A 142097-nucleotide genomic window follows, 5' to 3' on the forward strand; every position below is an offset into this window, starting at 1 on the left:
CTCGTTATTAACAGATTCCCTCTGGCAGCTGTGGGTGAGGTGGGCGAGGTGACAGCAGGGCTACGAGGGAAGTTAGAGGTGACAGTGCCCGGACCAACAGAGGCAGTGAGAAACAGGCAGGTTCTGGCTGTATTTTGAAGGGGAAGCCAACAGTGTCTGACGACAGATGGGATGTGGCAGTTAGAGAAAGACAGGAAGCAAGGATGATTCCAAGGTTTGTGGCCTCGGCGCCCGGAAGGATGGCGGGGCCGCTTTCGAAGCTGGGGACGGCCGCAGAAGAGGTTGTAGAAAGGCGAGTTTGGGAGATCTGTGTGGCACGCCAAGCTGCTTTGGGTCCGTAAAGCTGGAGATGGTCCCCAAACCAATCCTTCACAGAAACCCGAACGTCAGTCCAGAACCAGTTCAAGCCCTTTGCAAGCGGCAGAGAAAACCGTTACGCGGGTTTGCAGAAACTCCCGCTGGCATCAGATGCAGGACGCCACGGGCCGCTGAAGCAAATGGAAGGATCGAGGCTGAGCACAAAAGCCTCCCGCACGAGGAGGGTGGCTTGGCGTGCCAAGCCCTCGGTCCCCACACAGGATCCAGGCCGGGGGGCTCGGGGCCTGGATGGATCAGCTCCCAACTCGGACGCGACCCAACCCCAACACCACAAAGGAGGCCGCCTTCCAATCTGCAGCTCCTGAGGGGCGCCCAGCTCCCTGGGGAAGGGTCTCCACGAGTGAAGAGGCAGGAACTAAAGGGGCAAGGCCCCTTGGCACACCATGTGTCCCCAAACCTGACAGTCGTCTCTCCGCAGAAGCTGTCCGAATGGCAGCTGTCCCGCTGTTGTGTCTCTCACTTTGCCCAGCGCCTGTGCCTCTACGGGGACTAACACTCCTGTTAAAGCCTGAAGATAAACATCTTCAATTGCTCAGATCACCCCCTCGCTCCCGGCGACAGCAGACGCAGTTTCTGGGCGGTTTTAAATGAAGCACGAGGGTCTGGTGCCAGCGGCAGTGAGAACCGCAGCCGTTGTCAACTGTCAGCTTTTCCCGACAGCCGTCCGGAATGGAGAGCCGTGGCAGGTGCCCCCCACGGGCCCTGGGACCCCGGGGGCAGAGCGGGCTGGAGAAGAGCCCGATGCTTCCTCAGACCCCAAGAGGGCAAACCAGGAGGCTCGGGGCTGCCGTGAATCCCAGCCCCAGGGAGAGAGGGCCCTCCCGGGAGCCCTGGGACAGGAACTGACCAAGAAAGCAGGGCTCACATTTGGGGCCAGAAGCGGCTGGAACTGTATTTCTGTGCCGTGGATCTTTTCTGCCTGCCCAGCGTCTGTCTCTACTTCTGCCCATGGAAACTGGATTTTTTTAGTTGGAGAAGTATAGTAATTATATCTTGTCATTATGTATTTTTGATGCTTTCACATTTGGGGGCCTTGCCGGCCCTGGAGGGGCCGCCCCTCCCAAAGCTAAGCAATTCCTGGAGACAGTAAACTGCTCTGTCCGGGAGCTCACTTTTCCTCTGCAGACCAATGGCTCCGGAGCCACACCCCCAACCTTCCCCTCTGTCCTGTGCTCTCATCCTCCAGGGCCCTACCCACCTGCCCTAATCACTCCCGGGCCAGGTACCAAGCAACTAGGGACAGTCCCCCTGCCCCAGAGCCCGCTGAAATGATTCAAGCCAGCCAGTCCTAAGGCTGCTCACCCTGTCTCCCCGTTCCTTCTCATAGTAACCACAGTAAAGGCACCTGTCCACCTCCCCTCTCCCCCTCACTCTGCCCAGCCCCAGCGCTTTCCCCGTGTGGCTGTCCCATAGCATGCCCCCTCCGCTTGGGAGCTGTGGTAGAAAACCATCCTGTCGGGGCGCCTGGGTGGCGCAGTCGGTTAAGCGGCCGACTTCGGCTCGGGTCACGATCTCGCGGTCCGTGAGTTCGAGCCCCGCGTCAGGCTCTGTGCTGACGGCTCAGAGCCTGGAGCCTGTTTCAGATTCTGTGTCTCCCTCTCTCTGACCCTCCCCTGTTCATGCTCTGTCTCTCCCTGTCTCAAAAATAAATAAATGTTAAAAAAAAATTGGTCCTAAATCTGATTCAGCCACTAGATCGAAATATCACTTAATAAAACGTTAAAAAAAGTGTTTAAAAAAAAAAAAGAAAACCATCCTGTCAATGGCAGTCATCTGCTGATCTGCCAGCCTCCCCGTTCCTGAAAAACAATAAAAACCTGCTATTTAAGGCAAGAACCACCCCTCCGCACCTTGCAGGTGACCAGATCTGGCCAGGCAGGGACCCCGTGCTTACTTGCCACACAGTTCAATGCCCAGGGAGAGTCAGTCCGGAGGTTTGAGTTAGAGCAATTGGGAAGGTGGCCGAGAAGATGACCTTTCACGGCTACTTTTCTCTTCAGCTCACTTCAAGCGGACTCCCCCCCCCCCCCCCAACCCCGCCCGAGGGCAGCCCGACCTCACCTGGCTAAAGAGCCACGCCAGTCAGCCTGGCGCTATTTTCTCTGGCCATGTTGAGTAAGGCATCTGCAGGGCTACGCTGGACCTAGTTAGCTCGGGGGCTTGGCCAACATACAACACATGTCTGTTGCGCATGTAACACAGCAAGAAGGCCAAGAGCGTGGAACATGCTAGAACGTGATGGTCGTGACGGACAAGGGAATCTAGAACGGGTTAGAGGGAAGTGAAATGATGGGTTGGGGTGCAGTGAGAAGGTTGTAGGATCGTGGATTTGTAGGGCCCACGGCTCAAGGCATTGCTAGAACCGAAGCACTGGGGGGAGGGCGTTGAAAAGCCCCACGTAGGGCTCTGCACAAATGGCACAGCCTGCCTGGGATCCCGTCTCTCCCTCTCTCGAAAATAAATAAATAAGCGTTTTGAAAAATTGTGTTTATTTTGGGGAGAGTGCGGGTGGGGGAGGGGCAGAGAGAGGGGGACCGAGGATCGAAAGTGGGCTCTATGCTGACAGGCTGACAGCAGCGAGCCCGACGTGGGGTTCGAACTCACAAACTGTGAGATCGTGACCTGAGCTGAAGTCGAAGGTTCAACGGACTGAGCCACCCAGGTGCCCCTAAATGAGCCTATTTTAAAAATCCTTGCAGACCATCAAAGGCTGCTAACATCACAGAGACATTACCTGCCTGCTGCTGGAAGAACACATCTCCACCCATGAAGATGCTTTGCCTAAAAAAAAAAAAAAAAATTGAGGGGCGCCCGGGTGGCTCGGTCGGTTGAGCAACTGACTTCGGCTCAGGTCAGGATCTCGCGGTCCGTGGGTTCGAGCCCCGCATCGGGCTCTGTGCTGACAGCTCGGAGCCTGGAGCCTGTTTCGGATTCTGTGTCTCCCTTTCTCTGACCCTCGCCTGTTCATGCTCTCTCTCTGTCTCAAAAATAAATAAATGTTAAAAAAAAAAAAATTGGTCCTAAATCTGATTCAGCCACTAGATCGAAATATCACTTTACAGCAGAGGATAGAGGAATATTTGAAACTACACCACGGGGCTGCAATCAACAAAATCCAGACGGTGGGAAACTCTACAAGACACGCCTCCCCATGTGTTCAACACACGTACCGCCGGGGGAAAGAAAATTTGGAGCAAGCAGTCTATAGATGAAAAGAAACGTAAAACATAGATCGACCCACTGGGATATGTGAACTTTATAGAAATCTTCATTCAACTTTTTTTATATAATTTTTTTTAATGCTAATGTTTATTTTTGAGAGAGAGAGAGAGAGTGAAATAGAGCACGAGTGGGGGAGGGGCAGCGAGAGAGGGAGACCCAGAATCCGAAGCAGGCTCCAGGCTCCGAGCTGTCAGCACAGAGCCCGACGCGGGGCCCCAACTCATCAACCACGATCTCATGACCTGAGCTGAAGTTAGACGCCTAACCAACAGAGCAACCCAGGAGCCCCAACTTTTTAAAAATTCTAATACTTTTGAGACAATTGGAAATTTGAATATTTATTGGATATCCAATGATATTAAGGAACTATTATTCTTCAGATACAATAATGGTATTGTGGTTATTACTTTTTTTTAAAGCCCTTATTTTTAAAAATATGGACAAAATGATGTGGTAGGCAGAATTCTAAGACGATCCCCAATCTCTCTTGCCTTGAGTATGGGTGTGATCTGTAATATGAGGATTACCATTCCTGTGATATGTCACATGTAGGCGAAAGGGGTTGCCGCAGTTGTAAACTAAGTTCCTAATCAGTTGAATTCACCAAAGGGAAGGTTATCTTGGGTGGGCCTGACCTAATCAGGCGAGCTGTTTAACCAATATCTGGAGGTCAGAGACAGAGTAAGTTAGAGAAATGTGCTCCTGCTGGCCTGGAAGAAAGCCAACAGCCATGTTGTGAACTGTTTGTGGGTGCCACATGGCCAGAAATTATAGGCAGCTCCCACGAGCAATGGCAGAAAGAAAATAGGGGCCTCAGTCCTACAGCTTCAAGGAAATGAATTTTACCAAGAACCAGTGAGCTTCAAAGAGCACTTCATGCCCCAGGTGAGAATTGTAGCCTGACCAAACCTTGACGTCAGCCTGGTGAGATTCCGACCAGAACAGTCAGCTAACCCAGACCCAGACTCCAGACCCATGGAAACTATGAAATCGTAAACTGTGTGTTTAATTTTTTTTAATGTTTTTATTTATTTTTGAGACAGAAAGAGACAGAGCATGAGCAGGGAAGGGGCAGAGAGAGAGGGAGACACAGAATCCGAAGCAGGCTCCTGGCTCTGAGCTGTCAGCACGGAGCCCGACGCGGGGCTCGAACTCACGGACCGTGAGATCATGACCTGAGCCGAAGTCGGACGCTCAACCGACTGAGCCACCCGGGTGCCCCAGTGTGTGTTGTTTTAAGTTGTGAAGTCTGTGGTAATTTGTTATGCAGCAATAGAAAACTGATAGAAGTAACCATGTTTGGGGTTTCCTTCCAGCTACTAAAGGCAGGAGAAGGTGGGTGGGGGTACACATAAAAAGGGTCGCTCGCAAGTTGATGGATGCCCATGGGGCTTCATGTTGCTATTCTGTCTCCTCTTGTGATTGAAGGTTTCCATCATACAAAGCTACTAAAAGAAGGGGGTGTCGCTGAAGAAGCTAAGGATGAAACCAGATACGTCCATAGGGACGAACGTCACCATCTTAGAAGGCAGCCAGACCAAAAAGAAGGCGCAAATGAGAAAGGAGAGACCAAAATCTTCAAGGAAAAGGGATCGCATCCAGGTGTACTGTATCCTACAGGCGCATTTGAAGAGAGGCAGAATCCTGACTGCGACGAGCACCCAGAGGAACCAACCAGAGGCAGAAAGGCCAGATCTTGACAGCCTAGAGCGGCCATCGGATATGGGGCAGAGACACAGAAAACCTTCACAGCTGCAGAGAGAGACTCCAAAGGAAGAATGAGAAGGGGATCATCCCTCGAAGGTAGGGACATCCAGACCAAGTGGCTCCGACTCGAGAGGAAAACATCACAGTAAAAGAATCAAAATTATTATTGGGTGAGTTTCACGGTAACAGGGACTCAGGTGAGCACACAGGACTTGCCTGGATCCAAAGGAAAAACAGGCTTACAGATTTCATTCAGTCACGGGTCCAAAGATGACTTCAGCAAAGATGAGACAAATTAGAGAGGAATCATAGACCGAGTCCGGGCCGGTTCAGATGTCGGTCTGTGAGGAGAGTGTCTCCCAGGGAAGACAGCCCAAGTCAAAGAAGAAAAGGGAAAAAGGCTTGTATGGAGGCTCCTGGCAGACCTCGAATTAGCTCTGTATATCTCACCTGAAGAGACCCACAAAGAATGAGGAGGCCCCACGAGAAGAATATGGAAGAAAAACAAATGGCAGGGCCAGAAAGCCGAGAAAACCAACCCGAGGGCGAGCGCGCTGTGCCTGCCTTCCTCGAGGAGGAAAGGGACGGGGACCAGCTTTGAGAAACAACCTAAACCAAGGGTTGGCCCAACTGTGACCTGTGGGCCAACCCCGTCTGCAGCCTGTTCTTGTGTGGCCTGCAAACTAAGAATGGTTTTTGCCTTTTTTTTCCCCCTAAAGGTTGAAAATAAAAATCACGAGGAAAATAATATTTCGTGTCACGTAAAAAATACATGAAGTTCGAATTCCGGGGTCTGTTGATAAAGTTTTATTGAAACAGAGCTTCGTGCATCCATTTACGTACTGTGAGTATGGCTGCTTTCCTGTAACAGCTGTGGAGGGGCGTAGTCGTGAGGAAGACCGTATGGCCTGCAAAACCAAAACCACTCACTGTCTGGGACTTTACAAAAATGTTTGCCGACCCCTGAGTTAAACCATTAAAACTCCAAATGAGCCTTGCCTATAGGATGAGACAAGGAGGAGAAATGCAAAACGAGTTGCAGTTCTTAAACTAGGTCCACAGCCTTCCAGGAGTGCCTGGGGTGTCTGTGAACTTGGATCAGGGAAAAAAACAAATATATCTTTAATGCTCACTCACCTTTAACCAACATGCCGCGTTTCAATACTAGCAGATTAACGGTACCTATGATTTGGCCACCAATCGAAATCACGGATATTTTTATAATGCATCAGAGTTGCTGCAGGTGTCCCAAAATATTGCTTATGCTCAGTCATGGGGGCTGACCTTGTCGTCGGACGGTTATCTGATACATCAACAACACAAAAACACAGGAAGCACAAATACCCCTACGTCACAAATTTCTTTCTACAGTTAACTGTGTTTCACTGTGAGTTCCTTTATAAGCCTCTGTGTGCCGAAGGAAGCCGGGCAGTCCTAGACTGCCAAAGACACCAGCCCTCACCCTTCCGGCCCCCGCCAATTTAAGAACCCCTGTTAGCAGCGTGCAGCCCACTCCTGCAGAATGCCCCCCCGGGGACAGAAAGGCCAGACCCTGACATAGCATCTCACCCAGAAACCATGCCCTGTTCCCATAAAGGCTCTGGAAACACAAGGCTCAGAGGGGAAGTAAACACAAAGAGGCTTATTTGCCGTAAATGATTATCTGAAGTAGGAAGGAAAAGACCTCAAGTGAGATCCTCACATTTAAAAAAAAAAAATGTTTAATGTTTTATTTATTTTTGAGAGAGACAGAGACAGAGTGCAAGCAGGGGAGAGACAGAGAGAGAGAGGGAGACACAGAATCCGAAGCAGGCTCCAGGCTCCGAGCTGTCAGCGCGGAGTCCGATGCGGGGCTGGAACCCATGAACCGTGAGATCGTGACCTGAGCTGAATTGGACGCTCAACCAACTGAGCCTCCCAGGCGCCCCAACATTTTACGTGCTACTCTGGGAGGAAGAAGACATACGGGTACATGGAGTTCCCCCCCGGATATGGTAAATGGCTAGTGCCAAGAGTAACTTTTTGGTGGGAGATTTCTCCCAATTAAAAGACTGGCCCATTACAGTCCATCACCTGTTTTTATAAATAAAGTTTTATTGCAACACAGTCATACCCTTCGGCTAAATATTGCCTGGAGCTGCTTTCATGCTACAATGGCCGAGCGGAGTAGTTGCAAGGGACACCATATGTCTTGCAAAAGCCAAAAATATTTACTTTCTGGCCCTTTATAAAACGAGCCTTCTGGGGCGCCTGGGTGGCTCCGTCGGTTGAGCGTCCGACTTCGGCTCAGGTCACGATCTCGCGGTCCGTGAGTTCAAGCCCCACGTCGGGCTTTGGGCTGATGGCTCAGAGCCTGGAGCCTGTTTCAGATTCTGTGTCTCCCTCTCTCTCTGACCCTCCCCCGTTCATGCTGTGTCTCTCTCTGTCTCAAAAATAAATAAACATTTAAAAAAATAATAAATAAATAAATAAATAAATAAATAAATAAAACAAGCCTTCTGACTCCTTTTCCAACTGGATGTACGTGTACTAGTGTGACGTGTGGAAACTCCACCTGGCTGCACTGCATCTCGATGAAGCTGGTACCAACGTTATTTTCTGTTCTTGCCATTAGCAATAATAACGTGGGCCTACCCCACGTTACTACCGAGAGGTGGGGGGTAGCACTACCATTTTGCTGGAAGGGCTGCTCTGAGCGGGAATTGGCACCCTCAGATAATGCTGTGGTTGCGGGTCTGGTGCCATCACATCCTGCTTTCATTTGCTCTCTTTCGGTCCTTTAAGCGGAGGCTCCGGGAGACTAAGTCAACCTTGGAGACGGAGAAACAGCTCAGACCGCAGCTCCTGAAGGACCCCAGCTCTACCTGGCATAGGAACGAGACCCCTCAGGGCTGACTGAGACTGAGCCGAGCAGGAACCCAGGGGAAGATGAATTTGGAGCCTAATTGCTTTGGTCTTACAACTTATAAGGCAAGTGGATTTGAGTTCAGCCTTTAATTCTTTTGGACTTCAGTTTACTTGCATTTCCAGTTACTTCCAGGAATCTTTGGACATTACTTCATCCTGGGAGTATAATAAAGACTTTATATTCAAATGTGGGGGAATATACTGTTGGCTTTTATTCTGGGGGTATATATAATCTCATTACTGAGCCCTTAATGAGCCACATTGGATCACAGGGCTGGACGTAATCTGAGATAGGAAAATAAATAGGGAATTAATTTTCAGTGATGAGTACTGAGTGGGCTTTGTGTGGATTTAAAGACCATGCTTTTCCCAGCCCACTGCTGAGCCAATAGGTCCCGGAGGGCCTCAAGGAGCACTAGCTGATCCTGGGGCTCGAGAAGGCAGACCCAGGACTGGCCAGAGGGGCTACTATCCCCCCATGGGGACAGACCAACCCTGGTTTGTCCATAGGCTTCATAGTTACGCTTAATGGGTCAAGAGAACCAAAGGCGGGAAAATGTGGGAGGACAGCTATGTCCCACACTTCCTGCTTCCTTGGTTCAGCGGGACGGGGTGGGGGTGGGGGTGGGCTCAACTTTGGCTGCAGGTAGGAATCATCTGGCATCACAGGGTGGCCAGATTTAGCAAATAGAAATACAAGATGCCCAGTTAACTTTCCATTTCAGATGAACAACACATACCTTTGCATTATAAATATGCCCCATGCAATCTTTGGGACATGCTTGAACTAAAAAAAAAAAAAATATATATGTTTGCGTTGCATTGTTTATCTGAAAGTTAACTGGGCATCTTGTGGTTTTTCTGAAAGTCCTGGGAGGGGGGAGCTTTAAAAAACAAAAACAAAATAAAAACCAATGACTGACACACTCACACCCATCTTTTTTTTTTTTTTAATTTTTTTTTTTCAACGTTTTTTATTTATTTTTGGGACAGAGAGAGACAGAGCATGAACGGGGGAGGGGCAGAGAGAGAGGGAGACACAGAATCGGAAACAGGCTCCAGGCTCCGAGCCATCAGCCCAGAGCCTGACGCGGGGCTCGAACTCACGGACCGCGAGATCGTGACCTGGCTGAAGTTGGACGCCCAACCGACTGCGCCACCCAGGCGCCCCCACACACCCATCTTAAATTGTGGCTTCATTGAGTTAGAATGCTTCCCTGGGCAACAGGGCTTTTCAGAGGTCTCCAGCCTATTTTACTCCACGGCCATGGTGGGGAACACTGCCCTGAAATAATAGTCCGTCTTTGCTCGACCCTCACTTACCCTCCAGGGTGACAGCTGACCCAGCTGGTGAGTGGTGGGGGTGGGGGGGAGGACTGGGCATATATGCCTTGGCCCCTTCCCGGCTCTTCTTTGTGAGATGGGGGAGCGGGGGAGGCGGTGCTCTGGTGAACCACAGAGCAGCTTTGTCCCTCGTGGTGAGACCGCAGGCTGGCGTGGTAAGTGCATGGCCGGGACAGCATGTGAGCAGGTCCAGTCATACCTAAGCCCAGTGGCCGGGTAGGTATTCTAATTACAAAGGTGGAAGAACCTTCCATGGGGATGAAAAGGATGTTAAGATTTTACACACACACACGTACACACACGCCCTGCAAGACCCCATTAGCCGCTGCCTCCTCTCTTCTGGGGCTTGGCTAAGGCATGTGTCCCTTTGTGTCTCAACTGAAAGGGCCTTTCCCCAAGAAGTCTTCCCCAGACTAAGGCAGATCCCCTAGCTGTATGTTTTCATAAAACCCTCTGACTTTGGGGTTGGGTTTTTTTTTTTTTTTTTTTTTTTTTTAGACACGTATTAAAATTGTCATTGAAGCGGGACTTCTCAACCTTGACACAACTGAAATTTGGGGGCGGATAAATCTTTGTCGTGAGTCTGTCCTGTGCATTATGGGACATTTAGCAGTGTCCCTGACCTCTGTTCACTGGCTGTCAATAACCCACGCCACTGTCCATCCCTAGCTGTGACATCCCCAGATACCCTACCTACCCCCTGTAATTGTGCTCCAGGCCAGCCACAGGTGCAATCACATAGAGTCCCATATACCGTCTAATGCTCCGCTGTCTCCGCCGTGAAACTCTCAGCAGTGTTTGAATAGGGGCCCCGGAAATGATGTGGCTCGTTCCAGGTCTGTGCCTTTTTTTAAAAAAATGTTTCTCTCTTAAGGGCGCCTGGGTGGCTCAGTCGGTTAAGCGTCCGACTTCGGCTCAGGTCGTGATCTCGCGGTCGGTGAGTTCGAGCCCCGCGTCGGGCTCTGTGCTGATGGCTCGGAGCCTGGAGCCCGCTTCGGATTCTGTGTCTCCCTCTCTCTCTGCCCCTCCCCTGCTCACGCTCTCTCTCTCTCTCTCTCAAAAATAAAGATTAAAAAAATGTAAAAAAATATTTCTCTCTCACTACAACACGGACTTTGGGAGTAAAGAGCATGCGATGTCTACCTTATTGACCGCACCCCCCTCCCCCCAGTGCTGGCACAGAGAGAGTGCTCAAAAAATATTCGAAAAAGACAAGGAGCAAGACGGAGACTGACTCGAGGCCCCGCAGCCTCTCCTGGCTGCGGAACAGAAGGGAAATAGAACCTCGGCCAAGCCGCGTAAGCTGCTGTATTCAATAGCCTTCCTTCCCAAGGCTGCCGGAACATTCTTCTAAACTCCTCATGCGTGTCAAGCGGCAAGTGTACCCTGTGTGGTCTGTGGGTCTTTCACGTGGCTCTCCATATGCCATGTCAGCTGGAGCGAGCGCTAATCCCCAGATGTAAGAAGACAAGGCCGGGGTGAGAGTCCTAACACTGAATTTCTAAACTCTGCTCTTTTGAAGCAGCCTTTCACTTTGCATTAATTCTGGCCAGTCTAATTTGCGCCCCCGTCCAAAACTACGGGTCCACCAGGGTGCAATTCTTACAGCCAGATGAGCTAACGGCAGTGGGCCCTAGCTAGGCAGATTTTCCTTACCACTAGGAAAAGGCTGTTCATAGTAAGTCTACTTAAGAAGGAGACCAGGGGCACCTGGATGGCTCAGTCAGTTAAGCATCCAACTCTTGGTTTTCACTCAGGCCCTGATCTCACGGTTCGTGGGTTTGAGCCCCGCGTCCGGCTCTGTGCTGACAGCTCAGGGCCTGGAGCCTGCTTCGACTTCCGTGTCTCCCTCTCCCTCTGCCCCTCCCCCACTTGTGCTCTGTCTCTCTCAAAAAATGAATATTTAAAGAAAAAAACAGGGAGGGGGGAAGGCCAAATTTCAGATTAAATAGCGGCGGGGAAAAAAGTTTCCTCGGGGCTTTCTCTTGAAAAATGAAAGTAAAAATTTATTTGAAAATATGTCTATGTATGTTCTTAGCAGCTTTCTTCGTAATAGCCCCAGACCGGAAATAACCAGATGAACAATTAAACCACTGCACGACACGCACCACGGACCCCACTCGGCAGTGAAAGGGATCGTCGCAGCAACCTGGATGGGGTTTCTGCCAGTTTCCTACAACTGCCGTAAACAATTACCATGAATTTGGTGGCTTTACGAAGAGGAAATTTATTCTCGTAGTTCTGGAGGCCAGAAATCCAACACAAGGTGTCCCCAGGGCCGGTTCCCACCACAGGCTCCGAGGGAGAATCTTCCAGGCCTGTCTCCCAGCTCCTGGCGGCTGCCGGTGACTCTTAGAACTCTGGGCCTTGTAGGTGCCTCGCGCCAGCCTCTGCTCTGTCTTCGTGTGGCCTTCCCCTCTGTGGGTCTCTGTCTCACTCCTCCCTCCCTTTTCTCTTACGAGGACACCAGGCGTAGGACTTCGGGCCCAACGGATATCCAACATAATTACATCCCAAGATCCTTAAATTAATTCCATCTGCAAAGACCCGTTGGCCGTATAAGTGTAGTCACATTCACGGGTCCTGAGGGCTAGGAACTGAGGCTTCTCTTTTGTGGCAAAACTATTCTACCCACGAGCGACCTCAGGGAAAGTACTCCGAGTGAAAAAGAGCCCGTTGCTAAAGGTTACGCGCTGTATGATTCCATGTATGTAACATTCTCGAAATCACAGAATTATTTCCTAGTGGTTTCCCGGGGTTGGGAATGGGGGCGGGTGGGTGTGGCCATAAAAGGGTAGCTGGAGGGATCCCTGGGGTAATAGCACAGGTTTGTATCTTTACTGTTAGGAAGCTACACTTGATAAAACTGCAAAGATATACACCAATGAATGCACGTAGCTGGTGAAATCCGAATGAACTCTGGATTGTATTGATGTCATTTCCCTCAATTTGATATTGTTGCGTAGTTATGCAACATAGCAACTTGGGAAACGGGGGGAGGGCACATGGACTCTGTAGGTTTTTTGCAACTTGTGGCACATCGATAATTACTCCAAAATTAAAAAATAATAATAATTTTATTTAATAAAAGGTGGGTTATTGTGGACTATACTCTCATCCTTGGAACAAAGGATAGACGAGGAATAGGTTTTGGGGATAAATTTTCAACAAAAACCATTCCGTGTTCCAACAAACGACCACTTTACCCTCATAGCCCAACCATAAGGAGGGTTGTTTCTGGAATATAATTTCTTTTTTTTTTTATTTTTTGTTTTTTTTAACGTTTATGTATTTTTGAGAAAGAGAGAGACAGAATGCAAGCAGGGGAGGGGCAGAGAGAGACGGAGACACAGAATCCGAAGCAGGCTCCAGGCTCCGAGCTGTCAGCACAGAGCCGGACGCGGGGCTCGAACTCATGGACCGTGAGATCATGATCCGAGCTGAAGTCGGAAGCTCAACCGACTGAGCCACGCAGGTGCCCTGCAATATAATTTCTAGACGCTCCTGGAAATGATGTGAAGTTTCGCTGATGTTCTAAAAGACTCCTGTTTGTTTTCACATAATTCTCCTACACAAGTGCCTCTCGGAGCATCGTCCTGTGGATTTCCTCTTTGCTGTTGTCTTTCGGATCCTCGTGTGGCGCCTTTGGGAGCTTCGAGCAGTTCTCCAACATCACCTGTGTTAGCCTTGTGACGTTCTGTATCTTTTGTGAGATTTGCAGTAGATTTGATTTGCTGGGTGACTGTCATCGGTCAGTCCCTTGCTGACCATCAGGTGTCCCCAGCATCCAGCCAAGCGATCAGCCAGCCCAGAGCTGCAATGGGTGTGAGGAGGTGTTTACTTCTGCCTGGACACTTCAGCTTCTGCCTCCCTGTGCAACCTTGTGGCTGGGGAGCCCAGGCCGGGGGCGGGAAGGGGCGCAGGGAGAAGCCCCGGCGGGCGTCCCTTCCGTGTGTTTCCTAAGGGCCCCCGGAATAAAGTTCCAGAGGAGAAGTTCCAGTACCCAGCATGCAGAAGAAACCAGAGTATTTGTGGAATGCACCAAATGTAATGCAGTCCATTCAGGTAAAATCCAGTGTGAACTAAGACAACTATGTTGTCTAGTCCTCCTTTATATGTCAAGGGGCGCCTGGGTGGCTCAGTCGGTTAAGTGTCTCACTCTTGGTTTTGGCTCAGGTCATGATCTCATGGTTCCTTGGATTGAGCCCCAAGTTGGGCTCTGAGCTGACAGCACAGAGTATGCTTGGGATTTTCTACCCCCGCCCCTTTCTCTGCACCCGCCCCCCTGCTTTCTCTGGCTCTCTCTCAAACTAAATAAACTTAAAAAAAAATTTTTTTTTAAATTAGAAAGTAAGTCAAAAACCAAAACAAAAAGAAATGAGATCCTAAGCTTCCATGCCAGTCTTCTTTACATGCTTCAGCTGCCGGAGACATTTTTTTACATGCTTTCTGGACACCTGCTGAGTGTCAGCTCCCAGGAGAGAGTTGAGTGAGGAGGGGTCCTGGGACGAGAATCTGGGTGCAAGCCATTGATGTGGGAGGAGATCCCAGGAAGCTTTGGTAGTGCAGTGGAGGAGTGAGACAGGGGCTTGGAAAAGTACTAAGCGCTAAACCAGTTCCCATGGTATGCTTGTTTTCAAATCAAGCAACTCAAGTGTAAAATTATATCATAAATGTGTACACAGAGAATCTTAAATAAAATAGTATATGCAACCCATGCATTGGAAATAAAGAATACGTATCAGAAATATCTGAGCTTTGGGGCACCTGGGTGGTTCAGTCACTTAAGCATTAACTCTTGATTTCAGGTCAGGACATGATCTCATGGTTTACGGGTTTGAGCCCCACGTCAGGGTCTGCGCCGTGCAAAGCCTGCCTGGGATTCTCTCTCTCCCCGTCCCCTGCTCACGTGCATACTGCATCTCTCAAAATAAATAAGTAAACTTTATTTTTAAAAGAGAGAGAGACAGAGAGAGACAGAGAGAGAGAGAAATATCTGAGCTTAACTAATGGCCTAGGTGTCCTAAGTGCCCTGGCCCCAACCATCTCCTCTTAAATTAAGACCCAACAAGAGGCCATCAGCAATGGACGAACGGGACACAGGTCTCTTTACAGTGGCATCAATGTCCCGCCATGGCTCCAAGAAAAAGGTTCTCTGATGATGGTCAGGACACATAAAATATTTGGGAACAGCTGCAAATTTCACTCAGGCTACAGCAGAATCTTTTCTAAGACGCTCTACAGGGACAAGAGAGGCTCATCTCATTAGCAGCAGGACGATTCCACTTTGAGAATCAGCCTCCCTGCCAACTAAATTATTTCAAGGAAATCTATTATTGATAAGAACACACAAGATGACCCTGAAAACAAGGGATAGTTCCCTGTATCTCAGATAAAGAATTGATTCCCTGCTGAAGGATTAGATGAAATAATGTAGGTTAGAAATGCTCTGTAAATGACACGTATGAAGTTGTAAAATAAGGAAGGCAAGCCTCACACCCTAATTACCTTGAGTCCCCAGAACGTAGCCAGCACCTGGGACACAGAGGACTGTCACTATATCTGCAGAATGAAATCATTCAAAACCGTTTTGCTAACGAATACAGATTCCACCCCCTGCCCCCGTGGTCTTTCTTAATTATACACATATATCAATAAGAATGAGATCACTCAGTAGAAAAATGAGCAAAGAATAAAGAACTTTCTTATTCAAAAACGCTTTTAAGCAAATGGAACACTGCTCAAACTTATAGTAAAAAAATGTAAAATAACACAATGAGGTGTTGCTGTTTTTTTTTTTAACCATCAGATTGGCAAAGATCTAAAAGTCTGAAAACACTAAGCTGGCAAGGGTGTTGGGAAACAGCCTTTCATAGGCATGTTGGAGAACATGAATATAGCCCCTTAGGAAGGAAATTTAGCACTGCCTACTCAAAATCAGAGCTTAGCACTCTCTTCGAAACAATACCATTTCAAGGAATTTATCCTACACATATACTCTCACAGGTGTTCCTAGAACCATGCTGGGCACATAGGAAGCGCTTGATTGTTTGTTAAATGTATTTGTACAAAGATATAAATATCAAGATACTCTTTGAAGCACTATTACTAATAGCAAAAAAAAAAAAAAGTAAAAATCCTGAATGTCCTTCAATGGGGGAACTGGTTAAAGAAAGTGTAGAGCACAAAAATAAACTCAAAATGGATGAAAGACCTAAACGTAAGATAGGAAGCCATCAGAGAAAGCAGGCAAAAACCTCTCTGGCCTCGGCCACAGCAACTTCTTACTCAACTTCTTGTCCAGAGACAAGGGAAACAAAAGCAAAAATACACTATCGGAACCTCATCAAGATAAAAATTTTCTGCACAGCAAAGGAAACAATCAGCAAAACTGAAAGGCAACCGACAGAATGAGAAAAGATATTTGCAAACGACATATCAGATAAAGGCTTAGTATCCAAAATCTATAAAGAACTTCTCAAACTCAGCACCCAAACAACAAATAATCTAGTGAAGAAATGGGCAAAAGACACGACTAGACACTTTTCCAAAGAAGACATCTAGATGGCCAACAGACACATGAAAAAATGCTCAACATCCCTCATCATCAGGGAAAGACAAATCAAAACCCCAATGAGATACCACCTCACACCTGTCAGAAGGGCTCACATGAACAGCTCAGGCAACAACAGATGTTGGCGAGGATGAGGAGAAAGAGGATCTCTTTTGCATTGTTGGTGGCAATGCAAGCTGGTGCAGCCACTCTGGAAAACACCGTGGAGGTTCCTCAAAAAACTAAAAATAGAACTACCTTACGACCCAGCAATACTGCTACTAGGTATTTATCCAGGGAATACAGGTGTGCTGTTTCAAAGGGGCACATGCACCCCAATGTTTATAGTAGTGTTATTGACAATAGCCAAAGTATGGAAAGAGCCCAAATGTGCATCGACTGACAAATGGATAAAGATGTGGTATATATATACAATGGAGCATTACTTGGCAGTCAAAAAGAATGAAATCAAGGGGAGCCTGGGTGGCTCAGTTGGTTAGGTGTCTGACTTCGGCTCAGGTCATGATCTCATGGTTCATGGGTTCAAGCCCCACGTTGGGCTCTGTGCTGACAGTTCAGAGCCTGGAGCCTGCTTTGGATGCTGTGTCTCCCTCTCTCTGCCCCTCCCCTGCTTGTGCTCTGTCTCTCAAAAATAAATAAAAGCATTAAAAAAAACCAAAGAATAAAATCTTGCCATTTGCAACAATGCGATGGTACAAGAGGGTGTTATGCTAACGAAATTAGTCAAAGACGAATATACAATTTCACTCATGTGGAATTTAAGATAGAAAACAGATGAACATAAGGGAAGGGAAGCAAAAATAATATAAAAACAGGGAGGGGGACAAACCATAAAAGATTCTTAAATACAGAGAACAAACTGAGGGTTGTTGGAGGGGTTGTGGGTGGGAGAGATGGGCCAAATGGGTAAGGGACATTAAGGAAGACACTGTTGGGATGAATCACTGGAATCTACTCCTGAAATCATCATTGCACTAGATGCTAAGTAATCGGGATATAAATTTAAAAAAAAAAAAACACAAAATTTAAAAAAATTAAAAAAAATTTTAAAAATTGGTAAAAAAGAAGTAAATGTTCAAAAGGATAATAAAAATCTCTTTTTCAGATAATTATTATGAATCACCTATCTTTCAATTTTTTTTTTTAAGAAAACTTAACCCATTTAACCATACTCTTTTTTCCTGCTGTTATTAGAGGTTAATTTATGGGTCTAATCCGGCCTAAACACTACAGGGGGCAAATCTCCAAATATATCATGTAAACTCTCATTTCCATCACATGTGCCCATCTCCACTCCGATGATCTATTATGCAGGTACCTTTTTCTAAGAAATTAAATGCAATTGGGGCACCTGGGTGGCTCAGTCGGTAAGCGTCCGACTTCGGCTCAGGTCACGATCTCATGGTTTGTGAGTTTGAGCCCCACATCGGGCTCTGTGCTGACAGCTCGGAGCCTGGCGCCTGCTTCAATTCTGTGTCTCCCTCTCTCTCTGCCCCTCCCCCACTCATGCTCTGTCTCTCTCTCTCAACAATAAACATTAAAAAAAAAAAATTTAAGAGAGAGAGCGCTAGTGGTTAAGGGGCAGAGAGAGGGAGACAGGATCTGCAGTGGGCTCTGTGCCGACGGCAGGAAGTCCAACGTGGGGCTCGAACCCATGAACCGTGAGATCATGACCTGAGCGGAAGTCGGATGCTTAACAGACTGAGCCACCCTACGCCCCCTTCCTTTTTTATTATCTTAAGACCTGAGATGAGTAGCACTCTTTGCCCTCAACAGTGCAACTGATGGTGTGTGTGTGTTTCTTAACAGTTACAAAGTTGATGGAGAGATGTGGCATGACTATGGTGAACAGATTTGAACCATATTTGATGGAAGAACGTGTTTAGAAAGGCACGTTCCTCAAAAACTGCAGGGGAGGCTAAGAAAGGATATTTTCAGCACTGCCAGTGTAGTGGAAAGTGGAACTGGGGAGGCTGTTGGGTAGACAAGCCAGAGTTCACCCCAGGGGATGATTAAGTCAAGATTGTAAAACACCACCTCCCCTTGTTCCCCAATAAAGCAAGCCTTGCTTGGGAGTTTTACTGGACTTAAGAGTCCCCTGTTTCAACTCACCTGAACTTTGGACTGTTCTATTCTAATACTTTGTCTCTGGCCTCCCTCATCTGGAAGCATTGGGTAAAGCACTGCTCATTTGAAAGCATGCCCAGGGGGTGTCTGGGGGGCCCAGTCAGTTAAGCTGCTGGGACCTTGGTTTCGGCTCCTGTCCTTATCTCACAGTTTTGTGGGTTTAGTGCACAGAGCCTGCTTGGGACTCTCTTTTCTTTCTCTCTCTGCCCCTCCCCTGCTTGCACTCTCTCTGTCTCTCTCAAAATAAATAAACTTAAAGAAAAGTGCCCAAAATATCTTCCATCAATGTCACCGTACCCCTGGTTTTATAACCAAGGTGCCATCGAGGAGGGAAATTTTAAGACCTGAGACTTTTCACTTTCCTCCCCTTCGGCAGCTTGTTTGACAAATAGCATTGAGTAAGGGACGAAACACCTAGACAATTCACCATTCATTGTTTCTTACATTCTGAATAATTGGACTGAAGATTAAAAGCCAGAATCGGTACCACTATATAGAACTTCGTAATAAATGATATCCTATCTATTACCCCAATTCTGGGCTGGCTTAATGAGCTTTTCTCTCATATCCTGAGTGCTTCAGAGATTATAGTTCATCGAAGGTATGAATTAACCCTTTTTACCGTTTTATTTGCGAAAGACTTTACCACCCCTGCACCATTTTTTTTTTTTTTTAATATTCCAAACTGACTCCAGAATTATCCTGAATCTTAAGGCAGGTGCACTATTTCAAATGATGAGATTTTATTATTACCTGGACAGGGCTACCTCACTTTACGGATGAAATCCTGAGAAGATACAACCTATAAAAGCAAAGAAATCTTCTCCTGGGTGAAGAAACTAGGCTACATACCTGACCTCAGGCTCTGAGGGGCCCCTCTGCTGCTGTGGGAGGGAGCAGCTAATTAAAAATAAACAACATTGGGGGAAAAAAAGTTGCTCCTCTCCTATGGGAACATTCTCAGGAGACTTACTGCCCTTTTTTGACCCCCCTCCTTGGCAAGCCTTCTATTTACCTTCTGTGACTCATGTTGAGACCTTATTTCTCAACTTCCTTGACCAAAGTGGCTCATTATTAACCAGACATTACCTAGGTAACCCACTGGTGTCAGAGGATTTCCAGGCTTTCCTTCCCTAGAGAGAAGTGTGCAAGCCAAGGGCATCCGAGTCCATTTCTTCTGCATCTGAAACCCAAGCTCTTCCCTTCTGACTCTCAGGGCATGGATTGTTTTTCAAAAGTGAAACATGAAAGTTACAAAGTTCTCACTGAGGGGCAGTATAGCATATTGCTTAGGGCCCTGGCTCTTCAGCCAGACCATCTGGGTTCAAATTCCAAATCGCAGTGTTAAGTACCCAAGAAATGTTAAGCTGTTATTTTACTTGGACTAAAAACCAAACTTCTGGTCTACTACCTACTTCATGTGTTCCCAATCTCCGTAAACCTTGCCTTCTTATACTCTCAATTGTTCACAACCCACTTGCTTCTTCCGTTTCTTGAACTTGACAAGTTTATTTGCCTCAGGGTCTTTCCACTTGTTTTTCTCCCGGTCAGGGCTGTTCTCCCAAATCAAAATGGCTCATTGTCACCATTTACGTTTGGGTTTCATGTGGACCCTTCTGCAAAGAGCTAATGATCCAAAATAGCTCTTCCTTCCCCACCCCCAAACAGCACTTTTCATTTCTTTTATGACACTCAACACAAATTTACTTGTTGATTGGTCTCCCCCCATTTACATGTAAATTCTGAAACAGGAAATCTCTTGTTCTTCTTTATCCCAGTTTAGAATAGTGACTGGTACACTTGATGTTTGTTAAATGAAAAGGAAAAAAGTTACAAATTAAAATCCCGTATGAATATTAAAAAACTGGCCACAATCCCCACAGAAAACAAAATTGCAAAGAATAAAAAAATCTGGATCCTGTAACAGATACCTGTCATGTCAACAGCCCATCTTTTCAAAACAAAAAACCCAGATTGAGTTCTGCCTCTGATTGTAGACGTCAAAACTCACATTCCCAGCCGCTCTTGCCACTAAGATATAGGCATGTGACTAGGATTTATTCTAACAGACACACCTCAGAAGGCTAAGAAGAACAATCGATGGAGGCACCTGGGTGGCTCAGTTGGCTGAGCGTCCGACTTCGACTCAGGTCATGATCTCACGGTTCATGGGTTCAAGCCCCGCGTCGGGCTCTGTGCTGACAGCTCAGAGCCTGGAGCCTGCTTCGGATTCTGTGTCTCCCTCTCTCTCTGCCCCTCCCCCACTCATGCTCTGTCTCTCTCTTTCTCAAAAATAAAGATTTAAAAAAAAAAGAAAAAAAAGAGCAATCGATGTAAAGCCGATTCTGCTTTCTGTCCTGAGCTGTGGCTAAAGTGCTGGGCTTTCTGGGAGAGTAGTGGGGCCAGGTCAAGTAAGATCAGTGAGGTACCCTAGCAGTTTCCCCTAGTGCTAGATGGGGCAGCATTGCACAGCAAGTGGTCTCCGATCAGTTCTGTGCATGGCTTTGGCCATCACTCCTGGAATGAATAGCTCCCAGGCTCTCACCCAGATACTTAGAAGCACCGTATCTCACTTTCATAAGCCCTTTTCCCACGTCAGCAGCTAGAGTCACCTGTGCTATTGACAACCAAGTTTGCAGGGACTACCAAAACTGCTTAACTTTAGGCCATCACTCTTTAGAATATCAAAGAGTTCCTACGTCCACTTTATTGTTTAATATGGATCAGAAGCAGCTTTTGTCCTGGAAGCAAGAAGCTGAGACACAGGCCTGCTATCTCTGTTCTCTTCTCCTGGCCTCAGTCATTCATTTCCACAACTCCTCGGGGAAAAAGCACAAGAAACCTGCTCCTGTAACCTGGGTTACCGTATTTCACGGTTAAAAAGTTAAGGGCTATCCTAATTTTGCATTTGGTAAATAATACCATCCTTTTATGATAAACTAAGAGTCTATATCAGAGATTGCAGACTGCTGAGTAAATCTGACCTGCAGAAGGTTTTGTCTGGCCCACATAAACTTTGTATATATACTGTATATATTCTATGTATATATATTGTAGCCAGAGATACAAAGATTCCACACATCTGTGATTTCTGAGAATTATAGACTGGCAGGCAACAATCAGCTGGAGAGTGGAGGCTCTTTTGACATGGCATGTACTCAATTTGCCCCAGATACTCACCAAATCTTTGCTTTTAATTTTGTACGTATTTAGAAGTTAGGCAGACTACCTTCCATCTCATGAAAATGTTGTTTAGTAAGTAAACATAAAAGCACCTACAATTTGTACTGCCATAAAATCCTGGAATAAAATAGATTAAATCAAAGTAGAAAGAGTAAATTGAAGGGGAGAAGTGGGGAGCTGTTTGGTGGGTGTTTCAGCCATGTGGGATGGGGGCTCCGGGATCTATTGCACAGCGTGTGCATGTGGTTGACAATACTGTATTGTATGCCTGAAAGTTATTGAGGGGTAAACTGTGTTTGTGTGTGTGTGTGTGTGTGTGTGTGTGTGTGTGGGTTTTGCCACCATAGAAAGAATCAATGTAGTTTACTGCATTAACCGAAGTGAAAAAAAAGCAGCACATAATAATGCAGAAAAAGCACTTGACGAATTCAACCAAAGCTTAGCAAACTATACACGGAAGGAAAATTCTTTAATCTGCTAAAGGGAATCTCTGGTAAAGCAATAACAAGTAATACTGGTCAAATAGTCAAGTTTTTCACCTGATTGTGAAGGAGGTAAGAATGCTCCCTATTCCACTTTAATTCAGTATTGTATTTGGGGTCCTTGGCCAGTAAAGCAAGAAAGAAACATAACAGGTTGGATAAGGAAAAAAGGGCAGGGGAGGGCAGAAGGTTGGGACTTAAGCTTGAAGACATCAAAGCAAGCCAAACCGCAGTATATCATGTATACAACACTATAAGAAACATTTTTTCTAAATCATCAATTTGTAAGAGAAACTGACAGACTACAAAGTTTTATCTTGCTAAACTACAAATATCTCACTTTGATATTAATCCAAAATGTTTCATAGAATGACCCTTCCCCACATAATTAAAACAATTTACATTTTAAACACTTACTTCGGTAGCAATATAGTCTATCCTTTGAAGTAGAAAAAAGACCCAAACAATGTCTTAGCAAACATTAAACTGACCTTAAGTATATCATCTGTGATCAATTTAGTAAAACTACGTTTACAACACTTTTCCAAGCATCAAAACGGACGATTTAAAGTACTGTTTGATTGAGGGAGGTGGACAAAAAAGGACACACGATCTATCAAAACGCAAAACCCTGTCACTTAACATTATAACTCACACGTTCAAGACCTCATCCGAGTGCTAAAAACACAAGACAGATCTCAGAAACGGTAATATAACTGAAAACGACAGCATCCAATACGTTACGACAACAAAGCCCCTTATATAAAGGAGTTGAGGTATTCAGGCTCTTCCATACGTTCCTGAAAAAAAAAATGCAAATAAATGTATCTTTTGGGTAACCCAGCCATCTTCCTCAGGTCAGACTCTCCCATCCACCTCAGTACTGCGGAAATGTTCCATCGATTTTGGCAGCCCAGGCCATAAGGCCCCCCACAACATCTTGAACTGTGAACGATTCGAACTCCTGGACTGCTGTCAAGGACTGCAGGATCTTCACGGCTTTCTGGGAGTCATTGCCCAGTTTGCAAATCACATAAACCGGGAAAGCTGCCCCTTCCTGTGTGCCCTGCTTCCCTTCCCGGATAGCTTCTCCTAAGAGTTCCAGGCTCTCTGCATCCCTCCGTTCCAAACGTTTCAAAGGGATGTGTAAGGCATGAGGCAAACGACAGATGTCCACCTCCACTTGAGGCCTAACGTCCAGCAACAGGTGGGGTGAGCCGGAATCCAGAAGTCGCTTATAGTCGGTGACCGAAACTCGCTCCTCTGGGCTCAGCAACCGCAGAGAGCGGCACTTATCAGTGGCTGAGGAGCCACAGAAGGCTTCGTAATCCTCCAGGGCAGTCACTGTGGGCCGCTCCCCACAAGCTGCACAGTCAGGCCTGCGGCCCCGAAGCTGAATACAACGAAAATGTCCTCTGAGCGCATCAAAGATCAACAGGCTGCCGCTGTAAGACGGGCCCAGGCCTGCTGCGATCTTCAACACTTCCAGCGCCTGCAAGCAGCCCAGGACCCCGGTTACGACACCGAGCACCCCGCCATCCGCGCAGTTGGTCACTGTCTCCGCAGGAGGTGGCTGAGGGAATACGCAGCGGTAGCAAGGCCCGCCGTCATAGTGGTAGACCGTGATTTGGCCCTCAAAGCGCAGGGCGCTGGCTGACACGAGAGGCCGGCCGGCTAGCACACATGCGTCATTAACCAGGTAGCGAGTGGGCACGTTGTCAGAGCAGTCAGCCACCACGTCATAACGGCGGACTAAGTCTAGCGCCGTGGCTGGCGTAAGCGCCTCCGCATAAGGCACGCACTCCACCGCCGAATTGAGGCGGCGCAGCGAGGCGGCGGCCGAAAAGACCTTGGCCTGCCCGGCCAGTGCCTCGCCATGCAGCACCTGGCGGGCCAAGTTGCTCATTTCTACTACGTCGTAGTCCACAAGGCCAAGGCGGCCTACGCCGGCCGCTGCCAGGTACTGCGCCAGCGGGCAGCCGAGCCCACCGCAGCCCACTACTAGCACCGATGCAGCGGCCAGGCGCAGCTGTCCCTGCACGCCCAGCTCAGGAAGCACCAACTGCCGGCTATAGCGCAAAATCTCATCTCGAGACAGGGAGGCCTTCGGCGGCAGGGGTGATACCGAAACCAGCCGCTCTGGCTCCTGCTCCGCCAAAACAGCCGCCGCCAGCTTCTGCTTCAGGAAACTCAGCTCCTCCTCGCGCTGGGCAACTTGAGCCTGCAAGGCGAGTACCTCCTCCCTGGAAGCCATGGCGCCCCTCCCGGAAGTTGTCCTGAAGAGCATTTCCGCTTCCGGCTTGCCGTCTCCTAGCGACTGGAATAAACTAAATAATTTTACGGAGCTGGGGAAAAAAGCGAAAACTAGACATGAACTTCCTGAAGAAACCCTAAGATTCAAGTTTAAAGATTTATAGTTCCTGGATATTTCCAACGGAACCATGAGGAGAGCCTTAGGAGAACTAGAACCTGGCCACAAAGACTGTCCCCCTCTTCCCGAATTTCGTACGGTCCGACCCGCCCCTTCCCGCGCCACGTGACGTCATTCCGTTTCCGGCGTCTCGCGCAGTTCCGCCATGGCCTCCGAGGAAGCGAGCGGCAGCCCTCGTAGGTCTCGGCGGGAGCCGGAGGGGCGCGTCCCGCGACAGGACAAGTATTCGGTGCTTTTGCCCACTTACAACGAGCGCGAGAACCTACCGCTCATCGTGTGGCTGCTGGTGAAAAGCTTCTCCGAGAGGTAGCGTGCCCTGCCGCCCTCCCTGAGGAATGAGATGAGCTGGCTTCGCCTGCCTGGGTGTCGGCAGTTGGCTGCGCGAGGAGTCCCTGCAGGCCTCCCTTCGGCTCTTGAGGGAAGCCTCGGGGAGAAGGCCACCCTGCGAGAAAGAGGCGGCGGATACTTCTGGGGTTCATTCTGTGTCTCGGGTTCTCATTCTTGCCCTTGGGTTTTATGAGACGTTCCTTTTATTGTACACTCCCATCCTCTGTCCCCCAACCCCACCCCACGCCCCTGGTTGTCTTTTTCTTAGTAGCGTTGTCCACCTTTTCAGTCGGAGCGAGGTTGAAAGCTTGACCTCACTCCTACTTCTGGATGGTCAGGATGCGGCAGGAGCCGGGAGACTAACCGAGCACGCTCACTCCCGCCCCCGTGCTGAGTGCTTATGTAAGCATGAGGTTTGATCTCTGTGGGTTAGGGAGCTGCTGCTGGCCTGGGCAACTTCGTTGGTCACTAGTGGATGTTTGGTGTGGTTGCTAGAAACTGGGGCTTTTAGAGTTTGAATTTGAAAGTGTTATACAATGTTTTTAAGATTTCGGAAGATCCTGGTATCAGTATGAAGTAGCTTGTTTTAGATCCAGTGGGATCGCGTATAGATGAAGATCTTTCTGTATCAACACATACAAACTTCGAAAATTAAGTAACTTTCTATATGGCTGTGTTATAATTTAACCAGGTCATCTCCGTGAACACAGATTATTTCTAGAGCTTTCTTGTTTTTCTTTTTTGACTTTTGTTTTACGAATGAAAACAGGTACTTTGTTCACACCATATTGTCCAGCATTTAGAAGAGCGCTTGACACACACTGAATGCTCCTTTATTAAATGACTGTTACAGCAAACAAACATGCTCATACTTTTACTAGTGTACTGGGGATAAAGTCTTCAGGATGGAATTACTGGGTCAACTGATGTGCTTAAAATTGACAGTTATTCCCTCTCCTGCTTGCATGGTCACGCTTGCTCTCTCTCAAAAAACAAAACAAAAACAAAAACTAAAAAAGCTTTAGGGGCACCTGGTGGCTCAGTCGGTTGGGCATCTGACTTCAACCCAGGTCATGATCTCGCAGCTCCAACCCCATACCTGCCCTCAGTGCAGAGCCCACCTTTCATCTTCTGTCTCCCTCTCTCTCTGCCCCTCCCCTACACTCACTCTCTCTCTCTCTCTCTCTCTCTCTCTCTCTCTCTCAAAAATATAAAAATCAACAAATTGCTCGCAGAAAAAAAGATTGTACCACCTTAGGACTAGCATTATTTGGAGAGTGCCTGTTTCCCTACCAACCAGCCAACCTGAGCTTTATTAAACTTAACATTTTTGAAAACACTAATTGGTGAAAAATATTGCTTTTTTTTTTTTTTTAATTTTTTTCAACGTTTTTTATTTTATTTTTGGGACAGAGAGAGACAGAGCATGAACGGGGGAGGGGCAGAGAGAGAGGGAGACACAGAATCTGAAACAGGCTCCAGGCTCCGAGCCATCAGCCCAGAGCCTGACGCGGGGCTCGAACTCACTGACCGCGAGATCGTGACCTGGCTGAAGTCGGACGCTTAACCGACTGCGCCACCCAGGCGCCCCTGCTTTTTTTTTTAAAGTTTATTTTATTTATTTTGAGAGAGAGAGAGAGAGAGAGAGAGAGAGAATCCCAGGCAGGCCCCACACTGCCAGCACAGAGCCCAACGTGGAGCTCAGACTCACGAATCATGAAATTACCTAAGCTGAAATCAAGAATCAGACGCTAACCGACTGAGCCACCCAGGCGCCCTGTAACTAACTGTCTTAATGTACATGGCTCCTTGCAGTTTTTGTACTCATATCTTTTTCTTTATTTTTTATTTTGGTTTTTACAAACACTTTGCACATTAGAGAAATTATCTTAATATAGTTGATCTTGTTTATTTTGTCTTCTGATTCTCAAATATTTTTTCCTTTAATCAGAGTGATGTTTAATGAAGGAAACAGCTATTTTCAGCTATGGTCAGATTACTTAAAGGGAGTTTAGCTTGATTCCTTTAAACTACCTTACCCTCAGGTGTTCTGGGCACTTTGAAACGAGAGAAAGGAATAATTTGCTTACGAATGACTTCATTTCTTTATGAAGTATATCTCTTTCAGCATATCAACTGGAATCAACATCTTAGCAGGTTTTGGCTTGTTAAGTACTAAAGCACCTAGGGGAGAAGGCTTAACAGATGGGCTGATTTTAGCCTTCTTTTTGGATTTTGGGGCTGACTTTTGAAAGCCTTTTAACAGAATGAATGTTTTCTTGCTGATTTCCTTACATATGTTTATTAAGACCAAGAGGAAACAGTGTTGTGGGGGTTTGGTGTGCTTCCTTTACTTTGTCCTTAAGTTTCCCAATAAAGTTGTCCAAAAAAAATCCAAAAGGGGGGTGGAGGAAGATGCAGTGATCACATGTACATCCAAGTATTGTGTTGGCTTATTTTTAGAATAGAAACTGTAACATAAAGTTAATGGAGAGCCAGCAGAGAGATTTTAATTTTGAAGCACATTAAAATCTTATGTAATTTTCTGTGCTCTTTCTAATGACTGAGATAATGGTACAACTATTTGAAATAGTGGTGTAAAGATTATGTCACCATTTTAAAGAGGGTTTTTTAACAGATGAAATGAAATCCTATTTGTTCCTGATTATGTTATTTAAATTTATTTGGGATTAAATTTAAAAGAATATTCAGTCTAAGGTGGCTCAATGGGTTGTGGCCAACTCTTAATTTCTGCTCAAGTCATGATCTTGCGGTTTGTGTGTTAGAGCCCTGCATGGGTCTCTGTCTCCATGCTGAGTGCATGGAGTCTGCTTGGGATTCTGTCTTCCCTTCTCTCTGCTTCACCGCCCCCGCCCCCGCCCCCGCCCCTATGCACACTGTCTCTCTCAAATAGAACATTAAAAATAAATAAAAGAATATTAACTCAGCAACTCAGTCAACTTGAGATATCTTTTTTTTTAAGCTTTTTTTTTTTGAGAGACAGAGACAAAGCGCCAGCCTGGGGAGGGGCAGAAAGAGTGGAAGACACAGAATCTGAAGCAGGCTCCAGTCTCTGAGCTGTCAGCACAGAGCCTGACGTGGGGCTCGAACTCATGAACCGCAAAATCATGACCTGAGCCGAAGTCAGACACTCAACTGACTGAGCCACCCAGGCGCCCCTTGAGATATCTTTTAAGTGTACTTTTGAAATATTTTTTATAACTAAGACTTGATGCTAAGGTTCTATAATTCCACTTCCAAAGTAGGTAAGTAAAATTTTATGATATCCTATGGTATATAATGGACGGATGTATATGTAATCGCTGTGAGTTTTTAAACTAAAGAGTGTGTTTTTGATTTGAGAATTTTTTTTTATCTCAGGACTTCATTGTAACGTTTTTATCCATAGGCTGCCGAGTTTGGAGGTGAAGTACTAAATGTTTGACATTTGTTTCATTTGGTAATTGAAGTTTTCTTTGGTGATTAATATGACATAAATTCCCACTTATATTGGTGAGGAAATAGTAATTTTAAAGTTATTTTTTAATTGGAGAGTATTGTCTCTGCAAGCAATACAAACTTTTTTTTTTTATTTTAGTGGAATCAGCTATGAAATTATAATCATAGATGATGGAAGCCCAGATGGAACAAGGGATGTTGCTGAACAGTTGGAGAAGATCTATGGGTCAGACAAAATTGTAAGTCATGTGAACATTCTTCTGTCACATTAGTTGTGTTTGTAGGGGAAAGATGAGAAATGACAATACTTAAAAGGCAATCTGTTTTCCTAGAAACTGAAATGAAAAAGAACATCTTGCTTGAGTTTTTCCATGTCTTTGATAAATTGGGTCAGTAGCAATTTTACAGCAAAATAGTGAGCCTTTGGATAAAGTCTGTTTTCAGAACTTACTCTGCAGATGAGTTTTCTTGAAGGGCAAAATTAAAGCATGATATTGACAGGAATATTAATGGAACTAGATTGCAATTAGTAATATGTGTCATGATCTTTCTTGCTCCCCTTTTTTGCAACTATAAAAGCTTGTAGCTGGGAAACGTGATTGTTTCCATGTGAAGTTGGCATCTTTCTATTTGTCAGAGCACTTGGCATCTTTCTTTGTAGAACAATCATCTGGGAGTAGATTGACTCTCTGAGTCTTGAACTTTATAGAGTTTCCCACTGTACGTTAAAGGGTGTTGTTTTTCTGCTGGAGTAACTTAGATGTAGAATTCATTTTATAATGGCTTTATAATTTTTATTTTTTATTAAAATGGTTTTTTTAATGTTCATTTTTGAGGGATAGAGAGAGGCTGAGTGTGAGCAGGGGAGGGGCAGAGAGAATCTGAAGCAGGCTCCAGGCTCCAAGCTGTCAGCACAGAGCCTGATGGCACAGAGCCTGACAGGCAGGGCTCAAACTCAGGAAGCTCGAGATCGTGATATGAGCCAAAGTTGGACACTTAACTGACTCAGCCGCCCAGGTGCCCCTATAATTTTTATTTTTGACCACTGGTTTATTTTTATAATGGTTTTTATTCATAAGTGTTTGAATACACTTGTGAGCTCTACTTTAGGTAATTTTGGGGCCCAAGCAGACAGTTGAATCCAGATTTAAACACATTCTGAGCATTGGGTATTTTAGAATTTGTATGGACCAGAGTTTCTCAGTCTCGGCACAATTGACATTTTGGACCTAATAATCCTTAGATGTGGGGGACTGTCCTGTATGTTACAGGACATTTAGCATCATCCCTGGACTCCATCCACTAGATGCCATTAGCAGCCCGTCTCCCCAGTGTGGCCACCAAAAATGTCTGTGAGTATCATCAAATGACCTCTTGTGGGCAAAATTGTCCACTCCTCCCAAAAGAGAACCATTGGTATAGATACGAAGAAAGAGGTCTCTTGGAGAACCTTTGTTGATATTTTCATCTTAAGAAATAGCAATTAAGCATTATAAAAAAAAACTGTGGCAGGGTGCACAAGTTGGAGGAGATATTGGTTGATGGAAGGGAAGCATTTAAGGGGAACATGTTTCTCTTACACACATAGTAAATCTCTCCTATACTAGTTATTCTTTCCATATCACACCTGGGCACCTCAAAGATCTATCACCCTTCCAATCCTCCTCCAGATGTACAGGAAGAGATTAAAAGTTGACAGATTTCCAGCCTTCTGTCAGTGACTTCTTATGATGCTAGGTTCGTTTTTTTGGCCACAGTCCCCCAGTTTTTCTTTTACAAGTTCCGGGCCAAAGCCACTAAATCACATGTTACATGTAGAATACTCTGAGTTAGGCACTTCTGTTTAAGCCAGGAATATCAACCTGACAATACTTTGAATACTTTTGCCATAGAACTTCAGCCCTGAGGTATAATTGATTGATCTTAGGGTATGTCTACTAAATTGACCTTTTCAAATGCTAAAACAATATGGCCCTCAAAGAGTTCCATTTTTCCCATCAACCAATAAAATTCAAAATAATGGGAAAAAAACTGCATTCACTATTACAATTTTCTTACAGTTCCTTTGTTATTTTATGATATTCAAATCATTTAAACTAGAAAAATTGCCCTTTTTTCCCCCTCAACAATATCAGGCCATGCCAGAAATGGCCCTTCTTGCTTTTAAGTGACAAGTGCCACAAGTTTACTTGGGAGAGAAGATGGAGAAGGATTATTATTGAAGCTATTTTACAATATCTCAAAACATTAAGCACCCGATGCTTTGTTTGCTGGTCTTTCAAACTGGCTGGAATGAATGTTTCAGAAAATGAAGGAAGTTTGTTTTTTAACTCTATGTGAAGAAACTGAGCCAAGAGGTTAAGTCACTTCCAATGTCATATAGCTAATAAATAGCAGAGGTGGGACCATACAAAAGTAGAGGCACATACCTTGAACTGTTAATGATGGTTATGTAGGTCAGGGAGAGCTGAGGTTGTGGAGGGCTTCAGCCTTTCTATGTCGAGTGCTTACATGACATTTGATTTACATCATCTGTTTCAGCCTCCAACCTGAGGTCAGATTATATCACCTATATTATTCCATAGTTTACTATTTTACAAGTTCTGATAATGTAATGCATCTTCATTACTTTTAAAACATCAAATATAACTAAGATTGAGAGGTTTGACTACTTAAAAATACCAAAATATTACCTCTGACGAAAAGATCAGTATCCTAATGAGATGTACAAAACCATAATTCATAAGAACTATAAACAGCCAAAAATGGAAAAAATAAAATGAAAAAAAAAGGGAGCCTCATTAATAGTAAGGAATTGCAAAACAGGAAGAAAGTACAATTATTAGCCTTTTTTTTTTTATGTTTTGAGAGTGCGCGTGAGAGAGTCAGAGAGTGAGAGAGAGAGAGAGAGAGAGACAGATCACAAGTGGGGGAGGGGCAGAGACAGAAGGAGACACAGAACCCAAAGCAGCTCCAGGCTTCCAGCTGTCAGCACACAGAGCCCGATGTGGGGCTCGAACTCAAACCGTGAGATCATGACCTGAGCCGAAATCGGACGCCCAACCGACTGAGCCACCCAGGCGCCACTACAATTAGCCTTTCTTAGCTGAAGATTTATTTTCATTATGGTAAAAAAAAAAAAAAAAAAAAAGTCCACTCAAATACTGTTGATCCTGGTTTTTCTAAAATGTCATCAAGATTTTCTATAGTAAAAATGCTTTAGAAAATAAGCGTTTTACCAAATCATAGGGTCACATGAAGTATCTTATAAGCAGTTGTGGTGAGCATTCATCAGAGTGTGTGCCCAGCACTCCTGCACGTACTTTCTGTGAGTTCACACTTGTCCTGATGGCTGTGAGATAAGCTCTGTTGTGCCCTTTACTGCTTTGAGCCATCCTCATTGATGTGAGGGGGCAGAAAAGGAAGGGGGTGGAATTAAGGATTTGAAAGTACAGCACGCTAAACGAAACAGTGTGTTATTACGTAAGAAATGAAAAAACTACATTGTTGTCAAATGAAAAAGTTACTGATAAAACTGAAGTTGCCGTTTATGAACCTCCTAGTCCCTTCCCCAGGGGAGACCTCTGTCAGCAGTTTGGTGGGGGTGGCCTCAGACCTTTGTGCATGTGTGCGCATGGGTCTACATGTGGAGAACTGGGTAGGGTGGTGCTTTTGTTTTTTTAACATAGATGTAATCTTCCTGCATTATTCTGTTGATTTGTAATTATAGCTTGGAGATCTTTTATTACTAAATTTTCTCATTCTTTTAACTGTAGCACAGCATTCTTTCATATGCAGCGTGGTTTATGTTTTATAAACACTTGAGAAAAGACTTTTCTAGCAGAAACATAGGATTAGAAGATCTAAGGTGAACTTTATTTTTTTTAATGCTCATTTATTTTTGAGAGACAGAGCACGAGTGGGGGAGGAGCAGAGAAAGAGGGAGACACAGAATCCGAAGCAGGCTCCAGGCTCTGAGCTGTCAGCACAGAGCCGGACGCAGGGCTCGAACTCACGAGCTATGAGATCATGACCTGAGCTGAAGTCGGACAATTAACTGACTGAGCCACCCAGGCGCCCCTCCCTGTTCAGTAAATTTTAATTACTGTACATGGTTGATTGAATGTCTAGTTCTCCTGTAAGAGCTCATCAAGCAGAAGTGTATTTTGTCTTTGTTCCTCCCCAAGACTTGCATGCAGTTTGCATATAGTAAAAAGTACTACAATCTGTCCTGGTTGAATTGAACTGAAAATACTCTGTTTAGAGATTTGCAGTCTGAGGCAGCCTGCTTATAGACTGGCAAATGCAGAAGGGGACAAGATAGGCTCAGTAGTGAGTCTACTTGAGCTGTGTAAGAAACAGTAAGAAAAGAAAAACTACAATTTTTTTTGTTAGGAATATAACCCTAGGGGCACCTTGGTGGCTCAGGTGGTTAAGCATCCAACTCTGGGTTTCGGGGCACCTGGGCGGCTCAGGTGGTTAAGCATCCAACTCTGGGTTTTGGCTCAGGTCATGGTCTTGTGGTTTGTGAGTTCGAGCCCCACATCGGGCTGTCTCCTATCAGCACAGAGCCCACTCTGGATCCTCCTCTGTCCCCCTTTTGCCTTACCCCTCCCCCTCATGTGCTTTGTCTCTCTCAAAAATAAACATTAAATATATATGTTTGTATATGTATATATTTAGGAATATAACCCTAAAGTCATGTAATTGTGGCATTAGAGAATGTAATGAGGTCATCCAAGGATAAAGTCAGGATAAGTTGATGGAGTGATGTCAGCATTTAAGATCATAAAAGGAGTTCAAAGAAAGGAGTATAAATACCCTTTCAGCCAGTGATTCAACTTTTAGGGTGCTAATTACAGAAATAACTGGACCTTGGGACACCTGGGTGGCCCAGTCAGTTAAACATCTGACTCTTGATCTCTGTTCAGGTCATGATCTCCTGGTTCCTGAGATCAAGTCCTGCCTAGGGCTCAGTGCTGATAGCATGGAGCCTACTTGGGATTCTCTCTGCCCCTTCCCCACTCCTTTTCACTCAGTGGTGCGCTTCCATTCATTGGTGCACTCTCTTTCTCAAAATAAGTAAATAAACTTTATATAAAAAAGAAAACGGGGCGCCTGGGTGGCTCAGTCGGTTAAGCATCCGACTTTGGCCCAGATCATGATCTCACAGCTAGTGAGTTTGAGCCCCGCTTTGGGCTCTGTGCCGACAGCTCAGAGCCTGGAGCCTGCTTCAGATTTTGTGTCTCCTCTCTCTGCCCCTCCCCTGCTCACGCTCTCTCTCTCTCAAAAATAAACAAACATTTAAAAAAAAAAAAAAGAAAGAAAGAAAACAGGACCTATACAAAAGGATATATGTACAAGTGTCTTTGTTGTAGGTATATTTGTAGTGGCAGATACCTGGAACCAAACTGAATGCCATTAACTAATGAATGACCATATATTGTCTAACTTGTAATCTTAAGCCTGTGTTTTTGTAATTGAGAAAAATAAAAAGGAAAATCAAGAACTAAAAACTAAATCATTAAAATCACAAAAGGAATTGGGGAAACAAATGTGGCTATCAAATATTCCAAGAAGATATGGAATAAGTGGGTTAAATCCTCAGTTTTCCTAGGGGAAGGAACCAGTAGATGTTGTTCAAAATGCTAAGTAATAGATATAATATATTGTTACATACTGTTTTCTGGTGGGTAACTCCAGGAAAAAAAAATGTTTAAAATTTGGCCTGCAGTGTTGGGGTGAAATTTTCCAAGCTGTTAAACTATTTGATTTGTTATTAAATACTAAGCACTTTTTCACTTTGGCAAAAAATGTTAAGCATACTTTGCTTTAATGTCTAATATAAGGTCTAATGTATGGAACTATGTTTCTGTTAAAAAGGGTAAGTACCTATAAAAAAATAATTTTTAATAGTTTTGTGTGTGTGTGTGTGTGTTAAAATGCTGTTTCTTATTCTTGTAGCTTCTAAGACCACGTGAGAAGAAGTTAGGACTGGGTAAGTATAACCTCTCACCCCTCATACCTGCTCCTTGCCTTGGTAAGGTGATCCAGTATGTGTTTTCCCAATTTGGAACAGGGCCAAAATACAGTGTCCTCCTGTAATGGTTTTTAATGATCTTAATGACATTGAAATGGTTTAACTTGAGTTGTCTCTATCTGTCAAAGCCCAGTTGGGAAAGCAGAAACCACTGTCAGTCTTTCAACGTAGGGAATTTAATACGAAGAATCTGGTTACGCAGGTGAAGGAATGCTGAGAAGCCAAATGGAACCGTGAAGCTACTCAGACTAGTAACAGCTAGTGGTTGCTACCACCCCTCGAAAGAAGCAACAATAGGAGATGGTGCTTTTGGAGCCCAGGAACCCCAGGTTATTTAGAAAGGGTTGGAATAATGGAGTGGGGGCTACCTGGCAGGAGCTGGAGCCATGGGGATACCCAGTCAGTGCTGGGATGCAGTGTAAGAGTGGGGACACACTTCGACTTTTCCTCTTCTCTCCTGGCAACTATCCCCTGGTGTCTCCCAAAGCGATTTGGCAGCCAGTTGACAAGAGCCCTTGGGAACTGTAGTTCCGTGCAGTGTAGAACAGAGAAGCGGTCCGAGAGCAAATGTGTTGGGACCAGCACACCACTTTAGCTCTAAATCTTTGAGTATTTTTTTAGAAGTTATAAACAGTTACTCTTTGTTTTTAAAAAAGAAAGCTTTTCCAGCTTTTAATTATAGGAGGTTATAGAAAATCTCAGATGAACTTGGTCCTTCCAAGATGAATATCTGAATGCCCTTATTTCTTTTCTTTTGGTTGTAGTTGCTTATATTGGGAAATAATAATAATTTTATTAAAAAATTGAGAGAGCATGGAGGAAGCACAGTTCTTTTTTGTTGTTTTTTAATGTTTATTTGATTTATTTTAGAGAACGAGAGAACACAAGCAGGGGAGGGGCAGAGAGAGAGGGAGACACAGAATCCGAAGCAGGCTCCAGGCTCTGAGCTGTCAGCACAGATCCCTTGGGGGTCAAACTCATGCACTGTGAGATCATGACCTGAGCCAAAGTTGGATGCCTAACCGTCTGAGACACCCAGGTGCCCTGGAAGCACAGTTCTTAAAAATCGAGTACTTGCTGTCCTGAAGACCCTTAGTTCTCTGGCATCATAAAGTATCTGAATATCTGAACCCAGAAGTTCTTTGGGATTGAAGTAATCTGGAAACTGCCGTGAAAGCAACCAGGAATTACTAACCAGTCAGTAGAAATCCAAAAAGCTGTGATGGTGACTTTTGAGCAAAGGAAGTTAGAACTGAGTTCGGCCTTGGGGCACCTGGGTGGCTCAGTTGGTTAAACGTCTGGCTTCAGTTCAGGTCATAATCTCATGGTTCATGAGTTCCAGCCTCGTGTTGGGCTCTCTGCTCTCAGCACAGAGCCTGCTTCAGATCTTCTGTCGATCCTCTGTCCTCTCTCTGTCCCTCCCCTACTCCCGTGCTCGCTCGCTCGCTCGCTCACTCTCATGAATATTTAGAAGACTTTGCCCTTACTAAGAAGATACTGTGGTGGCTTGGACCTAGAGAATGCAGGAATCCTCAAATCCCAATTTACCCTTACTTGCCAGGTCCATAGGGAACTTTTAGGCATGAGGGTGGCTAAATAATTCCTGGTTGTGCCTTTGACCCCAGACACCAGACCAGGGCTCTAGTGTATTAGGCTTACAGCATAGAAGACATTCGCTGGGTAGCTTTTATGAAGATGGGACAGGAGTGATGGGGAAGAGCAGAGGCAGGGCGATACTCGCCAGGTCAGGATCCAAGCATCGGAAGATGGTGCCTGGGACTAAGGTGAAGTTGGAGATGAAAGAACGGACTCAAGAGATGTTTTTTATGTTGAATAAATAGGATTTAACGGTAGTTTAGTTTTACCTCTGGAGAACTGCTGTATGCTTTTCAGATGCTTAATTTAATTTCTCGCCTGTTCACGAGTATACTTCAGCGTTTCTGGTGATTTTCTTTAATGGATATGTTTTTGTTTTTAGGAACTGCATATATTCATGGAATGAAACATGCCACAGGAAACTACATAATAATTATGGATGCTGATCTCTCACACCATGTAAGTGGTATCTTTTTTTGTTAGCTATTCATGATAGGTTAAGCCTGTTTTACTGACTTCATGTTTATTTTTTTTTTAATTTCAGCCAAAATTTATTCCTGAATTCATTAGGTAGGTATTTCTAATATTTGAAAAAATTCTAATTCAAATCATTTATCTTATGTTGATTTTGGACTTCTTTTCATTTTTTTCATTCTTTGCTAATTAAAAACGGACATGCTATTTTGTTTGCTGTCAAAATGGATACCAACATATATATTTGAGGCTCTCGACTATAGATATGTGACTAAATGATATATTTTAGGAACTAAGCAACAGATAATTCCTTTGTTATCTAAATTCTTCCAGAATATGGGAAAAGATGGAAGGTGACTTTGTTAAATGGAATTAAGCCCTGCATCGTAAGGGTGAAACACCATGAACAAATAGGGTTTATTCCAAGAATGCCAGGATGGTTCATCATCAGGAATTCATCAACATAATTTATCACATTAACAAAGCATGATTGAGTCTATCGATGCTAAAAGGTATTTGACAAACTTCCTGGGTCGCCTCTAATGAAAACTTGAAAGTAGAAAGAACAGGAAACCACTTAAATGTGATGAAGAAATCCAGTCCTAACACAAACATCTTACTAATTGGTGAAATGTTGAATCATTAATAAATGCATCAAGTTGGGCATACAGCTGTTATTATACGTGGATATTTTAAGTGACATATTAAGCATGTAGTATAAATACTGATAAGGGATACAAAATTGTATTTATTTGCAGGTAGTATAGTTGTATTCTTAGAAAATCCAAAACAACATGAAACCTCTCAGAGTAAGAATGTGGAAGCTGTGCTCAGTGTAAGCTGAACATACTAAAACAAAACTAGGTAACGTTTCTCCCCTGTTTGGATCACTTCAGGCTCTTTTCTTTGCCCTTCAAACTGCTGTGTGATCTGGCCCCTCTGCCCCCCTCCTTTGGCTAAAATGTTCTTTCCTTTCTCCTTCGTAGCCACCTATTCTCATCCTTTGATCTCTGCATAAAGTCCCTTCAGAGATACCTTGTCTGCTTATATGTTGAATACCCAAAAGCCCCTTTGGCCTGTGAAGGAAATGAAACCAGGGGAATAGAAAATTTGTGAAAGACAGAAATAGGCCATATGTAGAAGAAAGCCCAATGGCTGATGAACCCAAGAGAAGATACCCTGGCATGTCGTCAGGGAAATGCAGTTGAAATAACTGGGGGAGTATTTTATTACCCGTTGGTTCGTCATAATTACAAACTGAAAGGGTGGGAGGTGGACACACAAATATTGCCGGAGAAATGTGAGTTGCCACAACCTTTTTGGAAGGTAGTTTCTGGCGATATCCGTTGGAAATACTCCTAAGCTTTATTTTAGCAAATCTGTTATGTTCCACTTTGGGTCGTCTAAGCACCAGGATGTACATTTAGAAAAACATTGCCACACTTCATTGTGGTTGTGTTGTTGGGGGTGGGGAAACCCACCATGAAAACAACCATGTAAGTATGTGGGTTCAGTGTTCTGTGGGACATTTTTGCGGCTATTGGAAAAAATGGGGAAATTCTCTGCTGACCTATAGGGATGTCCATGGTTCCATTATGTATGTTGTTAATGGACACAAGGCAGTTGCAAAATGTACTTTTTTGGGTTCCAGTTTCGTTAAAGCAACCAGAAAGCCTGGAGTTCCGTGTGTCTTTATCTTTCTGCAAAGAGAAAGGCCTGGAGGGTTACCAGACTGTTTTAGCACTGTTTGCTTCATGGGGCCGAGAACAGAAAGGAGGGAGATTACATCTTAGGATGGTTTCACATGGTACAATCAGCAAGTACTATTTTTTTAGTTTTAGAAGTTAACAAAGGGGAAAAAAATCAGAATTGGAAATATTACATCAAAAGATTTCTTAGTGGTATAGTTCATGTTTTCTTGGCATTATATTTCCTGTGCAAGTCTTAAAAGTTCTTTTTGTATAACTCATGAAAATAACTATTGAAAGCTCAATAGCTTTTTCTAATTGACAACTGATTTTTTCTATAGGAAGCAGAAGGAGGGTAATTTTGACATTGTCTCTGGAACTCGCTACAAAGGAAATGGAGGTGTATATGGCTGGGATTTGAAAAGAAAAATAATCAGGTAGAGACATGTGCTATGGTTTCTCTCTTGTTTAGTGTAACTGGACGTATGTTTGTAACAGGTATTTGGATTATAAATCACCATGGTGCCTTGGGATTTCTGGGACCAGATTGTTAACTTCATATATACGTATGTATGTATGTACATATGTATATGTGTATATATATAGTCATCTCAAATGTATGTAATCATTTCAAATAAATGAGACACTTCATGATCAGCTATTACTAAGCAGCAAAAGTAGTGAGGCTTTGGAGTCAGACCTGGGTTAAAATCCTGATTGTGTCATTTAATCCCTGTGTCATATAGCATATTGTACCTTTTCTAGCCTTACTTCCCTCATCATAAAATGGAAATGAAACATACTGTTTCAGTTTTCTATCACTGTATAACAAACTGTGTCAAAGCTTAGTGACTTAAAACAACTATTTCTCCTCATTCTGTGACTTGGTTGATGGTTCCCCTGCTAGCTTCACCTGGGCTCATTCTTGCAGCTTCTTCAGCTGGAAGGTCAGGGTCAGGTAGGCTGAAAGATCCAAGATGGCCTCATTCCTGTATCCAGTCGTTGGGGCTGGTCGTTGTCTGGGGCATCTCACTACTGCACCTTCTGGAAAGCTTGGCCAGTGTCTTCACATGGCATCCTAAGGGCAGCATCCAAGAGTCCTAAGGCTGCAGCAGCAAGGCCTCCTAGTCCTAGGCTCTGGAGCTAACAGCATTCTTTTTTGGTCAAAGCAAGCCCATAATCAAGTGGTGAGGAAGGAGAATCCACTTACTGGTCTTCATCCACAAGGAATTTGGGAGCATATTTAATCTACATCACTTTTTTGTGCTTCTTAGGAAGATGAGGTCAATTTTAATCCATAAAGGATCTATCCAGCTTACTATGTTACACATGACGACATAATTTTATACAAATTCTTACTAATGTTAGTGTTTTTTATCACCCTTTTCATCCCTATTGAAGATTCTGTTGAGTTAATCTCCGTTCTGCTTCTTAAATGTGGAACCTTGGGCAAGTCATTTAAGACCTGTAGGACCCTCAGCCTTCAGTGAAATGAAGGGGTTGGATAAAGCAGAGAAAAAATCCTACACTACTTTTTCCTGTTCGCTCTTTCTTTCTCGTGCACACACACACACACACACACACACACACTATACACCGTTTGAATGGATCACCACAGGTGGGGCAAAACCATCAGTATTTTCCACAGGCTCTCCAGATGATTCTGTTGTACAACCAACATTCAGAACAACAGATGAGTGATCTCTCTCTCAGACCCGTCTGAATTTGGTCATCGGAATTCTTATTTAAAATAAGGGAATCCCGATCAGATACAATTTACAGCTTTTAGTTGGATCATTAAGTTATATTGAGTTGTGTTTGTCATCACTTGTCAATGTCTGCACTGACTTAGTATATAAACTCCTGAGAAAGATTATGTAATCACTTGCCCAAGGTCTCATTTGTGTGATCCAGAATTAGAAGTAGAATCCAAGTCTGTCTCACCCTTGCTGCATATTTTAAAACAAACCCCCATTTAAAAATGCATTATCATGACAGGCACCCTGGTGGCTCAGTCATTTAAACGGCAATGCCTGATTTTGGCTCAGGTCGTGATCTCAGTTCGGGAGTCCAAGCCCCATGTCAGGCTCTGCGCTGACAGCTCAGAACCTGCTTAGGACTCTCTGTCTCCCTCTCTTTCTGCCCTCCCCTACTCACGTGCTCACTCGTGCATGTGCATGCTCTCTCTCTCTCCCTCTCTCAAAAGTAAATAAATAAACATTAAAAAAAATACATTAGCTTGAATAGAGCTGCAAATACATACGTATACATACACACATAAACATATATGCATGCTTTCCTTTGATTAAACCCATCTTGGGGAGGTAAACTGTGTCCTAGAATTTTTTTGTTATCTATTAGAAGCATCTTGAAAGGGAAAATGTTTTTGAAATTAGCCATTATCCCAGCTATATGACTAATCATGTTATTTGTATAAAAATAATCTTTCCGAGGGAGGGCCTTGGTAGTTAGTTACCTTGGCTTTGGAGAGAAACTGTTCTTTCCAGTTTGCCCCGGAAAACTTTTTTTTCTGAATCGGAGTTTACTAAAATAGCTGCAATAAAAAAGTCACTTTTTCCAAGGGCAAGGAAAGTCTTTTTGAAATACTAATAATAGCTATTAGTAATAGCTTGAAACTGATACTTGGTTGTGTTGGAAGCACACATCCTGTCATTGTTGTAGACTGGATGTCTTTGCTAAAATTCATGTGTTAAAGTACCTTACCCCCAAAGCATTGGTATTTGGAGGTGGGGCCTTTGGGAGGTAATTTAAATATAGTGACCATGGGGCACTCATGGTAGGATTAGTGCCCTTTCAAGAAGAGACCAGAGAGATTGGCTTCTCTTGGCCTCCTCCCCTCAGCACATAGCATGAAGGCAGCCCTTTAAGCTAGGAAGAGGGTCCTCCTCAGGAACCAAGTCTGCTGCACATTGATCTTGGACTTCCCAGCCTTCAGAACTGTGAGAAATAAATATAAGCCACCCAGTCTGCAGTATTTAGTTATAGTGGCCCAAGGAGACTGACACAGTCTCAGAATGAACCTTTGTTCAATTTCCACAGATTGCCAAAAACCAAAACCCTTTCCCACTTGTATACTTTCTTTAAAAAAAAAAAAAAAAAGCCATATTTATGCAGACTGACCTGTTGCATTACTTGAAATCCACAATCCCTCGTTGCTGATTAGAATCTGAAAAGGATATTCCAAATCCCTGATCCCTTTTGCTCTCTGAGAGATGCTCATAACTCTAAATAATGGCTGTTGGCAAATAGGCAAGTTGAATTTAAAATGTTACCTTTCTTACCTAAAATTTATAAGAATGATTGTTTTATAGGTCCCCTCTACATGTCACATTTGAGAATAAAAGTCCCCATTTTCTGAAAAATGAGAATGCCAAATCTTTTACTGACTAAACTTTTTTGTAAAATTAACATTTTTTAAAATGTTTATTTTTGAAAGAGAGGGCATGAGTGGGGTAGGGGCAGAGAGAGAGGGAGACAGGATCCGAAGCAGGCTTTGCACTGAGAGAAGAGAGCCCGATGTGGGGCTCAAACTCATGAACCATGAGATCATGACCTGAGCTCAAGTCAGATGCTTAACTGATTGAGCCACCCAGGCACCCCTATAAAATTGACATTTTTGTGAAACAGTTGTATTTATGAAATTTGTGTAGCAATTTTAGCACTCTGATCTCAGATGTGTTTCTCTTGTTTAAAAAATGTATTTTATAAAGAAAATCTGATTGTTTTATTTAACAGCCGTGGGGCCAATTTTATAACTCAGATTTTGCTCAGACCAGGAGCATCTGATTTAACAGGAAGTTTCAGGTACAGTAAAAACTTGTAATTTTATATTTTCTATATAAACTTTCTTGCTATACAGTGGCTTATTTAGGAAATGCTTTTCATTTCTACCCCATTTTTCTTCTGGAACACACAAAGGCCGACTGAAGTTCCTTCAGAGTTGCTAATGAGGCCTAAGCATCTTCTTAAGGAAAAATGTGTACTTTCCAAAGAGCATCCAAGGCAGGGCTTAGGTTAGTGTGTTTGTTAACATTCTCACTGGTGCTCAGCCCCTTGGGGGGCCCCAGAGGGCCAAGGTGGTTACTCAACTGCTTATTCAGAACATGGCTGTCACTGGTGATGTGCTCCAAAGAACACGTCTACCAGCAATTTTCTGCAATTTATATGAATATTTATGGCACAGTCCACAGAAAAGTTTAAAGACTTCAGTTACCTTGTTCTCCATATGCTTTCAATTAAAAAGCAAGCCTTGTTTAATTGGAATAAAGCCTCCTGCCAGGTTGGGAAGGGGTAATTTTTGTTTGTTTGGGGGGGGGGGTATGTTTTTAATTTTTGAACTGCTATAGTAGATGAACTGTTTCGTATGACCATGCCAAATGACTAAAGACTGCCACTTTTTTGTCTCTGAAGCTAGAAGATGTCTGTTCCTCTACTTTAAGGCCTAAACCTCATGCATTAGTTGATAATTTATATTACTTGATACTTGCTCTTTTCTATTAAATGTTCTTTTTTTTTTTTTTTTTTTAAGTATTGACACTCTAGGTTAAGCTAGGTTAAGACAGGAACTTAGGCATCACAGGATTGAGGCAGTCCTGGTAAGATACAGCTATTACCAATTAAGGTCACAGTTAGATATGTATAATGGACAGATGTCCAGCCCAACTTTAGATGGGCTGCAGGCCAAACAGATCCCATCAAATTTACAGAGTAAGACAGAAGAGCTAAGAAGTCCTTTGGGTGAACCCAGTCACTTTCTTCAGGAACTCTCCCTTAAGTCCCCTAGAGGTACTTCAGTTTATCCCAGGGAATTTATTTAGTAGATCTTGGGAAATAGAAACTGGTCATAGGCATTTGTGAGGAAACACCTGTTAGTTACTGAGTGTGTTCTGCTTTATATTGTGGATTCATCATCATCTGTCAACTCTATTGTTGCAATATTTGGAACAGTTTCCCTTTGTTCAACCTGAAAAATAAATTTTAAGAAAATTTAAAAACTAAAAACAGTGGGTGGTTCTGCTTCAAGTGATTCACTTTACCCTATTTTTATAACTTCCTTAAAAGACACTAAGAATTCATTTTCAAAATTATTCTAAATTATTTACCAAATATTTCATGACCATTCCGGTTCAGGACAAGTGTCATAATCATCAGCTGTGACCACTTTTCTGCATACAGATGGCTAGTGAAAGTTTTAGGTTTTATAAATACCAGTGAACTTTCCAAAGATCGGGTTACATGTAGGCAAGTGTATTTACCTAGGTGTTCATGTATATTTTAATTTCTCACAGGTTATACCGAAAAGAAGTCCTACAGAAATTAATAGAAAAATGTGTTTCCAAAGGCTATGTCTTCCAGATGGAGATGATTGTTCGGGCAAGACAGTTGAATTATACTATTGGCGAGGTAGGCAACTGATGGTAAATAGTCCACTGTATTCCTTGTAAAGGAACAATAGGTTTAGGCTTTTTATAATAAAAAGTTTAACTTGCACAACTACTGAATAAATGTGGAAAGCTTCCAGTTGTTTAGAATGTTCGTGCACTAAAGGATGAAAATTCATTTCACTTCCAAATTACTACCTACATTTGACCTAAGATGTAAAACCTTAATAGAAGGCAGCATTCTCTTTTAAGGGATTAAAAGCTACTGGTACCTTATTCATTTTGCCCTTCTGGTCACCCAGCCTTGTGAGATGAGTGTCTTTGCTCCTTTTCTTCTTGCCGTTGCCAAGAGCCACCCTAATGATGAATCCTTTTGCCATTTCCTAGGAGTAAATGAAGAGGACAGGAATATTTCCAGCCAGCTAGTGAGCTCTCAGGGAAGGCTCTCCTCACTTAACACTAATGTTTGTATTCATAGCAAGAAAATAGCTAACTAGATTGCCATTTCTCGTGTGGAAGTTCCAAGATTTTTAACTTAACACTAAAATAGTGACAGATAAATTTAATGGACTACTGAAAAATTGTACTTTTGGAGTATCAATTTTTCTTGAAGTACAGGCTGAAACTTTGGTAAACCAGCTTAATATTCAGGATCAGTGCTTTCAGACAGTTGGAGATTTGGTTCATATGACCGATTTTTACATAATGAAATGTTTAAAGATTTGGAGGTACACACGATTGCTGTTAAGAATTCTCTAATTGTGAACTTACTTGAAGGACTTGGCTATCAGAAGTTAAATTTTATTTGTATTGTATTGGTGTATGCCTGCTATACTTCCTTTCTAATAGTTTTGAAGACTGACTTACCATATATATTTTTTTTAACTAGGTTCCAATATCATTCGTGGATCGCGTTTACGGTGAATCCAAGTTGGGAGGAAATGAAATAGTCTCTTTCTTGAAAGGATTATTGACTCTTTTTGCTACTACATAAAAAGAAAGTTATTCATTATACTTATCATGTTGATTCATTTAAACATAAAAGAAGCCTGGTTGCTGATTTTTATAAAATGTACTCTTAGAGCATAAATCATAAGGTAAGGTAAATTTCATACAAATCTTTTTTCTGAGGAAACTACATTTTATATGTCAAATTAAATTAGAAAAACGAGCAGTGTTCTCAATTTTCACTTGCATTTTGCTGTATTAAGACTTGTAAATAAATGTATTTGTTTCCCCCCCCCCCCCCCAGAAAATACTGCTTTCATTAGAATATGAGTGCAGAATTTCTTACATGGGGAAGATTTTGAAGTATATAAAAACTGGATTCATAGCTCTTTGTAATAGTGTCAGAAGTAAGAAAAATGTTAATTTTATTCATGAAATATATATGGCTGTTTCTGTATGAATGAACAAGTAGACACATCTGCCCCTTCTTAAAAAATGTATCTCAAATTTCTTAGATAAAATAATATATCCAGATCACAATTTTAGAATTTGGCCCTTTGTAGCTGTTGTGTTGATGAAGCATTACATCTGTCAAAGCAAGTCTATTTAAAATACATACTGTGAATTGGAAACTTGACATCAGTTGATGGCATAGTTTTTTTCTCCCCTATCCTGAGCAGTAGCTTCTATCAGTAAGAAAAGAATACTGATGACATATTAAGGTATCGATGTTTTAATGACTTTTAAGACTTAGCTGCTATAGCACTTTTTAAACATCTTACTCTTACTAAGCTGTAAGTGTTCTGCCAGGTAAATTGCAGGCTAAGTTGTTCCTGAAAGCCAGCACGAATGTTCTGTGTACCTATCTTGTCTAACCTGGGTGTTTCAAAAACACTAAATTTCTAACTGTAGTATAGCTTATGGAACATACAGTATCTTTTAAGTTTGCAGGAAGTCATACTTTGAGCAAATAAGCTTAGAAACGAGTTGACTTGCAGATAAGAGACATCTCTAAGTTATTTAACAAGCATATTTATTGAACTGTATTCCTAATTACATTTTCCTGGCTTAATTTGGCTGCTAAAGAAACTCAAAGTCTGATTTTTCCATCGCATTTCTAACAGATACCACCAGAAATTAATACCAGGACATAAAACCTTTGGTGTCATTTTGAACATTACCTTTTCCCATAATTGAATCCATAGGACACATTCCAGTAGGGCCTCTACTGTTCTGTTTCCCTTTTACACCGAGCTATGTAGCCAGCCAGCACACTACAGACCCACCTCCCTTGGGGAAGTGACGTCTCTTCGTCGTTAATAACAACTAGAAAGTTCATCACTGTTGGATGTAAAATTAGTTTTAAGCTAATGAAATACGGTACTTGCTGTTGTGGTTGAATGTTTAGAATCTCTTCTACTTCATCTAAACCCAGAGTTTTCATTGTCAGGTATGTGGAGCAGAGATGAAGTAACTACCTCAGAACTCACTAGAGTAGATAGCTATCTTCTGCCTTTTTAATCTTTTTGGTTCTTACACCCACAGTCATTACAACACTGTCACTATTGGAATTTATAGTAAAGAAAGTATTTGAGCAATGAAGACTTTTCATTACTTAGAAGTTATTTAGAAAATCTGGACTATTTAGATGCATTTTTTTTCGTAAATATGATGAGCACTAAAATATTCTTAAACATTTACATGTCAATCTAGCATCTCTTTTTACTTTGTAAATTAGGCCAAGGACGAGATCCAGATGTTTTCCCTTTGTATCTGTATTATCACTGTATGAAATCTAAGTATATCTAAGAAAAACTAAACTTGGGATAAAATTATTTTGCTTATTTCATGGTAGCTTTTGCCTGTATTCTGCAACGTGTAATTAGGTTTTTCATCTTTGTTTCTCTAAATCAGATGCTTTGGCGCCCCTCCCCCCCCCCCCCCCTTTTTTTTTTTTTTTTACTTTTCCAGCTATTGTTTTCCCTTGAAACATTGATTGGGCTTTTAAAGATATATTTTATTACAATTTCAGAGATGGGGTTGGATGAAATGGCTTGTTTAAACCCGCTAACTGAAGTCTTCGAATTGAGCCATATAGAACCACAATTTGTACTATTTTGAATCACGTCAGGATCTTTTGGGATGTTAGGTATGGTTTGAAACTATTTTAACTTGAAATTTAGAGAAACAGCCCAAGATCAACGTACTTACAGAGCAGACCTTAAGAAAACAGGCTTGGTTAAACCTTCATGATTGGTATTCGTTACTCTCCAGTCTGTTTAGCCAAGGACATGCTCTCAGATGCACCTGCTATGAAAGGTGGGTTCGGAAATGTTGACATAATGTGTTGGTTGGGGTTGACCTAAATCGAGAGGCAGACTCTGCCCGTGTGCTATCCAGATTGTGTGCGCCCTAAAAGTGTCCCCGAGACTACAGTCGGCATAGTCATCGAGCATCTTGGGGAGGCCCGTTGGCAACACCCCTTCTCATCCTCAGGCTTCACCGGTCCGGTGGCCTCAACGCGCTAGGGATCCCGTTTGTCTTCTTCAGGCCAAGGAGAAGAGCCCATCACCGACCCGGAAGAATGTCCAGTCCCAGAGCGGCAGCCGGCCTTCTGTAAGACGCAGCCCCTGCCCACCGAGTAGCCCACCCCACCGGGACGGGGCCAGGCCTCCGAGGGCCCGTGTCTCCTCTCCAGTCGCTGTGTGAAGCACGAGGCCCTCACGCCTCATCTAAGGCGGGAGGCATCGCGCGCGGCCGCCCAGGTGCCCCTGCCCTTCCCGCGGCCGCCGAGCCCGTGAGAGCGCGGGCCCCCCGGCACGTGGAGCCGCCGGGCTGCCCGCACGCCCCCTCCCGCCAGATGTAGTCCAGGCCCAGCTGGGCCCGCGCAGGGATCCCCAGCACGGCCACCTGACTGAGTGCAGGGCGTGCTGCGGCCCGCTGCTTGTGCCTCCGCCGCCGGCGCTGCGGCCGGAGGAAGGCGCCCGCCGTGCACACGGGCCCTGGAAGCGCACTGCGGCCATTATCCGCGGCGCCTCCTAGTGGGTCAATGGCAAATCCTCTTGGTTCTCGCGAGAGCTCCCCCTCAGAGGGGATTATATAATTTCTCTTGGGTGGGGGTGCTGGTGCCACCCTCCCTCCGAAAAAGTTTGGGGCAAGCACAAGTGGGAGTGAGACGGTTGTCCCTGGGGGACATGGGGGGAAGGGGTAAAGCCCCCCACTGCCCCCCCTACTTAGCTGGACAATGAGTCCTCTTATGCTAATGAGGTATTTACGTCACTTCCGCTCTTTCTCGGCCGCCATTTTGGCTAGGGCAGGTTCGGGGACTCGCTCCGAGGCGCTTGTATTGTCTGCTGAGGGGAGACGCGGGATCGGCCCCCTCCCCCGCCCGTTGCCGCCGCCGCCTCCGCCGGCCCGGTCTCCCCTCCGCCGCCCGCCGGGATCCATGAGCTGAACTCCCGCCCCCCCCCCCCCTCCCGGCCGCCGCCATCTTGTGCCCCCTCCCCCTCCCGCGGGCAGCGCTAAGGGGGATTTTGGCGTCTCCTCAGACACAGCTCCCTCTCTCGGTCCCCGCTGCTGAGGAGCGAGAGGAGCGCGGCCGCCGCCGCCGCCCGCCTGCCCGCGCCGGTGAAGCCGCCTCTCCCACACCCTCCGTCTCCTCCCTCCGCCCCTCCTTTGTCTGCACCGCTCGACGACGCTGCCGCCGCCGCCGCCCGCGCGGGGACTGGAGGGAGCCGCTCGCGCCGCCGCCGCCGCCCGCCGCTCTGCTGCGCCCGCCGCGCCCCCCGGCAGCAGCCGCGGCCGCGGCGCGAGCCGGAGCCCGCCGAGCCGGAGCGCGACGAGGCCCAGGGCGCGCCCTCGCCACCGCCGTGCCGCCGCCATCCGCCCGCCGCCGCCGCCGCCGCCGCCCGGCCCCCGAGCACGCCGGCCCCGCGCGCGCCTCGAGGCCGAGTCAAGGTAAGCCCCGGCGGCCGCCGCGCGCCGACCCCGCCGCCCGGCCCCGCTCCCGCCGAGCCGGCCCCGCGGGCGCATTGTTGTTTCCCCCGCCAGCCCTCCGGCCGCACACGCTCCTTCGCCTACTCCGGTGCTGACGGAGCGCCCGCCCCGGCGCGGACCGCTACCCGGGCTCCGCTCCGGGGTCCAGGCGCCTCCTCCTGCAGCCCGACCCCCCTTCCCCGCCCCGTGAGCCCGCCGAGGCCAGCAGCCAGCCTGGCCCCCGGAGCTCGTGCCGCTGATGGCATCTCCCTCCACCCCGCCCCCAGCGAGAAGCGAGCAGCTCCCATCCCTGGAACTAATCCCTTCTTCCCGTCCTCCCCCCCCCTCCCAAAACGAGCCCCCCACGCACACCCCCAGTGCTTGGGACGAGCCTTCTGCCAGGTCTGCCCACCCTTAGCTGGGGGGAGGGGGGACAGATTGGGGGGCGGGGAGCATGCATGGCACGGGAGTGGAAAGTCTGTGCCTCCGCCGTGCAACCCTTCCTCCCTAACATGCCAGCTCCCCTCCTATCCTAACCGCGGAGTCCACCGCCACCCCCTTTTCTCAGAGTCGCAGCTGCCTGGTCAGCACGACCTCTTCCGAGCATTCTGAGCCCCAACTTTGCAGTAAGACGGTAAAAAATGGAAATTCAGAAAGCTGCGAAAAGATTTTTTTTTTTTAATGCAATGAATGGGGAGGAGTTCTTTGAGCACCCTTTTATTCACCTCTCTTTCCTCTGGGCTGCCTGCCTGCCTGCCTTCCCCTCCCCCTCCCCCCAACCTGGATGCCTGTCTGCTGGAAAAGGCGCGATTGCTTCTCTTCCTCTTCTGCCCAAGATCAGGCACTAAGGTCTGATACCCTTTTTAGTTACACGTGTGTCCACACTGAGTCTTCTTGATGTTCTTGCATTCACCAGTTCCTCTGGACAGTTCTTGCCATAACCCCATTTCTCAGACAAAGGCTTAGGAGGGAAAAAGAACCAAACTGCTTCCTGTGTTTGCCATTTTAATGCTGTCCATCCCCACACGCCCAATTCCTATCCCTGATGTTTCTCGTGCCAGTGTCTTGAACCTTCAGGAGGAAACAAACAAACAAAAAAAATCTCCTGGGTAGCTTGATACAGTTTCTTTATAAATCTGCATTGTTGCTTCTGGTTTATGGCCACGAAGAAAATACCAGCCCCCACCCAAAATGCACCGCAGCCAAGTCGGCTAAAGGCGATGAGTGTTGGAGTCAGTAGGGGGCGCATTCCCTGCACTGGGTAAGGCTGCAGAGGGGGGAAGGGCCCCAGAGCTAGAACAGGATGTGCTTCACAGCGCCTTCTACAGACCATGGGAAAATGGACCCAGCAAGACACGCTCTCGCACTCTTAGTTGGTGAGCTGACAGCAACATGGCGAAGGATTAAGTGAGTCCAGAGCGGTGATTTTATTTCTTTTAAAGAATCCACCCAGCATTTTAGAAGTTCTGTCTTTTGACTTGTTCACAACTGTTGACCCTGACAATCCACATTTGTTCTTGGCACATCCTTGGCACACAGATTTCCTGTTCTCTGGAATTCTTCCACCTTAAGCTTTGAATGTGTCACCATGTCTTTCCAAGGTCAGGTGGTAAAGGGGAAAGTTTAAAACCTGAGAGTAATGGGTTTGGGAGTATTGCTGATAACCTCCTCTCTTCACGGCCCAAATCTTTCCCAGTCTTTGAGAGTTAAAAACCATTCTCGAGGGATGTTAGATTTCAGCGGGGTAGTAATTTTCATGAGCATGTAGATGGGTGTCATGATTTGCAAAGCCTTGTTGGTAAACATCGAGCCCATGTTGAGTTCTTCGTTGTCAGACTCAACAGAGTTGATTGTCAAATTTTGTTGCCTTCCAACTTTGGACTTGTAATTGCCGTTCATTATCCTCAGTAGCCAACCACCTTTGCAAAAGTGTTGACACCGGTCTTCTGTGAGCACCCACCTTCTTAGGGTGTGTTGATTTCTATAGATTTTACTCCTCTTGTTATTTCCATAGGTGTGAGATGCACAATGCGAAACCTAGGCCCCAGCTTTTGCACCATGATGCACAGGGTTGTACTTTTTGTACTGAACTGATAGGTGGCCTAGTGGTTATGCCCTGTACTACCATTTTGAGGATCTGGACTCCGTTCCTGCCTTGCTCTTTGGACCACATTGTCAATTCACACCGGTGGGTATATTCATTTTGGAGGGTGGGAACTGCAGCAACAGGGAGGCCAGAGACTTCTTCCTCCTTGGTCACCACCAAAGCCAACACTTCCAAAATATCAGCCTAGCCACATTCCTCAAGGAACCGGTTAGAGCTGGTTGCAGTCGTGGGTTCTGAACAGAGAAATGACTTAATGGCTTGTTTAAGACAAAAATTTTTTAAGTTGCTAATATTGTTTGAATGGTTTGCATTCTGCACTCTTGTGTATAAAGTTAAGTTCTCAATTACTGTTATCTTGATGACCAGTCTCAAGAGTTGCTAAGCTTCTATAAACCTTGGAGATTCTCTGATCAGAACAGACTTTTTCCATGAACATGAACTCGCTACCAATGACTGACAGTGGTAGTTGATACTCAGAGGGTACTTTAAGACTTTGTTGCAAGTTTTATATAGATACACCAAGATAAATTTGTGGGGATATGAATGGATGTATTCTTTGATAGACACAGTTATTCAGTTGGTGCTTAAGGGAGAATTTTCCTTGAGCATTTGCTGCCAAGTAACATTTTGGTGAGTGAAAAGGAGGCAGTTTGGTTCAGATAGTCCATTTGGAGACAATTAAATACTGCTTTTGCAATTTTTTAGTGACTTCAAGAATCAGATACTAAATCTAAGTGGTATTATTTATAATTTTAAAAACTGCTCAGTATTTATTAAACAAGTATAATTTTGACCTGTACTTGGTCTTTGGTATATACTTGTATGAGTTTTTAAATGAGTAATTTGAAAACAACTTACTTGAGTGCATGTTTGAGGTGAAGTTTGTGAAGGTGCTTTTGTTTGCTTTGGCAAATTATACATACGATACAGTGTTAACTGATGTCCTTAGTGGTAATAGCCATTTTTCCCCTACAGGAAAACTTGCTGTGATCTCTTAGAAAGCATGTATTTTGCAGTTTCAAGGTTTCCTGGTTTTACTAGTCAAAATAAATAAATAAAAGGTGAAACAATTGGGCTTGAAGGCTGGAATTTAGGTAAACCTATGAGGGCTTGTTAAAAGTACAGAAAAGAAAAAAAAAAAAAAAAGCCTTAATAAACCAGAGGGTGGGGATGGGTATTCTGTTTAATTGAACTTTTAATAGAAATTCCTAATTTATCTTGGACCTTGTTGGAAATTTACTGAAATTACCTTATTAGAGGCTGCTATACATTGAACCAACCAAATCTTTGATTCTGGTTCTTAAAGTCTCTGTATAGAAAACTTAGGAGATTGGGCTTTGAATCTCTAAAGATTTCTGGCCCTGGCTATCCTGGAAGTCATTGGTTGTAAACATACCCACTGTGAATTTGTTTTGCTTAAATTTCTCTTTTTTTTCCTTAAACCAGAGTGCAGGAAAAGTTCTAATACTATTTATATTAAAATAAAACGTCACCATGTTGAACAGATTAAGTGTCAAGTAAGTTCACAATTATTGTTTTTGTTTTTTGATGACCCAGTCTGAAGAGTTGCTAAGCTTTTAAAAACCAGAGTCTCTGATTAGAATAGGCCTTTCCGTGAACATGTAGTTGCTACCAAATAACCAGCTAATAGGCTTTTATCAAGTAAAAATGGCTTTTGTTTTTTGTTATAATGTAAATGCACATACTTATTTGATTATGAAAAGAATTAAATAAGGTCGCTTTACTAGTAACTATCCACAAAATTTGAAAAATATCTACTGAATATAGTTTTCAGTATTTTAAAATGTAGATATTTAGCAGTCTGTTGATTCACATATTTAAGATGTACACACGCCGGCTACATGTTTAATTGTGGGAATTACTTTAACGAGGATGATATGGCTGATCTGTTAAAAAGGAGCAGGTAGGAATCGATACTTGGGTAGAGAGAGATTGAAAGAAAAACCTCAGAATTTCAGTAGTATTTTTGTCTTTTGGGAACTATATATAAGTAACAAAAATTGCGTAAGTTGTAATAGACTTTGGCAGGTCGAGTCCATTAATGGGCGTGTGTATATATACACACTTCAAATACAACCCGCTTTTTTAGAGTTGAAAATGACTGGCCTGTTATTAAATACAAAGTCCATGCATTAGAGATGCGGTTGGGAAACAGTATGTTAACTATGGAAAAAATGAATTAGACGTTGTAGTTTTTTTTTTTAATAACCTGTTAAAATCTTAGATGAACTTTTAAGAAATGTGAAAAGTACAAAAAAATGAAAAATTTTATTTTACGATAAGATTAGAAGCTAATTTGTAGTTTTTACCAAGATGCTCAAAACTGTTGTGTGATAATCCACGTGTTCATCCTGGACTTTTAAAAGACTTTCACTTTAAAGTCTGTTATGTCTTCCAGAAGATAAAATACTTTTCATGGGGAGTTTAACTTTCATTTATTTGCCTAAGAGACATGAACATTAAGTAAAACTTTGCTCCCCTAAGTAAATAATTTAGTTAGATTCACAGAGCCTGACATGTTCTTAGCCTCACAAACTTAGGAAGTTTTTCTTCCCCTAGTTTTCTAAGAGCCTGTGACATTAAGTCTGGGACAAATGGCCATATTTTGCTGCTGTGCATCACTGTCAGTTATACATTTTATGTTAGTTTGGAAACTTGGCATTTAAAATTGGTGAGAAACCACCCCACGCTAACTGAATTGATAATTTTGAACGTAGAAGCCATTTCTTATTTACTCATTGGCACTTTTCTGCCTTAATCATTGAGCTACTTTATGAAAGAGGCCATCTGTGTTTGGCCCAGCATGAGTGGCCACAATTCCATTGTGACTTTATGCTTTTTATAGCCTGATCCTGTTAATTACAAAGTGAGGGAAAGGCTGATTGTGCTCCCTCAGTCTCTCAGGGTCTTAGTACTCCTTAGACCTATGTTTTGGTTGTGACCTACCTTTGCTCTCTGGCAGTTTAGGAGTCTGCTTAAATGAGAATCCATATTCTGCTTCACTGGAAGAAGGCTCTCCTCACGTATTATCAAGCTTCTCAAACTGGGGTACAGAGATGTGTACTTGATTACATTGTGATATATGTGTCCTATCTTAGGAAGTCACAGATAAAATGTGAGCCAGCTACATAAAGGAACCATTTTGATTGAGGGCGCACATTTTCTAATGAGTGTAAAATGCAAAGTTCCTTTCATTCTTTCCATCTGGGTTCTGTCCTCTCCGTGTCTGCAGCAGCTAGCCTCTGCCTGTAGTTCTTTGAAGTGCACTCACAAGCTGCCTTGCTTTTGTTGATCCCTGGTTTAGTTCTAACACAGCAGCTAGAGAAATACTGAAATCTCCAGAATGTCAGCAGTGTTCCAAAAATGAAGGTTCAGAGATTAAGGAGAGCATGAGAACTTTTGGTAGAGTTTACTAAGGGAAGACTGCCCTGAACATATACTGCAGTTTAAGACTTAAGGTTAAGGTTTAACTCAAAAGCATGCACATGATCTACTGTAGGAGACTTGTGCATTGTTTGACCATCCCTTAGAATTAAAAATAAATCCCTACACATCCTAACTCCCTCTCCAGTAAGGGTGTAGAGTTATAATTGAGTCACTCAGCTGTGGCTTGTTGCTGTTTATGTGTCACTTTTCACATGACTTGGTTGATGATTTTAGTAAGGGTGAGCTGTGAGTGGAAAGGCCTCTTTGCTGGCCTTTATGGTATTGTAATATTAACGGTATGCCTGTTTTATTTGCCAGGCACTTTATGAAACCATTCTTAACCCTCTCAGGATTGTCCTTGTTTCACAAGTGGGCAAATCAAGGCACTGCGACATGCACTGATGAAGTGAGCTACAGAATGTGTCTGTGCCAGGCCTGTGCCTGGAACATAGGCTTTTATAGGCTCCCATGTGCTGTTTGGCTGATGAGGGCACACACGAATGCTTCATGGTGATGTTTTGTGCTTCTGTATCAGAGAGTACCCAAGGATCCTAAGTGGGCTTCACAAAGAGGCTGGCAAGAGAGCACCGGTGAAAATTGTGCTGGGGGGTGGTTAGTTGAAGTAGTGTGTGTCTAGTTTGGAGTTGCCTGTCCAAGGATCTAAAAAGAAAGTTTGTTTGTGGTCCTGTTGCTTTTTCCAGTGTTTTGGTTTAGGGCAGTCTTATTCCTTCTCTCCTCTGAGCAGTTATTTTTGCTTAGACAGATAATTGCTGGCTTTTGCCCTTCTGCCTTTCCTTTTTCTGAACCCTCTGTGCTCCGTTGAAGAGTTTTGTGTGGAAACCTGTGCTTCCCTTGAAAATCTGCATCTTTTTCTGGTGGGAACTGGCAACAATTGAAAACCTGTATGAGTGGTTTCTTTTGAAATGTGATATATCTGAAAAAACTTCTGTCTGGTGGAAGTACAGAAAAACTCATTAAAATTTTAAGTTGGGGTTGTAAACGTAAGTCAGTAGTTGGAGTTCTTGCTCTCGTGAAAGGGAGACTGGAAGTGTCTTACACAGTGGGCTCAAAGTCCTGGTTCTGAATCAGTTAGGCTTAAAAACAACACCAAGAAAAAACTTCTCTGCAGAAGGTGTGAGGGTTGAGCCAGCAAGTGGCAAAGCCTGCTGCAAGAATAATGCTTCTGCTACAAAGAAAGCTTTGCCTAAACTTTGACTCTTTGGAGGTAGCTTAGAAAAACTTGAGGTGATTCAAGTAAATTATTCTTTTATTCATGGATGAGGAGAAAACTAACCTTTCCCTTACTCTGGGAAAATTATTTGAGTAGTTTTGATAGAGCATGGAAATGTTACCATTAAGGGATTAAAAATAACCTGTTTTTCGTGTTAGGCGATTTAGATGCGAAGACAAGGATGTGTCACTGGAATGATTAAAAGTAGATGTACCTAGATGTCTTCTTAGGCCCACTTGTGAATCGATTTCCCTTGTCCACATATCTCTTAAGCCAGGTTGTCCACCTAAATTGACAGCAGCAGCACTAAGCTATGGAGTCCTTACGTAGGCACCAAAGCGTTGGAGTCGTGCCCCAACGCTGTGTCCCTGCCTTGCCGGAATGCCTGTTTAAAACGGAGTAAATTGGGAAATCCTCCCCGTCTCATACCTTCTGAAGTTAGATTAGGGTGTTAGAGATGGTCTCCATCCTTTTGGGGTGGGCGGTAAGCTGTGAGGCATCTTTCTCCCTGTCACGTAAAATTGCGTCTACTCCAGTATGTAATATCAATAAAGGGTTAGGGACCACACCTCCAGTTGCTCAGCTGTCATCTTGTCCCTCTGGCTTCATCTCCCCTTCCATCCATGTATATATCTTAACAGTTTCAGCACACTCTCAGAAGTGCACCCTGAAAGCCATTGGTTCCATTGGTGTTCTGTAGATTCTGGCGGTCACAGCTAGGAATCTCATCTAAAATCCAAATACTCCCAAGTAATAGGGAGTTTCCAGTTACAGGCACTAGTCTTGTAGTCTGAAAGTCTTCTTAAAAGAGAAGTGACCCACATGCTTTTTAAAATAATAAATATGCAAAATCTAGATCACACCTTTAAGTTTCTATGTGACTGTAAGTCACCTAGGCTTATTGTGGGTACCTGCAGATACGCTATTGCATAAACGTTTTGAGTGCCGCAGAGTTTGTGAAGTTAAGAATATGCTAACTCTTTAACATGAAAAGCTCCCATAAACATTTTCTGTGAAAGCACTGTTATGTGTGTGAATGCGCGTTATAACGTGTATAGGAACAGGTATATGGCAACCACGTCTGAATCTCAGGAATAATAGTCCATGTTTTTAAAAAAGATTATATATACTGTGGTGTGAGCTCATAATTTTCAAAGTGATTATTCCAGTATCTGATCTGGTTTAAGATAATAATGATAACTGCTATAAATATTAACTGGTGTCATCTCATTTAATCCTTCTGGCACTTGAACAATGGGGATAGTGTCCTTCTGGTTATACCATAAGGAAACAGACCTCCAGAGGTTGAGTAACATTTTTAAGTTCACAAAGCTAGTAAGTGGCAAGAGTAAGGATATTTGAACACAGATCTGTCCAGCTCTGGAGCTGGAGCTGTATTCTTAATCACTACATTGTACCATCTTTCTTTTGAGCAGAGGAAAACTTTGTTGTGTCCCTATTTGTTACAGAAGTTTGAAGCTGTGAGGTAACAATTTTACATGTGGCTGATAGGTCAGCTAAATTTTTGTTCATAAAAACAATATAGTCTTACTGGAAAACAGATTTTAATGTAGGCTATAGGGTTCAGCCTTGAACTTCACCTTTTGCTATCACTTCAATATCGTATTACCTTACCTTACCTTACCTTGTACCTAAGGCTCTGGTGATTTTGCAGACCTTTCAGATCGCATAGGTCTGAAACGGGTGTAAGCTCTCTCAGGCAATTCTGACAGTTGCTTAGGCCTGGTATGCCACTCTTTATAGACTTCCTTTAGGCCTTTTTTAAATGGGACCTGCCGACCATGGCCAGATGCATTCTCTTAAAGTGCCATTAGAACTGTATCACTTCTCTACTTTAGTATCTGCAGCGTCTCGGTGCCTGCCAGACATAGCAGCAGACTCTAGCTTCACACTCGAGGCTTCTTTCCTGTCCCCGACCTACCCTTCCAACCTTGTCATTCATTATTACTCAGAAGCTTGACATATCAGCCATTCTGGACTCTGTGCAGTACTTCCTAAAACTCCTTTCCCACCTCTGGAACTGTGTGCCAGCAAGGGTTGGTTTGTTTGTTTGTTTGTTTTTGTTTGTTTATTGTTTTTTTTTTTTTGCAGTGAATGCAGATTCTCAACTAACCTAGTGGCCCCAGCTTAGCCTCTATTCCCACCTTCTCCTGAGCTCCCCTGCTGCGAATGAATTCTCCCTTTTATGAAACCTCAGTGCATTTAGTTTGTCACACATCTGACACTTTGCTTCTTTTCCTGTGTGTATTTATGGGGTGTCATCTCTGTAAGTCCTTTCTAGGCAGGGACTGTTCATTCCGTCGACGTGTGTTGAGTGCCTGCTATGTGCCAGCCACCATTGTAGATTGCTAGAGATCTAGCAGAGGGGAAGAAACCGAGCAAGATCTTTTCAATAGACTTTCTTTGCTTTGGATACTGAGATGGCACCCTTGTCTTCTTGCATATTTTAAGGGTTCTTAAGTCCATCAGTTGAGATCAGGAAGATCAGTCTCTGCTAAAAAATGATTCATAGTGATTGTAATTTACAGCCATGACTACCTCTTTACCACACTGTATCAATTATAATTTCAGGTCATAGTTTTACTAACTCTGAATTCGCCTGTGATGAGTATTTAAAATAAAACATTTGAGTCACAGTGTAATTGTAGTTTTGAAGATAATGTGAATGGGGCTGTTTCTTTCCCACTAGATTCGTGGTTTGATATTAGTGAGCCACACCACATGAAGAAAACAAAACTTAGTAAACTTAAATTTTCATCACTGTGTCACCTTTGAAAAGCCTTCCTAATTTATTTTTGTTAGGACCTCTCCCCTTTTGCAGTTCTACCTTTATAACCATTTGAAAGAAATGTAAAGTCATTTAAAAATTTAACACGTGGAAAATCTTTGAAAATCTTTTCTGTACTGCTACATGTTTTAAGTTTATTTATTTTGAGAACAAGTGCACGAGCACAAGCAGGGGAGCGGCAGAGAGACAGAGAGAGAATCCCAGGCAGGCCTGCACTGTCTGTGGATAGCCAGATGTGGGCCTCAACCTCACTAACCCATGAGATCATGACCTGAGCCAAAATCAAGAGTCGGATGTTTAACCAGCTGAGCCACCCAGGCACCCCTTCACTGAGATTTGTTTTGAGTACTCAACAGTTGGGGACCATTAGTATGTTACCATAGAGTCATTCATTTAATACTGTCCAAAAGGTCCAGAATTTTACAAAGGCCTTCAACGTTCCTGTACATCCAGGACCTGCTCTAGAAGATCTGTTCTGTGCAAAGAAATCTTAACAGATGCTTAATATTCACAGTTTTGGCAGAGACTCATCAATGATAAATGCCTCTGATTTCGAACCAGACTGTCCATGCTGATAAAATTATTACCAAACCTTATTTGGTTCCATATTCAGCATTGTTGCCTCAGATTTTCCAGTAGTGACATTTAGTATCTCCTATGAGTAGAATCACAGTATTTGTCCTTTTGTAACCAGCTTATTTCAGTTAGCCTAATGTCTTCAAGGTTCGTCTGTGTTTCCAGTAGCCACATTTTAACTTTTAATTTCATTTAATGTTAACATTTAATTTAAAAATGAAATTAATTGTAATGTGTTTTTAACCTGGTAAATCCAAAGTATGGTCATTTCAACATGTCAATATTTTTGAAAAGGTACTTACAAGATATTTTTCATTTTTTAATTCTAAGCCTTGGAAATCCCAAGTATATTTTACATGTGAAAGCATATCTTAAATGGGCAAAGACTTGAATAAACCTTTCTGCAAAGAAGACATACAAGTGGCCAGTAAGCACATGAAGATGCTCAGTACCCTTCACGGTCATTAAGGAAATGCACATCACATCTACGATGAAATACTACCTCATACGCATTAAGAGGGCTGTGATAAAAAATTAACAGATGTTGGTGAAGATGGGGAGAAATTGGAAGCATTGTGCACTGTTGATGGGAATGGAAGTGGTAGAACCGCTGTGGAGACAGAATTACCGTGTGAAAAGATACTTGTATGCCCATGTTCACAGCAGTATTCATAGTAGCTAAAAGGTGGAAGCAACGCAGGTGTCCCATCAACTGCAAAATGTGGCACGTACATAGCATGGAATATCATTCAGCCTTTAAAAGGAAGGACATTTGGGGGCACCTGGGTGGCTTAGTCGGTTGAGCGTCTGACTTCAGCTCAGGTCATGATCTCGCGGTGAGTTCGAGCCCCGCGTCGGGCTCTGTGCTGACAGCTCAGAGCCCGGAGCCTGCTTCGGATTCTGTGTCTCCCTGTCTCTCTGCTCCTCCCTCACTTGGGCTTGGTCTCTCTCTGTCTCTCAAAATGAATAAACGTTAAAAAAACAAAAAACAAAAAAAAACTTTTTTTTTGAAGAAGGAAATTCGGACACAGGTTAACACGTACAAACCTGGAAGACATTGTGCAAAAGGAAAAGCCAGTCACAAAAAGACTTTGTGATTCCACTTACGTGAAATACTTAGCAGTCAAAATCATGGAGACAGTAGAATTGTGGTCGCCTGGTGCAGAGGGGAGTGAAATGGGGAGTTAATTGCCTAACGTATAGAGTTTCACTTTTGCATCACCAAAAGAGTTCCGGAGATGGGTGGTGGTGATGGTCAAATGGTATTATGACTGCTTAGTACCACTGAACTGTATACTTAAAAATGGTTAAGATGGTAAATTTTGTTACGTGTATTTTTACACAATATAAATTGATTTAAAAGCATCTCTCCAGTGCCTGGCTGGCTCAGTTGGTGGAGCATGCAACTCTAGATCTCAGGTTGTAAGTTGGAGCCCCATGTTGGGTGGAGACATTAGTTAAGGTATAAAAAAAATTGTTTTTAAATAAATAGAAGCATACCTCCGTTCATTTCAGGCTAACCACATTTTATGTGAAGAAGAGCCATTTGTGCTAGCATTTACCTTGTTGGAAGGAAAGCACAGTTCTTAGAATAAAAATTTAAAAACTCTCAGCCAGCATTGCTTTTCTTGCTGCATGACTAAATGCTTGAGATGCATAGATGCATTTCCTTTTAAAAGAAAAATTGCGGGGCGCCTGGGTGGCTCAGTCGGTTAAGTGTCTGACTTCGGCTCAGGTCATGATCTCACGGTCCGTGAGTTCAAGCCCTGCGTTGGGCTCTGTGCTCACAGCTCAGAGCCTGGAGCCTGTTTCGGATTCTGTGCCTCCCTCTCTCTCTGCCCCTCCCCTGTTCATGCTCTCTCTGTCTCAAAAATAAGTAAACGTTAAAAAAAAAAAAAAAAAGAAAAAAAAATTGCGTGTGTGTAAAAATCCAGAAGGATAAATATACCCAATGTTACCCTTGCCTTTGGGTATGATTATTTGTGTTCCGTGCCTTTTCTACATTTTGTTACATTAGCTCCAGTTGCCTTTTTCTTTTGTCACAGTTTTACTGAGATGTAACTCCTACACCATGCAATTCAGCCCCATGAAATCTATGATTTTTTTTTGTGTATTCAAAGAGTTGTGCAGCCATCACCCCACAAAAGAACCGGGTCCCCATTAGCAGTCACCTTCAACCTTCCCCCCAACTCCTCTAGGCTTTGGCAGCTTTACTCTTTATGTCTCTGTAGATTTGCCTATTCTGCACCTTTTGTGTAAATGGAATCATATAACAAGTGGCCTCTGGCAGCTGATGTCTTTCACTTCTTTTACATTATATTTCATACGACGTTTTCAGGTTTCATCTGTGTTGGAGCATAGATCAGTACTTTTTTATGGCCGAGTCATTTCATTGTATGAATATACCACATTTGATTTATCCATTTAACAGTTAATGGAGATTTGGGTTGTTTCTCCTTGGGTGCTAATAATTACTGTGAGAACATTTCGGGTATAGGTTTTCATGTGGATGTATGTTTTTATTTCCCGGTTGCTTTTGTAACAAAAATGAATGGAACTTTATTTGCCAAAAACAGCCTAAGAGGTAGTTGAAAGCAGACCAGCCTCCTGCCTAACCCTGTTCTCCAGAAAAAGAAAAAGGATCACCAAAGCCTCTTCTTTCCCAAGCAGTTTTTGGAGTAGCATGGTTCGAGTATTGATAATTGGAAGGTGGTAAAAGAGAGACATAGGATACGTCTGTTTTTGAAAAGCTGTCGTTTTACTTAGGGATACAAAGGTTGTGGTTTTCGTTTTGAAGGTATTATTACGATTTAAATGTCCTTCCAGCGTGACTGTTTAGTGAGTTGGCATTCATGGTGATGGTAAGAGCACTTTAGAGCAAGTGGTCTCAGAACTCAGTTCTTGTTTCAGTTCTCTGGATCTCACGGGGCCATCTGACCTGATATATGTGCGAATTCTTAATCCCAGTTTCACCTCTTGAGCTAGTTTAGTTGAGCTTGTATAAGGTCATTTCAGTCTTGAGTTTTGAAGTTTTGGCGCGTGGAGATGTATCTATTTGACATGCTCTTGTTTATTACCAATGTCAGACATCAGACCTTGGTCCAAATGGGTAATGGGAGGAGGGCTGCATCCTAGATCTGAAGATGACCTTGAGACCCAGCTCTGCTCTGTCACGGACAAACTGATCACCCTTGGGTCAGGTGCTTCACCTCAGTTGCTAATCTGTAAAATGAGAAGAGTTTAGATTAGGCAACCCTGAGGCTCTTTCAGTGATTCACAGTGTTCCACTTTAGAATCGGAATACTCTTGCCCCTTCACTTGAAAAGATACTTAAAGACTTGATAATTACTTCCCTTCAAACCAGACGTGGACTCAGTACAGATTTTTTTTTTCTCACCAACTGAACCACCTAATACTGAAACACGCACGCAGCACATATTTAAAAAAAAAAAAAAATCTTGGTTAATCGTCACATGTGAGGTGGCTGCCACCAACACAAATAACACCTTTCAGGAGCATTAATTTAAAAATAATATCCAGGGCATGCCCAGTGAGTGGAACATGCGACTCTTGATCTCAGGGTCATGAATTTGATCCCCGTGTTGGGCAGAGAGATTACTTTTTTAAAAAATAATAAAATTTGAAAAAAAAACCCCAGTAACATCCAGAACTAGAGAAGTGTTGTCCCATTTGACCTTCTGATTTATCATATCTGGAATAAGTTTATTCAGGGCACCAAAGACATTGACAGACTGGAGCCTGTCCACTGGAGATTGGCTTCTGTGATAGCAGAAGCAATGGTGAAAAGAACTGAGTGTGGGTAACTTGGAGAAGGGGGAATATTTGGGAGGAGAAAGGGTCTGAAAAACGTGGAAGGCTGCCCTGTGGCTAGAGGATTAAAGATTTCTGTACCCGGACTGAGAGCTCTAGGCTTGTGGACAGAGCTTTCCGGCGTGGGACAAGCTTCCTGGCAGGGTCTGTGCTGTGCTCACTCAAGGTGATCAGGCAGAGAGATGATCTTAGAGCAGGGCTGCTTGTGGGAGGGATTCACCCATGGTTCGTCAACAGTGGCCAAAAGTGTTCCTATGACCAAATGTTGTACAGGATGCTATATTTGCATAAATATACTCATGTTGCCATCTACTTACCAAAAAAATAGTATGAAAGCTTAAGGAATTTAATCATTGATTTGGTTAAGACTTGAAGAACGTCAAAATGTCTTTTTCTGGAGGCAGTTTTGTATTTGACAAGATTAACTCCATTGGGATTTATTATTATCAGAGAATAGTAAAAGTCAATGCAGTTAGTGGATAAGAATAAAACAGAAATTGGTTACATTTCCTGCCTGCTTCTTTATTAACAGGGTTCTAACATGATTATCCTAAGCAAAATAATTCATTATTCAGATTTAGTTTTTGGTACAAGTGTGTCTTCATTTGCAAAGTAATTTCTCTTTCTCATCCTCCTGGGCTTTCCTAATAAACCCCTGTTGTGGCCTCAACACTACTTCACAATTTCTGTTAATTAAGGAGAAGGGAGCCTAAACTTTGTTTTCTTACCTCTCATGCTGCACAGTTTTATCTGCTAATCCAGAAGAGCATTCTGCTCCTGGATTATCAGTTACATTCTCTGGTATTTGGGATTGAGAAAGAGAGATGATAATTAGAGCTGCCTTTCTATGAAGAGCCTCTGGCATCTGCAAGGTCTTTTGCCCAAGTTTATAGGAAATTGAAAGATTAGCTGCTTCTGTTCAGGACTGTGGCTTTAAAAAAAAAAAGATTGAGCAGGGTGATTGCTTCCAGACTGAATGTTAGGCTCTGGGCTCTCAACACTGTCACTCATTGGAAGGTTGTTCTAGAAAGGCTTTTACAGGGTTTATTTTTCAAAATACAAACATACAAACTTTTTTACGACTGGTTTAGTTTAAATGTAGGACTTAGTGACACCCTTAAAAGCAAATAAGATGTGTCTGTTCACTGCTTCTGATCCCAGAATTATCAGGAAAGATAAGCACTTAACTGATTATAAAAGAAACTGTGTTTTACAATAACCACAGTTATGCTCTGTGATATCGACTGGTATTAAATATGTTGCTGAGGAGGTGGTAAGAGGAAGAGTGAGCGCACAAATATGGAAATGTTTTCTTTCTGCCTAGTTTTTATTTTAATGGGTCCTAAATGTTTCCACAGAGATGTCACAAGAGCTGTTTTTAAAAAAAAAGTACATCATAGGTAGCATGAAGATTTCATGAAAATCTTAAAACGTCTGTGCTTCCTAAAAAATAAAATTTAGTTAGCGATTTAAACTTAAAATATATCTGACCCTTAAACCCCAGTGTGGGTTATAAGATCTTTATATAAATAGTTGAATCCTTAGAACATTGGAATACTTTGTTTTCTTAATATCAAGGGTCTGAATTTCTTCTTACATGTTAATTTGGACTGAGGATGTTTTCAAAAATGTAATTGTTTATATTGTAGTAGTTTGAATGTCTTCCTAATTCTTTATTAATTTAGAAAATAACAACTGCCATTTTTCTTCACTAGTAATGGCATAATTTCCGGCCTTTGATCCCACCCCCAGCCCCCAGTAAAAGATTTTCCCAGATGTGTATTTTTCTTTACAGCTTGATGTAGAAAGGTTTAAAAGACAACATCAAAGTATAAACTGTACTTTAATCCTTAGGCTTATTGTGGGCTTCTGATAACCATACTCTGATCAGACTGTAATTTTAGGTAGCGGAGATTTTCAGTAAACTACTGGAATTCTGCTGTAGCCATCAAACTTCTTGCTTTGGGTGATTGCCCACCAGGTCCCGATTCTACATTTCACAACTGCCACCTTGGCATATATATTTGCTTTAGAAACAGTTTAGGCAAGTAACTATTTCAAGGAGATTCTCGGGAACAGACTTTTCCTTTTTTCTCTTCCCATTTCAACCTGAGTCCCTCTACTTTTTTATAATTCAGTTAAGATTTGTTTAGAAACCAGGGTTTCCTCTTCAAAGGGGGTGTCGGGGGTGTTGAAAACCCTGGTTTTAGACTAAGCAGCTTATGTTTAGGTGTTACCAGGAAGAAGTAACCATTCCTGGCTAGCTCTCAGTGCATTGTTAGAAACATTTGCTTAAGATAATTACAAGTTATAATCACTCACATAACTGATGCATTAGTTGTCATTCGGGTATGTGCTTAGATTTTGGTTCCCAGATACGAGAAAGTTGCACTTATACTTGGGGGTGATGGAAACTAGGACATGCTGTCATATTTACTTCTGTATTTTCTGGCATGTTAAATTAGCACCATATGTTCTTATTAAGAACTTGGGAAACATAAGAATGCACATAAAAATATGAAGAATTGTAATACTGAAAAATCCCATGTTACATCCACACTTGAAGGAAAAGTTTGATGTGGGGCTTTTTTTTTTTTCTTCTGGCTTCTTTGATTATCTGTGCCTGGTCAAAGGTTTAAGGTTGGGTTTTTTGTTTTTGATTTAACTTTCTGTGGGCACAGTTATGTTTTCTGCTTTTCTTGTACCCCTAAAAACAGAGACTAAAGGATGCTATCCTTGATCTGATGGCTTTGTGAGGGACCTTATCATACATAGACCAGCCTCATTGACTCTTGGTACATCAGGTCCTGCCAACCTTGCCTTGAGCCAGATAAACTAGCACCGTCTGTCGGATTCCTGTTCGTCTTCCTAACCCAGGAGAACCTGAGTATGACACCTAGCTTGATTCAAGCCTTTCGGCAGAGATTTTGCTTCCTAAAGGATAATTCTTTTTCTCAGATAATGGCTTCTTTGCTCCTAAGGAAAGTTCACAGTGAGGTAGTATTGTCCTTCCTGTGTACAGATTCAGCCTGTATAGATGGTACGTCCTCATGAGACACACTCACTCTGCCTCATTTACTCTCTTGGTATGTGGAGTAGAGAAGTGTTTTTGTTTTTGGTATATGGAGGGGTAGAAGGAGTATGTATTTGGTGAGTCTTCAATACGTGTTTTCATTTCATCTCTAGCTTAGGGCTACAGATCTCAGATTTTCATTTCTGCCATCTGACTCGTGCTTTCTAAGAAAGTGCATGAGTAGGAGTTTGGCCAGGATTATTACTAAAACTTTAATGTGTTGGCCCCAATCAGTAGGTGTGGATATAATTCTCAAAGATCAATAGGAAGGAGTGTGGCTGAATCATTCAGCAGCAGTGAATTTAAATCATTCTCAAAAATTGATATTTTAAGTCTAGTTCATCAGATGGCATATGCTTACCCAAATGCTACTTATTTTCAGTTGTTAATAAAATACTTGGAAATGTTAACTCTTATTAATAGGTCATTTAGGGGCACCTGGGTGGCCCAGTCAGTTAAGCATCCACCTCTTGACTTCGGCTCAGGTCATGATCTCCCAGTTCGTGAGTTTGAGCCCTGCGTTGGGCTCTGCACTGACATTGTAGAGCCTGCTTGAGTGTCTCTCTCTCTCTGTCTCTCTCTCTCTCTCTCTGCCCCTCCCTCCCTCACAGGCTCTCTCAAAAAATAAATCAATATAAAAAATAAATAGGCCATCGAGCTTTTAGAATTTAGAAAGTGATTCTTTTCATACAGTGTTTGTTTTAATGAAACCAGGGGCCACATCATCTTTCAGAATGACTGTCTTCCTGGCAAACTCTTATTCTTCCTACTAGACTTAATTTACAAATGTAATTGCTTGGCATAAAGTTCTTCATCTTTTCTCTTGCTCACTTCCTCTTCTGTGTCCCACTGCCCAGTGGTCTACTAAGATTTTTGGTTGCAAGGGACATGAACTAAGCTTAAGCAGAAATGGGCATGTACTTGGCTCTTGTTTAGGAAAAGTCGAACAGGTGTCCTTCCTCCCTCTGCTTTCTGCATGTAGTAGTAGGTCCTGAATCCTTTTCAGCATCACTGTCAGTCTTGTTTGGGCACATGTCCAAGTAACTCTACCAGTCAGTGTCTGTCTGTAGAGATAGAATACTCTTAATTGGTGTACCTGAGTCCTGCACACTCTGCTCTAATGGAGGAAGGGCCTCCTAATGGCACATCATTTGTACCAGGGGTGGCTCCAAGGGGGAACGTTAGCAGGTAAAAACAACCATCTTTTTTATTCCAGTGCCCGAGTGCCTACTGTGTGCTCTATAGGTCCTGTCCCTTAGACACGATGGATTTTTGAAGGGAACGACTAGGTCCTGTTCATCTCCCTTTTCTGAAGTGACAAACAGGTGAACTGTGGTTCCATTCTATTATATTGGATATTATCCCCTTTTTTTGCCATGAGCTGAAAGGATTATGGTATGACTGAAGGGAGCTCTCCTTGGTATTGAGATAATGGTGCAGACCTGGTGAAATAGCCATCCTCACGGCCAGGGAGGTTCAAGAGAAAGAACTAGCCACGTGGGGACAAATCTGGAGAGGAAGACTATCCTGCATTCCTTTGAAAGCCCATCACCAGACAATTTTAACATTGTAAGATGTCTTCCTCCCTAAGAGTAATTGTTGTAAACACTTTGTTTTTAGCTAAGTGAGGGAACAGCCCTTAATCCCAGTTGATTTCTTATTTACTCTGTTCCTGCCCCTCAGTCACTTAAGGTATGGGCCCCTTGTCCAGGTTTCTAATTTAGAGGGCTTTTTAGGGGTGCAGAGGAGGCCAGGAGTTACTCTTATAGAAGTTTTAAAGTATGAATCAAATAGATAACATGGGTGAACCCTAAAGCCGGCAGTTGGAGTTTTTTTGTTTTGTTTTTTGTTTTTGTTTTTTTAATGTTTATTTTTGAGAGGCAGGGGAGGAGCAGAGAGAGGGGAAGATACAGAATTTGAAGCAGGGTCCAGGCTCTGAACTGTTAGCCCAGAGCCGGATGCGGGGCCCGAACCCACGAACCGTGAGATCGTGACCTGAGCTGAAGTCCACCTTAACAGACGGAGCGGAGCCACTCAAGGCACCCCGAAGTTGTTTCCTAACAGCAACAGGCTGGGGAAAACAACAACATAGGGCTCTTGAGTTCTTTTTCTTATCATCCATACTAATCCTAACATTCACAGATAAGAGTTTGTTGGAAATGTTCTTTTGGAACCTTTGGCTTGTAGAAAAGCTTGACATAACGGTGGCCCCTATAGGAAGGAGGAGAGCTCCATTGCTGGAGGGCAGGAGTAGGAGGGAGGCTTCTTTGCTTATATTCTTACACTGTGTGCCTGTTTTGTGCAGTGTTTTACTTAAAAAACAAGAGTCTTTGTAAATGTTTTTGATAGTGCTAACACGATGAATGAATGTGTTATTCTCGCTCCAGATGGACATAATCTTGTAAGTGATCTCCATAAGCAAGATACATGGAGGGTACCTCCATCTGGGGAAGGGGGTAGAAAGGATTCCCCAGGTAATTTAAAAAAAAGAGAAAAAAACAACTGGCATTTTTTAAAGTTTATTGTTTATTTTGAGAGGGCATGAGCATGACTGGGAGGAGGGGCGAGAGAATACCAAGCAGGCTCTGCACTCCGTGCTGAGCCCGACACGGGGCTCAGTCCCCACGACCTGTGAGATCATGACCTGAGCCCAAATCAAGAGCCAGACGCTTAACTGAGCCACCCAAGCACCCCCCCCCCACCCAAAAATGCCAGGAATCTTAACTCCGAGTATTCTGTATCTTTCAGTGTAAACTTAGGCTCCTCCTAGTTGCTAATCATTAAAAAAAACCATTTTTGTACAACATTTTCTGGTAAGCAATGTTCACTATATATCTGTTTAATTCAGCCTAAGTAAACTTGAGATTTACTGTATGGCTGAAATACCAAGTTTTATAAATTATAAGTTTCTTGTAGCTAAGCTCCTTTATGAGCATACTCACTTTTTCAGACCTATAGGTTTATAAGTCGGGTACCTACCATGCAGTGAGGTGCTTCAGTTGGAGGTCTTAAAACAATTTTGCTTGCTGTGAAGGGTGGGCACTTAGGAGAATGAGTTTTCCTTTATCCTCTGCAGCAGTTGAGCTCCCCTGGATGTTTTCTGTGTAGGTGGGTGGCTTCGGTGGTGGCGACATTTCCAGATCATTGGGCATTTGTTTTGCTGAGATGTTGAGCTGCTTCTATCCAGGAGGCAGGGGAGACCAGTAATGGCTGCCTTCTGGGCCCATCTCTCCTCTGAAGTAAAGCAGGACTGACTAGGGAAGTTCGGAAAGAACTGCTGGGTTTGGGCCCACAGAGTTTATGAATTGAATAAACAAAAATGTCCCTTCTCAGACTTGGGTGCTTACGGGCATCTGTTTGATGCCTGGGCTCTTCAGAATTAGCCTGTAACATTTTCTGTTATTTCTGAAACATTTCTATCAGGTGGCTTTCTCCAAATGACCTAGTTTGGGGAATGGTTTTATTAAGCAACTAGTTAAAAAGTTTCAAAGAGATGATTTAAAAACAATTTAGCAATAAAATTTCCACAAGGAATAATGGATTTGGTCTTGAGTGCACATTAATTTGTATGCAAAGTGACTTCTGAGTCCCCTATTAACCACTAGGCTGATTAGTGGAGGGCACAGTGTGGAGGGCACCGTACTCATGCTTCTTAGCTGATAGAGGAGTTTGGTGTTGAGCATGGGAAGGCTGATTTTTTTTTTTGTTTTTTTAGTGAAGTGCTTTGCTTTTTTGACCTCAATTACACTTCAGTACTTCATGTAGAATATTTTGAAACCTCTAAGTTCTGGTGACATACCAAATTCTAGGAGTTACTATTTGCTTTGGTGTAGGCTTCACACTCTTCCATTTTTCATAGTCCACAATATTGATTTTTGGATTCGAATGATAAATGAGGCAACACGATACTGTATTACATTTGGATTAGTTGATTATGGTCGTGCTAAAAATGGTAGTGATGTTAGAGAGTACCTGCCTTTATTAATTAGAAACCCAGATTTGCATGTATTAAACTTTTAATTCCTGATGCTTTGGCTTTCAGGTTTGCCTCTAGTTTGGGGTTTTGGAACTCTTTGATATCCTACAATATTCATTTGGACTACTAGATAAGTTCTTACCATATTTTATAGGAAAATATAAATGATCATGTTGAAAGCCATACAAATACTAATTTTATTTTCTTAACTTTTGTTTTTTAAGGAACTTGGTGAAGTGGATCTAAATTTCTGCTTTAATGTGTTAGGTCATTTAAATAATTTTTCAGTTCCTTCACACATATATAGGCTTTTCATTTTTCAAAAGGATCCCCTAAAATCTGTAACACAGCACCTGCTCTGATGCTGAGTGCCTAGCTTTCCCCATCACCATGAGTGAGTGCCTTTGTCCAGGTGTGGTGCTGGCTGGGGGGCAGGCTACACAGCCGTTAGTGTCTGTAGTTGGGATAGTATATGGAAACACTGAAGGAGATTTCTTTAAGAATATCATAGCAGCATGCAGGACGGTTCCCAGAAAACAAACACTTCCCTGGCACTCAAAATTATGTGGCAATGATGCTGGAATGGTGAACATTTTTCTATTTTCAGAGGCTCAACATCACAAGGAGAAAAGCACTCACACTCAATTTTAAAATAATCGGTTGGTATTATTAACCTAATTCTCCACTTTAAGAAAACCAGTGTGGTGATGAAGTTAAGCTCTAGAATTGTGCCAGATTAGACTCCTAGTCCATCTATGATGTAAAATGTCCTGTTAGACAAGGTCACAGAGCACTTATTTTGCCTGCCTGCTCTAAGTATCCGAACAGACTAGGTAAGGGTGTCTGCTCACCTTCTTTGTCAGTGGGCCAGGGTTTGTGGTCCTGCCATCAGTGGAACTAGGAAATATTACAAGTTGTACGTGTTTTGACTTGACTTAAATTTTTTTTTCCAATAGAAACTATGTTCCAACTTCCTGTCAACAATCTTGGCAGTTTAAGAAAAGCCCGGAAAACTGTGAAAAAAATACTTAGTGACATTGGGTTGGAATACTGTAAAGAACACATAGAAGTAAGTAGCATGCCATTTTTTAATTTTAACATGACTCAGCTTCTGATCCATTACTTTGTGTCAGCAGCCAGGATGGTTAATTCTTAGCTGGGATTCTGAATTTTAACTGCAGCATTAGCTTCCCCAGAGCTTTCTCAGTTGGCTAAACTTGTTCCCTTCTCCCTAAAATGGGCTTTTTCATCTTTGCATCATGAAGCAAAAGCAGTTCTACCATTGAGGACATAGTTTACTAGGCGCTTTAAAATGGTCTCTAAATCCAGATCCTTAGAACAACCCCTGGGGGAAATGTAGGAATTCTCATCCAATTTTCAGATGAAGAACCGGTAAAGAAATAGGTTCACCTCACAGCTGAGCGTATGGCAGGGTCTGTCTGCGGGACTCCAGAGCCTGTTCTCATTCTGATATGCCTGAGTGTTCTGGTTGACCTTCTGATTGTTGAGGCGTGGTGGTTTGGGTGCTTGTTGTCTCTTTCCTTAGGATTTGAGCAGTCGTTGGCCCTTTTGACCCATCATAGACGATTATCTTCCCCTTGTGTAACAGTTTGGACTTTTGCAAACTGTTTTTCTAACCTGTTTATTCTACGAGCTTTTAACAGCCCTGTGGGATAGCCAGTGTGCTGGTCTCCTCCTTTTCCAGATCTCCTTGCTCCAGATCTTGCTGGTTAGTTGGTCAAAGCCTCTGGTTGAAATATTTAAAGCCGTTTTCCCCTCTAGCCTTTAAGTTCCAGCTGGCCAGGGACCAGAACTACCTTGCCCATCCACGTATAGCCAGCACCAAGCGCAGTGCTGGGTACATAATAGGCACTCAGTAAACGTTTGGATGGAATTGAAAGTTAAAAAGTGATTTCCTTCCTACAACGGGTTTTCTTTTCCGGATTCCCATGAGTAATACTCTAGGGGTGTATGATGAAGACTGAAGCTTCTCAAAAGTGGGCTTCTCTAGTTACGTTGTCCCCAAGCGTGGAAGTTCACTGCCTCTCCAACCCCACAAATTCAGGTAGATCTGCCCAATGAAACAGTCCATCCGCTTCCACTTTGCACTCAGTTGGGTAATCTGCATAAGAATAAATGCACATGTGAAGATACCTTTCCTATCCTGCATTTGATGTGTTCCTCCTGTTACTACGCCCATTACATCCTCTGGAATTTATACATACTTGATTTTTCCACAGGGAACTGTGAACCTTTTAGGAGCCAAGAGGAATTTTCTCCTAAGACTTTGCTATCTTCCTGGCCTGGGGGGAAAATGGGCCATTAAATTTTTATAGGAGAGTATAAATTTAACACAATACTGCTTACTTTCTTCAAATAGCTTTCTTTCTTCCTTTTGTGGGTTCAGAAGTCGTGAGTTTTCCTCCCAGTCCATTTCTACCCACCCCCCAACCCCTCCCCCCCTTTTTTTTTCCTGCAGAAACAGAGTATCACGTCCATGGTGCCTTAAGCAAACATTGCTAGTTTATATTCCATTTTAATACTACAATTGATGAGTTACAATACTCTAATGAAAGGGGCTTTGGTATTAATATGTGGCTGAATTTTTTACTTAATTAGAACTTCAATTGGTTTCCTTGGAAACCTGGCTGACCATTTAGGGGAATGTTTGGTTGTTAGAAGATGTTGAATGCAACTTCCATGTGCCTTTTCTATTTCCTAATAGCCTGATCGTTCCTCACTTTTAGTTCTTGGTGGGGTTGGTTTTTCTGTGTGTCTCCCCAGCTCTAGCTAAGAGATGGGATTGGAGTCAGGTTGGGCCAGAGTTGGTATCATGATGTTTTTGTAAACTTCTTTCACTGTTTTCTAGGATTTTAAACAGTTTGAACCTAATGACTTTTATTTGAAAAACACTACATGGGAGGATGTAGGACTATGGGACCCTTCACTCACAAAAAATCAGGTAAGTGGCCGAGGGGACTTAACAACAGCATCCTTGGTACACCCCCTTGTCAGCTCTAGGCTTTTTCATGATGATGCATTGTTTCGTAGGCAGCAACCTGGTGTGGAAAATGTCCATTTCCTAAGTGGCAGGGAAAACTGGGAAGAATTTGTCTTTTTTGTCATTGGACAGAAACTTCAAGTGTGAGAAGAGGAAATTTTGTTACTTAAAGGTTCTGAGGCCCAGTGTGCATCAGCATTCCCTCACAGAAGTACTTTGTCTCTTTTGTTTCTGTTTCTAAAATGTTCCCTCCAACATTCTGTTCATCTAGGTCATCCATCATTATTTTTGTGTCTGTCACAATTCTTATTTTTTTGGAGAGGGTATTTTTTTCTAGGTTGGTATCATCCGACCGCTGTGGAGCAGGGTGGCTTTGTCAGGATGGCAGTGACAGGTGTAGCTTAAATTTTTACAGATTGGAATTAAAAACACTATTAGGTAGTTCAAGGCACCAGCAAGTGTCAACAGGTGAAGATGTGACAGAGAGAGTGGTGTAGGTGGTGGTTCCTGTCCCACAGGGAGAAGTGATTGTCACTGCGGACTTTACCATTAACCTATTTCAGTAGCGATTGTAACTCTAATTATTGATCTGTTTGTCCATCGGAATATACTTAGGGAATTCCTACTTTTCAACTCTGTGTCAGAAATCTGATAGTATAGTTACTTGGTTGTTTTCTTCTAAAAGGTATTAACCAGAAGTCTTAGAGTGTAAAAGCTTTCCAGTGGGACATGTCACTTAATTCGGTTTTATGAATCCCAGAGCTTCGTATTCTAACACTAAATAAGGGTTGAGCTTTAAGGAAAAGGGGAGTATTTAATATTGCCGCAAACCAGCACCTGAAACAAAGTAAGTTTCTACGGAGGAAAGGTGGTCTCTTGCCCAGCTGGTGTTTCACCGGTCTTCAAAGGACAAACTGCACAGGTGCTAATGAGCATAATTCTGGAAGTTGCTCTTTGAAGTCAGTATATTCTGCAATACTCGTTGGCTTTTTAACACCATGCATTGCTCATAGTCTGTAGGAAATTTTTATTTAACTTCTTAATTTGAGTCAAAGCAGCTGTCACTTCATTACTTCTTTTGAAGCTGCTCTTGCTTGAGAAGAGAGCATGGCTTCTAGAAGAAAGGCTTCTAGAAGAAAGCAGACTCTTCAAATCAGTAGCTTTTTGATCAGCAATGAAATCTGAATACTACACTGTACTTCGATCAGAGGGAAAAGATGTTCTGAGATTTTTGAAGATTCTCCATGATGGGAAGGATAAAAGGTGTATCTTTATGTCTCACTGCCTAATTGCACACAGCACTCTGGGCCCTGAGTTTTACTGAAGAGTAAGTCTGAAACCTTTAGTGATTTACTGATTCAGGGAGTGAAAGTGATTTCACAGGGTTTATTCTTGTCGTGTCTAACTGTAAAATGTTTATCTTTGAAGCCATTTGTCTTTGGCTTTTCTAAAACCAATCAGCAAATATGACTTTGATCTTTTCTAAACATTGAGGAAAACTGGAACGGGGTATTTTGTTTATACTCTGGAAACAAAATTATTAGATTTCAAACTGCTTTTCCATCTGGGTTTATATTTTATAAATCCATTTTGCAGAAGGAAAAATAATTAATGCATTACAGAGTTTCAGTTCTAAAAATATCATTATATCTCTATTAAAAATAGAGGATGTCTGGGGGAAGACCCAGAACTTGTTAGCGCCTATCTGAAGTGGCATTCTCATTCCAGTTTTTGTCTTTTCTTTAGGACTACCGGACAAAACCTTTTTGCTGCAGTGCTTGTCCGTTTTCTTCAAAATTTTTCTCTGCCTACAAAAGTCATTTCCGGAATGTCCATAGTGAAGACTTTGAAAATAGGATTCTCCTTAATTGCCCCTACTGTACCTTCAATGCAGACAAAAAGACTTTGGAAACACACATTAAAATATTTCATGCTCCAAACGCCAGCGCACCAAGTAGCAGCCTCAGCACTTTCAAAGATAAAAGCAAAAATGATGGCCTTAAACCTAAGCAGGCTGACAGTGTAGAACAAGCTGTTTATTACTGTAAGAAGTGCACTTACCGAGATCCTCTTTATGAAATAGTTAGGAAGCACATTTACAGGGAACATTTTCAGCATGTGGCAGCACCTTACATAGCAAAGGCAGGTGAAAAATCACTCAACGGTGCAGTCCCTTTAGGTTCAAATGCCCGGGAAGAGAGCAGTATTCACTGCAAGCGATGCCTTTTCATGCCAAAGTCCTACGAAGCTTTGGTACAACATGTCATCGAAGACCACGAACGCATAGGCTATCAGGTCACTGCCATGATTGGGCACACAAATGTGGTGGTTCCCCGATCTAAACCTTTGATGCTAATCGCTCCCAAACCTCAAGAGAAGAAGGGCATGGGACTCCAGTCGAGAATTGGTTCCCTTGCTTCTGGAAATGTCCGGTCTTTGCCATCACAGCAGATGGTAAATCGACTCTCAATACCAAAGCCTAACTTAAATTCTACAGGAGTCAACATGATGTCTAACGTTCACCTCCAGCAGAATAACTATGGAGTCAAATCTGTAGGCCAGGGCTATGGCGTTGGTCAGTCAATGAGACTGGGTCTAGGTGGCAACGCACCAGTTTCCATCCCTCAGCAGTCTCAGTCTGTGAAGCAGCTACTTCCGAGTGGAAATGGAAGATCTTATGGGCTTGGGTCGGAGCAGAGGTCCCAGGCACCAGCAAGATACTCCCTGCAGTCTGCTAATGCCTCTGCTCTCTCATCAGGCCAGTTAAAGTCTCCCTCCCTCTCCCAGTCACAGGCATCCAGAGTATTAGGTCAGTCCAGTTCCAAACCTACTGCAGCTGCCACGGGCCCTCCCCCAGCCAATACTTCCTCAACTCAAAAGTGGAAAATATGTACAATCTGTAACGAGCTTTTTCCTGAAAATGTCTATAGTGTGCACTTCGAAAAAGAACATAAAGCGGAGAAAGTCCCAGCAGTAGCCAACTACATTATGAAAATACACAATTTCACTAGCAAATGCCTCTACTGTAATCGCTACTTGCCCACAGACACCCTGCTCAACCACATGTTAATTCATGGCCTGTCTTGTCCATATTGCCGTTCAACTTTCAATGATGTGGAAAAGATGGCGGCACACATGCGGATGGTTCACGTTGATGAAGAGATGGGACCTAAAACAGATTCTACTTTGAGTTTTGATTTGACATTGCAGCAGGGTAGCCACACTAACATCCATCTCCTTGTAACCACATACAACCTGAGGGATGCCCCAGCTGAATCTGTTGCTTACCACGCCCAAAATAACCCTCCAGTCCCTCCAAAGCCACAGCCAAAAGTTCAGGAGAAGGCCGATATCCCTGTTAAAAGTTCACCTCAAGCAGCAGTGCCCTATAAAAAAGATGTCGGGAAAACCCTTTGCCCTCTTTGCTTTTCAATCCTAAAAGGACCCATATCTGACGCACTTGCACATCACCTACGAGAGAGGCACCAAGTTATTCAGACGGTTCATCCCGTGGAAAAAAAGCTCACCTACAAGTGCATCCATTGCCTGGGTGTGTACACCAGCAACATGACCGCCTCGACTATCACTCTGCATCTCGTTCACTGTAGGGGTGTCGGAAAGACCCAGAATGGCCAGGATAAGACAAACGCACCCTCTCGGCTTAATCAGTCACCAGGCCTAGCACCCGTGAAGCGCACTTACGAGCAAGTGGAATTTCCCTTGCTGAAAAAGCGAAAGTTAGATGAGGATAGCGATTCGCCCAGCTTCTTTGAGGAGAAGCCCGAGGAGCCTGTTGTGTTAGCTTTAGACCCCAAGGGTCACGAAGATGATTCCTACGAAGCCAGGAAAAGCTTCCTAACGAAGTATTTCAACAAACAGCCCTATCCCACCCGGAGAGAAATTGAGAAGCTGGCTGCCAGTTTATGGTTGTGGAAGAGTGACATTGCTTCCCATTTTAGCAACAAGAGGAAGAAATGTGTCCGAGACTGTGAAAAGTACAAGCCCGGTGTGTTACTGGGCTTCAACATGAAAGAACTAAACAAAGTAAAGCACGAGATGGATTTTGATGCCGAGTGGCTGTTTGAGAATCACGATGAGAAGGATTCCAGAGTGAATGCTAGTAAAACTGCTGACAAGAAGCTCAGCCTTGGGAAGGAAGAGGACAGCTCCTCAGACAGTTTTGAAAATTTGGAAGAAGAATCCAATGGAAGTGGTAGCCCTTTTGACCCTGTGTTTGAAGTTGAGCCTAAACTCCCTAACGATAACCCGGAGGAACACATACCGAAGGTCCTTGCTGAGGATGCTTTAGAATCGGAGAAGCTAGACCAAAAAGAGGAGGATGGTTCAAAGTACGGAACTATTCATTTGACTGAGGAACCAACCAAACTAATGCATGATGCTTCTGACAGTGAGGTTGACCAGGATGATGTTGTTGAGTGGAAAGACGGTGCTTCTCCGTCTGAGAGTGGTCCTGGTTCCCAGCAGGTGTCAGACTTTGAGGACAACGCGTGTGAAATGAAACCAGGAACCTGGTCTGATGAGTCTTCCCAGAGTGAAGATGCAAGAAGCAGTAAGCCAGCTGCCAAAAAAAAGGCTACCGTGCAAGGTGACAGAGAGCAGTTGAAATGGAAGAATAGTTCCTATGGAAAAGTCGAAGGGTTTTGGTCCAAGGACCAGTCACAGTGGAAGAATGCATCTGAAAATGATGAGCGCTTATCTAACCCACAGATTGAGTGGCAGAATAGCACAATTGACAGTGAGGACGGGGAGCAGTTTGACAACATGACTGATGGGGTTGCTGAGCCGATGCACGGCAGCCTTGCCGGAGTTAAACTGAGCAGCCAGCAGGCCTAAGTGCCAGGCTCTCTGGCATCGGGGACCTGCTGCAGCCCGGAACTCTGCTCTCCTGGCGGCAGGACTGCACAGCTGTACTCTCACTGGCACTGCCTTCTGAGTGCTGGGTCATCGGGCTGCGGGGACGCGTGGCCACTGCAGCCCGGTGGTGGTTTCCAAGTCTGTGACACACGATCGGCTGATCGGGCTTCAGAACTTGCTGTGACAGACACGGTAAATAAATGTGAAAACCCAATAAGCTGGTGGCTCACGAACGCACGCGAGGAAAAGCAGAGGTTTACTTTTCTGCCTTCTCGACGTTTCTTTCCCTCTGTAAAATGTTTGGTTGGATGACCTTGGGAGGCGTTCTCCTGATTCGCGTGGTGGTGCAGGGCCAACAGACAAGCTGCCAGTCCCGTGTGTATAGTAGACTTTGGGGAAAATCAATTTTTTTTCATGTATTCATTCTGAATAGTTGAAATGTATATTTGTACAGTCTTTTAGACCTATTCAAGTGATGCCTATGATATTGTTATTGTGTACCCATCATAGATTTTTTTTTTTTTTTTTTTAGTGTTGCCCTTGCTGTGTAATAAACGCTATACCTAGTTTACCTAGCAAAAGCTTGAAACTGCGCTAGTATGGACCTTTGGACAGACTTAGTTTTTGCACATAACCTTGTACAATCTTGCAACAGAGGCCAGCCACGTAAGATATATATCTGGACTCTCTTGTATTATAGAATTTTTCTTGTTCTGAATATCCTTGACATTACAGCTGACAGAAACAAAAACTGGTATTTCAGATCTGTTTTCTGAAATCTTTTAAGCTAAAATCACATGCAAGAATTGACTTTGCAGCTACTAATTTTGACACCTTTTAGATCTGTATGAAAGTGTGTTGTGTTGAAGCAGCAAACCAATGAGTGCTGCATTTTTGGATATTTAGTTTTATCTTTAGTTAAACACCTCCCTGGTGTATTCATTTATACCATCTAATATATGACACACTGTTGTAGTATGTATAATTTTGTGATCTTTATTTCCCTTTGTATTCATTTTAAGCATCTAAATAAATTGCTGTATTGTGCTTAATGTAAATATTTGCTTTATTACACATTACAGTCCTGTGTCCATTATGTCTTGTGCCAGCCGATGCCATGGCTCACTTTCATCAGAGACGAGCCACGGCCACTGAGGAAACTTGTGAAAGACCACAATGTGCCATTGGCATAAAAGAATGCTTTCTCTCAAGGCACCTGTTACAAAATCTTTTGGTTTTGTTTTCGTCTTTTTCCTTTTTTAACTGCTAAAATAAACATCCTTGAGTTTTTCGGTTCCCCTTTTTTTAAGGAGCAGAGCCTGCTTGTGTGTGTAAATGTCTCCGTGATAAAAGGATGTAAACAGATTGGCATTAACGTGCAAGCAGAATGTTAATGCCCTGGCCTTCTTCTAAAGGAAGTAAATGTTGGTCTTCACCTTACAATGGGAACAATTGTACTCAACAGGCAACTTCTGTCAGCTTTTATTGTAATTCTCTTGACCATCTTGCTATTAAAAAGGCTTTGGAGATCACACACTTGGAGGACTAAGATGGAAGGAGCTAGCGTATTTACAGATTCCCAATAGCAACGTGGACTAAAGAACGGTTACGAGGAGGCAGTGTTAGGCAACATTTTCAGTAATTACAACTACGATCCAAAGCTCCAGTCCATACAAAGGGCAGAAGCACAGCAGGCACCTCTCGGGGCCATTGGTCTCAAGAGTTAAGTGGCTGGCTTCCATAACTTCTAAGCCTCCTTCCAACAGATAGGTGTAACGAAACCATTAACAAGACCAAAGAAAGTTGGAACGACTTCCTTCTAAAATGTTAAGTCCTGCTTCTCAACTACAGGAGAAAGTGCAAGAATAGACTAGAACATTTAGGGCATTTGGGGCTGGCATGGAGTTATTTTTAAGTCTGTTATACAAGTAGCTTATAAATTCTATAGACCCCAGCTCATAAGATTTAGGACAGGGTGTCTCCAAATTAAGATGCCACAAATTACCAAATCAGAAAAACTGGCATTGATAAAGCCTGTTTTCTCTTACTTAAGGATAGTAATAGCAGCTGAATTTAAGCCATCTCACACTTGGTTTGAAAGTAGTCTGCCTAATAAATTACTAGGTGGGAAGGACTTAGCCTGGACTCGAGTCCTACTCGGAGGTCTAATGAGACTTGAATAGACTAGTGGAGGGGGGAGGTATGTTCCTGGTTGGACTTTTGAGCAGAGACAGATGAGCATGCTTCCTTGCTAAGGTGGTGGGAGTGGGCATTGTTGGCATTCGGAAAAGAATTTAGCCACCTAAGAATTGGAAATAAAGAAGATCCCCAACTAGAAATGTTGCAGAAGTCCTAAAAGTGTCTCAATAAAAGCCATTTTAAAAGAATGTTGTTGCTACTGTTTGCTTTTGGAATAATCTGGAAGTAAAAAGCTGCAGCAATCTGCACCTTCTAATTAGAGAATGTCTCTGTGGACTGAACAATTTGGTGGATTTTCTTTCCAGGAAACTTTTTGCCCTTCGGGTTTTCTAGTGGCCAGGAGTTCTAGAGTCCGACTAGCAGCATGATTTCTCTCTCTTCAGTACATCAAGAAACTTTCTTGTGCCATCTTTGGTCTCTTGTAAAAAGGGCTTGTGTCCTCTCTTAAGAGCTAAGCAGAAAAGGATCTACACCTTTGATTGCCCTATAGTTGTGTATCCAGTCTAAGTGCCCGCTCATTTGTAAAGATGAACGCTTTTCAGAGAACAAAACCAAGTCCTTGCTAGATTTGAAAAACGGTCTGTCAAAGATGGGGGGGTGCCCCTCTGAAACACCCCTGGAAGCCATTAAACTTGTTGTCAAGTGAGTAGTGCCATACACGGGGATGGCTTCCCCACCTCGACGCCAGACTGCCAGCATCAAGCTCTCAAGATGGGAGCCCCCAAAATCCTCTCTAGGGGATTCTGTGCCACTAAAGCTTGAGAGTCAGTTTGAGTGATGGAAAACACTCTTTACTAATGAAATTAAGTAGGATGTATTAAATCTGTGGTTTTCACAGAGCATCAGGTCAGCCCTCTTGCCCCTTAGGCAATGGTCGGTCTTTTTTACCTGTTGTAACCCTTATTTCTAACCTACCCTGTTGCTCATTGGGTTGGCCCCAACCGCAAGCATGTCTCACCAAAGTGTCCTGGAGGAACATCTCAAGATGACTGAGCCCCGGAAGACTGGAAATAAAAGAGCTTGCTTCATCATGCATTCCAACTTACCAGTTATCAGTTGGGCCACCATGAGGTGGTCTGGGAAAAGACAAACTCTTGGTGTGTCAGCTTGGAAAAGGAGGCAATTTCTACCAACTACTACGTTAAAAATCGATCCAAAGTTAACCAAAGGATAGTCACTGTTAGTAATCCTTTGCATCATCTGGCTACTTTCCATCAACATACTCCACTTAAAATAACTTTAACATTGACTATAATTTAAATCTAAATGGAATTGCAAATAAAGTAGGAGTTGTATTCAAAACCAGCTTAAGAGGTGAAAAGTTCCAGATCCTGAAAATCCTACAGTCATGATTTCAAAGTGCTCTGAGTAAGAGGACACAGAAAGGAGGTCCATAGTCCTTTCCAGGGCAGATGATCTATGGATGGAATAAAGGGCAGCATCTTTACTATTTAAATGAGTTGTTGCAGCTGTGTGTTTTCAGAATACGATGTTCTTGCATCTGGTGCAAACCAACTGCATCCGCCTGGCCCGTGTTGCATGAATCTTGCTGGACCTTTAGTAATGTCTTATTACTAAGTGAGGCAAAATGGATATCCTAGTAAGTCCATCGCTCACCTTTTGGACACTGAGAAAGCAAGAGGCTAGAAGTAAAAGGGCTTTCCCAATATAGTTGTAAGCAGTGTGCTGGCTGCGACCTGGACTAGAGGGAATGTGACAGCAACGTTGTACTGACCGTGTATGTGAAGCAGCCATACGTGAGAGCCTAGAGATTAATGGGAAAGGCTGTGCACAACTTGCTAGTGGCTGCTTCCAGCAACAAGTCTAGGTATCAGGTTCCCTGGGAAGAGGGAGCCAAGAGAGACTCAAACACAGCCCTGTCCTCCAAGGAGCCCTCCTCCTCCAGGCCAGGGGCATGACTACACCTTTCCTCGCAGCTTAGCATACCTTGCGAGTACTCCAGTACCTTCTGAACATCCCTGAAATGTTCCTGGGACTAGTTGTAGAGTACTAGAGTTCAAGATAATTTGAGTCCTCAGAAGAGTCCTCCAGTGCCCCAATACCCATCCACTCCCAAGCTCCCCCTCCCCACCGCACCCTCCCCCCACCCAAAACAAAAAACCTGTGTAGGAAGACTAGCTCCAGGTTTGAGAAGCTAGCTTGTCCCAAGAGCCCAACTGGCACAGGGGAGATGCTGACTTGGACCCAGGACATCTGAGCCCACAGTCACTGGCATTCCAACCATACCGTGCAGCCTTGATCGTGGCTAAAGACCAGCCTCATAAGAAAGGTTTTTCCCTGCTGTGAGTGCAGAGACACAGGAGCTTGGTCTCTAAACCAACACATCAACACGTCACACTTTCCCCGACAGACACTGCGTCTCCCAAACTGCCTGTTCATACGGCCTTCTTTGTCGTCTGCCTAACAACCATTTTATGTACTTAGTAGGTTTCCGCTGCCCTTTTCATTTTTCTTTAAAGTTTGTTCGTGTTTGGGCGGGGGGGGGGGGGGGGTTGGGGAAGAGGAGTACAGAGCCTGACAGGGGGCTTGATCCCATGAACTGTGAGATCAGGACCTGAGCTGAAACCAAGAATTGGACACTTCACTGACTGAGCCACCAGGTGCCCCTCAACTGCCCTTTTTTAAAAGGAAAACTTTGCCTCTACAAGAAAGGACAACCAGCATCATTTGCCATTAACGAAGACATCCCTTAAAATAAATACAAGACAAAGCATTATACTAAAACTTTGTCATCTGTTCCTGCTTGCCGAGGGCTGTGAGTCTGAGGTTGGCTCTGCTTGTTAACAAGGAAAAGCACAAGGATTCAGGGCACACTAGCACCAAAATGAGACTTTTTCCTTGACCCAGGCAAGACAAAGAATTGGGGGAGCCTTGAGTCTCGGGGTGACTTCTGTTGCTTAATGGCATGCAGAGTGGCACCCAAGAGCCAAGAGGTGGTTCCGGCCCAGAGTGTTCCCCAGGGAAGTCTTTGCCCATCAATGATCGCCGAACTCTCCTCACCCAGCTTTAGACTCCTTTTTTATGAAATGGGAGTCTCACTGGCAAGACAATAGAAACTCCAACTCAGACTGTGTTTGATAAAAGGGACACGCAGGTAACACTATGCCTGAGTGGCAGACTGCTCAGCAGCATAGGCAAAGGCTCAGGTGCACCGTCCTTCTGTCCTGCCACCCACATGGTCACCTTCATCCTAGGCAGGCACCCTGGTGTCCATAGGGTGCTTCCCATTTACCTTGCCTGGGAGAGGGTTTCTCCTCCCTCCCTAGTGAGCAAGAATCCTGACGTTGGAGCCAATTGGACCATTCCAGAACTAGTTTCTGTGGCTGGTGGGCTTAGATCAGAGCTATCTCAGTGGGCCACTGGGAGTTAGGATGACCTTGATTGGCTTAGATCAGTCAGTACCCATCTCCGGAGCCGGGGTGGAATCAGTTCAACACAAACCAGAAGCCAACTCAAACCCAATTGCGCATTACACTCAGGAAGGCGGGAGACAGAGGTCAAGGGCCCTGCACTCTTCAAATTAAACCTTGTGCAGGATGTAAAACAAGAAGGTGTGGTTGCTGCAACCCAGGTAGCCAATCGCTGAAAATCCCCTGACTGCTGTTCTCCCAGAGCTCAGCCGCCTCAAGGCTGTGGATCCAAATCCCCTGGGGAGCTCGAACTCGGCCCCTCCCCCAGGGCTTCTGTTGTAGTTGGTCCTGGGCTGGTCCGGCCAATTCCCCTGTGCAACCAAGACTGAGAAACACTGTTTTAAAGACATACACGTGAACACGGCCTACAGCACGAGCCTTCCCCGGAGAAATACACTTGCCTGTGGCTTTCCTATGTAAGAGCATTGATTCCACTTCTCCCCATTCAACAAACATGAGTCGGACAGCTTAAGAACCCCCGTCTCTACACTCAGGCGACGTGTGTGTAGAAACCAAATTTTTTTTTTTTAATGTTTAAAGAGAGATGTTTTAATGTTGAAAGAGAGAGAGAGAAGTGGGTAGGGGGAGCCAGAGCTCAGAAGTGGACTCTGTGCTGACAGCAGAGAGCCTGACCCAGGGCTCGAACTCACAAACCGTGAGATCACGACCTGAGCTGAAGTCAGACGCTGAACCGACTGAGCCACTCACGTGCCCTGAGTCCAATTTTTTAAAGATTTTTTTTTTAAAGTAATCTCTACACCCAATGCGGGGCTCGAACCCACAACCCCGAGACCAAGAGCCAGATGCTCCACCAACTGAGCCAGCCGGGCGCCCCGACAGAAACCGGATTTCACGCGTGTGTCCTGGGCTCACGGAGGGACAACAAGGAGCCCCTGGGCCTGAAGGGACAGCCCCCGGTCCCCAGGCGGGGTCACCGCCGCCGCCCCCACCCTCGGCTCTCTCACAGATGAGCCAACGGAAGAAAGGCACGAACCTCGTTCTCCGGGTCTGCTCCCTCTCCTCCGCCTCGGGCCTGGCTCCCCAGAGGAGCGGTGGGGACGGAACGCCGTGCTCCCTGGCCAGCAGGGTGGCCCCGGGGAAACCCGCGAGCAAGTCCTTCCCGTGGGAGGGCCCACCACCGGCCTGGCCCGGCCCGCGTGGCCCTGCGGTGGGGCCAGAGGCCTGGCCCGCCCAACGCCCTGTCCACTGCGGTCCTCTCCTTGCGGCCTTCCTCGGACTCAGCCCCCCGTGCAGCCGGGAAAGCGCGCTGGCCACGAGTCCCGGCCAGGAAGGCAGACGCGGGCCTCAGGGCTTTGTTCTCCGCCTGCAAGGCTGAAGTGCGTGCAGCTGACCGTCGCTGATAAGAACTTGGATGCTTTGGAGTCCACAGGGATCCCACGGGACTCACAGAGATTCTGTGAAAGCTGTCCAGAGTCAGAATCGCTTTGAACCCCAAGACGGTCGTGCTCTTGACCGGAAGACAGAGTGGGTCAAGCACGTCTAGGAGCCTCCCAGAGCCCAGTGGCCTTTGAGGGCCCCACTGCCACCTTCCTGGTATCAGAGCTTCTCTGCCTGAATCTCTCTCCTCCCCCACCACGAGGCAGCTTGTTGTTGTTTTTAAGTAAGCTCTACACCCAACACGGGGCTTGAACTCAAGACCCCAAGATCAAGAGTTGAGTCTCATACTCTGCCAACCGAGCGCCCTCACCAGGCCGCTTTTTACCCGGTTTTTATAGCCCTCCCTCAAGCCGTGGGCCAACTGGAAACAATAAAGCTTTCTGCGGAAGGGGAAGAAAAAAAGCTTAAGTGGGATTTTGCTCTGAGATGGGGAGGAAGGTGCCCCGGTGCCTCCAGCTGCCTGGGTCAACAAGGCATCTCCAGGGAGCTGGTGATCCTATCAGTAGACGCCTTTGGGGGTGTCTACCCAGCCTGTAACCCTGCTCTCTGAGAACTCGTCACACCCCAAGAAGGAGAGGTTTTATCGTGAGTGGCTGTTAGATATTGGCAGATGCCTTGTTCCACACCTACGGAGATGATCGTGTGGGTTTTGAGCGGTATTAACACGGGGTGTTACACTGATAGACTTTCAGATGTTAAACCGACCTTGCATTCCTAGGAGAGATCCCACTCGGCCATGTATCAGCCATTTTAGAGGTTGCTGGATTCAGTCTGTTGATATTTTGTTGAGAAATTCTGCATCTATATTCGTGAGGGATATTGGTCTAACAGTTTTCTTACAGTGTCTTTGTCCGAGTTGGTGTCAGTCACTTCCAAAAGGAGGGCCGTGGAAAGCGCACACTTCTAGAGTAAGACCACACCCTCTGGCCCCAGGGAATTCGGAACTGGGGCACAGAGATGGTTGCTGGCAGGCCAGTTGCTTGCACAGCAATGGTCACTCAGCTGTCGCTTCTCCCCAGCTGCGTTTCTTCACAGACCCCCCCCCCCCTCCCCACACACACCCTTGGAGTAAATTCTCCAGGGTCTGAGGGCCTCTGGTTCTCAGGCTCTCACATGCAAATGCCCACGGGGGCCAGGCAGATCAAATAAATCGGCGAAACAATAATGGATACAAGGGAAACCTGGAGAGCACGAGCCCCTCTAAAGCGACTCAGCTTTAGCTCATTGTTTCCAGCAACAGTGTGAGCCCGGAATTGCCAGACATTCCAGGGTTTTTTTTAATTTTTTAATTTTTTAATTTGAGAGACAGTGTGAGTGGGGGAGGGGCAGAGAGAGAGGGAGACAGAATCCCAAGCAGATTCTGCACTGTCAGCATGGAGTCCGATGCAGGGCTCGGACTCACAAAACCCTGAGATCATGACCTGAGCCGACACCGGCTCAGTGGGACGCTTAACCGACTGAGCCACCCAGGCGCCCCTAGATATTCCAGTTTTTGAAGAGAAGCTGGAAATCCAGCTGTCCTCAGCTTCCGTTGCTGGCGACTGATTTTAGTTAAATGTTTTGAATAGGTAAGCACCAAAAAAGTATAGGAAAAAACTGAAATGGGAAAAGTCTACTTCTCACCCAAAACATATGCGTGGTTCTCAAATTTTTGTTTATCCTTCCGAAGAATGTTAATGCCTTTCTCACACAGATGGAAGCACATCACACACATTCTCCTGTACCTTGGCTTTCGTATCTTGGTGACGTTTTCATACCAACTCACAAGGAACTCCTCTTTAAGTTTATTTATTTTGAGAAAGACAGAGAGGTGAGTCTTAAGCAGGCTCGACACTCACATCCTGGAGCATGATTTGGGGCTCAATCCCACGACCCTGGGATTACGACCTGAACCAAAATCAAGAGTCTGACGCTCCTCATAAAGAACTCATCCATTTTGGGGGCACCTGGGTGGCTCAGTCGGTTAAGCATCTGACTTCAACTCAGGTCACGATCTCGCGATTTGTGAGTTCGAGCCCCACGTCGGGCTCTGTGCTGACAGCTCGGAGCCTGGAGCCTGCTTCGGATTCTGTGTCTCCATCTCTCTCTGCCCCTCCCCTGCTCACACTCTGTCTCTATCAAAAATAAATAAACGCTTAAAAATTAAAAAAAAAAAAAAAAAAAAAAAAGGACTCATCCATTTCTACAATTTCATGGGATTCCAGCCGTCTGAGTGTGTATAGATGTACCAGAACTGAACCAATCCCATTCTGATGGACACTTAGGTTCCTTCCAATCTTGTGTTATTTCCACATGTGGAGAAGAGCCTTTCGCATTTATCGTTTGTCTCCTGTGTGTGTGTATATTGGGAGGTGAGATCCCTAGAGGTGAAATTACCAGGTTCAAGGGCGTCTACACTTGTCATTCGGACAGGGACCGTCCAGAGACCTCCACCAGAACGGTGTCTCACTGCCCATGCATGAGAACGCTTCTTTCTTCAAAATTTCACTAAGTGTCATCAAAAACTTCCGTGTTTGCCAGCCTGAAATCGTGAAAACTGAGGAATTTCAATATTCTTTCATACTTACTGGTACGGATCGAGTATCTCTTCACAGGATTAAAATGTCTCTTACATTTTCTTTTCTGTGAAATGCCTGTTCATATCCTTTGCTCATTTTTCTACTTTTTCTCTTATTTATTTGTAGGAGCTGTTGAATATTAGGGAGACTTTCCCTTTATAATATGTGCTGCACATAGTACTTTCCCAATTTGTCATTTGTCTTTTTGGTCACTCGTCTTTCAAATTTGCTTAGGATTTATCATACTGTATGGATTTTTTTTGGTCGAATTTTTTATTTGTTTTTGCCATGCAGAGGATTTAACTCTGGTTTTAAGGCTTCTGGATTTCGAATGATTCTCCAATGTTTCTGCCTCCTCGTATAAATTCATTTTATACATCTAACTCATCCTTAATCCGTTTGGAATTTTGGAAATGTTCCTGGTGTACAGAGTGAGGTATGGAACTCACTTTATTTTTTCCAGATGGTTACCCAGTTGTCTCAACATGAAAACATTTTTAAACAGTTCAGGGCAAACCACACATTTCTGCCAACCTGTGAGCCACCTTCTTGGAACCTCTTGCTTTGACAGACATGAAGTTCACGTCTGCTGGGAAAGCAGGGAGGTGACTGACCAAAGAGCCTCGCTCTTAATGAAAACTTGCAGTGCCCTTTATACTGGCGCCCCACAACAGAACCTCTTCCCTGGCTGCAAACTGACCCCGGCAAGGGCTGTGGGGCCTCCTCGAGCCAGTAGTCAAGGCTTTCCTTTACGTGACAGGACATCAGGTCACCTCTCCCAAGGACGATGCCTCCAGAATACCAGCAGCTCAAAGGACTGAGGTCAGAATTGCCAGCAGGCTCTGTGTCCTGGCCTTCCCTCCCCCCCCCCCCAGGTGTCCCCAAGTGTCCCTAAAAGCTCCATTTAGCACTACAACTCCCGGAAAACTCGGAATGGCCAATCCTAGTTCATTAGTCAGCTTTCTCCACACATGTTCTCATGCAACCTCTCCCTTCCTCGCTGACGCTGGGGAAAGGGGGGGGGGGGTGTCCCTAAAGGAAGCCCAGGACAGCAAAACGCAGAGAGGGCTAGTTGGCCTTGCCAACTCTTCCACAGCCTGTTCTTACTCTGAAATTCAAGGCCGGTCCCTAAGGCACTCACTGTTGATGCTCTTGGATGCCAGTGATCGACGGAGAAAGAGCACACAGTCAGCCCTTTCCCCACAGAGCCAATCACCACAACAACGTCACCCATTGAGGTGCTCGTGGCCAGCCCTGAGTCAAGCGCTCACACGGGTCACCTCTTTTCACCCTCACGAACACCCAACGGGCAGGTGCCATCCTTCTCTGCATTCTTGCGGAGGACGAAGCTAGGCTCAGAGAGGGTAAGCAACTAACCCAGGGCCACACAGCTGAAGCATGCAGGAGATGATGGTGCCACCCAGGCAGGCTGACCTCAGAGCCTATAAGCTCTTGGCCACAGCCCTGTGGGTCTCTATTTTAGGACACTCGGGCTGCTGCGGCTTGGTCACATGGCATTCCCTTTCACCTCTCCCTGGCCCCTGCGCCAGGCTCGGAAAGGAGAAAGCAGCCTAGGCGGTTCCGGCAGTCAACTACTCGGCCTTCTGGAAATGGGTGTCCTCGCCTCTTGCCTGAAAAATTACCTTTCCATCGAATCTATGCTTTCCCTGAGCAGACACAGTGGTGCACAGTGAGTATCTGAGCCTCCTTCATTAAAACCAGTCCCGATCAATACAGCACAGCCACGAGAACGACCAGTCTGCAGCTACGTGCCAGCCAGGGAAGCCGGACACAGAGACGACACCACGTGCACACCATCCACCCATCCTCCGGCTACAGGAAGTACAGACACCAGCAACACCTGTCCCCGTTGACAGATGTCAGGATGCTGTTAGCCCCGGGTGGGGTTTGTGAAAATTCAGTGAACCTTACACCTAGGTGAATTTTTCTGTATACAAACTATACCTCAGTAATTTAAAACAATGTATACAAGTTTTTACTAAAAAAAAAAAAAAAATCTCTATATATATAGGTGATATAGATACATATAGATATAGAGATACAGATTAGATATAGATATAGATATAGATATAGATATAGATATAGATATACTCTACGGAAAAATACTGGCTTTTCTCGGGGCACCTGGGCAGCCTAGTCAGTTGAACATCTGACTTCAGTTCAGGTCAGGGTTCATGAGTTCGAGCCCCACATCCGGCCGTCTGCTGTCAGCACAGAGCCTGCTACTGATCCTCTGTCTCCCTCTCTCTAACCCCACCCCTGCTCAGGCTCTCTGTCTCTCTCGAAAACAAATAAACACTAAAAAAAAAAGAAGAAGAAGAAAACGAAAGGAAAACGCTGGCTCTTCTTGAAATAAGATGTCTGCCTACAGCTTTAATTCCAAGAAATTGCCCTAAAATTGTCAAGATGCAGCACTCCCCTTGCTTTTCTACTGCTCTGTCTCCTGATTCGTTAGGTTAGGTTTCCTTGAAATTCTAGTGCGGGTCTGCCGTTCAGCTGGGCGAGTGTGTCTTCTTGGCCCTGGGAGGAATTCCAGAAAAACCAGAATTATCCATCACCAAACTGAGAAATCGGGAATTTCAGGACAAGAGCAGGAAATTCAATCGCATGAAATCTACCTTTGAAGATCCCTGGAAATCCTATTGACCTCTTGCATTCTTTTTTTTTCTTTATTTATTTTAGGAGAGAGAGAGAAAGCAAGCACGAGCAGGGGATAGGCAGAGAGAGGGAGAGACAGAATCCCAAGCAGACTCCTCGATCAGCAAAGAGCCCGACGTGGGGCTCAGTCTCACGAACCTGAGATCATGACCTGAGCTGAAACCAAGATTCCGATGCTTAACCGACTGAGCCACCCAGGAGCCCCACCCATTTTTTTTTTAATTAAAAAAAAATTGTTTTTTAAGTTTATTTATTTTGAGAAAGAGAGACAGAGAGCAAGTGGGGTAGGAGCAGAGAGAAAGGGAGACAGAGAATCCCCAAGCAGGCTCCCATCCTCAGCACAGAGCCCTGTGCAGGGCTTGAACTCCCAATAGTGAGATCATGACCTGAGCCGAAATCAAGAGTCCCACGCTTCACCGACTGAGCCACCCAGGCACCCCATGACCTCTCCATTCTTTTCTTTTTAAAAAAATTTTTTTTAATGTTTTTTTATTTTTGAGAGAGAGAGAGAGAGGCAGAGAGAGAGGGAGACAGAATCCGAAGCAGGCTCCATCCAGGCTCTGAGCCGTCAGCACAGAGCCCGGCTCGGGGCCCGAACCCACGAACTGCCAGATCATGACCTGAGCCGAAGTCGGACGCTCAGCCGACTGAGCCACCCAGGCGCCCCGTGACCTCTCCACTCTTACTGGGACTCTGATGACCACCGCCGCCCCCTCCCCTCAGGCAGGGCTCCCTGAGGAGCAGAGTGGGAGGGGCAGGCTGGCCTAGGGGGCAGGTGCTCCCTTCCAGAGGACATTTGCACCCAGACCACACATGAGCTCTTGACACCTTTATTGAGATGATTCACAGGCCCGTGGGCACGGGGCTTGGCAGCCAAACTACCCACCACAGACAGACCTGGAGCCACGCACCCTGGTGCAGGAGCGCCCCCCCCACCCCACCCCATGATGCCCACGCAAAGCCGGGCACAGACCGACAGGGAGATCGAGTCCCCGGTCCCAGAGCCCCGAAGCTCCCGAGACCCGCGCGCCCCGTGTCCCAGGACACCAGGCAGACCCGACCCGGGTGGGAACCGCCGGCCGGCTCAGCGCGGCATGCGTGGGGGCTCCAGATGCTTCTCCGAACCCCGCCGTTTCACATGAAGCGAGAGAGGAAACTGAAAAACACAAATGCACAGCAAGAAGACCAGAAAACCCGAGCCGCTGCACGCACGCACTGTCGCTTTCCGACGACCCGACGGCAGAGCTCACACGCGCCTGTGGCGGCGGCGACTGGGGGTCCTGGGCGCGTCCCCCGCGTCCCCGGGGAAGTAGTCCTCCGTCCGGTACAGCGCGGGCAGCTCGAAGGGCAGGGGTGCCGGCGTGGACGGCTTCTGGAACGACAGAAAGCGGGGTGACCCGTGAGCCATTTCAGCGCTCTTGTTCTGTGACCGGAGAAGTCCGGTTGTGGGACCGGACGCATCCTGCAGGGGACGTGGCCCGCGGGATGCTTGGGGGGCACTGCCCGTGAGAGCCAACGCCGGCCCCCACGGACGCGGACAGGCAGGGCCAGGTCGTGACGGAGAGTGACCGAGAAAGCAGGTGTCCCTGGTGCGAGGCGGGGGTCCCTCCACACGTGTGTGCACAGGAGCTCGGTGCACCCCCCCCCTTCCCACCCGCCCCAGCCCAGCCCAGCCCAGGGCCTGCTGCTGGGCGACTGGGGGGCAGGCTGCGCATTCCTGCACCGGGTCCCCATCTGTGCCGCCTCAAGCTGCTGCCATATGAATGTGTTACTTTAAAAAAAAAACAAAACTAAACCATTTTAAGAAGTGCTCGCTTATTTCTGGTGTGGATTTTTGTTGAGAAGGGAGGGGAGAAGAGATTTTCCGTCCAGCAGCCCTCCCCGAGCTCTGGTTGGTGAGACCCGTTCTCAGGGTGAAACCCCAGTTTCACCGAGGACCGGGTCAAACAGCGCTTCTCCAACGTGGCCGCACCCCCCCACGTGGCTGGAACCCCCCGGGAGAACTTCTGCCTGGGGCCCCCCCACCCTGAGTCTGATGACACTGGTTTGGGGGCGTGGCCTAGCACGGGGGTATTTCCAAGCCCCCAGAGGACTCTCCTGCAGAGCTGGGGCTGATTCTATGACGAGGCCTCTGAGCCCTCAGGAGGAGGGGGGCCGGGCTCCGCTGGCAGACGGGCAGGTGCGTGGGGCTCGGGGGCGCAGAGGGAGGAGCGGGGGTCCCTCTCACCACTCTCCCGGTTTCCCCCCACACTTCCCTGGACCGTCCGGTCTCCTGGACCCCAAGCTGAGACCCGGCTCGGGTGGGTCTGCAGGTGCAGGGGCGGGGGCAGCGGGTGGGGGCTCTGGCTCCCCGCCAGCCACAGCTCTCCCGAAGCCCGACGCCCGCGTGTGCCCCGCACCACGCTGGTGCACACTCGGCCTCCCCGCACACTTGTTCCCCACAGTGACGCCCTGACCGCCATCCCCATCGTGGAGGCGGGGACACCAAGGATCAAGGGGGTCCCATGTGCTCCAGGCGTCCTCCCGACTCCATCACCACGTCCCGAGCACCCGCACCAGCCAGGCCCCTTCTGCCCACATCCCGGGCTCACTGGCGGGAGAGACAAAGGAACCCACGGAACACCACCGCCGCGTGATGGCTGATGGTGGGACGGCACGGGCACCTGTAGAACCCAGAGGTGGCCCAACTCCTCCTGGGGGGTCGGGGAGGTTTCCAGAGGCTTGAAACTCCCTGCTTCCAGGATGGGGCCTCCAGGCTGAGACAAGAGCATGTCACACGCCGTGGCAGGAGGTGGGGGGCAGACCTGGGGACTCCGGGGGCTCAGTCTGGAATGGGGCCAGGTCGGGGCATGGACAGCGATGAGGCTATAAACCAAGGCCAGACCGCATGGGCTCTTGGAAGCCATGCCAAGAACTTCATCCCAAGAGACCAGGGAGCCATTTAAGTCACTAACCGGGAATGTGTGTGTGGAGTTCGGTATGTGTCTTAGAAAGAGCAGAAATGAGGGGAAAGGGGGGACCGGGGAGGGGGGCTGTGGCCAGTGTCCCCTAAAGGTGAGCAGTCAGGCTTAGGGCAGAAGTGGACAGACTCTCATGTCGAAGCCCCAAAGCCCTGAACGTCCCCCCACACCGAACCCTCTTTCTCTGCAGAAGGAAACCATCAAAGTATTTCCAATAAGATGGAATGTGCTCGGGGTGTAAGGACTACCTCCCTCCCTGCGCCACCATACCTGGAAAACCAGGATACGCAGTGCACCTTGGCCAAGGGCCAGCCTCACAGAAGGGCAACAGAACATTCTGCCCGGCAGCCCCGGGTCCGCCATTCTTGGCTCAGCCTACTTGGGGGTACTTGGGGCCCAGGCCTATCCCCTGCCTCCTTTCTCTAGCTCCTTCCTGGGACGTCCCCTGCCCCCCTGAATGGGAAGCAAGTCCTCTGATAGCTCTGTGACCAGAGCACAACTGGGAAACGAACCCCAAGATACGTCTCGCAGCCTGGGGGATGCAGTCTGGGGGTAGCCCAGAGGCTTAGAATCTCTTCACCCCATTTCTCCTGAGTGCCGGCCATCGTAGTATCTAGAAAATGGGCGAACAATGACAGCTCAAAGACCCGCTCCCTCACCTGACACATGGGGGCCAAAGAGCATTTTGTGATCATGAAGAGATAGGTCCCTTCTCCTGACCCCCTGGTCGCAGGCAAGGGAAGGGACCCATGAGGGGTCAGTGGCCGAGCTGGAGCCAGTGCCCTGACCCAGTCATGTGGCCTCATCCTGACCCCCTATTCTTTTTGAAATAGTCCTACCATTCAAGGGGGGGGGGTGTTTCTGAATGGGTAAGGCATCCCTGTGAGAGATGGGGCTTCTGTCTCCTCCTTCGAGGAGAGAGACTTCCAAAAAAGGGAGAAAATCAATATAATTAAGACAGGATCAAGGAGAAGTCATCATAAGAGCCTCCCAGCAGCCCTGGACCAAACCCCTGCCAACATCTTGGAGCACGTGGGCAAGTGTGGGACGGTGACTCATAGCTGGTTGGAGAACTGAGCCTGAAGTCACAGGGACGGCCTATGATGAGCCCAGGGGGCCCCGTGTGGCTCAGGGCACAACTCTTGGAGAGTAGGGGAGGCATGGAACGGGCACGGGCCCTCTAATCTCCACCGCCCAGTCTCGATCTTCTTGCCGGTCACTTGTGCCCGTGCCCACCCTACGGCTCCAGTGGGGGCTGGGTGGAGGCCTGACCCACCCCAGGCGTGACTGGTGGAGGGCTGAGCCTGTGGCCGGCGGCCGTCAGCCTTGGGACCTTCACTGCTGAGACAGGGATGCTGTCTCTGCTTCCCGGCCCCCAAGTTCCGGAGTGGATGCCTGTGAGCCTGAGGGCCACCGCTGCCACCACAGCGCAGGACCTGCCTGGGATTGAAGCCACCAGGGGAAGCAGAGCTGAGACAAGGTCCTGACGGTATCATTCGGGCACCTGAATCTGTTACTGCCTGAGGCTACAGTTTCCCTGGGACATTTCCCGTCCATGGGCCGCGGAAGCCTCTTTTTCGCTTAAGCCAAGATGACCTGGGTTGTTGTCACTTGCAACCAGGTGTCCTGAAACCAGGAACCCCCAGGGGAGCCAGCGGCTTGAATCAGCAGGTAAGGGCTGGAGTGTGAGGCTAAAACCAGCCAGACGCCCCAGCTGCTGCCAGGAAGAAGAGACCACATCCTGGAGGCCAGGCCCCCAATCACAGCCATGTCAGGACGCCACAGAAGCCCAGCCCCTCACACCCATTCTCCCCCGGATTCCCATGGCAACCTGCAAAACCGGGGTCATCCCCATGTCCCAGAAGTGGCAGGAGCCAGGGGACCAGGGAGCTGGAGTCCAACCAGGCCTGTCTAGCTCTAAGCCCAGCCTTTGCCCATCATCAGACAGGACCCAAGTCTTTGGGGACAGAGCAGCAAACCCAAACCCTTGAGAATCTCAGTCCTCGGAGGGGACCTCAGAGACCTCCACCTCCCACCCCTCCCTCTACAGCTGGTAATGAGATTCCCCTCCGGGGGCTTCCAGGTGAGCAAAGAGGAGTGTCCACCTCCTGGCTCCCCAGCTCCCAGCCCGCCAGCAGGAACGTTCCACCAGCCTGGGATCGGTTGGGAGATGCGGAAATCTGACACCGCAGCTCCAAGACTCTGCCCCGCCCCCTCTGAGTCTCCCTCCCTGGTCCCCCGCTGCCCCCAGCGGGAGCTCAGAGCTCCAGCCTGCTGGCTTAAGGCGCTGGGCCTGGCCTGCTCTCCCCAGTCTACCCACATTCCAGAATCCTCACTTGCACCCTGGACACCGGAGTTCTCAAACCCGGAGCCCACACACCAGACGGATATGCGCTTGGTCTGCTTCATGATTTAAAAAAAAAAAAAAAAGGAATTAATTGCAAACATGTAACAAATCAGGAGATTTCTCATGAAAACCAGACTGCCAGCTTCTCTCGGAAAATCAGATGATCTGGCAGCACTGGGCCCACAGCTCCTCGTGGCTCTGGGTGGCTGAGCTGCGGAACAGGGGGTACACTCTCCTGGGGCCCCAGATCGCTCGTGGCCACTTCACCATTTCTATATCCTGCTGCTTCCGGCAGAAACCCCAAAGATGGCCACCCTGGAAAGCTTCTTTTCTGATAAGCCCACCCCCCCCCACCCCCCTGCCAAATGGCTGCCGCAGCACTGGGTTCAGGGCAGATCACTGTCTTCTAAAGCTAAGCTCACCCACCCCAGGGCCTTAGCTCGTCCTCTACCACCAGCCCACTTGTTTCCAGAAATCCCCACAGCCCCTTGGAAGTCCTGGCCCGCCTTGTATCTCCCTCTTGGGAAGCCCTAAATGCACATTCCTAATCCTGGTCTGCTTTCTGTTCAGGCCAGGGTCTGCAAACTTGTTCTGTGAAGGGCCAGACAGAAAATACTTTGGGCTTTGCAAGCCACATGGTCGCTATGGCAACTACTCAACTCCGCCCTTGTAGCACAACAGCAGCCACAGATAATATGTAAACTAACAGCATGGTTGTGTGCCAATAAAACTTTATTTACAAAAATGGAGGCAGGCCAGATTTGGACCCCCAGTCATGGTTTGCCCCTGAATCAATAGATCAGGACAACAAACCCTTCCCTGTAGCTCCCATTCAATGGGCACTGAGTCACCACACGGGCTGTAGGACTCAGGGACAGGCCCACCTTGCCCACTGTCCCAGAACTCTGTGCTATTTGGTTGGCTGTTCTTGGGCCATCACTGCACCTCCAGCCTGTCCTGCCCCACCCAGCATCCCCGCACCCCTACCCCCCACCCCACCAGAAGCAGCAGGCCACATGGCATCCCACTCAGGGGCTGGCTTCTGAGGAACACAGGGTCAGCCCCAGAGCCTGGTCGACCCCTGGGGGGCTGAGGCCCCAGGTTGACCTTGCACAGGAGCTCAGCTGCCCAGAGGCCCACACTCCTCCCCCCAGGTCACCAGGCCCTCCCAGCTTGAGGGCCTTGGGAGAGGTACCTCCCGCTGAGAAAACAATCATTACACCTACTGTGCCCAGGCTACACTCATTGTCTGTGACCCTCACAGCCTCTTTAAGTAGGGCTTTCTCCTTTTGAGCCTCACTTTCCTCTCTGTAAAGTGGGGATAATGCTATCAATTTCACGGAGTCCTGTTTGGAGCACAGCAGTGATGGTGGAGGTGCTGCAGCCACCTTGGGACCATGAGGATAAGAGACACATGCTAAGAATGGCAGACCAGCATCCAGGAAAAGCCTGGGTCCCCAGTAGCCTCCCTGAGAAGCCCCATCAGCTCCACTGGCCACTCAGGACTTCTTGTCACATGAAGACCACTAGTCATGTGTTTTGTGTCACAAAACACAAACCCTATTTGGTTAAACCACTTTGGTCAGGCTTCTGAACGCAGCCTGACATAGGCTGCCTTATTCTCATCATCACCCCCTTTGACAGTGAGTCACTCAAGGCCAAGCGGATAGTTAAATGGGTGAGAACAAGACTCAACCCAAGTTGTTTAGGCAATGAAATACAGTGATCTCAAAAAAAAAAAAAAAAAAAAAAAAAAAGTGAAAACTGCTAGACATAAAGACAAACAGATAGAGGAGAGATACGAATCTCAAACCAATTCCAAATGACATCAAAGATTTCCCATTGGCTTCTACATGTACTGCCCCCCTCCGGGAGCTCGGGCTTAGCTGGCCCTCCCCTTGATGGGGCTGCACTCAGCCATTTGCTTTCAAAGAGCAGAATATGAAAAGGAGGAAAAGTAACTGCTCAGGCAAAACCTGGCAGACACCACTCAGTCGGGGGGTCAAGGTCAACACCATCAGCGATACATCTTGTGGACAGCATGTGCCCTGGATGTGACGCGAAGTTACCTCACCTCTGTGGTCTTCCTCCCCAAACCCGTAAGCCCAATCGAACCACAAGAAAAACATCACATCAGCCCTAACAGAGGGATATTGTGCAAAATACTTAACCCATATTCCTCAAAACCGTCAAGGTCATCAAAAACAAGGAAAGTCGGAGAAGGTGTCATAGACCAGAGGCAGCTGAGGAGGCAAGGTGACTAAATAGAGTACGGTTTGTGTCTTGGATGCCATCCTGGGACAGAAAAGGACACCAGAGAAAAACTAGCAGAATCTGAATAAACCGTGCAGCTTACTTATTAGCAAGCAATCCATTGACGTCGGTCCCCTGACTGTGACTGCACCACAGTAAAATAAGATATTAACAATGAGGGAAACCGGGTGAGGGGTACATGGGAACTCTCTGTGTTATCACAGAAACCTGTCTCTAATTCTAAAATTATAGAACGTATTTGGGGGCTGGGGAGAAGCAACGGACAGAAGAAACAGCCCTATCTGCACAGACCAAGCCCCCGGCCTCTCCACAACCACAGCGACCTGGTGTTGAGCACTTTCTGGGCACCCAGCCCATGATGGGCCCTATGGATTCACAGCCTGTCTGTTCTCGCAGCTGCCGACAGAGGCAGGTATCCCTAATTCCATTTTGCAGAAGAGGAAACTGAGGGCCAGAGAGGTACATGCCCAAATATTCAGCTGGGAACTGGCAGAGACGGATTTGAATCCAGGACCCCCCAGCCCCGGCACGGAGCCAGGACAACAGAAAGTCCCGGGACTGAGTGGGGCTGGGGGATGAGAGCTCTGAGTGCAGGACTCAGGAGGTCCCTTTATCACCTGCTTCCCAACCTTAGCAACTTCAGGAACCACCCCCACGCCCCCGGCTTCAACGTACTCGGAGATCGCAAACTGGTGGCCTTTGCTTCGCATCTGGCCCGCAGACACGGCCGGTTTGGCTCGTGCGAATTTGAAAACGAGTTAGCTGCCAACAGGGAAGAGCTGGGATGTTTCAAATAAATACTGAGTTCCTATTTCTCTTGAAGGGAGCGATCTGGCCACTCTGAGCGCGCATTCCTGTGGGGTGCCGTGAGCTGGCCCCTGCAGACAGGGCATGTGCTGTCCGGTTCGCCACCGCCCCCACCCGGCCTGACTCACTGGTCCGCGGGACCTGCCGAGCCCTGGGGGGCATCTGAGCCGGCAGGGGCTCCAAGCTCACGGCACATCACTGAGACACAGGGCTGTCGAGGACCTGGATGGAGAAGGTGTCACTTCCAGTCCCTTGCTCTGGGCCCCACGGGCTGGGGACCGCCAGCGGCCGCTGCCCTTCCCACCGTCTCCCCGGGAGCTCGCGGAAGCCCTTGAGGCCGGCACTGCGACGGTGCCCGTCCTGTGGAGCAAAGAGCAGGCTTGGAGAGAAGGTAGGTCCCACATCCAGGGTCACACAGACGGTGAAAGGCCAAGCTGGGAATCAGAGCGGGCTCCCCTGGGCTGTGGGCACTGCCCCCTGCCACAGCCAGCCCACAGGACCGTCCCCCTTGGTCCCAGCCTCCCTCCTCCGTCCCGGCCTGGGGCCTTCTGTACGTCAGGCCACGCCTGGCTACTCTGCCTGCAATGTTCCGCGTTTGCTCCAGGGCCCCCAGTCTTCCAGAAGGCTCTGACAGCTGTGAGCAGAGCTCCACCCACTTCTCTGCAAGCAGCCCCTGCGTGTCCAATCCCGTCTGCAGCGCTGGACTGGCAGAGCCCTCCCACCCAGCTGGGCCACCAGCCCCAACCCCTGCCAGCCCAGTGACCCAGAGCGGCCGGTGGCAGGAGGGGGCTGCTGAGGCTCTGACGGCAGAGGAACAGGGCCGGAGGCTCCCGCGGCGCGCAGCCCCCGCCCAGAAGGACCCTCGCAGCAGGGACCGGCTGGTGAGATCTCGCTATAGGTGATGCTGACCCTGGGCAGCGGCTCTAGAAGGTTCGTGGCTCCCCCGTGGATTCTGCTTTTAGCTGGAGGAAAAGCGTCAACATGGAAACTGGCAGAGTCTGGGAGGGGAGACAGGGCACGGCGGGAGGAGTCGTGTCACGGCCTCCTCCAGAACTAGACCGAGCGGGGCGGGAGGCGGGGGTGCCCAGCCCCCGAGCCAGAGTCTGACCTCTGTGTCCCCGGGGCCAGGGCTCCGCTGTCGCCTGCTTGGCCCCTCCTCCCCCCGGCCGCTCCACCCTCGGAGCCCCTCTTCCTGGAGCCCCGGTTCCCCCTCCACGGTCGGCATCAGAGTCGTCCTGTTCCGACACCGAGTCACTTGGCCTTCGCCGCTCACCATCACACAGCCACTGACAGAACCGTCCGATGACCATCTACTCACACGACGCGTGTTGTTAACTGAGCACCTGCTCCGCGCGGGTGTCGGAAGGCCCTTGCACGGAGGAGGAAACCGAGGCTTTCAGCGGTCGCGAGACTCACTGTGGGGCCCACCCACTGCCCAGACTGGACGCCCACATCCCACGGGTCCTCAATCGCTTCTGCTAATTCCTCCCAAACCCCTCTCCCCATCACCACCGGTGTCCTGTCTGTGCCACCTCTCAGGGGCCGCTCTGGCCCTTAACCCATTCTCCGCACGGCAGCCTGAGGGATTGTCTTAAGAAACAAATCCGATCCGGGGAGCCTGGCTGGCTCAGTCGGTGAAGCATCTGACCCTCGATTTTGGCTCAGGTCATGATCTCACGGTTCCTGACATCGAGACCCACGTCGGGCTCCGTGCTGCTGGGGATTCTCCCTCTCTCCCTGCCCCTCCCCAGCTTGTGCCCTCTTTCTCTCTCAAAATAAACAAATAAAAATTTAAAAATAAAGAATACATTAAAAAAAAAAAAGAAACTTGATCCTCCAGTAGGTACCTTGTGATGGTGAGAATAAAGTGAGACTCCTCACTGCTGTCTTCAGGCCCTGCCACTAAGGTCACCAATGGGCCCAACCCAGACCCACAGGTGCGTCCCACTTGGCCTCCACTGTGCTGTCTCTTGCTCCTTTGGTCTGGTTGTGTTCCCAAGTTTTTGAATGAAATGCCTCTTCTCTTTAAAAGATGGATTTCAAGCTTCTTGTTTAAAAAAATGGAAAGCTAGGGGCTCCTGGGTGGCTCAGCCAGTTGAGCATCCGACTTCGACTCGGGTCGTGATCTCAAGGTTCGTGAGTTTGAGCCCCGCGTCGGGCTCTCTGCTGACCGCTCGGAGCCCGGAGCCGGCTTCGGATTCTGTGTCCCAATCTCTGCCCCTCCCCCACTCACATTCTGTGTCTCCCTCTCCTTCTGCCCCTCCCCTGCTCACAGGCATGCACGCTCTCTCAAAAATAAATGAACATTAAAAATGTTTAAATAAATAAATAAATAAATATAATAAAGCACATCCGTGGCAGCATATGCAAAGCACTGAGGGAATAGCACAGATAAGAGCTACTAAATAATAATATCAACATCACCAGTCATAATAACAGCCACTGACCCTTATGTTATCTGAATTACTGCTCACGACAATCCTGTGCAGAGGCTGTAACTGTAAATCCCGCTACACAGATGTGGAAACTGAGACTCAGCAGGCTTAGGACCTCACTCAAGGCGTGACACTTGTAGGGGACAGACAGGGCCCACCTCGTGGGCGTGCCATCCACATAGACACACAGGCCCGCACTTGCTCTGATGCTCTATCGCTGGCCTGAAATTCTTAATAAGCTGTGACAACGGGGCCTGCAGATGTTGTAGGATCTCTGGGCTCCCAGGGTCGGTTGTCTCCATGCCTCAGAAAGGTCACTCATGGAAGATATTTGCAGAGGACATATCAGATAAAGGGTTAGTATCCAAAACCTCTAAAGAACTTATCAAACTCGACACCCAAAACACAAATAATCCAGTGAAGAAATGGGCGAAAGACATGAATAGACATTTCTCCAAAGACATCCAGATGGCCAAGAGACACATGAAAAAATGCTCCACATCACTCATCATCAGGGAAATACAGATCAAAACCACAATGAGATACCACCTCCCACCTGTCAGAATGGCTCACATGAACAACTCAGGCAACAACAGATGTTGGCGAGGATGCAGAGAAAGAGATCTCTTTTGCACTGCTGGTGGGAATGCAAACTGGTGCAGCCGCTCTGGAAAACAGTCTGGAGGTTCCTCAAAAAATTGAAAATGGAACTACCTACGACTCAGCAATTGCCCTACTAGGCATTTATCCAAGGGATACAGGTGTGCTGTTTCGAAGGGACACGTGCACCCCCGTGTTTAAAATAGCACCATTCACAATAGCCAAAGTATGGAAAGAGCCCCAATGTCCATCGATGGGTGAATGGATAAAGAAGATGTGGTCTATATATACCATGGAGTATTACTCGGCAATCAAAAAGAATGAAATCTTGCCATTTGCAACTACGTGGATGGAACTGGAGGGTATTATGCTAAGTGAAATTAGTCACTCAGAGAAAGACAAATATATGACTTCGCTCATATGTGGCACTTAAGATACAAAATAGATGAAAATAAGGGAAGGGAAGCAAAAAGAAAAACAAGGAGGGGGACAAACATAAGAGACTCTTAAATACAGAGAACAAACGGAGGGTTGCTGGAGGGGGCTGCGAGTGGGGGGATGGGCTAAATGGGGAAGGGGAACTAAGAAGGCCGCTTGCTGGGATGAGCACTGGGTGTTATATGTAGGGGAGAAATCACTGGAATCTACTCCTGAAATCATTATTGCCCTAGATGTTAACTAACTTGGATATAAATAGATAAATAAATAAATGCTAAAAAAAAAACAAGTCACTCGTGGATGGCTTCGTGGGCAGCATGAGGCCAGCACTCCTGGCTGAGAGGACATCGTGGGGCAAAGGGCACAGCAGGAGCAATGGTGGATTTGAGGGGGGACATCAGCGAATGGATTTGTCCGGAGCCAAGACTGACCCACTCCTGGCACAGAGCAAGGAAGGGAAGATCCTTCCCCGGCCCAGAGCGTCAAAGCAGCTTCCTGTTCCCAGGGGTCTGCTCAGCTTAGCAACCTCCTTGTCAAACAGATTCTCCACCGACCCACAGGAGGCACGGTTGTGTCCGGATTCCAGCCACTGGCGGGTGGTCCGCCTCCAGATGAGTGTCCGTGGCCTGAACCAACAGCTGGCTAAGGTTCCCCAGCTGGCTACTGTCATGTGGGAGCTATACATTTCTCACTCTGATGCCGGTTAGCAGTAGAACCCCGGGAGGTACCATTGCCTGGCCTTGAAGGTGGCTGGCTCCACAAAAGAATGTTGAAAATAGCACCGGTTATAGCTCTGGGGAGCAGAAAGCAAACACAGCCTCAACTGACCATTTTGTCAGGGTCCCCAGTGTGGGCAGCTGTTCTCCATCAGATACACAAGCCGTTCGGAGGTGTCCAGAACCAGCAGGTGCTAAGAAGCCGCCTACATGCCTGCCCCCCACCCCTGCCCGGGCTGGAGAAAGACTCCCCAGGGCTGAGCGGTCGCCTCCCGACAGCTGAAGGAATCTGCTTCAGAGGCAAGGCCCAGACTGTCACCTGTGCCCATTCTCCCCCATCCCAGACATCCAGGCAGCCTTGGGAGTCTCCTCTCAATCCACCCTTTCCTCAGACGCAGGTGCTCTCAGAGCTCTGGTCTGGGCCCGCCAACCCCTCCAGCGGGTGGCCCGGGCTGCGGCCACCACACTGATGTCACCCTGTCACTCGCCCTGGGAAGCCCTTTTACGGGAGCTCGCCTCCCGCGCTGTCCTGGTCTGATTAAGACATTTTATCCACTGGGCCCCCTGAGGGTGGCAATGGATGATCTCCAGGGTCTGGAAAAATAATACTTGAGAGTGAGAAAAAGAAGAAAAGCTCGAGATGAAGACAGCAGGGATGGGACAGAGCAGGAGGTAACGAGAGACGGGGTCGGAGACGCAGACAAAGGGAAAGACACAAGAGGGACAGACACACACAAATGGGAGAGAAAGAGCAAGAGAAAATGTGGAAACAAGATGGGGGAGGGGACTGAGAAAAAGCAGAAATAGATGGAAAGGAGGAGGGGAACGTGTGGTGAATGGGGAGAGAGGGAGAACAGAGAGAATGAAGACGGACAGAGTGAGGGAGTAAGACAGAAAAGGAGAGGGAAGCACGGGGGCCGAGAGAAAAGGGAGGCATGTCCCGAAAGGCGGTGGCAGGGGTGGGGACACTTTGGGGACAAGGACCCGGAGGGGAGGGGATGGTGACAGGAGTGCACGAGCTGTTCCGTGCATTCAGGACCTCTCCAAACCCAAGCCAGGCTGCTGCACCAGATACACAAGAAACCCCCGCTCCGGGCCCCCACCTGCCAGCCCCATCCCTTTGTCAAAGAAATCATATTCTTCCCAAAGGACGGAGGCCATCTCGGGAGTCAGGTCACTCTTTGTTGAAGGGACTCTATCTCACCTTAGGGGCAGCGCTTTGCCCTTTTCCCATTTTATTCAGGACCCCTGGAAACCCTGGTCTAAACCCTCAACAGGGGCCTAGCCCTCTGGCTGCAAAGAGAGAAAGGGGAGGAAGGAGGAGATGGTGAGTGAACCGCTTCTTCCACGCCCACCGCAGACACCCAGCCCCGAGGCAGCCTCACCCCAGCTGCAGGGACATCATCTGTCTCCAAGGGCTGGCCACATCCCTGCGCCCGGTACACTAAGATGCTTAATCGACTCGCGCTCGGTCATCGACCTAGATCCCCTCTGTCTCCTGGGGTGATCTCGTTCAGCTTCTGGCTCCATGCTGGACACCTCCAGCCCCGAACCCCACACTAGCATCTCCAACTAGGCCTCTGCCCTGCAAACACATCCAGACAAACTCTTGAGTCACGCAGCGACTTGGATGTATCTACAGAGAATAATGCTGAGCGAGAAGAGCCAATCCTGAAAGGTTACATGGTGTAGGGTTCCATTTCTAGAACATTTTTGAAATAGCAACATTTTAGAAACGGAGGGCAGAGTGGTAGCTGCTGGGGATTGAGCAGGGGTGAGATCCCGGCAAGATTGGAACTGTTCAGTGTGGACCCTAGTGGTGGAGACAGGAGGCTAACTAATATAAACGCGTAGAATTTATACAACTGTCTAGAACCTAAAACACCTGCAAATGAGGACAAGCAAAATGGGAGCCCTAAGACCAGCTGATTGCATCAATGTCAGTACCTGGTCATGATATTATTATACTAAAGTTTTGCAAAATGTTTCCACTGGGGGAAAAGGGGCTAAGCTTCCAAGACATTTCTCTGTATTCATTCATTCATTCATTCATTCATTCATTCATTCATTCTTCCTTCCTCCCTCCCTCCCTTCCTTTTTACACTTGATCTTAGCCAAAAGGCTGAGAAGCGATGCCCTTCCTTCCTTTCTAATGCTTATTTATTTTTGAGAACGAGAGAGGAAGGGGCAGAGAGAGAAGGAAACACGGAATCTGAAGCAGGCTCCAGGCTCTGAGCTGTCAGCACAGAGCCCGATGCAGGGCTCGAACCCATGAACTGTGAGATCACGACCTGAGCCGATGTTGGACACTTAACCAACTGCATCACTCAGGCACCCCCCCCCCCATATTATTGCTTAACTGCGTGTAAATCTACAATTTTTGCAAAAAATTTCAATTAAATACCCTGCCCCGTGCACACACGAGGAATAGACCCCGTTTCCCCAGCTCCACCCTGACCCGCCCTGGTCCAGGCCAACAGCATCTCTCCCTGGACCATCGCGGGCCAGATCCCGCCTCAAACCCTCCAGAGCTGAGTCCCAGCGCTGGCCCCACACCTGGTCCATCCACCCCCTTCACCTCCGACTTCCAACAGGCTGCCTGCCCACTCAGGTCTCGCTGCTCCCACAGCCGCCCAGGACCCCTGCGCACGCCCTTTCTACCTCCTTCAGCGAACCAGCCACCTCCCTGACCACATCCTACCCTCAGACACCCATCTCCCTGTGCTTCTTCACTTTTCCATCTCCCCCGGGGCACACTAGACTGTCACCTGCCAGGTGGCAGGAATATTTTCTGTTCTCCATGGGTTCCAAGGATACAAAATAGCGAACAGCTCATCCAGGTCGGTGGGTAAGTATCGGTGGGTAAGTATTTGCTGGATGAACGAACAAATACGTGAATGTATGGATGACCAAAAGAACGGAGGGGAGGCCCATAGAGATTTGGCATCAAAGGAGTTAAGCCCGGCCCAGGGACTGGGGTCCTGGTGCAGCCAAGGAGGACTTACAGGGAATGTGGGGGAGGAAGAGGCCAGGGTGGACCTCAGCACAGAGGGGGGATGGGCGGGGCTGTCTTCAGGAGGAAGAGCCCAAGGTATGAGGGAAAGAAGCCCGGGAGAATACCTCGCAGGCTGACCATGCTGGCCACCCCCCAACATGCTTTCGAGAAAACAAACAGTTTGGGTGGAGGCCGAGTTCACTTTCTGGGGCCTCCGGGGGACCTATGGGCCAAGCCTAAAGGGTTTCCTACCATCTAAGGGGCCCATTTCCTCCAAAGTGGCTCATGCTGCCTGGGGAGTGAGGGTGTGAGTGGAGGTGGGGGGGGGGCGGTCACAAAGGGCTTTGGATCTGCACTGTGACATGCCCTCCGAAGCCCCACGTGGAGGTGCCAGCACTGAAAGCAGGTCCCTCCATCTAGCACAGGAAGCTGCCCATTCCTACATCTCTCAGACAGCAGTGGTCCCCCCTCCCTAGCTGTGTGATCTTAGCCAAGTTACTTAACCTCTCTGTGCCTCAGTTTTCTCACCTGGTGAACAGGACTAACGACAGTTTCTTACTTCAGGGGGTGTTACGCCCATAGAACTGCAAAGTGCTTAGAAAATACCAAGTGCTCACTGAATGCCGGCTAATTTCATTATTATTATGGCCCCCTGAATTCATAATTCTTTTTAAACACCGTCAGTAGCTTACAAAGAGCCCAAGTGTACAATTTCGTAACTTTGCACTTTTAGCATTAAATGCATTTCAGTTTCAAAACACGAACGTTTAAACTAAATCACAGTTGTGGGAGCCAATTCTGGGCACTGCTTGATTTTTAATAACAAGGAGCCTCAAAAATTGTAAGTGCCGGGACATCCTCCAGCCACTATAAGGCATGGCTCCTATATCGACCGAGGCAGCTGGCTCAGAGAATACTCAGTGGACGCCCGCTGGCCAGTGACAAGTTGCAGGAGGCCACACCAGGCACCAATGCTCTGGCAGCCAGCCCCAGCAGCAGCCCCCGGCGTGGTCTCCCACTTCTCTCGAACCAGTGACTGATGCCATCCGAGCCGCTCCTTTCCCCCCACTCTCTCCCACACACACTCCTTGGGGTATCGCCCGAGGCCTCTGGAGCCTGGTCCACACCAGCTAAGAAGCTTCCAGACACAGGACGAGAAGAGCTGGTGCCAGGGCCACAGCGCCAAGATCCCCAACCCAGGTCCCGGCGGGCACCTCCCCTCCGGTGCTCAACGATGTCCGGCCTGGAACGAGCTCCCTCCCTGCTCCGGCTCCTCATCGCGTTCGAACGCCGGAATTACCCCTCTGCCTGAGGCTCCAGGTTAATTATTAGGACTCTCCAAGTAACGGGAACTTTGGCCTTGACTTTAGGTCTGGCCGCATCACTAGGTGCAATGGCATCAGCCAGAACAGGCACCTGGATGAATTTACTGCTTAATGGGACGTGCTTTATTCTCCCTCGAAGAAAGCGGGCCGTGAACAGAGCCAAGTTCAAGAGCCTCCCGGGCTCCTTAGGCATCAAAGGGGTCACGCTTCCTCCAGAAGCCCCAACCCCGGCTGCGGGCGTCACACAGGTGCCTGTGCTAACGAAGGGCTGCCCTGCACGCGTCACGTCCCTCAGAACCTGCCCGCCCTCTGCCAGCCGGGCCTCGGCCACGGCCACGCCACTCCCCTGACCTCTCTTTCCTTTCCGGTCACGTGCCGGAGCCGGAGGCACGCAGCCCCCCTCAGATCCACCTGCTAAGAGCACCTGCCTGGGAGCTCTACTTTCTGGGGAGACTGTGGGGCTCAGTTCACAGCTGTTATTACCGACGGCTCCCCCGCACCACGCGCCACTGCAGGACTCCCCCTGGGTGTGCTTATGTCCCCAAGAACGGCAGGGGACGTCCGCGGTGCAGCCCAGCCAGCGGACGCAGAAGCAGATTCAGACCTCGTGGTCCCTCCGCTCCGCACCTCTCTCCATCTGAGGAGGGTGGGGTCCTGGGGAGACCCCTGGGTGGGGGAAGAGGTGACAGGGAATGGGGGCAGGGGGCATGGTGAGGCGTTGTGCCTTGTGTGCGAGCCGAGGAGAGACGCAGGAGACAGAGGCACAGAGACGCATGGAGAGAGGCAAGCAGAGAGATGAACAATTCGGAGAGGGGGGTCCAGATGGACACAGAGCCTGACGGGCTGACATCTCCACGTGGCAGCCAGTAAGGCCCCCAGTGTGTTGAAAGGGGTGGGGACTCAGAGGGGGGGACCCCGGATGCCCCCGGTGCCTGTGTCCCCCGATGGCCCAGCCTCACCTGGGACGTGTCCTCGGGCAAGACCTGTGCCCGGGAGTCCTGCTCCGAGCCGCCACCTCGGCCAGGCCGGGGGTGGTCCTGGCACGAGCAGGGGGAGGCTGGCCCAGGTGGGACAGGGGCCCCGGGGCAGAGCGAGCTGCCCCATTCAACTCCCGCTGGTGGGACGGGCAGCGGCTCCGCACAAGCTCGTGGGGGTGCGGGCGGAACCCTCGGCCGCTCCAAGGGAAGTTTCTACAAAACGGATCCCCACAGCCCACGCTCAGAGCAGCTGCTGAGTGCCGCACACGAATCCCGATCTCCGGGGGCAGCAGGCCGCCCCGAACGCGCTCCAGACAGCTGCGGCCCCCCGGGCTGCTCTCTTCCCTGACCACGGGCAAGCGACCTCACCTCTCCCCGCCCCAGCGGCCCTTCTCCAGCACGGGCCAGTGATGGCAGCCCGCCTGCCCACGGCAAGCAGGAACTGAGGAAACGAGTGCCGAGTTCAGTCCAGGGCACCCAGCACGGGTCCCGCCGTGCAGAAAGTCCTCAGGAAACCCGGCTCCACCTCCAGTGATAGAAGTCAGTGCTCACGTCACAGTCGGTGCCTGACACGAGTTTGCCAAGGGCGGAGGGAATCCCGCACGCTGATTCCACGGGGTTCGAGCACCGCTACCCCATTTCACAGGCGGGAAAGTTGAGACCCCGTTCCAAGGCCACGGGGCTAGTAAGCAACTCCATCAAGGCACAAACCCGGGGCTCTTGGGCTCTAGAACCCATGTTTTCATGTGTTTTTAAACGTTTGGGAATTGTCCGTATTTATAGGAGACACGCAAAGGCAAAGGCAATGATGTGTCCCACACACGATCATCGGTTCTGAGGACGGTCGTTCATCTGGGCCAGTGGTTCCTAACCCAGGGCAATTTTGCATCCAGGGACTTTTGTAATTTCTGGACTTTGATGATGGTCCTGACTGGAGGCATCTGGTGGGCAGAGACCAGGGACCAGATACCATCGTATGATGCACAGGACCGTCCGGCTGCAAAGAACGATCTGGCCCCACGTGTCAGTAGTGCTAAGGTTGTGAAACCCTGATCTGAACCCATGCTCTCAACTACCCCCTCCAAGAACCACGGGAGTTTGGCCTACACTCTGGGGGGGCGGGGGGATGGGAACTGGGAAGGCAGAATCTATGAAGGGTTACCTGGAGGGGGACAGTCCGACTCCTTCAGTAAACAGGCTCGGACCCCACCCCTGGCCAGGCTTGTGGAGGCCTGTGGGCCAATAGATCCCCTGAGATTTCTTTGGAGTCTCAGATTTATTTCCAAAATCAATTGATTTCACATAAGTCTTTACTCCCAACCTCTCTTTTTAAAAAAAGACCAAGGTCAGGCCACTCTGAGCCTCTGTTCCTGGCTGGAGTTGAGGGTGCCTGCCTCCTCAGTTGGCCGTCTCTGCCCGGCCCCAGAGCCTCACTTGGGGCAACCTGATTCCAGTGTTTGGATTTTGACCCTTGGAGCACGAAGAACATGGGGTCGAATTCAAATGAACCAGCCCCTGGCTAAGTCGAGATGTTCTAGCTTTCTTAAGCCTCAGTTTCCTCATCTGTCAAGGGGAAACGGTAACAGTACGTATGAACAGGTGAGCCCAGCCAGGGCAGGTAAAGTGCTAGCTTTTGCTGGTCCAATGAAGAGCCCAGAGGGCTCGGGCTGCTACTAAGTCAAAGACAAGACAGTCCCCAGCCCTGAGAAACTCTCAGTCTTGGGGAAGAGAAACTCTCAGTCTCGGGGAAACAACACGAAAAAACACAGCACCCCAAGGTGCTGTGCCAACAGGAGAACAGACAAGGGAAGTTCAGAGGAACGTTGCCTGGGGGCATTCAGGCAGCTTCCCAGAGGTGGTAACATTCAACATGGCCTTGAGCAATGAATAAACATTATCAGGCAGGGTACAGGAAGGGTATTCTAGGCAGGGGACCAGCATATGCAAAGGGCACAGCATCCACCAGCCGATGGATGGGGACGCTGCGGTCACAGGGATGCGGGGAGTGGATGCCAAAGTTGGTGGCTGTGTTGCTGGGGAGGGGGGACTGTGTCCCACCGACCACGGAGAAGTTGGAATGCTCCCACATAGGCTTCAGCAAACAGTCCCCCCGAAACAGAAGCCCCTTCTTGTTGAAAGGAACTTTCTTGGTCAACTTCAAAATCTCAACAAGAATGCAATGCTTAAAAAAAAAAACAAAAAAAAAAACGGGTTCGCAAACCAGCCTGCTCAGAGCCCTCTGTCCCTCCCCAGCACACAGGCCAGTGTGTAACTCACAGGGCCAGTTTGGTGTGGTGGGGGGGGGGGGGGAGCAGGGGGGCTGGGGACCAAGCGCCACTCAGCCCTCCACTGTTGCGTTAATATTTGCCAACTGCTCATGTTGTGTTTCTACCGAAAGGGATGAAGGGCAGAAGGAGAAGAAGAAGCCAGTTCGGGGCCCCGGAGAAGGAGCCTTGGAATCTCCTCTGCCTCCTTTGTGTTGGTGCCTGGCTCGGCCTCCACCGCCAGATAAAGCCCCAGCCAAGCCTTGCCTCCTTCCGGGAGTCACCCCTCCAGGGGGATTGGGCAGAGGGAGGGGGAGGTGCCCCAGCCAGGCAGAGCCTCCCTCCCTCTACAGGCCTGGGTGGGGAGGGAGCTGGGGGGTGGTGCATAGGGTGAGCGGGGGAGGGGAGGAGACACCGAGCCTGGCACTGCTGACTCCTACAGGCCAGCCTGGGCAGGGCTGCTCCGCCCACAATCTCCATTACCTTCTTGAAAGTCCCAGAGGCGGCCCCAAGCTGCAGGGGAGCTGCAGGGGAGAGGGGCAGGCCAGGACACTCTTCCCGGGGCTCTCCACTGCCTGGAGACGGCCTCCAGAGAAATCTGGGGAGGCCGTCAGGGGCCACGGAAGCCTTACGAGCACCCACTGATTCATATTTACTGAACACCTACTATGTGCTCCACCTGGGTTGGAAGACCAAACGCCCAGAGGCAGGTGCTGAGTGTGGGCAACTCCGGCCGACGACGGTGGTGTGGCAGGAACGCTTCCCAGGAGCCCAGACCTCTGCTTTCTCAAGAGAAAAAAAGTACAGATCCTTATGTGAAATTAGTTTTTTAAATGCTGGCAACTGCAGGGCGCCTGGGGGGCTCCGTCGGTTAAGCGTCTGACTCTTGGTTTCAGCTCAGGTCATGATTTCGAGGTTCATGAGTTCGAGCCCTATTCCGGGCTCCGTGCTGCCAGTGCAGATCCTGCTTCAGATTCTGTCTCCCTCTCTGTACCTCCCCCACTCGCTCTCTATCGCTCTCAAAAACATAAATAAATACACTTAAAAAAAAAAAAGGCTGGCAACTAATTCCAACTGAACACACACGCACACAGACACGCACACCCCAAGTGGGGCGAAGACCCTCCGTGGGTAGGGCACATTTGACCTAAAGACCTTCAGTGTGCAACCATGACCATTGAGGCTGAGGTCTGCGCCCTTAGCAGGAGCACAGAGCAAGGGGAGAGACGCGCTGAACAAGGTCAAAGCTGGATTAGATCCTCGCTTTACCACTTACGCTCCGTGACCCTGGGCAAGTAAATAGACCCCTCTGAACCTCCGGTCCCTTCCCCACGAACCGGAATAACAACAGCCACCTCCAGGCTTGTTATGGGGAAGCGGTGACAAGGCACAGAAAGCCCTTCGTATACGTGCTCAATAGAACCGTGATCGTTGGAGCGAGAGCGGACACGCCACTACGAAAAGGCTGAAGGGTCCCTGCAGGGGCTGGTGCAAAGAGGCAAAGAGGATGCCTCCTCGCTCTTCCCTGCTGCCAGAAGCCCCTGGAGAGGTGACGTCTGTGGGGTACAGGCCATCAGCCTAAAACCCAGAGCTGGGAGCATGCAGGGCACAACTCACAGCTGCAGCACGTTTCCCCCCAGCGCTCAACACTTACAAGAATGACTTACTGACTTTTTGACGTCAGAAGGTTCATGTAAGACTCTCGACGGCCACCTTTCTCTGAAATAGGAACATCTGGCCACGGTCGGCCACCACTTCGTTCCCGTGCAGGGAGCTGCGGACGTTCTCTCCTGCTTTAGAGGAGGCCCGGGCTCTGCCATGTGCCTCCCTTCCCACCCTTCCTTACTGGCCCACACCCGGCAGACACGCTCCTTTACACTACTGGCTTGCCCGGCGGGCATCTGTCGGGTGAAGAGGTGGGCCGGGCAGGCTAGGCCGGGCCAGGCCGCAATCTAACCGGTCAGCCTGGCTCTGTGTGGGCGTCAGGCCCCAAGCGGTCCTGCCATTAGCCCAAGAGATTTCCTTGGAAAGCATCGCACTCTTATCCATCGGAAGCTTAATCAGAATGATGCCTCGTGAGCAAGATGTTTCGGCTCGGCAGAAAACCAAACAAACAAATGAGTGAGGCGGTTCTGTGCCTCCGGGCACAGGCGCAGAAGAGCGAGGCCCGGTGCGGTCAGCAGAACACCAGGGGTGGCCACTGGGCCCCGTGCGACCGGGCCTGGGCCAAGGGGACAGCAGCGACACCCAACATGGTCTCCCTTGCCCTTCGGAGGCCCCAGCCCCCCCTGGCTCCAGTTCTACCCCACGCTTCCATTTCCACACACGCCGAGAAAGATCTCCGGATGTGAAGGGTCCTGTGTGCCGACCTGGGCTGACAGCCACGTCCTCGGGCGGGGTCTCTGGAACCCAGACACTCATCCAGGAGGCCTGGGTCCCCCACCTGGAGCCTCTGTTCTCTCTTCTGATTGTGGGGGAGGCAAAGATCGGGGCGCTCAGGGCACCACACGTGACGTTTCTAGGCTGAGGACGCTCCCCCTACCAACTGAAGCCGAGAGCTTGGAGGGCACCCTTCGCCCCACTCAATTCTCACATCCAGGTCTCAACAAGACAGTGCTGACCCTGGATGCCAGCCCTCGCTCAGGGCAGAGGAGAGCCCTGGCAGTTCTCCGAGTGAAGCAGGCTTACCATGACACTCCCCTGCTGTGAAGCCTTCCATGGCTCCCCATTGCCCTCAGAATAATGTTAAACTCCTCTGTGTGGCCTGAGACCCTGTCTAATCTGGCCCTGACCTCATGTCCCCCAACTCCCCGCTTTGTCCATTCAGCCGACCCACACCGCATTTCTGACCGCTGCTCGGCACTGCGTGTGGCCCCTTCCGAGGTCTTTGGGCCCACGGTGCCTTCTGCCAGGAGCACCCTTTCTCCTGTCTTCAGACTGACTTACTCCCCATCCAGGCCCCAGCCTACATGGCCCTTCCTCAGAGGCCATCCTTGACTCCCTCAGAGCAAGCCGGGTCCCCTTTCGAGGCAACTATATACTGAATTTTCTTAGGATTTGGTCACTGTGATCTCTTCCCCCTAGACACAAGCATGCTGGGGGAAGAGATCACAGTGTTCTCTAAAGGCAAGAGGGGACAGAGTTAAGAAAGTGGGCTCGTATCCTGATGCCCAGCTGTGTAACCTTGGGTAAGTTACTTACCCTCTCTGTGCCTTAGTTTGCTCGCCTGTACAATGGGGCTAAAAGCAGCACTCCGGCCTTGCGCGGCGTGGGGAGGTGGAGAATGGTGCACGCCGCTGCAGGGCCGGCTCTGTGTCACCATCCCCACGATACCTGCGCCCCCCTGGATGAGGAGGCGGTCTGTCCTGAATCGCTCCATTATTTATAGGCAGCGCTGGCTTTGCAGATCCGCCAATGCCCACAGAACCCTCCTTCGGACAGTCTTCCTCGTCCTTTCCATTCTCACTGCTTCGGTGGAGGCCCTCGTCCCTTTGCATCAAACCCAAACCAGTTTCCCAGCGAGCAGAGCTTTTGTGATCACGCCCGTGTCCGTGAACCAGCAGCTGAGCGGCCCGGGGCTTACAGCGACTCGCCCACGGACACGCGGCCAAAAGATGCCAGAGATGGGGCTTAGCTACAGGGGAAGAGAGGCGCGATGCTCGCTTCAAATCCACAAGGCAGAATCTTGGAACATTGTAAGAATCCACGTAAAGGTCTAATGGAAAACGTTCACGTAGCGCAGGATGAAGAGAAGGACCGTGGACCATAGAAACACGTGCATTAGCATTAAAATCGGAGCACGGACCGTGTACGTTTTTGTACCGGGGCACGGAAGGCCCGGGGCACCAGTCAGCCCTCCCCTCAGTCTGTGGACGGACTGCCTGCCCCCCCCACCCCCGGCAGCTTGGGTCAGAGGTAAAAGGCCTGGGGTTCAGGGGCTCATGATGGAGGTGGTACCCGCAGGCTGGCACGCCCGGGCGCCCTCAGCCAGCCCCGGCCGAGCCAGCAACAAGTCACACGGGCAGGGGGCAGGTCTAGGCCCCTGGTGCTGGGCACAGGGGTGGGGGGACTGTTTCCTGGCCCTGCTCCCGGCGTGCTGGGAGACCCCAGCCCGGCTGCCCTGCACCCTCGTCGGGCCTCCCCCGACACACGCAAACCGAGGAAGGAGAGAGAGGGAGGAGGGCAGGACGGAGGGCAGGTGGGGCTGGCCAAGTTAATAAAAACAAGGACCGGTTTTCTCTCCGTGCCCCCCTGCCCTCCCCAGGAATCCCACTCCAGCTAATGGAATGGCAGGAAGGGTGGGAAACACACCCCCAAAGGCCCCTGCCCAGCTCCAGGCTGAAAGCGGAGGGCCCTCCCTCCTGGGCCCTGTGGGGGGGGCCGCCATCCCTCCTTGACTCCGGAAGGGTCATGGGGGGCAGTGATGGCTGCTGGGCTTTCAGGGGAGGGGTAGGAGGCTCACCCCACAGGGAAAGGACCCCTTGTCAGCATTTCCACGGGGCCAAGTGAGACCCAAATACCTCTGCCCCACTCTTCACTCCACGGGGCCCTCGGGGACCCTCGGGGGCCCTCAGAGTCGTGAGGCGGGCGGGTGAGGGCGGGAGATGGAATTGGGGGCTGGCGGGGGCGGCCTCACACTGGGGAGGAGGGAGGCCTCTTGTAGGCTCACTGAGGGAAGTGTGCACCTGAGACAGACACTGAGGGGAACGGGCTTAAGCCCAGCTGAGTGGCTTTGGGGGAACCCATCCTGACGCTCTAGGAGAACCCCCACCCCCCAGATGGAGGTTCCAGCGGCAGAGCGGGGCACAGAAAGGGCGCGGGGCCAAGTGGCGACCCAATGGGCCCAGGCCTCACAGATCTGAATCCCAGCTTCACCACCTTCCGGGTGAACAAGCAATTCGACTCTTTGGTGCCTCAGTTTCCTCATCTGTAAAATAGGGGCGATGACCCGACCACCTCACAGGGCGGGATGTCTGGTGCCCACCGAGTCAGGGCTCCAGCGTGAGTTGCAACGACCATTATTCTAGAAGGACTCCTCCAGCTCACACCCTGGGTGCAGGTGCACATACACACACGTGTGCACACCCTCGCCTGCACCACCTGCCCCAGACAAAGCCCTCCTGGGGCCAAGATTGATATGCTGGGTTGCTGAATGACTCACCACGGCTGGCTGGGATGCACTTCCTGGAACAGGTCACCACAGGCAGGCCTGGGGCCCCCCCGAGTCTGGTAGAGATGAGAGGGTGCAGGTTCCGGCATGCCCAGCCACACCCAGGTGGGATCCTGCTGCGGGAGGGGGCAGGGGAACCCCAGTTTCAGGGGCCTGCAGGCCTGAGCTCCAACCCCAGCACTGAACTCAGACGCTCGACTCACCATCTCTGAGACCTGGTCTCTGCCTCTAAATGGGGACGCTAGTGCCGACCACATGGGGACAACTGCAGAGCACAGAGAAAGACTGGAAAGTGCAAAGACCAAGGGCCCGACAGGTCCCACTGTTAGGATGCTTGCTGGGGGCCAGGGGCAGCCACGGTCCTCTGATCTTCCTCCCCCGATGTGCTTCTAAGCCCTCAGTGGGCAGAGCACTGGGTGCTCTGGAGGTTCCTGGGGGCGACTGGGGGTTCCTGTTTACCCGGGAACGGTCATCATATCTCAAGGGAGAGGACAAAAAAACAAAAACAAAAACAAAAAACAAACAGCTCCTGACTTCATCATTGTTGGAAAGCAGAAAGATAGCATTTCTCTGGAGATGGGGCAACCCTGGAGGGCTTCTGAGAAGAGGTGGCATTAACTTAGCCTCTGAAGGATCAACAGGAGTTCCTAGACCATGAGACAGGTGAGGCCATTGTCTAGCTGCTACTGGCCTTGGGCAAGTCACTCACGTGGAAGCACATGCCTCGGGCAGGTGTAAAAGAAGACGGAGCAGTGGGGTCCTGGCAGGGACTAGACAGCGGAGCCCAGCCACGCATCCCAAGGCACACTGTTCAAATAACACTGCCTGGCCAAATAGAACGAGTTCACCTGCTCCATTCTGTCCGTGGGCGATAAGACCGCAACCCCTGAAACCTACCAAGTCTCCATCCCCCTCCCTATCGAATCGGAATAACGCTGATGCCCAGGGCACACACGACGTTTGGGAAAGGTAAATGAATCAGCGTGTACGAAATGCCCAGTGCAGCGCCTGGCACGCAGTAAACACAGTGGAAATACGCAGGCAGGCAGCAGACAGAGGCGTGGGAGGGAGGGGGGATTCCCGGGCAGACCCAAGGAACAGTGAGAAACCCCTGGGGGGGGCAGGACAGGGTGGCTGGCTGAGCTGTGAAGGCCGAGGCCTCAGAGAGGGGCCGACCAGGGTCCACCCCAGCCTCGTCACACCAGGTCGTGTGGCCTTGGGCGAGTCCCTTCACCCCACTGAGCCTCATCCTTCCCATCTGTAGAATGGGGGTGGTATAAAGGTCCCTCCTCCAAAGCCTGGCATGGGAATGAGATGCCACATAACCCAGCACACAAAGCACTTCGAACAGACCTGGCAGAAACCGTCGCTGCAATTATCGAACACGGGGCGTTCTCAAACTAGAGGTGGGGTTTCTCAAACTAGAGAATCTCCTGCCGTGGTGGGGGGGTGGGGGGAAGCGGGGCTGTCCTGCACCCTGTAGGGTGTTCAGCGGCATCCCTGGTGCCTAATCACCAGATGCCAACAGCACCCTTCACATCTAGTCACAACCAAAATGTCTCCGGACGTTGTCCCGTGTCCCCTGGACCGGGTGACCAGCAGATAAGTTGAGAAGACGGCTGTGTTTTAAACATTGAAGGTCTCCACTGCAGGATCAGTCTGGCCTCAGTTTTTCCATCAGCAAAAGGGATACAATGATCCCTCCTTTGGGGTCGTAGGGAGGATTCCGGGAAAGCAGAGATGTGGAGAGGAGAGGCCTCTGTAAGTCACAAAGGGCCACATGCAGGCTGGCCCTCCGTCCCCAGACCTCCACCGTCCCCGGCCCCTCTGGTCGACTTGAGGCCGACTCGTGCCTCCAGAAGGACCCACCCTGAATTCTGAATGTCACCCTGAGCACGTCCTTATGTGTGCAAGGACAGGACAGGAGGGAAGGGGCTGTCCCTGCTCACTTCGGTAACCCCAGATGGACCACAGTGCTCAGCAAACAGCAGGCGCTCAATAAATAAATGGTGGGTGAATAAGCAAGTGGCCACAGCACTGAAGCTCCAAGCTCAGAGCGAGAAGAGGCGCCCCAGGGAGGGACGGAGACACTCCAGCCACCTGGGCCTGCCAGCCAGACACCGTTTCCTGTCTGTGTGAGTGAGACATGCCCTTTGAACTCCCACTTCCTGAGCCCCTCTCCCCTCTCTGGGGTCTGGGAGGAGGCGGGAGGCGGGGAGATACTCACATTCCTGAAGGAGGGCAGCCCCGAGGAGCCCAGCCACCTCCGCAGAGCCTGCGAGAAGGCCCCGTGGTCCCGCTCGGCCTGAAGCACGTGGGCCTCCAGGAAGGAGACGTGGTGCCCAACCATCTTGACGAAGGCCTAGTGGAGAGAAGAGACAGACGGGGATGCCACACTGGCCACGGACTGGAGCACGGTTTGCGTAGACACCCGGCCCTCCATCACCGCTGCCCTGTGGGCTCCTGAGGATGCCAGGCAGGGCCTGCTCAGCGGGGGCACCTTCAGACACCCTGACGATAACAGTAACGGCCCCACGGGGGGCCTTGCGGGGCCTCTACTTGTGACCTCTCACCTTCTCCCCATAGGGACCCTGGTTTTAGCCTCTATTTTGCAGAGGAGGGAAACCGAGGTTCAGAGAGGTTAGGTCACCTAACCAAAGTCACACAGCCAGTGGGTGGAGGAGAAGGGACTCGGGTGCACATCCGTCAGACTGCAAAGCCTTCTTAATTAAAAACAGGGTTTAGATTAGAATTCAGTTCTGCTCCTTAAAAAACTTTTATTAAAGATATTTTTAATGTTTATTTATTTTTGAGAGAGACAGAGCTTGAGCGGGGGAGGGGCAGAGAGAGAGGGAGACACAGAATCCAAAGCAGGCTCCAGGCCCCGAGCTGTCAGCATAGAGCTCAACGCGGGGCTCGAACCCACGAACCGTGAGATCATGACCTGAGCCAAAGTCGGACGCCCAACTGACTGAGCCACCCAGGCGCCCCTAAAAAAAAATTTTTTTAATGTTTATTTTTGACAGAGAGAGAGAGACAGAGACAGAGAGACACAGCATAGGGCGGGAGGGGCAGAGAGAGAGGGAGGCACAGAATCCCAAGTAGGCTCCAGGCTCCGAGCTGTCAGCACAGAGCCCGATGTGGGGCTGGAACTCATGAGCTGTGAGATCATAACCTGAGCCAAAGTTGGACACTTAACTGACTGGAACCGCCAGGTGCCCCTAAAAACAGGTTTTTTTAGAAACTGCCAAAATGGGGGCACCCGAGTGGCTCAGTCGGTTAAGCGTCCAACTTCAGCTCAGGTCAAGATCTCACAGCTTGTGAGTTTGAGCCCCACGTCGGGTTCTGTGCTGACAGCTCGGAGCCTGGAGCCTGCTTGGGATTCTGTGTCTCTCTCTCTCTCTGTCCCTCTCCAGCTCGTGCTCTCTCTCTCAAAAATAAATAAACATTAAAAAAAAAATTGCCAAAACACTCACTTTAATAGTTAGTGAACATCAGAGAGTCTCAAACTCAGAGGCTGCTTGCTAAGGGGCAGACAGGTGACAAGCAGGTAAAGAGGGCTGCGTGGAGACTGGGGTGATCCGGAATGCAGGGTCCAGGCCCACAGAGGCTGCTCTGCTCCAGGCCTTTGATGCAAAATACCCAGTTTCAAAAAAAAAAAAAAAAAAAAAAGAAAGAAAGAAAGAAAAAAAAAGAGAGAGAACCTGGGTCAGACTCTCTGGATTAGAATCCAGTTCTGCCCCTTACAAGCTGTATGCAACTTTCTACAAGCCTCAATTTCCTTATCTAGTAAATGATAATAATGATGATATTACTATATGGAATACGAATAATACCAACCTTGCTAAGCAGGTGAGTGCTTACTTAGCACATACTGAGCTCAATAAACGTCAGGTATCATTTTGAAAAGAAAAAAAAACTGCAGATTTTATGAAAAGCCTTGAGTTTTTACCCATGTTAGCAATAATTCCCAATTAAAAAAAAAAAAAAATTCCGTGCAGGCGCAGACACGTCGAACCTGCTCATCTGCAGCCTGTGGTGTATCTTCACCTTTCCCTTCACCCAGCACACGGGTGTTCCCGCACTCACGTGTGTGCGTGTTCACGCGTGCGTGTATTTAAGCGTGTTCGTGTGCCTGTGCTCATGTGAGCTTGTGTGTTTATACGCACGTGTATTCGAGTGCGCGGGCATGTTCACGTGTCGCGAGCACAGAAGGCGAAGGCCACCAAAGGAAGCGACTCCAGAGCCACATCAGACGAGCCACACCTCTGTGGGCCTCCCTCGTTCCCGCTCCCGCAGTAGGCTAGCAGAGATCTTCTCTCGCCAGGAAGAGGAAGGAGACTAGGAGGGAGCCTCCCTCCACTGGAAGGAAGTTCATGGCCCCCCACTGCCTACAGGGTGCCCACCATCCGGCCCTGCCCTCTCCTCCTCACACTGGCCTCCCCTCCTTCGGGTTCCACCTGCTGTCTCCAGGCCAGGCCCTGCTCTCTGTTCTTGATGGGGTGAACGTCGCCCAGCTTTCAGGGCCTGGACTGACAGTCCCCTCCAGAGAGAGGCCTTCCCCGGCCGCCTAATCTAACGCAGCCCCCATCACCGTGGAGACTCCGGCTTTCCCTGTCTCCTTAGCCCTCCTCGCCCTCCGAACTTCTCGTCCACTGCCTCCAGAACATAGGTTCCGAAGGAAAAGGTGCTGAGTCAGTGTTGTTCACAAGGCCAAGACCGGAACCTGGTGGGCTGCACGGGGTTCCCCTGGACGGCAGGTGCCTGAGAATCCACGCACGAATGGGCACATCCGTAGCAAAAAGACACCACATCATTGCTCCACTGTGGCCCCAGGGTTCTGGCAGCTGAAAGGCCGAATAAGCCACGTCAGATGTGGGGGGGGGGGGGGGGCAGAAGACAAGGGGCCACGGGGCCAGGAAGCTTCCCCTGACCAGGGCTCCGGCCCTTGGGCTCCGAGGCCTCCCTGGGTGGCACAGCTACTTGTAAAACACGGAAGACGGCCCCGCAGTCCCTGTCCGCCAGCCGATTCCAACTGTATGCACCCCCTGTTCCCTCCAGTCTGGGGGGGGAGCTGAGGAATGCACGCTCGCAGGTCAGAAATGCCAGCCAAGGGCAGCCCGGGAGAGACCTGGTTCGGGGAGACCAGGAGAGATGCAGCCACCAGAGCGGATGGGGCTGGGGGACAGGATGGTGACCACTCTGGTGGCTGCGTCTCGGGAATAGGGGGGACTCGTACATAGTCTTTTTTTTTTATTTATTAAAAAAATTTTTTATGTCTATTTATTTTTGAGAGAGGGGGACAGAGCACGAGTGGGGGAAGGGCAAAGAGGGAGGGAGACACAGAATCTGAAGCAGGCTCCAGGGTGCTTGCTGGTCAGCACAGAGCCCGACATGGGGTTTGAACCCACGAACTGCAAGATCATGACCTGAGCTGAAGTCGAACGCTTAACCGACTGAGCCACCCAGGCGCCCCCTACGTAATCTTCCCTACGTGAAAATATACTACTTTTACTAGCAGGAGGGAGGGAGGGAGGGGGGAGAGAGGAAAGCCCCATTGTTTTGTTTTAAAACATATTGGTCAGTACTGACGTGTATGGTCGCTTCGGGCAAAAGGTCCCCGCTTCAGACCAGAGCACTGTCTGCAGAGAGGAGCCAACATTTGGCTCTGGGGAGCACTCAGGAGCAGACTTCTGCAACCCCCACTCTGCCGCTCCCTAGCTGTGTGACCGCGGGCAGATCACCCCACCTCTCTGTGCCTCCCCTGCTTTCTCGGTCGGGTGGGACGAATAACGGGATTGTCCTCCGGGGCGGCCGTGGGCTGGAGCGCCTTCTCCCGAGGAAAGCACTTCGAGTCCCTGGTGCCCTGTGTGTGCTAGTTTTTATTACCAAAACTAAGAAAGGCCCAAGTGCTGCGCTGAGAGGTCACCCTGTGGTCCCCAAGCCCCTCCTGGCAGGTGGCACTGATCTGAGAGCAGGGTGGTCCTGGGCACCCCGGGAGGCCCTGACAGCGAGCAGCCGTCCCGGATACGCTCACCCCTCAGTCTGTGGCAACAGCCAGCAGAACAGTGCTGGGCTTCACCGAGCACCTCAGGGACCTAGTGCCAGCTGCTGGCCTAATGCCCCACGATGACTGCCAGGAGGGAAGACATATTCCCAACTTACAGAGGAAGAAACAGATTCTGGAGGGTGACAGCTACCCAAGGGGCAGTTCTGGGGCCGGGGCCACATGGCTCTGGAATCTACCTGTCCCGGTCCAATGCACATCAGGTTCTCATAAGCTCCTAAAGCACACACTTCATAGTGGGAAATATGTATTTTCGCACCGGCTTCTCGTCCAAGACCCCCCTGGACTAGCTCAGTGTTTCCTCCTTTTAACAGAGACCCAGTTACAGAGAAATACCTCTACTCTAAGGAAAGCAACAGCCCAGGGGAGGCTGATACGAGGCAAATGCCACTCAGCCTCAACATTGGGGAGACTCTAGGGCAGAGTGGGGATTGTGGCAGCCTGGTGATCCTAGCCCACTGAAGGGGACGGGTGCTTCTCAGCTGCAGCTGTTGGAAGGAATGGGGGAGGGGGCCTTGGGGTTGGTCGTGTAGCACCCGGTCACTCAGTATAGCCCCGGATCCTGCCGGCATCCGAGTGTGCCATTTCCATCTAAAACTCGTAGTAATCGCTGGTGCGAGCGTAAAATGCCGTAGTCACGTCACTTTGGAACACGTCTGGCAGTTCCCCAAAAGAGTTCTGGTATGACCTAGCATTTCCACTCCTAGGTTTCCACCCGAGAGGAATGAAAATACAGATTCACACAAAAACGCAGACGTGCGTGTTCACAGCATTATTCATAAGAGCCAAAAAGGGGAAATGACCCAAGTACCCATCAACCGATGAAGGATAGACGAAATGTGGCGTGTCCATCCACACACTAGAATATTATTCAGCCAAAAAAAGGAATGAAGATCAGACACATATTACGGCCTGGATGAACCCCCGAAACATCATCCTGAGTGAAATAAGCCAGGCATTGTAGCCACAGGCTGTATAATACCATTAGTGTGAAACATCCAGAAGAGGCAGATCCATAGAGCCAGAAAGTGGATGTGTGGCCGCCAGGGGCTGGGGCGTGGCTGCTGGTGGTTACAGAGTTTCTTCGGGGGACGATGAAAACTTCCTGGAATCAGGTAGTGGTGATGATTGCACAACCATGTAAATACACTCAGTTCTTAGCACGTGTTCGGTGTTCCATGGGTTGTGAATGGAACGCTTCAAAAAAGTCTTTTTGGATTTTCTCGGGGTTGGGGAGGGAATAATAGTATAGTATTTGCAATCACTTTTGAAGGGTCCTGTCGTTCTCACCACGGGGTCCAAACTCCACGACTCGGCCCAACACGGTCAGTCTGTGCCCACCCCTAACCTTGAGCTCTATCTATACCACCCACAACTGCCTGAAAGGCCTTGGTCTTTGCAGCCTTGGGACATCTGCACAAGCTGTCCACCCCCCCACCAGGCTTATTCCTTCATTTCTCAGTCCTTCGTGTGAAGAGACCCCCAGGAAGCGGGTCTCTCTTACAGGTCTGGCCAGGCCCCTGCTTTGCAGGTGCTGACACAGCCAACCTATCTCATCCAGCCCAGGTCCTCACCCAGCACCCCCACAGGCCACTAGCAGGGGACCAGGACGCTCATACCCATATCTCAGGGTAGCTCATAACGAGCGTTCAAGTAATGTTGGCCAAGTAAATACTGGTAAGATTTGGGTTCAAGGGGGCAGCTGGGTGGCTCAGTCGGTTAAGCGGCAGACTTCAGCTCAGGTCATGATCTCACTGCTTGTGAGTTCGAGCCCCACGTCGGGCTCTGTACTGACAGCTCAGAGCTTGGAGCCTGCTTTGGCTTCTGTGTCTCCCTCTCTGTCTGCTCCTGTCCCGCTCATGCTCTGTCTCTCTGCCTCCCAAAAATAAATTAAAAATGCTAAAAAAAAAAAAAAAAAAAAAAAAGAAAGAAAAGAAAGAAAAGAAAAAAAGATTTGGGTTCAGGAACCTCACTACTGTCACTCCATTTTACAGGGGAGCAGAGACTTGGAATTTGCCAGGGGGGGTCACACAAGGAAAGAGACAGCATCAGGATCCGAACCCAGGCAGTAGGACTCTAGAGCCAGGGTTGAGGGGGAATGCTATCTCGTGGGTGGAGACCCGGACGCTGCTACGTCACAGGATGCCCCACAACAGAGAACGTCAGGCCCGAAGCGTCAACAGCACCAACACCCTGCCGTGGGGACTATCCTGTCTCATCAGTGGCTCCCCATCGCTTGGGATGAAGAGGCCAAAATCCTGACAACAGGGCTCCTGCTGCCCGATTTCTCCAGCCCCACTCTGGTCACGTTCCCATCATCAGGCCATCCCGGGATCCTCCCAGCGTCCCCATGTCCCTCCTGCCCCCGAGCTCAACTCCGTCCTGCCTCTGAGCCTCTGCCCGAGCTGTCCCCCCTGCCCATCCCCCCTCCACCTAACATCACCCCTTCCATTCTTCCTCCAGGGGCTCTTTCCACTCCTCGGGCAGCACCTTCCTCCAGAGCACCTGCCTCCTTCCCTCGGCCACTGTGGTCAGCAGGAAAACGGCCCCCAGAGAGGGCACATCCTCATTCCCAGAACCTGCGAAGATATTATAGGGGCAAGAAGGACTCTGCAGATGGGACTGAGGACAGGGAGATGATGCCGGGTGACCCGGGGGACTACAGGGTCCTTGTCAGAGGGGAGCAGGAGGGTCAGAGCGTAAGAGAGACTGGAAGGCGGTAGAGGCCACAAGCCAAGGAATGCGGGCAGCTTCTGGAAGGTGGAAAAGGCCCCCCCAGAGCCTCCAGAAGGAACCAGCCCCGCTAACACTTCAGTTTTTAGCCTATAAGACACATTGGGACTTGCAACATCAGGAGCTGTAAGATATAAACCCATGTCGCTTGACGCCCCTAAGTTTGTGGGCATGTGTTATGGTGGCCACCGGGAACCACTGCGGGAGCGCTTTGTGGCCGGGCCCCTCCTGCTGGAACACGGCCGCGGGCTGCACCTGCCTTTCTCCCCGTGAGAGTCCCGCAGCGCACACAGTAGGCCCTCAGTAAGTCTCAGTGGGCTGACTGTTAAGGGAAGCGCTGGGCTTGAGAGCTGGGCCAGGGCTCCAAACCTTCCCATTTTCTTTCTTTCCTCGGTCAAACGTGTGGAATAAAATTCAAATGAATCAGCGATTCCAAGGGCAAAGTTTTAATTATATTCCTGCCTCATTCTCTGCTGACAAGAATGTTAACTCTGCCAGCTCTAGTGGTGACTGCCGTGCTCCCTTCCTCCGTGGCTCGGAGCGGCTCACGTCCCCTCCGACCAGGTGACCGCTATTTAATTGCAAGCTCCCTCAAGCCTCCTGGGCTTTCGCTGTGTAAGGAGCCAGGATCCCAAGCTGAGGGCCCCGGTACGGGTAAGAGCTTGGGCTCCAGGGGACGCAGGCTGAGGTCCCAGCTTCAGGGAATGAGCTGTGTGACCCTGGGAACGCTGCTTACCTCTTGGAGTTTATGCTCTTCCTCTGGGAAATGGGACAGTGAGGGTACCGTGCTGCGAAGAGAAAAATGAGCTACGATGCGCTTAGCCTGGTGCTCACACGGGAACAAGGCAGGTGAGGGAAGTCAGCAGTGAGGCAGTAGGGCGTGGTGGGGATTGCGGTATGCTGGAGAACACGGGCCTTGTCTGAGGGGCAGGTGCCACCCGGCTCTACAAAATTACAGCCCGGGGCTTAGAAACGTTCTCCTTCTCAATTTGGGTCGTCCTCACATGGGGGTTTATGTGTGTAAAAATTCACTGAACTATACACGGAAGATGCGTGTACTTCAGGGGCGCCTGGGTGGCTCAGTTTGTTAAGCGTCCGGCTTTGGCTCAGGTCATGATCTCACAGCTGGTGAGTTCAAGCCCCGCATCGGGCTCTGTGCTGACGGCTCGGAGCCTGGAGCCTGCTTCCGATTCTGGGTCTCCCTCTCTCTCTGCCCCTCCCTCACTTGCACTCTGTCTCTCTCTCTCTCTCTCTCTCTCTCTCAAAAATAAACATAAAAAAAAAAAGATGTGTGTACTTCATGTATTTATACCTTGAAAAATACAACCTGGAGATTAAAGTATTTAAAGAAATGTGAGCTAAGTGCTATCAAAGCTTTTGAATTTCCAAAAGCAGCTTAAAAGCCAGATTGTTAGGGGCACCTGGGTGGCTCCGTCGGTTAAGCATCCAACTTCGGCTCAGGTCACGATCTCACGGTTCGTATGTTCGAGCCCTATATGGGGCTCTGTGCTGACAGTGCTTGGGATCCTCTCTCTCTCCCTCTTTCTCTACCCCTCCCCCCCACTCTCTCTCTCAAAATAAATTAAAAAACCTTTTTCAAAAAGTCTGATTTTTAAATTTTTTTAATGTTTATTCATTTATTGAGAGAGAGAGAGAGAGAGAGAGAGAGAGAGAATGAGTGGGGGAGGGGCAGCGAAAGCCCAACGCAGGGCTTGAACCCACAAACCGTCAGATCATGACCTGAGCTGAAGTCGGACACTTAACCAACTGAGCCACCCAGGCGCCCCATACCTGGACTTTTAAGTGGGGTACTTTATATGAATTCATATTTGTCACAGCTTTTACAATACCGTGTAAGTACGCCCTCTTTTGCCACCAACCCCCTGTACTGGGTCTAACACCCGACGCTCTGGAGGCCCAATCAGCACTTTGGAAGAGAGGAGGAAGGAACCAGAACAGGCCCACAGGTCTCACAAAGAAAGCTCATCATCTCAGACACACCTCTAGCTGGTCCACTTTGGCATAGATGCCACGCATTTCTGTCACTTTGGCCTTAAGGAGTGGGATGTTTTCCTCCAAGATCTGTGAAGTGTCGCTCCTGATCTGCAAGAAACAGAACAGCTCGTCAGGCCCTCTGCCCCGTTACCCCGGCCTCCGGCCTGCCTCCGGGGTCGCCCAGGGTCTGCAGGGACCTCGCGGATGGCCACGATGTCGAGCGGCATCCTGCACAAGGACAGACCCGGGGACAACCCAGAACCCAGAGTCCTGAGTGGGGACCCAGACCGACCCATGTATCGTTTACTGCCGTTTCCCCCACGAACACCTGCCAACACCAGTCCCAAAATAAGATCTGTTTTCTAAACCACTCAACTGGAGCAAAGGGAAAGACCCGAAATCTCTTCTCCAAACCCAAGTCGGGTAAGTCACATTTTCACTGCCCTGAAATTAATAATACCAACAAGTTAATGATCATTAACATTCATTAATAACGTGAATGAAAACCACCGCTCCCAAGTATCAAAGTGCTTCCCATATGCAGACACCGCGCTAAGCACTTCCCGCACACCATCTCATTTAATTTTCAATTTCTTCTGCTTGGAAGGGCTCCCAACGTGGCTATGACCTTTAATGAAGCCACACCTCTCCCGTGATCCCTGAAATCGGACACCTCTGCCTCTGTTTTTGTCCTCAAGAGCCAAAGACCACGCCTAACCTGTCACTGTGTGAGAGAGAGAGAGAGAGACACGTCATCTCCGTGTTATCATGTCCTTAGGATGCGGGAGCTGCTCTCAGACTCCAGGGAGCATCGGGATCCCCCAGGGCAACCTGCCCGATGCTGATTCCCAGGCCCCTCCATGTCTGGTTTAGTCTGCCTGGGGTCAGCCGGGAATCTGCGTCTTCAGCTAAGCTCCGAGGCCAGGCTGGAGCTGGAGTGTGAGAGAAGTCGGGGAACACCAGCGGGCACCCTAGAGGCTGGACTCAGGCTGGAGTCTGAGCTGTGTGACCTCGGGCGAGTCACTGCACCTCTCTGAGCCCTCCTTTGCTTATCTGGACGGCAAAGCAGTGACAATGGCTCCGGCTTCCTTGGCAGGCGGTGAGGACAGACCGTCCGGCAGGGTGTTTGGCAGGGTTCGTACAGGCGGCTCCTGACACGCTCCCCAGTGACCGCTGCCTCCTGCACAGCCGCTGCGTGGCCCCCACCCCCCGCCCCCGGGACCGTGAACTGGCCCTGGCGATTCGCTTCTAACGAAAGGGACTCGGCCAAAAGGAGAGATGACACTCTGGGGACAGGGTCACACAGAGGACTGTCATTCCAGTTTGTTCTCTCTCTCATTGGCTCGCTCGTGCACGCTCCCTCTCCCCCCCACCTTCCTCACCTGCCTTCTCAGCCACCAGTAAACTGAGGCGACAGAGAGGCCCACGCGGCTGGGGACGGAGGGCAGCCTCTGGCACCCGCCAGTGGGGAACCGAGGCGCACCCCCGCCGACTGGGCCGGATGCGGTCCTGCCCCGGCTGAACCTCGAGACGAGAGCGGCCCGTGGGCAGCCTGTGCGGCAAGGGCCACCGAGCCACCTGGCGGGGCCGTACACACTCCCAACCCACAGGCGCTGCCAGGTGGGGAAGGCTGTCGTTTCACGTCACCACGTCTCGGGACCCGGGTTCAGCAGCGACAGACAACTGACGCAGGGAGACAGCTCAGCACAAAGTTTTCATGTTAAACATGATCTGAAAACCACATCTGTTCGCCTTTCTACCCAAATACACGAGACCCGCCTGTGGTCCTCCCGGAACCCGCTCCCACCGCCCTGCGGGCTGACACCACCCTCCCTGCCCCAGGTCTCAGACGCTACCCCGTTCCCCAAATGTCCCAGACCAAGCTGTCCCCTCCTGCTTCTCCTCCTCTGGTCACAGCGCTGCCACCGTGCTGCTTGGGTGCCTGACTCCAAGCCCACTGTCCTGGGTATCCTCCTGCCCCACATGCCCTGGCCCCACGAGGGCACACACAGGCCCCGAGAGGGTGGCATGTGGCCTCAGTCTCTGCCCTGACCTCCCTGTGCCTCGGTTTCCCTGTCTATAAAATGGGTACCACACAGGTTCTTCCCTTCAAAGAATGTTCTGGAGATGAAACAACACCAGCTATGCCTGGATGTGGCCCACAGAGTGAGTTCTGTTTTTTGTTTTTTAAGTTTTTTAATGTTTGTTTATTTTTGAGAGAAAGAGCATGAGCAGGGGAAGGGCAGAGAGAGAGGGAGACACAGAACCCGAAGCAAAGCCAGGCTCTGAGCTGTCAGCACGGAGCCCTATGCGGGGCTCGAACTCACAGACCGCGAGATCATGACCTGAGCCGAAGTCGGATGCTTAACCGACTGAGCCACCCAGGTGCCCCTTTTTAATTTTTTTTTAACGTTTATTCATTTTTGAGAGAGCATGAGTAGGGGGGGAGGGGCAGAGAGAGAGGGAGACACAGAACCCGAAGCAGGCTCCAGGCTCCGAGCTGTCAGCACAAAGCCCGACGTGGGGCTCAAAGCCACGAACCTTAAGATCATGACCTGAGCGGAAGCCAGGCACTTAACCGACTGAGCCACCCAGGCACCCCAAGTTTTTTAATATATGACTTAATTTCTAACTTTCCTAGGAGAAATGGCTGTTTCTAGGGCTGGGGCAGGGAAAACATAGTGCCTGGAGAATCTTCTAGTGCCAGAATGTAAGGGAGTATTTATTTATTTATTTAAACTTGTTTTTATTAAGTAATCTCTATGCCCCGTGAGGGGCTCAAACTCACGACCCCAAGATCATGAGTTAGGTGCTCCTCTGACCAAGCCAGCCAGGCACCCCTGTAAGGGAGTGTTTAAGAAGATATAGGACAGGGGCGCCTGGGTGGCTCAGTCGGTTGAGCGGCCGACTTCAGCTCAGGTCATGATCTCACGGTTCACGAGGTCGAGCCCCGCCTCAGGCTCTGTGCTGTCAGCGAGGAGACTGCTTCTGGTCATCTGTCCTCCTCTCTCTCTGTCAGTCCACCACACGCTTGCTCTCTCTCTCTCTCAAAAGTAGACATTAAAAAAAAAAAGATAAAGGATGGGGCATGTCAAAGGAACACAGGAGCCAACCTGAAAGAGACGAATGGTCAAATCTGGAACAATCTGGACAACAAAACACGTAATATGATATCGGACTATAACCCAAAGCACAAGATGGACACCACAAACGATGGGGAAGCAGAAATGGCGACATCAGCTAGGCATGTGGGTGCAAGGGCGTGTGGGTGCCACGTGCCCCAGACACGACGTGGTGAGAAGGCACCTCACCTGTGTGGATTCTCTCTAGAAACCCACAACCCCCGTCTCACCATAAGAAAAACACCGGACAAACCCAAATGGAGGGACCTTCTACAAAGTACCTGACCAGGGCTCCTCGAAACTGCCAATGTCGTGAAAAGCAAGGAAAGACCGAAACTGCCACAGAGGAGGCGACTAAGCAGACATGACGACTTAACGCGATGTGGGATCTCACGTGATCCTGGATCGCGTTCATCCTGGACGTTAACGGGAAACTGGCAAAATCAAAATCTAACGATGGAGAGTAGTGAATAGCAATGCGCCCGTGTTGGTTTCTTAGGTTTTTTGTTTGTTTTTTGGTTTTTTAATGTTTATGTATTTTTGAGGGGGGAGGGGGGGAACCAGTGGGGGAGAGGCACAGAGGGAGACAGAGGATCTGAAGCGGCCTCTGTGCTGAGGGCAGAGAGCCTGATGCGGGGCTTGAACACAGGAACCACGAGATCATGACCTGAGCCGAAGTTGGACGCCTAACTGACCGAGCCATCCAGTCGCCCCTGGGTTTCTTAGTTTTGACAAAGGTCCTGTGGCTGACGTGAGATGTTAGCACAGGGGGGAGAAACTGGATGAGGGGCGTGTGGGCACTCTCCATACCATCTTCTCACTTTTCCTGTAAATCTAAAACTATTCCAAAATAAAACACGTAAATACGGCTTTAAAATATTCAAGTGATTAAGTGGGGATTTACAACACGTCTTGAAAGTCAGCCGCTTTGGCAACACTGGGCCTACATCCCCCAGGCACCGAAGGCCGGGCTGAGCCGTGGCTGCTGGCTCCGGGTGGGGCATGGGCTCTCTGGTGTCCTCAGTCACCACCCCTCCCTCATGCCTCGCCCCTGCCCCCTTCACTCCTGTCCAGATCCTGCCTGGCTCCCGCGGGCACATGCGTTTGTTACCCTTGATAGGAAAAAGCCCTCAACATCTTCCCTTGGGCTCCCCCAAGGCCAAACTTCTGGAGACATACCCATCCCTCCACAAGGCTGAACTCTCGAGAAATTGCTGTGATTCAGTAATGCAACAAAGAGCAGATAACTCCCGGCAAGGTCAGAACACAGTAGATCAAACGCAGATCTTTTCTTTCTGCTCATTTCTCAAGAAACGAATCGGGCGAGAACAAGGGCAGTCAGGAGGGCCTGGTCCCAGTGACCCACCCTGAGGGGGTGAGGGGAACACTGCAGAGGGGAGAGTGATGACGTGCGTCCCTGCCTCCCTCTAGCTTCGAAGGAACCCCAGGAAGAGGGGGTCTGTGGCTGGGCAGGCAGTCCCCTCTCCACTTGCTGAAACTGTGGATAATGGGGGGCTGTCTACCCCTGCCCGCATGGCGGTCTGTGCGTGCATGGGGGGAAAGTAGAGAGTAATCCTTGGGGTCCAAAAGGCCCCCAACGCTTCCTCTCGGTTCCCCCACGTGCTGGGAACTGTAAGGCGAAAATGAGGGCGAGGAGGGGCATGATGCCAGCACTCTGTAGGCTTTCGCCTGGTGCTGAGAACAGACCCTGTGAATCAGAAACGATTTTATCTTTAACCTTTCATGGGTGGTGATGCTGCACAAGACGGAAAAACGAAATGAGCCAGCCCAAGGTCGGAAGGCTACAAAGTGGGAGGTGGAAGGTCACCATCCAGGTTGGTCCGGGGTCACCTCTAACACCAGAGGTCTGCAGACGCGTTCTGCCGAGCCAGCCCGCATCATGTCTAAAAAAAACCAAAGCCCACCCGAGCGAGATGCCAAGATCTGAAAACAAGGAGGTTTCCCTTAGAAGCCCAGATTTCTAGCTCCTTGTGAAAAATCGGAAGACCGGGCCACCCTGAGACCATGTCCTGTGTGGAGCTGTGACAGCTGTCCCCTCTGGTTAACTGTGATCTCTCACCACTCCCTAGAGTCCCTCCAGCAGGGCGTCTGTGGCCATGCTGTGCCCTCCTCTTCTTCCAGGGGAGTCCAAGGAAAGCAACGCATTCTGCTTCTCACACCTACTTTGCATCATCATGGAATCTGAGATGGCACGTTTCGTTCGCGACCGAGAAGCACACAGAGAGGTCAGCGACGAATCGATCCTATCTGAGCCTCTGCCAGGACGAACCCCCAACCTGGTTGATTGGCCTGGCCGACCCTTCCCCAGCCCAGTCTGCCACCACCTCCCCAGAGCTGGCCTCCGGAGCCCAGAAGTCTGGGCAGCGGATGTGGGGGTTATCACCGAGCAAAGACGGCTGTCCAGGATGATTCAGGGCCCCCAGGAAGGAGAGCCAAATGCACTTGACCCAAGAACACACACCAATGCCAAATGCAAGTGCTGGCCCAGGGCCAACAGGGAATTTTCTCCATCTATGTGAACGAAGAAAGAGTCCGCTCCCTGCCAGGGGTGGGGGTTACCAGGGCCCAGATGAGCCGCCTGAACTCCAGAGGGCACAGGGCTGAAGGCCTTACAAATCCTCATCACTGTCACCACCTCCCGGTGCTTCCGTAATGACGATGGTGACCCCAGGAGCCACATTTACACAGAGCCGCATACAGAGCCGGCACCCTGCTAAGCAATTATTTTTAACTATTTTTAATCGAATGGCAACGACATACAGCAAAGTGCTCGGGCCTTCAGTGGGCAGTTGGACGTATTTTGTGAGCACGTTTCCATCTGGGTAAACACCACCCAGGCCACCGTGTGGAACATCCCATCACCCCGGAAGGCTCCCTCCTGCCTCTTTCCAGTCGTGACCACGCCCCCAAAGCCAACCACTGCCTGACTTCCCATCACCACAGACTCGTTCTGCATATTTTTGAACTTCGGATCATGGAAGCCACCACAGCTCGCATTCTGTGCCCGACTCCTTTCTCCGGGCCTCACACTCGGGAGAGACCTCACTGATGTCGTGTGCAGTTTGTTCCTTCGCGTCGCCGTGAGGGCCAGGGTGTGAAGAAACAACAGCTGATTGCCTCGTTTCTACCGCCGATGGACGCCGAGGTTCTTTCTGGTCTAGGAGCGTCGCGAATAAAGCTGCTGCGAACATTGGGGTGCGAGGCTTTGCAGTCTCTGCTTTCCGCTTCTCTGGGGTAATTATCTCGGATGACAGTCGCCAGGATGCAGGGTCAGTGCATGTTTGACTTTCTGAAAATCTGCCGAACAGTTTCCAAAGTGGCTGTGCCTTCTTGCATCTCTGCCAGCAAGGCGACGAGCGTTCCTGTTGCCCCACATCCTCGCCCACACTTGCACTGCGGTCACCGCAGGGGAGGGGCAGCGCGTATCCCCACCTCATCCGGTCCGCACGGTAACTCTTGGGAGACAGATACCATTTGCGTAGATTGAAGAGGGCCACAAGTCCTTTGCATTCCTTCCGTGAGCACGCGGGGTCTGTGTCCTCTCCCCTTGGATCTGGGTGCCCTGTGGGACTGGTCTGACCGGTAAAATAGGACAGAAGTGACACTGGCACACCCAAGCGTCCAGACACCCGGAGGCTCCCACTTCCCATCTGTCGGAATGCCTGCCCTGGGAGGCCTGATGCCATCCCAAGGGAGCCCGAACTAGCCCCGAGGACAGGCTGCATGGGGAGAGGGGACACCAGCCGGTCCCCGGCCATCGGCACTCGCAGCCCAGACGTCAGACAAGCGGGAGAAAGGGCCACGGCGGACATCCCCGCCCCAGCAGGAACCACATCCCCTCTGTGCCCTGCCCTGGCCCACGTAGTAAACGGGTGGTCGTTTTACCCCACTGCCTGATGCGGCAACGGACAGAACCACGACCTCCATTTACAGGAGAGAAGAGAAAGGGAGGGAGAGGGCACGTGCTGTGCCCGAGAACCCACAGCAGCAGGAGTCGGAGCTTGAAGTGGCAGCAGCGAGCCTCACGTCTAAGGTCTAAACAGGTGGCAGGCACAGGCTGGTGAATTCCAGTCACACAGGGTGATCAAGGGCAAGGGCAGGCTGGCAATGCACTTAATGCATCAGACAGGAAGCCGAACTCTCGTTCCTAAGTGCCTGATTTTCCCGGAAAAGGCGCGGCTTCTCTCTGGACTATGCACCAGGGAGCCTGGCCACTCTCAGGCCTCTAACTCGACCACTGTTGCCAAAGGCCAAAGCAGGGAGCTGGGGACAACGTCCATGGGGTGACATCACCTGCCCCCCAGAGGTCCCCACTCATCCCTAGCTTGCACCAAAAGAGAAAAGGAGGCCCCGAGCTGGACACCTCTCTCTGCCACGCGTGCAGGCGCACCAGGGAAACTAAGCATCAAGTGTCGGGGCCAAGAGGGTCTCCGTAACTCCGCGCACTGTTGCAGGGGCCACAAAAGCATCGTACCAGGCACATTCTCTTAACGCAGGCACGCTCGTTTGCGTATGAACACAAGAAATGGTCTTCACTCCCGTGGGAGACGCGCTCTCTTCCCTTTCTTGAAACACAGGACCCTCTTGGTCTGGTGTCATTTGCCCTTTTTCAGTAGGACGCCAAATACAGAGAAACATACTCTCGGCCCACAAAACATTTGCGCATGGGATAGACGTACCTGGCAGGCGGCCACGGAGTCAGGGGGCCCCACAGGAGCAGTGGCCAGTGACAGGCTGAGAGCTCACACGCTGTCCAGGGTGGGGCGGCCACTACACAACTCCGGCCGATGCTGGCCAGGTGGGACCAAGCACCCAAGGGAGCCAGAACTTTGCTCTTCCAAAAGAAGCCAGAAACCCTGATTTTTTTTTTTTTTTTTTTTTTTTGCATGACATTCTATAAATGTCAGCAGTGAATTCCTTTTTCTTTTCCTTCCAGAAACAGTCAACATATCTGCAGGCGGGACCGGGTCCATGGGTCATGTGTGTGATCTCGGTATTAAAACCTTTGCATAAATGCATCTCCAGGCTTCCAGTTAGAGGAGGGGCTTGTCAGCACACTGCCTCACGCCTTGGCCTCTAGGCGACACACACAGGCTCCCCCACCACAGGAAGCCTTGATGGTTTCAAAGGCAAGGTGGCCTGACCCCTCTCCCGATCCAGGCTGACTCCGGCCCCAAGATCGCCCCTTAGGCGGATCGTGGGTCTCCTTTCAAGGAGGAGGGTGGCTGAGACTTGAGAACAAAACGTCCCTGAGTCACCAGTCCACCCATCTTCCAAATCTACCCCTTTGGCTTTGGGCCCCCCTGGTCCACACTGTGCCCAGCACACCATACCCACGGGCCGGTGCCTCTGCCTGGACACTCACCCTCCCCAGCGGCGGAATTCTTTCTGTTCCTCCTTCAAAGCCCCAAATTAATCACCACCTGCTCTGCAAAGCCTTCCCAATTTCCCAGGCAGAATCTAACGCCTCTGCTTTTCTTTCTTTTTCTTTCTTTTTTTTTTTAAACAAATCAAGTCTTAGGATCATGTGCCCAGTTCCTTCTAGACCCTCCCTCTTCAAAACCTTTGCAGTCTCCTTTTGCACCTTGAACACACCTTCAGGCGAGGGCTGCCACACTGGATGACAGCGCTGGTCACACACAGTGGGCTCCTCTCACAGAGGGAAGGGAGACACGGTCCACTTTCTTCTCATCCTCGGGCTCACCACGGCACCCAGTCAGGGGCAGGTGTCCAACGGCCGGTGATGAAGAAAGGGCTGTCCGGGCTGTTCAAAGTCTGCCTCATTACCCAGCTCCCACCCGGACCCTCACCCAAACTAGAAAATTGGTTCTCAAGAGCGAAACACACACAGGTCCTCTTGGGAACACTTCTGTCTTGTTCACTGTTGTGTCCCCAAGGGTGGCACAAGGGAGGCCTATTGAATGAATGGGGATGACAGGGTGCCTGTCACGTTGGCCTGCTTCAAGGAGAAATGGGCTGATACGGGAAACGCACTTTGCACTGTGCCTTGCACCAAGTAGGTGTTCAATAAACGTAGAGGGCTGACGTGACCGTTCCTCCCCTGGGCTCTCAGAAACACTTCTCCGGACACGTGCTTCACAGGCGCACAAATCTACCCCACTGGGTCCAGCCGAGACACGGGTCCTGATCACAATATGGAGCTCTACGCTTTAGGCCTTCAGGCCTTAAACCGAGAGTGCTGGGAGCTTCCAGAAAGTTCTATCATTGCTCCTCAGGGGCCCACACCTGGCTGGCAACAATGCTGGGGACACAAGGATCTGGAGGAGATTTTTGCAAAATTTGTAGTGGAGACCTGGTCTTCTGGGCCTAAGGCACCATCTCCCCCACCCAGCCAAGAGGATTTGATCCAACAAAACAGAGTAAGAGGCAACAGCAGAGACGGCAAAAGGATCTGAGAAGGAACCCGATGCCCAACCCTGCCTCGGGCTACAGCCTGGGCAAGAGGCTCCTCCCAGGCCTTGCAGGCCTGAAGCCATTTCCTGGCTGTCTCCATGTTTGCCTGGCGGACCGCGCAGAGCCGAGGAAAGTTAAATATAGTCTTAGCATCCCCGCTGAACGGCTCCCCGCATCGGTGCCCGAGAGTGCCACCTGGTGGCCCACTCCTGGCTCCTCTGTGGAATAAGAGCCATCTGGGGGGGGATGGGCACTATCAAGATGGCCGCCTCAGGAAGCCTTGGTGTTGAGAGACCGTGGGAGAGAGTGCGCGCGCCTGGTCCTGCTCTCACCGTCGGCTGCTGCCCCCATTCCTTCTGGTTGCCAAATCGCCACCAAAATGGCTTCCCCAGAAAACTCCAGGAAGGACCTGGAGTCTGGCCTGGGCCTAACCTCCCGGGCAGACACTCACCATGTCGGTCAGGCTGCAAAACTCTTCCAGCCTGAGGAGCATCCCCTCGATGGTCTCCTCCACCTCCTTCGCCTGAAAAGAGACAATATCCTGGAGATTAGCAAGTGGTTTCCAGGGAGAAAAACGCCCTTCACTTTTTTTTTTAATTTTTTTTTTAAGCAAACTAAGGATTATCTGCCCAGTTCCCTTCAGACCTCCTTTCCCTTTGCAAAACGTCTCATAGCCTCATTTAAAGTAGTGGTGATCAGGCAGCAATCGTGACACCTGTGGACAGAGGCCTGGCGAAAAGCCACCACGGCCCATCCACTCCAGGCAGCGTTCAAAGGAGAGGAGATAAATAAATATGAGCAGGACTAGAACAAACCTAGCCTTACCATCCCGCTGTTCAGATAAGGAAACTGAGGCTCAGAGAGGACAGGTAACCCTGCTCGAGGGCACACAGCTAGCAAGGGGTGGGGCCAGGATTCCCCGGGAGGTTTGAGTTCACAGCCCCAAAGCCTGCTCTTGACAAACTCTGAGAAATGCCTCCTGGGAAACACGATGGACGGTTCACACAAGATGTAGAAGACGTAGAACGTAAACCTATTCTTGTGACGACACGCAAACAACGTACATGGCTTGACAGAAAGGCCTGGAATGATACAGACCGAAGTGCCCAGAGTCAGGGGATGTACTTACACTAAACAATGATTCAATCTGAAATTCAAATTTAACTGGGTGCCCTGGACTTCACCTCGTAACACTATTAACAGGGTTTACTTAGCCCTGGGGAGCACAAATGGGGAATGGGGTCTGACAAGGGAGACTTGAAGGGTCCCCAACTCGAGGTACTAGGGCTGGGCAGTAACTTAACGAGTGACGTAAGGCAGCCCGCTGGGGCTTGTGGCAATCTGAGGAGCATTTGCCCAAGTCTAGAACAGCCAGCTGCCAGCGGCCATCAGTAGACACGCTCAGCACTCCCAGAGCCTTCCATTTTGCAAGAGAAGCCAGAAATTGTAACTTTAGGGAAAATGTCCCGATTTTTAAATGGTAGCTCAAATTAAAAAAAAAAAAAAAATTTAACACTCCACAGGCCCAGCCAAACATGACCGTGAAAGGATCTGCCAACTTACAAGCCCATTTAAATCCCTCGTGTAAAAATTAGTTTGAACCCTTTTTCCCCTCAAGTATTTACTATTTTCATGACTTAAAAATAGCTGGGGTTTTATTTATTTATTTATTTATTTATTTATTTATTTATTTATTTATTTTTAAAGCTTATTCATTTTTGAGAGACAGAGCGTGAGTGGGGGAGGGGCAGAGAGAGAAGGGGACACAGAATCCGAAGCAGGTTCCAGGCTCCGAGCTGTCCGCACAGAGCCCGATGTAGGGCTCGAACTCGCAAGCTGTGAGATCGCGACCTGAGCCGAAGTCGGACGCTTAACCACCTGAGCCACCTGGGCATTCCAATTGGTATGTATGTATGTATTTATTTATTATTTTAATGTTTATTCACTTTTGAGAGAGCATGAGTGGGAGAGGGACAAAGAGAGAGGGGACACGGAATCCGAAGCAGGCTCCAGGCTCCGAGCTGCCAGCACAGAGCCCGATGCCGGGTTTAAACCCATGAACCGTGAGATCATGACCTAAGCCGAAGTCAGACACTTAACCAAATGAGTCACCCAAGTGCCCCTGTTGTATGTGTTTTTAATTACCAGGCATCTAGGAATAAAGTTCATCTAGAACATGGCTTACCAGGCCAGATCATTCTGTGCCAGGGAAGCGACCCCAGACATTTCTGGGCAGGCCTGGTACCTGCCCCCCCACCCCCGACCTGAAGGCTCCCCTTATCACCCACTCGTCCCCCGAGAGATGTTTATACAGTGCCACAGCCTGCTGCCTGCGGCGGGAGCCGTCGCTACCACAACAGCATAAACGAATGTGCAGAAAAACATCTTTCCGGCTGGAGTAAAAATAGTACCAAGTTGCAATTTTAAACTCTGGAACCTTCATCTCACAGCTGGGACTATTTCTGGGCCTGAACGGGGGAGGCTTGACAGAGAAGGGGACCACAGCAGAGAGAGGACTAAGAGACTCACAGGACGTTCTCTCTGCCCCCCAAAAGGAAGATCGCGGTAAAAAATTGCCCTTAATGCACTAAGAGGGGAAGAAGGAGCCAAGAGAGGCCACAGGGACAGGAGAGAGGCAGGCTGGTCGCTTTCCTTCTGCTGCAGAGGCGAGGGAGAGGGGCACAGAAGGGGGCAGAGGCTCCCTCCAGAGTGCAGGTGTACAAACCCCAGACGCCAGGCCGAATCAAAACCTGCAGAGGGACATGAGAGCCCAGGGCCCGGCTGGATGGGCCGCCTCCTTCTCCAGAGGGGCCCGAAGAGAGGAAGTACATCTCAGCCTATGGCCGAGTGTTCAGGAGGGAGGCCAGTCAGCCCTGGGTTCAGATCCCACCTTCTCGTTTGCCAACCACGTGACCTTAATTGAAGGGCTTACCTTCTGCATTTCGGTTGGCCCACCTGTAAGCCACACCACTCGGCAGGGTTGTTAAGAGGTTAACCTCACGTAATAAAGGTGGTTCAATCGTTTGACAGAGTGCTGACATACAGTAGGTGCATAATAAGTGGCTGCTTTATGTGTCTCTCTCCCTAGATAACAAACGCGGTGGCCAATCGCCATATATGGCTTATTTCATTGGAGGCTCACAAGAACTTTATACAGTAGGTGCTGTCGCTTGCCCCTCTTTCATGGACAGAGAAACAGAGGACCAGAGAGCTCACATCACTTGCTCAAGGTCACATAGCTAATACGTACTGAAGCCAGATCTGACCCTGAGCACTCTCAGTCCAGAGCTGAAGTCTGTAAGTTCCAAGAGGCTCTTTGGAGAGGGGGCAGCGTGTCCCCTTTACGGCCGTCTGTCAGCTGTGGTCTCGACCCCCTCTCCCCCACCTCCCGGTACCAAGGGCAAGTGCCCCAACGCAGGAGAGGGTAGAGAAAGCATTTGGCGACTGGCCAGCTAAGGAGGAACGAGCCCCGAGACGTTCCCAACCAACAGGAAGGAGCTCAGGCTAAGCCAACCCACCACGCCCGCAAATCATTCACGGGACAATTTTCTCTCAAGATAATCCCCTAAGTGGCCTCAGAAGCGAGAGTCCTGCGGGCTGCAGCCCACACGCCTTTTTAACCAGCCCATCAGCAAAATGAATGCCCTCGTCATGCTGTGCAACTCCCTGGGCATAAATCGTCCCCCTCCCAGGGGAAGAAGGGCAAATGGCTCACTCAGAGTGACATTCAGGGCACCGCCGGTGGGGACAGCAGGTGGGCATTGATAACACGCGGGAATCATGGCCTCTGCTTCTTCCTTACGTAAGTCTCCCAAGATGCCAATCGGAGCCTCCCAGCGGGGCAAGGCCCCAAACCCAAAGTGGGGCTGGCTTCCCGCCCGTGAGTGACGGGCGCAAAACCCCACAAACAGACCCCCCGCCGTGGTCTTCTCCAACTCGGCGGAGGCGCCACTGGCCCGTTGCTCAGGCCGAACACCTGAGAGCATCCTCGAGGTCGTCCTTTCTCGGCCCACCCCGTCCACTGTGTGTGCAAATCCTCTCTGCTCCGCCTCCGGAATGTGGCCCAAATCCGACCGCTTCTGTCCACCCCTCGCGCCACCGCCCTGGCACAGGGCGCTGTCCTCTCCCACCGGTCCCTGCTTCCTCTCTGGCCCCCCTTCGGTCTCCTCCCCCGAAAGACCCCGTCAGAACCTGAGCCCTCCCCCGCCGCCGGTGGGGATGGGACACGGGGCAGCGGCTCCGGAAACCAGTCCGGCGCTCTTTCAAAACGTTACACGCAGAGTTGCCCTACGACCCCGCAAGAAAGCCAAGAGAACGGAAATCATGGTGTTCTTACAAAAACTTGGGAGGTATTCACGACAGCCAAAAGGTGGAAATGACTCAAGGCCCGTCAAGTGATGAATGGACAATCAAGACGGGCCATAGCCACGCTACAGAGTATTACGCGGTACTGAAAAGGAATGCCAGCCCGACACCTGCTACAACACGGACGGTCCTCGAAAACATTGAAAGAGGCCACACACAAAGGCCAGGTACTACGTGATTCCTTTTCTGGGCAGTGTTTGCAAGAAGCAAACGCACAGAGACCGAAAGGAGATCACGGGCTGGGGTGGGGGGTAGGGAGGGAGAAGGAGAGTGCTAATGGTCATGGGGTTTCTTGGCGGGGGCAGGGGGGACTGCTGTGGAATGAGGTCACGGCGATGTTTGCACAACACAGTGAACTTATGAAGAACCACTGAATGTACGCTTCAAAACGGTAATTTTTTTACATTACGTGAATTACAGCTTAATTAAAAAGCAGGACTCCTCTCCTGCCCCCCCCCCTCCCTCAGCAAACACCTAATGGAGGCCTCGTTAGCCCTACGCCACCTGGACCCTCCATCTGTTCTCCGACCTCGCCGCCTACAGCCCGCTCCCCACCAGCCACACCAACCGCGTCGTCACTCCGGGGCCTTCGCGCCCGCTGCTCCCATCACGGACAAAGCTCACCGCGCACCTCCTCCCAGCCTCGGCTCAAACGTCTCTCCTCATCGAGGCCTTCCCTGGCCCTGCAGCCTCCCCCGCTCCCTGTCCCGCACCAACTTCTTTCTGGCTTCAGCCTCCATCCCTGTCTAACATCTTACATGTTTCACCTGTCCTGTCCTCTTCTGCCACCAGAATGAAAGCTCCAGGGGTCTTAGTGCCTCTCACTCACCGCCGCATCCCCAGGGCCCAGGGCGATGCCTGGCACATAGCAGGTGCTTACGCTTCTGAAGATGCCCCCCTCATTCCCTCCCATCTGCATACCTTTGGGCAATCGGACTCCGCCCCCAAATCTGGCCTGGCCCTGTGACTTGCCTTGGCCAACAGAATGGGTGGAAACCGCTCTTTGTGACATCCGGCTCTAGCCTCAAGAGACCCGGCGGCATCTGAGTCACCCTCTTGGAGGACAACAGCCGTGTGAAGAAATCCAGGCAACGCGGCTGGAGAGGCTGTAGGACACGAAGGGCCAAGTGGAGGAGAACCGAGGCGCCCCAGGCAGCACCAACCGCCCGACGTGAGCGAGGCCACGTTGCAGCGCAGCAAACCCTCCAGCCGAACGCAGCCCCGTGACTCGGCCCGGCCGGTGCCGTGGAGCAGACCCGCAAAACCGCGCATCCCGCACCATCATACGGTAGTTGTTTTCAGCCACTAAGATTTGGGGTAGTTTGTTACCTGGCACTTGGTGACCAATACGGTGCCCAGGGCGTATTTGTTGCAGGAAAGGAAAGGGGGAGGGAGGGAGGGAAAATGAGCAAGGGAAGGAGGAAGAAATATGCCCTCCTGGAGGAGCTGTAGCCTGAGAAGAGCAGCCTAGACCACTCTTCGGTCCCACCCTGGCATGTCATGCTGTGTGGTCTTAACTACACCCCGACCATCTCTGTGCCCCGGTTTCCCATTTGAAAATCGGGAGAAAACGAGCCTCAGACTCTGTCTCAAGATGGAAGCAGAGGAGAGTCCGCTAAGTAATTTCCCTGGGTTACTCTCGGTGAGGGGCCAGACCCATACAAAGGACAGTTGTAGCTGGGACCCAACCAGGGTCTCCACACTCAAATGGAATGGACACAAGTGAGGCAGGAAACGAACACACCACACGGGAACATGTTTTCTGCACGCTGTTGACTTTCCGTTTCTCACTTTTCCAAGAGACCTTCTACTTTTCTCTAAGAACCACAGCGGCACAAGCAGGATAACGAATGGAAGTTAATACTCAGCTTCCCGCCAGAGAGACAACAGGGAGAGGTGGGGACTGTGGCCAACAGGAGGCCCCTTCTCCATCGGATGAGGGCGGCTGCTACTTGACCCCAGCAGAGTGAGCCAGGTGGAAACGTGCCAACCCGGTTTTGTTCAAGACAGACAGTGCTCCAGGAGTTGGCGCAAACCAGTTTGAAAATTCAAAACTAACGCCCCAAATTAAAACACACTACGATGGCCAAACAAACCTGTCTGCAGGCTGAATGTGACCTTCACACCTCTGGCCTATTTGTATCTTTAAAACAAGCACATATGGGGGCACCTGGGCGGCTCGGTCAGTCGAGTGTCCAACTTCGGCTCGGGTCATGATCTCGCGGTTCGTGGGTTCGAGCCCCGCGTCGGGCTCTGTGCTGACAGCTCGGAGCCTGGAGCCTGCTTGGGAGTCTGTGTCTCCCTCTCTCCATGCTCCTCCCCCACTCACAGTCTGTCTCTCCCTCTCTAATAAATAAACATTGAAAAAAATGTTAAGCCATTAAATTGTACACTTTAATTGTATGACTTGTATATGGCATATGAATTCTATCACAATAATGCTGTTTACACACACACACACACACACACACACGGAAATCCTAGGAACCACAAGGTCCTCTCAGCCAGGCCACGGACAGGGCCACTGAAGACCTATACCTTCTGCAGCAACACTTTTAGAGAAGCCAGACATTGGATTTTTTATGAGAAGACTCCCACTTTTTAGAACGTGGCGACT

At 48.5% G+C, this 142097-nt stretch overlaps 4 protein-coding genes and 1 long non-coding RNA gene across 11 annotated transcripts in view; 2 read left to right on the forward strand and 3 right to left on the reverse strand.

Moving 5' to 3' along the window:
* Nucleotides 1-20943: 20943 nt before the first annotated feature.
* MOCS3 (molybdenum cofactor synthesis 3) lies at nucleotides 20944-24211 on the reverse strand. Its single transcript, XM_007099293.3, has one exon. The coding sequence runs from the start codon at nucleotides 24209-24211 to the stop codon at nucleotides 22802-22804; it is 1410 nt and encodes a 469-aa protein (XP_007099355.3). The 3' UTR covers nucleotides 20944-22801.
* On the forward strand, nucleotides 24055-44355 carry DPM1 (dolichyl-phosphate mannosyltransferase subunit 1, catalytic). The gene is made up of 9 exons (XM_007078002.3): nucleotides 24055-24661; nucleotides 28281-28380; nucleotides 34106-34139; nucleotides 36160-36236; nucleotides 36322-36347; nucleotides 38281-38376; nucleotides 41696-41764; nucleotides 43249-43363; nucleotides 44231-44355. Exons 1-9 carry the CDS (start codon nucleotides 24501-24503, stop codon nucleotides 44333-44335), a joined length of 783 nt encoding a protein of 260 aa, XP_007078064.1. The 5' UTR covers nucleotides 24055-24500; the 3' UTR covers nucleotides 44336-44355.
* Nucleotides 42610-44282, reverse strand: LOC122237159. Its single transcript, XR_006215373.1, has 3 exons — nucleotides 44209-44282; nucleotides 43614-43724; nucleotides 42610-42923 (listed from the first exon to the last, which is right to left on the reverse strand). It is a non-coding gene; the product is annotated as an uncharacterized LOC122237159 (long non-coding RNA).
* Nucleotides 44356-44359: 4 nt separating the features above from the next.
* LOC102964685 (activity dependent neuroprotector homeobox) lies at nucleotides 44360-78242 on the forward strand. Of its 5 annotated transcripts, none has more exons than XM_042980155.1 (5): nucleotides 48181-48246; nucleotides 50279-50452; nucleotides 70271-70383; nucleotides 72184-72276; nucleotides 74062-78242. In XM_042980155.1, exons 3-5 carry the CDS (start codon nucleotides 70276-70278, stop codon nucleotides 77167-77169), a joined length of 3309 nt encoding a protein of 1102 aa, XP_042836089.1. In that variant the 5' UTR covers nucleotides 48181-48246; nucleotides 50279-50452; nucleotides 70271-70275; the 3' UTR covers nucleotides 77170-78242. The 5 variants fall into 5 exon arrangements, with proteins under 5 accessions (XP_042836090.1, XP_042836089.1, XP_042836091.1 ...); XM_007078004.3 differs by lacking the exon at nucleotides 48181-48246 and adding an exon at nucleotides 51818-51888 and having other exon boundaries at nucleotides 48733-50452; XM_042980156.1 differs by lacking the exons at nucleotides 48181-48246; nucleotides 50279-50452 and adding an exon at nucleotides 44360-44438.
* Nucleotides 78243-90126: 11884 nt separating this feature from the next.
* Nucleotides 90127-142097, reverse strand: part of BCAS4 (breast carcinoma amplified sequence 4) — a 60505-nt gene continuing 8534 nt past the window's right edge. Inside the window, exons 2-6 of one of the 3 annotated variants that reach the window (XM_042980160.1) lie at nucleotides 135567-135638; nucleotides 125565-125666; nucleotides 116991-117125; nucleotides 114755-114876; nucleotides 90748-90827 (exon numbers count right to left, since the gene is read on the reverse strand). In XM_042980160.1, coding sequence (XP_042836094.1) covers nucleotide 90827; nucleotides 114755-114876; nucleotides 116991-117125; nucleotides 125565-125666; nucleotides 135567-135638 — 432 coding nt within the window. In that variant the 3' untranslated portion in view covers nucleotides 90748-90826. Of the gene's footprint in view, nucleotides 90828-114754; nucleotides 114880-116990; nucleotides 117126-125564; nucleotides 125667-135566; nucleotides 135639-142097 lie in introns of all 3 variants that reach the window. The other 2 variants (XM_042980159.1, XM_042980158.1) reach the window with 2 other exon arrangements.

This window comes from Panthera tigris, chromosome A3 (assembly GCF_018350195.1).
Source record: "Panthera tigris isolate Pti1 chromosome A3, P.tigris_Pti1_mat1.1, whole genome shotgun sequence".
Lineage (NCBI taxonomy): Eukaryota > Metazoa > Chordata > Mammalia > Carnivora > Felidae > Panthera > Panthera tigris.

Bases quoted from the DNA above. Each gene is read 5' to 3' on its own strand.
- DPM1 (XM_007078002.3), top strand. From the start codon at position 24,501: ATGGCCTCCGAGGAAGCGAGCGGCAGCCCTCGTAGGTCTCGGCGGGAG. The intron at 38,377-41,695 runs GTAGAGACATGT...TTTATTTAACAG, and splicing joins TTGAAAAGAAAAATAATCAG to CCGTGGGGCCAATTTTATAA. The intron at 41,765-43,248 runs GTACAGTAAAAA...AATTTCTCACAG, and splicing joins GATTTAACAGGAAGTTTCAG to GTTATACCGAAAAGAAGTCC.
- LOC102964685 (XM_042980156.1), top strand. From the start codon at position 70,276: ATGTTCCAACTTCCTGTCAACAATCTTGGCAGTTTAAGAAAAGCCCGG. The intron at 70,384-72,183 runs GTAAGTAGCATG...ACTGTTTTCTAG, and splicing joins ACTGTAAAGAACACATAGAA to GATTTTAAACAGTTTGAACC. The intron at 72,277-74,061 runs GTAAGTGGCCGA...TCTTTTCTTTAG, and splicing joins CTTCACTCACAAAAAATCAG to GACTACCGGACAAAACCTTT.
- MOCS3 (XM_007099293.3), bottom strand. From the start codon at position 24,211: ATGCTCTTCAGGACAACTTCCGGGAGGGGCGCCATGGCTTCCAGGGAG.